A 124,953-nucleotide genomic window follows, 5' to 3' on the forward strand; every position below is an offset into this window, starting at 1 on the left:
CAGAGTTGCTTCGAGCAAGCAACTCTGCGTTCCACGCGCTAGCGCGTCCGATGACGTTTCAATATAAAGGTTCAGTTATAATTAGTTCGTTGAGTGGATGTTGTTTAAACACACACATTACACCTGCCACGCTAAGAAAGAATGAGTTTTTTACCGACGCGCGTTCAAAATAGCGGGTGGTTAGCTAGACGATGCGCGTCCCACGCAGGTAAATGACAATTCGTTAAACGTCAATTAGACCCCATTTTGACTGATGTTCGATAACATTCGGGACGCGGACGCGTCGGACGCGCGCCGTCTATGAGCGGCCTGACGGATTCTAAAGATTCGAATCCCATCTGACAGATTCTAAAGATTTGATTCGATTGGGATTCGAATCAGATTTGATTTGTTTGGGACTCGATTTGATTCGATTCTGACTTGATCCTAAACTGTTTGAATCGACTCTCAATGATTTGAGTCGAATTAGTTACATAACTAGTCGATCTAGAGACAATGTAATTGATTTAAGTTTACTCAAATCGAACGCTGGGTAGAATGTCCAATGGACATAGATTGAGTTTTTTGCGCGATTTGCAAGTTTGGCTCTAGAAAAATTCCTAGAACCTATTTTTTACAAAGAAATACAGTAGAATGTCCATTATCCGAGTTGTTCTACCCAACCAAACCCATTTCATCAGGACCAGACCCTCGTTTTTGAAACATAAAAAATGCTACTCTTCTTGGAATAAACTCGGGTAAATAAGTTAGTCTGCATATTCCCAAAAAGGACTAGATTGTTCGTGTTGTTTGAATACAATCAGAAGAATAATGTCAACTATATTGATATTCTGATGTAAATCATTCATTGAATTAAACAGATCATATAAAAAACCGGCTTTAGATAAGCATGTATGATATGACGGATTGGGATTCGGATTCGGAGATCCGGATCTCATAATGGATTTGAATCGAAAGATTCGCCATCACTAACCGCTCCCCATCACTAACCGCTTTGCTGCAAAGCGGAAGATGATCGACTGTTCTGGTTTTGAAAATATATTGCGTTGTTTTATTAGCCCTGTTTGGCTTTGACGTTTCGTTCATCGTGCTTTCAAATGCTTGAAAAAAAATTATACCGAACTATTTGCTCACAATGTAACGCTTTTTTGACAGTTTTAAAGTGTTTATTCACTCGCATTCGTAAAATGAACCAGTTCATTCGATTAAAATTTTGACAGATCGGCGGGTTGTTTTTATTCTGCAAAATGGCATCTTTCGTCGCTGCGAGTCGAGCAGCTCTTAAATTTCTCCAGGTATTTCTACAATTAATTCCATTGTGGATGACATTACTCACCGTGTTAGAACCGTCTCTTTAAAGCTACCATCGAGTGGACTCCTTGCGCCGTGCCTGCAAAATGCGGCCATCCTCAACCAGCCGCAGGTCCGGCACCGGCGTACAAAACATTGGGATCCAAAGTGGAAACGATTGCGTAAAGCAAAGGTCGTTAAGATCGATATTCCAAACTTGAACGAAAAAGCCGAGGATCTATCGCAGGAGCAGATGAAGACCCGCATGAAGGAGCGAGGCATCATGCCACCCCGTCCGTGGCTCGAACGCCCGTTCTACATCAGCTGCACCGGTGGTGTTTTCGAACCGTACGTTCCGCCAGAGGGCGATGGGCGTATGTCATTGGTTTCACGCGAAGGCGCCAAGCAGAAGATCGAACAGCTGGAAAAGAAAACCAAATCTATGATGGCCATTCGCAAGATCCGCAGCTACGATGAAGATTTCGAACCACCGGAGTTCGCTACATTGGCCCAGGATCTCTACATACAGGCACACCGGACGTTGTGCGAAAAGAACAAGTACAAGCTGCGCGAAATCGTTACCGAGCGAGCCTATCCGGAGCTGATGCACAACGTGGCGGACAAGACGATCCATTGGCAGTTTTTGAAATCACTTGAACCACCGCGAGTCGTCCATGCACGCTGCACGGATGTGATTACGAAGGAAAACATCTTTGCTCAGGTGACGGTACGGTTCCATAGTCAGCAAACGCTGGCTATCTACGATCGCTTCGGTCGGCTGATGCATGGTAGCGAAACATTGGCCAAGGATTGCCTGGAGTATGTGGTGTTCGAGAAACATCTGGCCAACGAGTATGGTGTCTGGAGGCTGCACGAAAAGATCGTACCGGACTGGATGCCACCAAAGGCGCCAGCATTTATCACCTACCGGGTGGATGACGAGCCGGCGCCGGTGGAAACAGTGGCTGAAGAAACTAAAGAAGCCGTGCCGGTCAATGAAAGTCCCAAAGCAGAGGTGGCAGCAACGGCATAAAATACGACGCTGGTTTCGTTACGCATGGTGCATTATTTTTAGTCGTAATAAATACATTTATTGGAAACCTCACCTTCTGCTTTAATTTGCGTGCATAGCGGTTTTCCAAGGTAAAAAGGTAAATTTGAAGCTCTTTTAAATGTACTAAAAGAAAAGTTCAATTTTCTAACCGCGCTGTTTAACGCCAGAAGAACTATTTTTTTTTTTCAAATAACACTTACACCGGTCCGCGACAGCTAAGCGGAAGCGCCAGTTAGAAAATCGCCACACATAGGGCAAAAAGTCTCATAACCCCTTAACGGGGTAGGCCATGACCGCAAAGGCATTACGCCAAGAAGAAGAAGAACACTTACACATTACAATTGATTTTATTTAAAGAAACACTTGTACTTACGTCCCAGTTTTGTTCTGTATTTCGACATAACAATGAATAAGAAAAAAAAAACATGACTCGACCCACAAAATCATTATTTTACAAAATTAAATAATTTATTTACTCAAATTACTAATTCAACTATTATATATCAATATCTTTAAAAACGCAACCCACTTCACTTCAGGCGCCCGGAACAGGTATCACGGAATTGTTTAAACCAAAGTTCAATTTCAAATAAGTTAATTTCTAACAATCATCGGACTGGTGTTTCGTTGAACAGGTTTGGGCTTTACTTACCCACACCTATTGCTTTTCCAACAAAGGATTAGTTTTCGGAACTGATGGTTTCCCATCCAAATCATCCAATGCAAAGGGTTAATTATTGTTTGCCTATGCCACACTCTGCCTCATTCAATCGTACCAGGTCAAACGAAACTGCTGCTTCCCTGGTCGAAGTAGACGCTTCGTGCTTGCGCCACGGAAGCACTGATCACAGACGAACCCGACTCGGCCGCTATAGCTCCGCTCGCCCGCCGGTTTCCTTCACGTACCACGTTGGCCAATTCGTTGTGGTTCGCACTTAAAATACCATTGCTTCCCACCACTGCCGTACCCCCACCGACACCTTCATTAGCACTAACGGAGTGGTGCTGGTGGTTGTTGGAGCTACTACTGCTGCTACTGCTAGTGCTACTGTTGGCTGTACTGCCGGAGGTGCTACTCGTGCCGGAGCTGCTGGTGCTCCCACTGGTCCCGGTATTGGATCCACCGTCCCCGTTGGGTATGCTGTAGGGGGCTGTCACCCCACCCGGGTGTCCCCAGTTGGACGGTTTCATCGGTAGGATTTTCGGCTTCGGTGGCAACGGTGGCGGACCCTTTTGGTTCTGGTCGCCAGCTGGTGCCGGTTGACCACCGTCCAGCACCAACGCCAGTGGGGTGGTGGTCACAGTCGCGCTAGTCGATCCAATACCACCGCCGTTCGTTGCCTGGTAGCGCGTACCGGGATGATGGTGATGATGGTAGTGCTGCCCATGCGGATGGTGGTGGGCATGGTGAAGCAGTGAATTATGATGGTGATGGTGATGAGGCGGGTAATGGGTGGGATTAGTGCCACCGGGTGCACCCGTGGGCGTCGCGTGATGATAGTGATGTGGATGTAGCTGACCACCACCACCGTGTGCGGGTGGGGGGGAGCAATCGGGCGAGGTATCGTACGGATGTTCACAGCACCCGGTGTGTGTATCGTCGCCGGGAGGATCCTCGGCTGCGCTAGAATCGGACTGATCATCGGATCGAACGTCGTCCTGGTGGTGCCGGTGATGGATAATGGTGCGTGGAGTAGCGGCCACCGGGGATTGACCCTGGACGGGGGTGGCGTGCGTAAAGACTAGGGTAGTGTCTGTAAGGATATGGAGGGAATGTAAATGTTATTGGATGAAAGAATAATTTTTTCCCGCGAAGGTAGGACGATTTAGTTAAAACGTGCTTTTCTTACGTCTAACGTCTAAGTGACTATGTTGATACTTGGCAATATTGAACCCACTAATTTATGAGCAATTTAAAACAACTTTGAATAAAATACGTATTTAAACTATTCATTCAAAACCCAAAACTTTACACGATTCCTATTTAGCGGACGCATTACAACTGATCAGTCTGACAAAAAAAAAAAACCAGAAAACAATTGAAATAATTTGTGGGCAAGTGTAATATGAAATGTAGATATAAAATTCAAGTTACTAACTAGCGTTAAGGGAAAGAGACAAACAATTCTACCATTCATGCGGGGAATTTCTACTGGATATTGTATACGGAGAGAGAATGGAAAATAAGTTGGGAAAGCGCAACACAAAAAACTGGAATCAAATGGAATGAAAATTAACAACACAAAACAGGTACACAACACACATGACACGGACATAAAGTAAGGATGAATAATAATGCTCTAAACGCACATTGAAATACCGCTTCAGGCAAGGCCGATTGATGTGATTTTTTTTTTTTGTTTTTTTTTTGACGAGGGGAATGGGTTATTTAGAACGTTGGGCGTTTCGGTTGGTGAATCATCACCCTAGGGCAACCTCGATTACGCTCGAGATACTTCCTGTACGGTACCGAAAGTCAAACCATACCAGCGCGCATCAGACAGAAGTAAGGCCAGCGGCCGCCACACGCCAGCCAAGTGATTGTAGAGGAGAGATGGAAAAAAGAACGAATCCCACAGCCGTTAGAACGTACGGGACACATAGGAGAGAAAGGAAAGCACGTGTTAGTGAGGTTAATCGAAAGATTTTGCGCTATATGCGCTTGCTGCTTTGTACATGCGCCTCCATCGCGCCTCTCCATGCGTTTGTTAAGCGTTTCCAACCCGCAGTCGTAGGACTATTCCGCGGTCGTCGTCCTTTACCTACCGGCATAGCTGTTTTCCGACTGCGATTCGCCACCGCGCACACGAAACGGATCGTCAAGGGGAAGCGGCGACGCGTTGCACTGAGTGGAAAGGTTCAGCTGGCTGTCGCTAACAGCCGCGTGGACCGGAGATTCCGGCCCACCGGCTTGCGAGCCACGGGTCTGACCACCCGTAATCGATAACCGAGGCGCCGGTTGGGGTTTGTTGATTTGCTGCAGTGAGCCACCGACGAACTCCGCCGTCGGGGTGGTTGCTTCGGACCGTCGGGCCGGTTTGCTACGCGTCAGCTTACTAGTGGGTCCTGCCTGCGGTGCCAGTACCCCCGAAGGCACCTGACCGTTGGCGGCCGAACCCGGTCCGGTGGGTCCGGTGGTGGATGATGTGAAGTTTTCCTTGTCTTTTAGAAAATCCGGCAGCTCGAAGTTGATTTCCGTGCCCCTTTGGTCCTCCAATCGACTACGTTGAGCACGCTTCAGTCCTTCGAGAAGCTCTAAAACAACATTCAAAATCATTCAAATTAGTAGAATCCATCCAAATGCTTTTTAAATGTAAAAAGCACAACTATCACATACCATCATTCTGCGACCGGGTTGGCATCTGCAGTTTGACGCCCGCCTTCAGCTTTGCAATAATCGGCTTCTTGGTGCCACCGTTCGTCACACTTTCGCCCCCATCTTCCGATCCGCCGGTGGAGCATTTTTTGCTCTTCGCTCCTCGACCGCTCTCCGATGGTGCGTTCGAACCGCGCCGCCGAAACCGATCGCGCCGCGACGACGAGGTGTCCGAGGCGCAATCGACATCCGGTGGGCCCTTGCCGGTCGCCCCGTTGCTCGCCGTCTTCCCGTTCATCAGTTCGTTGAACACCTTGTTCGTGATTTCGTCCAGCGTGTTCAGATCCGGTTGCTGACCACGGTTATGTCCGATGACGGCGTTGGACACCGGTGGTGTTGGCTGTTCCGTTTCCTTGAGCTGCTGCTGCAGTTCGTGCTGGCCCTGCTGCTCCTTGGCCCGTAGATGATTGTGGTTCACATTCAGCGAGTTGTTGTTATTATTGCACGTGGATGGCGCGGTTGCGGTGTTCATCGAACTCCCAAAGAACGATCTACTCTTCCCGCTGGTTGCCAGGGTGTACGAAGGCGGATTGGAGGATGGAACGGCGAACTGATGATGCTGGGAAGCAGACGATTGACTGTTAAGTAATTGCTGTTGCTGCTGTTGGAAGTGGTGTACGATCTGCTGATGTGTGGCCGTATTGATGACTGGTCTTGCCCCGGCCAATGGCCGGCCCAGCTCCGGGTGAATAGTAGCAGCAGTTACGGCGGAATGGTCAGCCGCGCTTCGGATGTACAAACACAATCCATCGACCGCGGTGACTGGTTGGGTCATGTCGAGACCGACGTCTGCCGCATCCGTCACCTTCATCTGATCGAGTTCGTAGTTGTACTTGTGCAGGATTGGCCGCAACACGTCGGCGAGTGGTTTGGTTGCCTTGCTCTTGACCGATATCATCTTGCGGTTCGGTAGGTTCAGCTTGAACACGACTCGCTGGTCAATGTTGACCTCCTTACCGGCGAGGCTTACGGAGGGTCCGTCCAGGTCGAGGGGCTTCGAGCTGCTGGCCAGAAACGCCTCGTACGCGTTGTACACGATGCCACGCTTCTCGAGCAGGCGCTCGACCAGCTCCTTAATCGTTTCATTGGACCGTGTCTGCACGACGGTCGTCGCACCGTTCGACAGAATTACCCGGCATAGCGTGGTACGCGTGTCGTCCGGATCGTATGACTTTCCACCGATGGCGGCATCAAAACTAAAGCAAAAAGCAGACAAGGAAACGATTACAAACTGTTGAAGCATACGGAAACGATATTTAGGAAACAAACCTTGCTAAGGAACTTCGAGAACTATGAATATCACTGGTGGAGTTGGTGGAAAGCAGCTTGAGTGTGTTGCTGCTGCTACTTCCACCTGCTGCACCTGCTGCCCCGTTCGCCGTACCATTCCCACCGTTAGTCGACCCCTTGCCACCGTCCTTCTTGGATGCGTCGGAATCACCTCGATCCTTCGACTTGCAGCGCGTCTTCCGATGCCACGGCAGCAACGACTTGCGCCGTCGATCTTCCGCGTTGCTGAGGGACTTTTTCAGCTTCGTAACACCACCGCTCGCACCCGCACTGCCGCCCGGTACCATCGTGCAGTTTGTGCGCAACATCGGATCGAGCTGATCGCCCGGGTACGGCAACGGATGGCCCTTGGTTTCCGCCTCCTGACACACCCGGTACAGATCGGACTTTATGAACCGCTGGTAGCTGTCAAACTTCATCAGATTGAAGATCTGCTTCTGGGCGGCCGCAAAGAGCGTCGTTTCGGCCTGTGGTAGATGCTCCAGCGCAATGTTGCGCGCGATCGAGTCAACGTTCACCGGATCGCTGCAGCCGGACTCGAGGTGGCGGGCGAAGATTGCCTGTGCCTCGCGGGCCCGATCTTCGCGCTCCGTCAGCTGCCGGTAGCGCTCGCACGCCGTCCAGAAGTAGATGTTTTCGGCGGAAAATTCCTTCTTGAGAAATTCCTACAAACGAAAAAAATTAAAACGCTCCGTTAGTAGTGGCCCTCGATGGGAATCTCTTCCGGTGGCTGATATCTTACCGAGAACGTATGCAATCCGGCCGCATCTTCCAGCAGCTTCTCGAAGGACGTTCCCCACGAGGCCACACCCGTCGGTCCACTGGTGCCGGCACTCTTCCGCCCAGTTTCCGTGCCAGTTCCGTGCATGGCCATACCGGAGTCGACGGCCAGCACGTCTCCACAGCTGCCACCACCGTACGGATTGTAGCCGCTCTTGGTCGAACTGTAATCATCGTCGATCGACTTGGTGTAGACGTCGCTCTCGGACGCGGCCAGCGACGAGGGCCGGCGGGCTGAGCCGTTCGGTGTGCGGTGTTCCGTCGAGCGTGACCGCAACGATGACTGTCCCCAGCGTCGGAACGGCGACGCACTGTGGTTGATTTGTTTTCCCTAGAGCAAGGATAAATGAAAAACAGCGAGATTGCAAATGAGTAATCTAGCATAAACAAAACAAATGGCGGTATTTTTTTTTTTATAATTCTCTGATAACCGTTAAATGGGTCATGAAAGGAAATTCTAGAATATTTTAATTGCGCTCTCTGATAATTGTTTCCCATTGCTTGCGCATGTCTTTTTCTTTCCCCAATATTAATGACTCTCCGTTTCGAGTCATCGAATGCTAAATCTTACATCTTGTTCGGACTCGATGGCAGGTGCCGCGATCACATTGATCTCTGGAACAACGAGCGTCCGGCCTCGGACAGTTCCGGGTGGTTTAGGGCTTTGCCCATCACTACCACCACCACCGCTCGCGTAGATTTCATCCTCCTTGATGAAGCCCATCGTCTTGAAGCCCAAATGATCGTGCGATGTAAGTAACATATTGCTTTCTTCGCTGTTGGTGACACCCTCGCTGGGGTCACTCTGTACCGGTTGATTTAGGGTAACTTCTCCTCCGGGACTAACGGCCGCGCTAGTGGTGCGTTGTAGGCCACCCTTGGGCACGCCAGCGGCGAAAAATCGCTTCCGTTCGACGTCCCGCTGCTGCTGCAGCCGCCGTAAGGTGCTGCCGCTGCGCTGGAACGGCTGATGGAGTGGCGGTAGTGGCGCAGTTCCAGGCGCCTCTCCCCGGCGTACCTGATTGTACATTCACTTTACCGAACCCGTCCAACGGTTCCGGATCGGACGTTCGCGAACGACGATTGCCACCAACGGTCGATCGCATCACAGGAAAAACATGGTACAGCCCTCGCAATGAATCACATTGGCAAAGTCTTTCGCTTTACGTTAACTATTTTCACTGTTATTAGCTTGCTTACTCTACAACGCCACACGCGACAAAAAAAAACGCTCGTAATTGCCTATAGGAAATAATTTATCAGCTTAAATTTTTATCGTTGAAAAATCAAAAACTCCCAGCATCAACAAATTGTTAACTTGTTAACTCTCCATCGACACACGCAACAAAAACCGCCTGTAATTGCCTATAAGAAATTCTTTATCAGCTTAAAGATTTTATCGCTGAGAAACCAAAAATTTCCAGCATCAACATCAAATTGTTAGCTTGTTAACTCTACATCGACACACGCAACAAAAACACCCTGTAATTGCGTATAAGAAATTGGCTATCAGCTTAAATTTTTATCGTTGAGAAACCAAAAAATTCCAGCAGCAACAAATTTCACTTGGAAGATATGAGTTTTCGAAAATATTTCCCATGATTTACCAATCGACTAGCAAAGAAGCATGGTTTTACATTTTTTATACGAATGTTAAAATTGGAATTGAACCAGAAATGATTACAATTGTTGTGCTGTTGCCAGAAAGCAACGTCAAATCGATTTTCAGACCTTTCTCCCCTTCTAGTAAAAGTTGCTTCTTGCAAAAACAGAAACTATCTTCCACGAAAGTACAAAATGCATCGTTAAAATAAAGCCTTTTCGATAATTCGTCTGCCATTTTATTTCGGATTAAATTTCTTTTGGCAGATTGATTGACCGACCGGAGCTTGTGACAACGGACACGGAAGAGAAGTATTTTTGTAGGTGCACACAATCGTCCAGCATGGACATACTTATTGAATGCATCCGAAAGGGATGTCCTCGAACACAAAAAAGAGATCATCAAAGAGCGTGGTGGTAAAGACAACATACTGTTTTTGTCCACCTTAGCGATCATCTCGATCACACGCTTGAGATCGATCGGTGATATAAATATATTTTATTTCATTTAATTTCACATCAAACTTTAAAACGACCACGGAAAACGCAGCATGTGGACGGGATGCGATTTTTTTTATCGATGCGCTGTCCTTCCTTTTATTATAAGTTTTTTTTGTATCGCACCGCTTATGGAGCATTTTATGAGCGTGGATAAACCCCAACGACGTATGGAACCGATCTGCTGACAGGCGGTAATCACCTTCCACGGGCTCAAACATTTCGACAGCCACCGTAAAAACCGTACGCTTTATGTAGCTGCCCGTTGACTTGAAGTTGGAATGGGAAAGGCGGGATTTTGGAACGTTTTAAAATGTGTGAAATACTACCCGTTAATCGGTTTTCGAACCGAAAGGAAAAGATTCACCGAATCGTGTCAATTATGCTCGACGACATCGAGGTTCCCCGCGTTGTCACCCTGGGGGACCGGTAATTGCTTTCACCTAAAAGATCCTCTGCCCCAATAGGGAGGGGGTGGAGGACGGTCGAACATTTTCTTTTCTGTTTTCAATTCATTCGCACCGGTTTCTTTGGCCAGAACCGTAATCTGGTGCTTCTTAATGAACTCTCTACAGATCTTCACAGAGGCAGTTGACGAAATGGAACAAAATGGGTTCTCATCTTCTCCCTCAACCAACTGCCGATGACGTCTTCCTCCCGGACACTAATCTATTGCAACCAAAGGCAAAGCTATCAGGCAGCTTTACGATCGGCGATCGAAGATGATCATCGACAAACAAAAACAACCGACTGTTTTTGAATAGCAAGACGTAAGTAGCCTCCGGCATGATCGACGTTTTGCAGCCAATTTTCCACAGCTCAACCCCAGCCGGGTTTCAGTTTCCCTCGGTAAAACTATAATATTTTGACAGTAGTTCAAGCAATGGGTAGTTTCGAACGAAATCGGAGCCTTCACGTCTGCCATGTTCTGAATGGCACAGAGAACGAAGTTGTTCGTTATCAGTGTATTAGCAGGATGTTTAACAAACTCTCAGTCCATTTCCATAACGGTGCAGATGAAAAGAGCCTTTACTTTTTGTTTGCTTTATATGTCATCAGTTGTGATAACGTTCCATCTAGCAGCAAGGTTGCGCGTTTGCGGTGATTATTGGAGTTAACTAAAAGATTTATTTTTAGATGGACTGCTACAGTCATCGTCACATGTCTGTATGCATCATCAAGTGCTCGGTTGAATCATGCACAATTTTCAAGTTTACAAACAAGTTAGTGAGTCTTTGTTTTGCTTAGACGATTGACGTCGAACGTTTTATGTTTTCTCCTTTACAGGGTCCGTTGAGGCGAACAAAGAAATGGCAAAAATATTGGTTTGAAATAAAAAACCGCTTTAGAATAGTCTGTCTATATTGTATTCATAATACAACATATTTTATGAAATTTTCAAACCAACCAATGCATTATTCCAAACAGTTTTAAACTAAACCGTTTTTGGTTTATTCCATTCGCATACAAGCGATCGAAAGTAACTACGCAGAAGAACCCCCGAAAAAGATGATAATATTGTTCAAATAAACATATAATCCCGAAGCACTCCACCACCGTACGGTGTTTTTGTCTCTTCAATCATCTTCGCTAAGAAACGCTCAAGAATAGAAGCAAGATGGGCAGCAAAACAACCCACCGAGGCGACGCCACCAAATGATGGCAACCATTTGGAGGTTGTTTTTGTAAATCTTGATGGACGGAGAAGGTTTGATGGACGAGAGAGATTCCGTCCGCTTCCTTCCGGACGGTCGGAAGCAGCGTGTTGTTTCTTCCAAAAATAAAACTGAAGCCAACGCAACGGCGTTCGTCACGTTTCCCTCCGATGCTCGAAAGATGCATCGTACACGTGGCAACTACTTACCATATTCCCCTGGATAATCCCATGGAAATCTTATGTTTGCTCCAACCAGCGGGCGCGAAACGTCGGATGGATAATGCACCCCCGGTTGCCCTCTTCCCGTGGAATCGTTTATTTTCGTTTTGAATGCTAATTTTGTGTCGTATAGAAACGGTAGGAATACTTCGCCCTCTTAGCAGGACTGTTACGTATGCGTTTCTTCCATTCATCTTCACCAACAAACCCAAACATCAGTCCATATAGTGGCATAATTAAAACATCTTTCATCTAGCCGTATGCAATCTTATGCATGCGGCATTAAAACGAACAAAAAGACGATAGCAATGGGAAGCGGTTAAGGTACTTTCCTGTGTTCCAATCGCTGTTACTGCAGGCATAACAAAGGAAGAAAGTTGTCATACTTCCCCACCGACTGTTTTCCTTTTCTCGCACAAAACAATGGCCATAAAAATGTAGTTCGCCGCACAGAGTCGCTTTCTTCTTAAGCGTAACAGTTACAGTGGTACATATTCAAATTGTACTTATGAACCACATAAAAAAAATAGGCACCGGCAGAACGGTAGGAAGGAAAACATTGGACTACCAGCCAGAAGCTGCCGTCAATGCACGACGTTACGAAACATAAAACATTACCATAACGGATTTGCCGGATTTTCGGTGCCGGGTTGCGTCGGTTCCCGCTGTTTATTATAGTTTCAATTATTATCATTTGAAGTAACTTGACGTTTGAGGAGTGCGCATTAGGCAAATGGCCACATGGTAGTTGGAAAAACAGAAGTTTCTCCACTTGACAAATGCGTTTAGTTTAGCTCCGCTTGAAAAGCAATGCCGCACTCGAGCTTTAGTTGGTCTCTATCGTAAAAAATTGCGTAAATAAGTGGAAGAAAATTGAAAAAGTAAAGAAAAAGAAGAGAAAGCCAGCAGTAAACTGAGGTAGTTTTGAGTATCATAGTCTATAATTTTTTTTTGTCTTAAAGAAAAACATACGTTCACAATGGCATTACAAATGATGCCCGAGTTCAATAGCATGGATATGCGGTACGATCTACCAGATCGGGTAAAGTGCATGCAAATCATTCTGTCTTCCTTTCGAACGGCAGTAACCATTGAACCCACAATCTAAACATGCTGCAAAATTTGTGCGACGCCAGCAACTGCAACTGAAACCGACGAGACATGGTTTTCAATGAACCAATGAAGACGACTCCCTTCGTACCTCCCGGGCGGGGGCAACTATTCCACTCGAATGCATCACAGCATAGCACCCAAATCATCTCAACGGAGGGAGAGGACGCTAATAAAACCAATTTGTCCATTCGCCGTCCAACGTTCAGCATCGTATGCATTTCGTCCGTTGGTTCACGAGGGAGTTATGTTAGTCAATTGCCAACAGCTCTTCCTCGATTCAGTAGCCAGCGTTGTTATGCTGTCTACATATACTCGGAGTTTTATTCCATTCGTTTTCTCCATTTCACCGATCTCCGAGGCTCTCCCGTGAAGGTTCGTTCGCATGGCTTTGTTTTTAATTTACAAGAACATTCCTTCATTCGCCTTCCGAGACCGCTGGAGAGATGTGAAGTGGCACGAGGGAATCCCAGAGCTGGTTCTCTAAACAGTGTGGGTAAAAATCGTGGAATACGTTATACCCCACCGAGTGCATGTGCAACGATGCAGATTGGACGAAATAGTATTTTTATACGTTACCCCCCTCGGCCTGGCGAAGTCGGTAGGAGGCTTTTGCCAGACGGGAACATTTTTTTTATCTTGGCACTTGAGAATGAACAAATACAGCAATGCATCCATTCATGAAACTCGCCCGTCGTTCAACATTTTTGCATTCGCTTGAAGCGCGTTCCAACGGGGGTTAAAGCTAAACACATGCTCCGCCACATAAATCGTGCCATGTCGGCGAGGAATGGTGTTAGAAAAACACACAGCCAAACACACCTACATACTGGTATGACCGTGACGGGAACTTTCATCTTTCACTCCACATCGTGACCACCGCTTCTCCCACGACTTTTCGACAGACGGCGCTTCATTGTTGGTTCGACCTTCCTCCCTGACTTATTCTAGTATACTTTCTCATCAACCTGGCCTAAGCTCGGATTAGTTTTAGAGGTCGCTCAGAAACGGGAGCACGACAGATTGGGTCGGTGGTCGGGAAATGGAAAGCCGATTTTCTATTCACTATTCGAACGATTCGGTTTGTTTTTCTCCACCACCAATCTGCAGAAAGAAGTGGGAAAAGATGGCAGTTTCTCTCGTAAGTCACAATGAACGGCAGATCTCCACCGGAAGCCAGAGTGACATCGGTTTGTGCTGAAGCGAAAACAAACCAATAGAGCCATACCTTTCGCAAAACCACACCCAGCCTCCTGGCGGTTGGAACAATGGAGCAACCTACTTAACGCTTCGGATAACCTAGATTGGATTTTTTTTTCTTTAGTTAATTACAACGATCACAATTGAACGAAAAATTGCCCACGTCAAGAGAGACGTCTTGCGTACGTGAGCTGCATCGGGGTGACGTTTGTCGATAGCGATGGAACGCACGAGAAGAACTTTACTTTTTTTTGCCACACGCAAACATGAGAATTCGCGCGATGGTGAAGTAAGTAGACCACCCCAAAGCGCGAGGGACCAACAACGATCGAAACCGTGCCTTATCTGCTATGGAGAGGAGGAAGGTGGTTTGTGTGGAGGAGCACGGTGCCACGCGTGCCACGCCGCAATCCGAATGTCCCCTGAAAGATTTGCTGATTTGTCCGCCGTATCAACGCATTCCAGAGTCTTCCACGGTGTATTGTCTCGTCTCGTACGACTTCTTGAGTCGTGTGCTCAAGTCAAGACGGCGATTCGTTCGATGTACCACTGGTACGGTTTTCTTTGTAGCAAAAAATCGCAGGTTTGTAGCAAAATCGTATGTTCAAATAATAAAAGGTTTTTTTCATGGATTAAAGTCTTTTTATTATTTGTTGTACGTGAAACATCTACAACTGAAAATAAAGGACCTTCATTATCAGAATGGCATCATTTCGCAAACTTATTTGACAGTTTTTTTTGGATTGATGATCGGTTTTCATTCTCAAAATTATCTTTACACAAATCCGCCGTTTTGCCTTATGTTGTTAGTTTCACTATTTTGATTAACTTCTTCTTTTGTTAGCATCATTCGTTCACGGTTGGCTAAGCAGCCTAGGAATTACAACCGTACTACGGCGAACCCCACGTGGAAAACGGTAGTCTGTTTTTATTGCCAGGAAAGGGACACAATTAAAATCGTCGTAAAAAACTACATATACCCAAACAAGCCCAGCCTTTGCCCGGAAGGAAGGTGGCCGTTAATGTTGCTGAGCTTGGGAGGTTCAGTTTTTTGCTACAGTAGAAACGACCGGCGACGAACCAAACAATGGTTCCACCGACGAATGTAACAAAACTTCGAGCCAAGATGACGACTTTAACGACAGCACCGATTTTCTTCGGCGACCAAACAACAACAACAACAACAACAAACGTAACGGAGGGCGGCACCCGAACTCTAGCTAATTTGTGCCGCCCAATAGAGGGACCACCTCCCGACTTTCCCGTTGTTGGGGGATGCAATCGATTGACCAACGACAAAGGCCACCAAGCGAATGGAAAGCGATCAATCCCCGGAGAGGGAAAGAATTGTGGAAGAAACGGGTCTTGTCGGAGGCATAACAAATCCATTTTCCAACCCGAAACAATTGGCGGCAATCGGTGCAGGTTCAATCCTTCTCCTTCTGCTGCTCCCGGGGGAAGCTCCCTTCACGTGTGGCACTTCCAGCAGGCTAACGGACCCAAGCGCCGGGAAAGATGGGAAATACAACACAAAACCGATCGCCCAAATCTCGACCGGGAACAACAAGATCTGAAGCATATTTAGTTTACTGTCTTCGGACTTCTTTTTGTACTTTTGACAGCAACCAAAAAAAAAAAAAAGAAACAAACCCAAATATGCCAAGTTCTCATTCCACTGGATAATTGGAAAATTGGTCCAATTACTGAACATCCAAGACGGACAGGCACGCAACAAGGTATGAGGGACACGGGGTGCGCGCATCAGATCGCCTGGTTTTTGCCAATTCCATCACAGCAAATTGCGAACGGAGCGACGTACGGTCGAATTCGTTGCCAAGAATTGTGCATTCGGGTTGGTAATTGCCAAACGAATCTTGTTGCATTTTATACCAGTTAATTCGAAGCTCAACATAGAGAATTTACTGAAAGCCAAAGAATCACCAAAGACTATACTAAAGTTAATAATAAAAATATAAGATGTTTCAAGATATTTACTTCAACGATCTAGACACTTTTTAGACAATGCTTGTGGTGTTCAAAAAATTATTCCCCGAGAACCTACCACATTTAGTCAAAAGGTTAACACTACTTCTAAAACAGTCACGTAACTCCAACACGATAATTCATCGATGATCAGGTAAGATCAACCTCCGATCGCATATAAACGTCTTCACCCACATAGAAAACCGGAAAACAACACCTACATTACAATGGACCAATCCAGGTAGTTGGAATTGATTGACTTCATGCCCTTCGATTGTACTTCACTTTACTACTGTAGGAGGTATTCATCCATTACAATTGACACACGGGAGCACAAAAAGCTACTTGAGATACCTCGTAATGTCAAAGTGTGGATCATTATAGTCGTGGTAGGCGTCTAGCTTTGAACAAGCCCTTTGGATCAGAAGACCATTTAAAGGGCACACACCTCATCTGATAATCACGTAATTTATTCGGTGTCGGCCCAACATGAACGATAATGTATTCTAATAACATTCATTATGTAATTAAACGCAGCGCTGCTGTCTCCATAAAAAAGAGGCCTCACAACAACGACATCAGAGATGAGATCTGGTTGGTAGGTTTATCTTCCCAAGTCCCTAAGAGATAGCTTTCCACAAGGCTGATGTTTCGCAAAAGCTTACCCGAAATGCCATCGTCTCGGGCGAAAGTGAGAACCCGGTTCATCCCGGTAAACATTTGCGTGTCTTCGCTTTCGGTTTCGGTGTGCCTTCTAATGCGCAATAGATGAAGTTGATAATGTTGATTACAGCGGACGACTAATGTGCAACCGAGCTGAAGTTGAAGCTGATGTTTTTTCTTGATGATGATGATGATGATGACGGTCGTTTGGACATCCGATCTTACGCGTCGGATCTCCGGCTTTGCCAAGAAGGTGTCGGTTTTCTACCCAACAAACGCTTCAGTGTAAGTCCGACGATCTCGAACGCTTGTTTTGCTGTGCCAAGGCGTTGTTACACTTCTACACGAAGCTGTACTCATCAAACATCAAGCACCAAATTTGGATTTAAATGCAGTCAAACATTTAAATATTGCGCAGCTACACGCGATTACTTTCTCATGCGATCTTTCTTCTTTTCACGCCACGCAGAGCATTATGCATAATTGGCGTGTTGACATTTTGCACGAGCATCTTCATGTCACTCAATTTGCAATTTGGGTAATTTCCTCATTTTCTCTAAGAAATAGTAATACCCCCTAATGATTGTCTTCTTTTCAGACAATTTTATCTCATGGTATCTTACTTGCGGCCGTCAATAGGACTTTAATTAATTTTAACTTTTAAGAGGCTACCTCAGTCTTTTCAAAAACAAAAAAAATAATAATCTAGATAAAAGATAAAGGCACCCATCAAAAATATGTTCAGCTGTGTTAATTAATGTTGGGTTAATTAAACCTGTTCACAGCCCAATACAAATCGTGTTCCTATACGTACCAGCAGCCAGTCATAGATCATATTCTGCATTACATTGATGGACCATTAAAACAATGTGCCCCCGGGTCCGCAATGTAGTTCCAAACAGTACGGTAGCAATAAAATATAACATTATCTAATTGAATAACTGGCGTGCTAATAATGGCCACCCGACAGGGGCCCGAAACTACATGTGGTGCAATAAAGTAAATCTCGGTCATAACACAAACCCGTTACCCATGATTCGTCCGGTGTGGCAGAGAATCGGAAAAAAGTAAAAAGAGAATGATCCTCCGCCTCCACACCGTGTAGCATCGCCATAAATTTCGTTCACACGGATGCATCGGATCCAATTTAGTGGGGAACATCAAAAGGAAGGGAGAGGGGGGGGGGGGACTACTCTCTCAACGGTCGACCAAGAAGGTTGCCTTGTGTGATGGTTTGGAAGGAAAGACCTGCTCCGTTTGGTGTGTGTATGTGCATAACTTCCGGCGCCACCGACCGTATCCTAACCTTGGGCCGGAAATATAATAATGCAACCCCAGCCGAAACGCATCGGTGGCCACCGGAGTCAGTAGAGGGTTTTTTTTTGTTTTTAGTTTTATTATCCTCTGGCCAGTGCATCGTTGTTGCGGTTTTTTTTTGTATTATTTCGGAACGATGCAAAACGAAGTGCACAAAAAGCCCTGGGCTGAGTGTCGTCTCGCGTTCAGCAAAAAAACATAAACCTTCGGTCGTCTGTCTGTCGCGGGACGGGAAAGCTATGGTTCCCAGGAGAAAACTCCCCGATGCATGTGTGTAAATTCATGTTGGTAGAAGTTGCCTCGTTCTTAGCTGCTTTGCTTTGTTTAGGTTTGTGCTGTGTTCCACCATCCGGGCATTTCTTCGCAGTTTGGTCGTCGTTTCACGGCTGAGAGAGAATGCACACACAGTCAACGTGACCCGTGGCTGACAACGGCTAAGTTGTTGCTAGGAAGTTGAAAACCGTCTCTCTACCGTACCGTGACCATAGGCGGGGGACCTTCTCGGTTCCGGTGAAACGTTTTTCGCCGACGCTTGAAAGCGGAAACCGAAACGGTAAGCAAACGACGCTAGACTGAAAGTAGCGCCGAAACTCGAAAGGAAGATCTTTAGCATATTTCCAAACCCCGATCGCGTTATCTATTTTCACAGTTTTTCAATCAAAGCACACAAAGCGGGTCCGCTGGACCCGAATGGCCATGATTTATGTTCACGAGCGTTTGATTTGACACACGGTGCCCCGGCGATAAGGTTCGGGAAAGACGGTGACGCGATAAGGTCCCCTCACTCTCTCTCTCTTCGCCGCAAAGGCCGAGTGTGTTTGTCGAGTTTGGACTATTTTCAAGCAACCTCTACGGGTTTGGCAAATACTACCGAGCAACTTTCGGTAGGTTTCAGTCGAGTGCAAAAATTAAGCCGCATTCAGGAAGCCGTGAATCAGTTCCACCGAGTTGCTCGTATCGCACGCTTGTGCCTGACCTATAAACGGTCCTCGTTTAGCCTGATAAACGTGTCTAACATGCCATCATCGGTCCACATGCATCAAGAATGATCTCATCAAGTCGCGCTCGGTTCGAAGAATGAATGATGCCTTTACATAACACACAGGCGAGCGAAATTGCTTAGGATGGCGAGAGTGTAGTGTCCAAGATTTCCGAGCCAAGGTCTCTTCGCTGCTCAATAGTCTTGGACTTGGCCTGTGTCGATCTTCGCCGGATGCTTCTCTTCTTTCTGTCATTTTGTCAAACATCATCAGCAAAGCCAACCACAGCTGGATCGTGCTAAGCGGCTTCGGCCTATTACCAAACGTTAAACCCTAATGGATACTCCCGAACTTTGGAATATTATGACCATTTGACCACCGACCGCGGGTGCTTCCTAATGATGCCTTTTCGGCCGGTACCATCAAACCGTAGGAGAGATCGTCGGTTCGCTGCCTGGCGGATAAGTCCCACGACCGAGTCGGTGAACACTAAAGACCACACCACCCAAACGAGGAGGAGAGGATGGGCAAGAAATTAAACGCTTATGACTGCCACCAACCAACAGAACACCGCCCTATCTTCGGGGGAGGTCTCTTCCTTGGCACGAACGCGGACCTGCTTCCCCTTCGGCGGCCTCTTATGCTTTCAATCATAATTATTCCATCTTTAGAAAGTAGTTTGCCCCCGCCGTGTACCCCAGACCCCCACCGCCGCCGCCGGCTAGAGTTGCGCCGCGTGGTTTGCGACTTTCTTCGGTGGAGGACCGTTCCCGAGGGGAGAGTTGATGATGTTTCTTGTTTTTCCTTCCGCTCATTTTGTTTGACCTTATCTTTCTCCATCCTCTCTCTCTCCTGTCGGTCCCGCGGTGTGGAACCGCGGATTCATTGAAGTTCACGAACCGATATAGCCTGTGCGTATGTGTATATGTATGTGTTTGTGCTGAAGAGAACCTGCCGGTCATCGGTGATCCATTATCCGCCGAAAAAAGGGGGGAGAAAATCTCCGCGGAGCCCCCAAAACGGTCGGTTGGTTTAACTTTTCCTATTTCCTTTCGCTTGTTTGGGAAGCTCTTTCCACTGTTTCCCATTGTTGTTGGTCGTATGATTATCGCGTGTGCAGGAGTAAGGTGCCCATTTTCTATTTCTTCTATCAAAGATGTTCCCACATGTTGGCGTGTTTGCGTTGTGCTTATGGATTTTCATTTTCTGAACACCGCACAATCTATGGGATCAATTTTAACACCTTGCTAAGTCCCCCGTGGAAGGTCATCGTCGTTTCCTTTTGCAACCAATACAGAATCTTGATGGGAAGCGAATTAAATAAAATAACTAATCGGTAACCACGTGAAACGCGAGTACGTCCGTCAAACTAACCGACACAACATCTGGTGGCGCACAAATTCAAACCAAACCGACCGTGATGGAAGCGTACGCGAGATGGGAAAAACAACGACCTCCACTTTGGCCGCGAAAGAAGAATCAAATGTTTCGTAAAAATCACTTTCGACATTCCTCGTGGCCACGAACGTTGCTATATTTTGCAACCACTAACATTGAAGAAAACAACCACGGAGTCGTCCGCCCGGAGCTCGTGGTTCGCACCGCACCGAATTAAGGACATCCGTTTCGTGCCGCTGGTTTTCCGATGAATCTCTTCTTGCTCGGTCGATTCCCAAAGATTCGATAAAGACACCCTCTCGAGCGTACACTGGGAAAAAGAAAAACGCACTTTTCATTCACCAGCTCGCAGCACTCGCTCACACTCGCTTTCGCCGTTTGGAGGCACATAAAACAATAGATAGCAGACGTCACTTTCTTCGCACTGGCAAAATGGCATTCCAAGAGCGACCGGGGCCAACGCCAACGCTGCCGTCCCGCGACACAGTTTCCGACGGTGCGCGTTCGTGCCCAGATGGGAACTGATCGTGAGCGAGGGAAAATTCACACCTTTCCGACACGGAAGCTAGAAAAACCAACCAACTAGTCACGGGCGAGGAGCAAGGAAACTTTTATTTTCCGACACACGAACGACACACAGCACGGGACAAATTGGAAATTTTCTGGACAACACCAAACCCGTGTGGGTTGTCGACGAAGGGCTGAACGAAAGTGCTGCCGCTTGCCGTTGGTTCGTGCGGCCGGATTGACCGGTCGGGCCGATGCTTTCATCGGTGGCGGTTTTTGGAAACCTGAATCCGCATCCGCAGTGGTGGTGGTGGGGGTGGCAAAATGCATACCGCACCGTCGTTAGTTGTAGCCTTTTAATATTAATTGAAACGTAACCGAATGGGGGGAAGAAAGGGACCCTCCTTTCGCAAGGGATCGGGCCCCGGAACTGCAATGCAAATCACTCACGCGCGCAATCCAATTCACTTCCCCGCCCCGTCAACCGTCACACTGTGGGGGATTGATACTCCAAGGAACAAAACCAAAACGTAAACACACCGCTGTGTTGGCAACGGATATTTCAACAAATCAGCCGTGCGGGTATGCATGGGTGTGTGTGTTATTTTTTAATTTTCTTCCGCCCCGTTCAGGAACACATAAACTTAAGTCGGAATTATGGCCCACTATTTCATATACACTCTTCTGTTCACAACACAACATAACAACCGCCACATAACCGACAACCTGCATCTACCGGGAAGTTTATGCTCCCTGTTCCGAAAATAAAACGAGGAAAACGGGCAATAGCCAACTGACATTTAAATTAACTTATCGTCGCCACAAAAAATATGGAGGGCCCGTGTGCATATTTCGCCCCTATGATATTCTAACACTCTTTTAACCCGGAAAGTGGAAGGTTTTTTCGGAGTCCACCACACACACACACGTTGCATTAAAAGCAAATGCACTAACCGCCGATGGATGCAATCCTTTGGGACGAGGCAAGTCGTTTATAGTTAACTGCTTTCTCTAACCAACTAACGTTTATCGTGCGACGAAAATGATGCACCCAAGTGAGGACCGTATAAGGGTGTTTGCTTTTCGTTTCTTCGGGCCCTAATATTTTCCCTAACCCGACAACGCGGCACGCCGGGTTTACCGTACCTACGTTCGTCTTCGACGGCGTCTAATGGGAAACTAAATCAGCGTCCAACAGCATCGTCGGTCGCGGCTCGCATCTGGTTTGTGTTTGTGGAACCTCTCTGCGGATCTCTGGTCTCTCTCGTGTGCAGCCGCCGTCACGCCGCGGCTCACAAGATCGCGATCCAACACAATACAATGCAGAATGCAGGCCAGCTCGTTGGCGGCTCGCTCTCATCGAGATTTCTTTAGTCGCGTGCTCTCTTTCTCTCTCTCACGCGGTACCGTAATTGTCGCGTGGTTTGATGGCGGCACGGCACTGCACCCCGTACTTGGTCGCATCTTCCCCGCGTGGTAGTGAGCTAAAGCAAAGCTAAAACCCGCGGACCACCAAAAACAGCAAAACCGCGATCGGCGGCTCACTTCTCACGGCTCACGGCTGAAGGACGCTGCCCGCGAAAGGAAGAGAACCCCATGGGGCGGCACGTCAAGATGATACGGGTTTCGCTACGATCGCACGTACCACGGGATGTGTATGAATCAGCCACCAGCAAACCGAAGTCCGCTGAGGTATTCTAACGAAACGTTAAATAACGATCTTATTTAGCACATGCTTTACGATCAACTCGCGTTACACCTTTTGGAAACATCGTGAGCTATTGTTTGTCCTTACGACGCGTCATCAGGTTTTCAGTTTACTTTTGCATTATCATTTCGCTGGCGTGGCTGTTTGCGACTATTTTGCACTGTTGTGTCTGCTTTTGAAGCCTGCTTTTTTTTTTTTTGGGTTGACGATCGCACCGGGCGAAGGTAACAAGCTACCAGCTTCATCGGAAGGCTACCATTTTCCGGCATATTACAAACTTCACCCTCGCCACATGTACATCCTACCATTACGAATACGAAAAGACCTTTACGGATCGTGTTTGAAATTAAACAACCACAAGCAACCAGGCCACAAGACACCGCGCGGCCCGTAACTAATATGGTCATTCCAATGCAATCAAGCTTTTCCCGCGAGATCGCGGGACGAAGAACGATGAAATTTTGACCGACCGGGGGTAGGGAGAGGGCGGCAAATGCCGACCCTTGTAGACGCGAGGCCCCGAGCATATTAACGTTAATAAGCCAATTTGGCAGTTTAATGATTCGAGCTCCTCACTCCGCTGCCTCGCCGGAGGTATTCGACGTGGGAAAACTTGCATACATAAATGATTGATTCTACCATAGAGGAGGAATTTTCTGCAGAGTTCGGAGCGAAGCCAACACTCCACCACAGTCTATATTGGCGTATTAGGAGAAGGAATAAACGGTTCAAGTCTCCCCCTCGGAGTCCTAAAAGGCATTGCACGACGTTCTCTAGAGGCCCCAGCGTTCGCAACGATGGCAAATCAAATTGTAATGTTCCGCAATTAAACGCCAACTCTCCGTACTAGGAAACTGGTCCTTCCAATTCTTTCCCGGCCCAGTTTTGAACGAGCAGTTACGGTAAACTATCAACAAAGCTATCTTTCCTCTCCGTACTTGAGATCTTAATTCTTAAATAGAACATAAACATGGGAACGTATCGAATCGACCCGTGCACTATTGATCAGTAACGCTTGTCGATACCAAGTCTCATAGGTGAGTTGTTAGACTTTCGAAGAAACCGACGAAACATGAGTGATCAACTGAACATCGAGCTATTCAACTACCATAACTGCTTCAAACGGATGTATTTCCCACTAATATACGACTATTTCCAGTGCCTGCTGATGTTACTTACTTGGCTACTTATACAATCCCCAGTATTGTCATCGTGGACGCTCGCTAGGAGATTTGGAGCACTCACCTGTGAAGCAAAAGAAAAATAGAGAAAGGGTTTGCGTTAGTTAATTCGAACATTCACCAGGCCAGCCGCGGTAGGATTTGATCTGTAGTCAACTCATAGAAAATCAAAAGTCCTTTGGATGTCGAGGAAAAGAAACCACGACCCACCTCCCCACCCATCCCAGGGAGAGTATCACCCCGCGATCATCTTACACGACGACGACGACGACTAGTGCTGTTGTGTTTGCACGTGAGCAGTGAAATCAACTCCACAAACTTTGACGTACGCTGCATGATCGGGCGGCTTTTGCGTGACATGGAGCGTGACGCTGGAAAGTAAACAATCGCCAAACTCTACCACAATAGATTAGTTTCCCTTTCGCCTAGCGCCACCACCACTCGGTAAGGTAAATGGATACCAAAAGCACTCGCTAGTGCCGGTATGTATCCGTACAGGTTTCGAGGCTTGATTACCGCCGTTTTGATCATCGCAAACTGCGAACTAACTCTGGGAGGTTCTGTGTGGGAAACCAATACATCCACAGCACATGAAGACATCTCAAAATTCAAAGTAGCTTAAAAATGTATACTGAAAACTACCTTTCTGATCAACCATAACCATTACACTTGTTGCAAGTAGCTACTAACAAGACCGACGCAGCTCATAGTAAACTTACACCAACCGGTAAACGTTAGGATTCGCAACACGTCGGGGAGTGTTTATTTATCTACATTTTTTGCAAGAAAATAAACAATTCTCCTACAACTTTTCCCAGGTTCACTGGTAACCAGTAAGCAAGTAGTATCTACGCATTTTTCTCCTCCCCATTGTGTACTTTCTAATTTGGCATTGTTCAATCTTAGACCTTGAAACGGTGCGATTTACTGCGATGTTTTCCATGCGGAAACACGGTTCAAGTTGAAGGTGTTAATTTGCTCCCATCGCATTCAGAAACAGCCAGATTTAATACATCGGCAGGTGTAAACCTGCCCAAAAATCTCGTCACGAAGAAGTTGTTTGTTTATTTTACAACTTTATATGACAAGGACTTTGAAGATTGTTACTACGGTTATTAAAGAGTCCAGGAGTGTATTCACACAATACACATTATTGTTCCCGTATCGATCCCATCCGATCCTGTACCTAATTATCCTGTAACAATGATTAATGCACAACACTACCCGGAGATAAACACCAACGATCTCTGATTTGCTTCGGAAACTCTCAAACAGACCACCCAATCTCTTCAACGTTCAAGGGATTCAAGCGATGAAATCTTTAGGAAATAAACTTCTCAACTGCTGCTTTGAACTTAAGTGTCACTTTTCTTCCTTCAACCCGGCCCGACATCGGTTTATCTTTCGCCGTCACCGGAAGAAGATCCGGACGAAAATTGACTAATAATAGCCGGGTGAGGTACAATTATCTACCAGCCAGCATCGACCCCTACGAACTGCACACACAGTGCTCAGTTGCTCAGAAACCCTGGGACCGTTTTCAGAACTAAAACACGCAACCAAACGGACGATCGTTCTGGTTCCCAGCAGGTCAAACTTTGAGCAAGAGAAAGTAAGCTCACATCCGACGAGCCGGGTTCGGTTCGGAGACAAGTTTATGGTTATTTCTTTCGAACGATTCTCGAAGGAGAAAAAGTCTCCTCCCTTGAAGTACTCGAAAGACCTGAATAAACTTCCTTCCAGCCCCATGGAAGAAACGCAATCCCGTATGGACCATTAAAAGACGGGCGCAACACAAAAGTAGAAAGGACAGAGCGATTCCGCTCGGAAACCGAACTGGAAAGACTCGTGCTCCCGGCATACATATGTTAATAAGGTAATGAATGTGCTTGAAATGGTTGCAAATGAATGCTCAAATATACGATATCGTTAACGCGGCACTCGGGGGCATACTCCTTCCGCCTCGGGACCGGAAGTACTCAGTGCAGTGTAGATACCGGTTCAAGAGTTTTCTGTGTTCAATTGCCGTACATACATATTTCTTGCTCATCTCTTTATCCTTTCCGGACGCAGATCCTGTAGAGCAGCGGTTTGGGTTTGGGACATAGGTGAAGGGTTGTCGGATTGGTAGAATGAAAATAACCGACCATTACAACAAATGCGCAACCATTTAAAGCCTTTTTAAATCTGCATACTGCTTCTTCAACCGATAGCCGACTTCCGGGATCTGGTTGGTGAGATCCCTTTTCGTTTTCGTTAAAAATAAAAAGGTTTTTGTTTAGGTAACCCGACTCTTCCTTCTTTGCTGAATAAAATCATATACAATTGCATTCTCTCGCTGAAATTTACGTGCGTGAGAATAAGAAACTGGAACCGATGATTACACATCCCTTGCGAGACATCCTCCAAACAACCGGTAGCAAAATTACAGTGAATGTGCAAATTCCGAAAAAGGGACATTTAATTTACACTTTCGAGCGAAAAACAAAAAGCTCAGAGTTCCAAATAAATTTGCACATTCGCGCCATACAATTAGACGCCATCGTGCTGGGGCCAGTTGCGACCGGATTCCCGCGGATGATTTATGGCAGTGACCGAAAAACGAAATGGCTGGTGATTTAGTAAAGCTACCGTGCGTATGCCAATTTTGCGCCGCTTTTTTTCCTACCTTGGCACGCATAAAGTAGCACCAAAACTGTTCAGTTATTGATTGCCCATATTATTAAAGCATTAATCTTGGCCGGCTAAAGACTTGCGTTCTTGGGGTGGAACTGAGCGCAGTAGTAGCGTGACAGAAGGATTTGTTTCAATCGTGTTTTGCTTCTGAATAATGTGATCTTGCCTGTCAAAGGTTGTAATTATTGTACGAACATTATTAAATGATTAATGGAGTAATGTTTGCTCAGCACATTATTTGCCTGTAACGACAACAGAAACCGTTATAAACATAACCGAAATTATACTTTCGAAAATGTTCGGGTTGGATGATTCTGCTGTGTTTAGTTCTCTTTGGTATTTCAGTTCGAACAAAACTAAATTCTTAGGAAGTCTTTTCAACTGTTTGCCCAAATTTGAGGTACAATTGAAACTTGATATTTCTTAAATTAATTCGTAACCTCCATGTAGAATCTAGGGCAAATTGCATAACAACTTGAATAAGCGTATTCAAGTAATTTCAACTTTAGCAACCTCGCGCCATTCCGATAACAGGTTGCTAGTTCTTGACCCATTTCCCACACCGATAAGCAGTCGACACCGCATGAAGAGGGCACACTTTTAAGCCTCACCGTGGCCACAAACTCCGATTGAATCCGTGCCGCCACAACTAAAGCAGTGACAGCGAAGAGAAAGGGGATCGAGCGCAAACGAAAAGACTACGGTCTTTAATTTAGTTTTCATAAATTAAGATAATTGAATCAAATTGGGCGAAACTTCCGCGTTGCGACAAACTGAACGGGTTGAGTCTGAACAAGTTCATAACGTTTTTATTTTGTTGGTTTGCATCGGGCATCTCTGTTGTGAGCTTTAGAGAATACAAAAACACACAGACACACTCATCCGCCAACGATCCACCCAAAAACAGGGTAAACATCAACCGAGGTAAACCGTATCCATTTCCCCGTCGAACAGGAAATGGAAACGCGCCATGAAGGCATTCGGACTTTTAGTTTACTATTTCCCTTCACATTCCGCCACAAAGCTCTCTCCCGGGGGACAAGACGCGACCTGCCCCGAGGGGAAATTGGAAATTTTTGAATTTTATTTTCATTACATCCTTCATTGGTATGCCACGACAAGGTAGAACCACCATCGATCCCCCAACCCTGGGCCACCATATTGCGTACCATGCATGATCCAAGTCAACTGTCCAACAACGCCACAACAGCCTTCCGTCACAAACCTAACGGATCCACCGGTTCGGTCGGACAACAGACCGTTAGTGGAGACCTTTAAGAAATGAACCGTACCGGTTGCACCGACAACAAGATAGAGGCTGAAACAAAATAACTGAACTAGCCTAGATGCAAAAGGGGAGTTTATCAGCTCTCGTCCAGAATGAAGGGGATGGACGTACTTGCATAGGGGTCAAACTTTCCGCTAGAACCAGTGCCCGGGTGCAGGAGAAACCGAAGGTGCATCTCGTTATCTGATCCAATCCGATGTGTGTTCGCATAATTGCAGATTATAGCGGATCGTCGATCCTCGCTCGGATCGTCCCAAGATTCTCTCCCGTCTTGAAGGTATTGCAACCCCAATCTGATATAAACCATCGGGCAAAATAGGCCAGTTGTACTTCACATATCTTTTATGTCCGCAGCAACTTGTTCTTGCAACAATCAAACAAACGGACCCCGTTGGACCTGCCCCATAGTATCAAGGGATGAGAGCTATAGTCATAAAACATCTTTCGCTACTGTTCCTAGCACACAAAACACGACATGCCTGTTTGACTTCCTCCTATACCTGAGGCCTGAGCTCTTACTCAACTTCAACTACAAATAAGGGACCCACGGAGATAATTTATTTCAATTTTATCACCAACCTGCGCCGGGAACTCTGGAAATCTTTGAAGCACACTATATTGACTTGATAAATGTGTCATAAATGAAGAATAAATTTCAGCGCGCGCAAAAAAGGAAGAGAAGACAAACGGTCGGATACAGAAAACTAAACAATTGCAGCATGCCGGGCTCCGCGGTCTCCGGACCAAAAATGGGCCACGGATAAGAACCGGTAGCTATTAGCTGACCGAAAGAAGCCACGTACATGCAGTGCTGCTGGTTCAGATAACTGTGCGCTCCACTGACAGAAGATAAATTGTAGAGCGCCGTAGTTTTGTCTTTTATAACCTTTTTTTTCGAAAAATATAGGACGCGTGTGCGAAAACGTTGCAAGTACAAGATTTCAGCGTGTGGTGGCATTCTTCCAACTGTTTACAGTCCTCCGCAGGCCAACACCGGTGTTAGCATGCTATACGTGAATTTGAAACAAAACAACGAGCCGGTGGAGTTAATTTAACGTCGTTGATTGGCCTGTTAAAACTCTAGTTCTCCGGTGAGACGATACCCCATCCGGCGGCTCAAATTTGGTTCAGGTTTTAAAGTCACATGTCTGCTGCGGTTCTTGCTGGTGCGAAAAGACGTGTAATTATTCCAAACCACATGTATCCCTAGCGAACCGAACACGGCCAACGTCATCCCGGTGAACTTCACATACTGGGAATGCAATCTGTGTCACGTGCTCCGGGAAAACCGCCCACTGCAAGTACTACGAAGCGCGTAAGACGATGTGCGCTAATTGTAGCGCAAACCTGGCCCGCTTTAGGGGAACGTACGCCTATATTAATTACGATCTTATCGGTCACGGTGCATCCGTGCATTATTCCCATGAACCGGAGCAATTGCTTGGGAAAACACGGAACAGTAGCAGTAACAGTGTGCAATGATGCCACGCGGCCACTGCCATGCGCTAAAAATAGCTCAAAGTCTACCCTAGACTTGAACGGCGTGTCAAGGGCACGAAAAACGATGGTTCTATCGAACGATCAGTTCCGGCATTCAAAGGAGGTTAAATCTGTTCCAGGTATCCCGCCAGAAAACGGATCTGAGGCCTGTTTCAACGGAGGGAAAATAGCGAAAAACTCTCACGATCATGGTAATTTAGGGTAGGGAGACGTTAAAGGCTCCGATCTAGAATGGATGCCTCCGGTTCTTTCAATATCTTATTGCATATCTAGCATCTTGGTGTCAACTTGACATTGCCATTTCCAGAAGCATCTTCCCAACAGTTGCTCTCGCGTTGCAACAAAGTATTGGTACGGCGTTCGCATAGAAATTATTTATACATTCTGGGTATGTTTGTCACTGATCACATAACATTAATAGTATCGAACTGGAAGGAGAGTTCTTTCATGTCGAGGAAACATTACCCATGCGATTGAAATTTTGATTTAATTGTCTGCTGCGTTAAACAAAAACGTCTTTGTAAAACGCACTATCCCATTTCAATAAATTGTTTGCATAATTTTCAATTGCTTGCTAGACACTGGCTAAAACATCCTGCTTTCATTTATTTTCCTTCGAATAACCTCCAACATATGCATTTATCGTTCCAATCAGTAAGAAATAAATACTTCTGACATTCCAGCTATGGTTTTAACGTTTGCACTCAAGCAAACATGCACATGAGACGGGACCCCTGAAGTCCATAGCTTTATAAAGGCTTTCGTTTTGGCACCGTCTGTTTGCCGATCATCGTTAGAATAAATATTCCCAGACCACACGGCACAACATCCTCCAAGAGTACCCGAATGGTACGACAAACAAACAACGGTAGCCTATTCCTTCCCGAGGGGCTCAATAGGGTATATCCATTCCAAGCCACTTCCCGCCGATGGACTCACCGGTTTTGCATGACACGCGAACAACGGTGGCCATAGGACAAGAAAAGAGAAGAAGTAAGACGATTCGTTCAGGAAAAATTAAGCACCAATCAAATGGCTACCGAAGAGACCGAAGTATCAAGTGACACTGACTACCGCAGCCTGAAGTGTTGTGCGTGGAGCGCAGAGTTTAATCTTCGGATTGCAGGAAGAGGATTAAGTGCTTCCAGCGTATCATGCCGATACCATAGCATGCAACTTTGTTGCAGCAATCGTTTGCATCTGCAAGAGAAGGCCGCCTCTTGTACGCCGTGAGTTGGGCGATGGCTCTTCTTCTTCTGCCAGTAAACAACAGACATACACACACACACAAAGCATACGAACATTCGGGATCGTGGGAAGAGGCAACATTGAGCAACGATAACGGGTTCGGTAGGACCAGACTCTCAAGTGATCACTTGCCTTCGATGGTCCGCCGGTCTTCCACAGCAAACTTCCCCACGAGCACACCCAGATTGTCCAACTTGGAGTTCTAACTTTTATAGATCCACTTATGCTTCAGCCAACTCGGGAGTCCACACGGCCGATGCCGGCCGACCATTTTAAGCCATCCCGGACTCGTGGTGGCTCAATTTTACTGCATCCGAAAATGGCATCGTAAACGATCGAGCGCTGAGTGCAGTTGATGTTTGCGAGGCCAGCGCCCCACTTCATATCCGAAACGTCCGAATGTTAGCGCAGAGAAGGGGACCCCGAGGTTCCAGTATGCGGTCGGAAGCAAATGTGTGTACCTATCTAAACATGGGTGACCTTTCTATTGAGTTGTTTTCCTGATGCTACTCTTCATTCATTCCAAAGTAGTCCATATCGTAAATAAACCCAAGTATCGCTACTATCGCTATTGTAGTCCGAACATCCAGCGTTTTGAATATCGGTTTGTTTACTTCTGAAATGTTGATTGCCTGATCGATCTATACGGTTGCGATAAGAAACCGAACAGTAATCTCAAGAGCTACTGTAAAAGTTTATTTTCCACCGGTACAGGACATTGCAATTTTATTCTGGAGAGGCCATGTACAGGTATGTAAATAAGATACTCAATTATGTTCTGTTTAGATTATCAAAAGTTGGCTTATGCACTGCACTTATGCACAAGCACTGACAGCAAGTATCAATGCTATGAAATATGTCTCGTATGAATACGTTCAAATATACCACTATTTGCTTAACGATACGACGGTAAATATTTGAACCTAACGTTTGAATGAATTAGAATATGTAAGGATAGGAAAAGAACAGGAAATGCATAACGATGTTTGTTTACAAGGAACACACTAGCGTAATTCTCTATAGCGAAAAATAAAAAGGCTGAAGAACTTTCTACTACCTCCAACCAAAGAGAATCATTAATGAGACTAGCAATTTGTTTGGTGAAGAAGGAATAAAAAAGATATGACAAGAATAACTTCCAGCAATCGAATTTGCGTCAATCGATAACCGTTAAACGCATAACCTAATTTTCGTTGGCAGTTATTACTTGAATCCACGTCACTATGCCGATGAAACTATAATAATCACATCGATTGTTTTTGTTTTGGATTACTTAAATTCTCAATGCTAACCACTGACCAGAATGCACGTGCTTTTGAATTCAATCAAACGATCTGCGGTTTTGTGTGTCATTAATTGATTAGCTGCTACTCTTCACTCGGCCCCGCTTTATTTTATATTTCATCGCCCTTGCCACCAGCATTCCATCACTGCGACCGCACAATGGAACATGCTTTTCCGTGGGAAGCCACGTATCACGTACCAACCCTCGTGATGCGTGCTTCCCAAGCCGAGCCAATCCTCTCATCGTTATCGATCGCCTCGGCAAGTGTAGGTTGGCAAGATAGACAATTAAACAAATATCTTGCAAATACCCGCTCTTTCCAATTGCCAAGAAATGCATGTAATTTTGTATGCCTCTTTCTGACCGGATAAACGAAGCATTGCAATAGAATTAAACACCTGCAAACGACGAGTGAAAATGATACCTTTTTTTCTTTTCTCCATTTGTTGCCTCACGTTAATGTCGGTTTGTAAACAAAGACTTACCCTCCAAGTGGACAAATGGAGCGGGGTAATGATAATGGTTGGGTTCGTAATTGATATCTTTTTGGCGATCGCAAACATACGATAGGAAGGGTACAGCTGCTGTCACTATCAGTAATTGGAAAAAAAACTAAAACGATTGTTTTGACGAGTAGAAAACAAAACTTCAGTTGCGTCAAAGTTTGATAGTTGTTATGGTCATGGATGAACCTTCTTATGCGATTCTCAGAAAGCTCAACTTAACATGCTAATGTGTACAAAGAAAATCGAAACCCTTGATAACCGATACTGATTAAAATGGTAAATCTGTCGACAAGACCGAACCCTCTCACCACTTTCTCTGATTATCACAAACTTACTCCAATCTTGTCCAAACTCCGCACGGACGCCTGATGGACGCTGGTGAACGGGCGCACGGGAACGAGCGCCTTGCACATGATCGGCGCCTCCTCCCTGGGCGACACCACCGGATCCGAGTCCTCCTCATCCGACTCGCCTATGTCGGATGTGAGCGGAGTGCAGCTGTGACTCCGCAGCTTGCAGTGAAGCGGTTCGCTGGCGGAGCGTTTCAGGAAGCTGGCGGTAGTGGTGGCCGTAGCGTACGCCGCCGCGCCGATGATCAATCCGACCACCCCGGAGGACGTACTGCACGCACCTCCTCCCGGTGGATCTATCTTGAAGCTCGGCACAATCGGCGGCTGCAGTTCGTAGGACGAGTCGGGCGACGATAGTTCAAAGTGCACCAGCTTGGTGCTAACGCGACGTTCCGTGGAAATGCACGAGCTAAACGGAGTGGTGGTGGCCATTGGCATGGAGGGAGGCGAACCGTCGGCTCCATCGCCATCGTCGTGCTGCCCGACATGCTCATCCTCCTCATCCACGTCCGAGTGGGACGGTTCGCACTCGAACGAGTAGTCGTAGTTTTCGCCCCAAACGAGCGTCCGATTGAGGGCGTCCGATTCGCGTCTCACAAACGCCACCGACAGCCGGCGCAGGTTTTCCTCCGTCAGGGCCGGCGATACACAGCGACTTCCGTTTTCCGAGCTGTTCTCACTCGTCGTCGTCGTGGCGGTGCTGCACGTTAGGGACCGCTTTGCCCGGGGACTCTTCAGTCCACCCTCGAGGCTGTTGCTCTTTTTCTTTGCCGTGAAGAAGTTCAGAAGATTCCCGTGCGAAGGTTGCTTGGGAAGCTCCGAGTTGCGACGCTTCTGGAAGTGCTTCCGGATGGCGAGAGGCGTTCGTAGGGCTTCCTCGAAGAACGCTTTCGTAGAGGACGAGGACTTCCGAGCGGTGGTGCTGCAGCTTCCCCAGGGATCCTGCGCCTTCCTCACCGGCGATGGAGGGGCTGGTTTGGTTGCAGGTACCTCAAGACATGCGAGTTCCTCCAGCATCCGCTGCTGCACCGTCAGCTCGTGATGATCTTGCCCGCCCATCCTGGAGCTCCCCTTGCTACTGCACGTATCGTACTGATCCTGCTCCATCGACTCAAAGTCCGAATCGATGAACGAAGCGTCGGCCGGTGGCGTGAGCAGATTCAGCCGATAGTCTTCACCCAACCCGTCCACCCGTTGCTCGCCGGTTTCGATCCGTATCTTGATCGGTGTCGAGGTCGACCCGAGCCGGTCACGAAAGGCGTTCCGCTTGGTTTCGGGATCCCCCGAAGCGACCGCCTCCGCGTCCGTTTTCGCCTTCTTCACCACGGCGGCCAACGTGGCCTGCTCGTCGATCGCCGCTACCTCCGAGTCGTCCGAGCTGAGCCCGTGCTTGGAGTGTTGCTCGCACGACCGGCAGCGATCCTTACCACCACCGGAACCACCACCAACTCCGGCGAGCAGCGACTTAAACTCGAGCACATTCTCGAACGACGAATCGTTGGCGCTCTTCAGGAGGGCGATAAAATTCTTGCTCAAAACCGGTTGCAGTATGCTGGCGACGGCGGCCGCTTCCACGCATGCGGCCGCAGCCGACGGCGGCTGTCCTCCGTCCGTGCCCACCGCAGGACACTCCAGCACCGTGCGGACGCTTGTCGTCACCTCGATGCGATTACTGCCCGCCGGGCATCCGTGTCCGATGATGGTTTCCCGTGGCTGGTCGCGATCGTTCCCGATCGTCGCCTTCTGGACGAGCTCATTTTTGGCGTTGCCAGCACCGGACGACATGACCGTCCGCATGACGATTGTAATTTCAGACGACTTCGTCGGTACACATTCTCCTTCCGGCGTGGCTCCGTTCGCCGAATCACTGTTGTTGGCCATCGTTTCTTGTTTATAATTTACCTCGTCGATTTCCTAACACCACACCACTGCTTAGGACACACTTTCAACACACTGTTTACCATTTATGAAAGGTCTTGCCTCATTCAACGAGCACTTGCAGTGCTCCAGCCATTCGTTCTATCTTCACCACCAAGGAAAAACATCAACTGCGGGAAACACTTGATAAGCTCTAACGAATAGTATTCCAACTTTACCCATCGGCTCATCGCCGTTCACTTCTGCAACTGCCCTCCCAAGCACTTTGCGAGTAGTTTTTGGAAAACTTTGGAACACACAGAACGAGCTCGAGCTGCGGATCGATCCGCCCCGTTCTACATCACGATCGATTCTAACTTTCGCGACGCTCCGTTGCACCATCGCCGGTAGGTAGGTTTTCCACGCCACCGCGCGGGCCAGGGCGTGTGTGTGCACAGGCGCGCCTCTCGATGGGAATTGGAAGTGTGTGCGCAAAACGCATTCAACGGCAACGGCGATCTGCTACTGCCCTTCGCGCACCCATCGGCGCACATTCTTCACTTTCTTCCCACCCAACCGGCTCCGGGCATCTCAGTCCCGCACAAGTACATCCACACCCACACACTTTCTCCCGCCCTCTTTTCGCTCCTCTTGCATCGAACTACTGCACTGTAATCGAACACTTTGATTACGACGAAAGCCGTGGTGCGCATGCGCAAAGCTAGACGCGCAACAGACACGCGAAGCCCGGAGAATACGCGGCGGATTTTAATTATCAATCATTATCGATCCGAGCGGTGGGTTGGGGAGAAGACTGGAGCAAAAATGTTTGAAATCACGATTTCTTCTCCCATCCCCCACTCTGCCCCCACTCCCACTGTTCAGTTGATTAAAGCCGAGAGATAATGTCGTTCGGTGGAAAATACACGGGAGGAGGGTAAAGTGACTTCCGGGAGGTAGGTTGAAAAGTGGTAACGCATGTTACATCCGTTAATCTGCGGACTGGTTACAACGGCAGAAAGAGGTGCAACGATGCACGTTTGATAAAGTGTATGTTATTCTTTCACTTCCCTCCAAAACATGAACCTATCACAAGGAGTATATTCGTCAACTGATTTAATGAAAGTTTTGTTTTAAGCATTTGGAAAATACAGAACTCCCAAAGCAATGGAACAGTCAAATGATCACGATCATCCACGGTAATGGGCGACCACGTGGATGTCAAATCAGTAGAAAATCCACAAAATGTCAAAAAAGGAACAAAAAAATTAAAATAATTTAAAAAAAGGTTTATTTCAAAGATCACAGTAATGAAGTTCATTATTAGATTGTGATTTAAAAAAAAAACATCCTGGAACGATCGCGGATAATCTTCAAACGAATAATACGAACATGCATATTTGTGAATCTACTGTATAACAATAAACATGAATTAATGAATAACAGAACTGTATCAAAAATGGTTTTGAACAAATTTGAAACAGTTCAAAAGGGCATGAACCATCAATTAACGTCATGCAAATCAAGCTACAAGTCGTATAAGAAAACGGACCTTGTGTACATACTTAAACAAATAACATGAATAAGTAAAGTGAGATAGAAAAACCTCCTCAACTCCAGTAACTTCAATAATCAAATCATGTGTACCAATTTATCCAGTAATGCACAAATCCAGTGCGAAAAAAAGGACCCACGAGTGTGAGGTGTGTTAATGGGCCTTTAACTATCCGGATTTCCTGCACGCCTCCATCAGTTGTGGCCGTTGTAGCCGAATAGGCAAATAACAAAATCGCATCAACTAAAGGTAAACAATTTTAACAGTCAACTCGTTTACCCAACGCGACCCTGTGGCCTCGAACAAGATGCTGGTCCGTAAACACACCTCCTCCTCTCGCAAACAGGTGATATCATCCCCGGCCGGAGATGGGGACCCGAATCAAAACAATAACACCTGGAAAAAGGTTGTGTTTCGCTTGATTTTTTTCTTTTTTTTTTTGCTACACACTAGACGTTACTCCACCAACCTTTCAGAAGATTTCAACACCTACGGGTGGTCCGAGAACGAGTGCTACATTTTACTTCACAGTATCATAAGTTATTAATAGAATTCTCCAACTCCTTCTCTATGCGTGGTTTCTCGGAGCGCGAATCAGTTCGAACCGTCATGTACTTGGTAAACGTTCGCAACTGTGTCTTGTAGCATCGGTGAAGCAGACGTTTAACACGAACAAACAGCTACGTCATAAATTGATCCATATCGTTTCCATCCAAAAATGATGAACGCAACAGATACAACGCGTTTGGGGAATTCCCTCGCCGTCACACCATCACCCGAAGGTGAGAAAAGGTGTCCATCCGGTCGGACTGTCGCTAGCAGAGACAAAAATGGCGGGGTCGCCGCCATTGAAGCGGAAGTGCCCCGGCGACGGTGCTATACACAGGCGTGTCCGTATCATCGGTTCCGCAAAACCGACCTGACGGTGAATCACAGAACTCTGCGTAAGTTAACTGATAGCCAGAATCTTGTTTTTGCGCTAATGGAGGAAAAGAAACCGGATGACGGCATCGTCCATCACGCGAGGCTGAAGAACGTTTGGGGACCGCTGTTCGTTGTCGAAACTGTTTGTAAACATACACCCGTGCATGCACACAACATTGATTGATTGCGCTGCAAATGAACCTAAAATGGGAGACTTTAAGAATTTCTGTTCGCCGCTTCGTTTCTACCTGGTGTTAAAAATAGTCAAAGAACAATCGAGGCTCTCCTTCACTTAAAACGAAGAAGGCACATAACGGGCAATTAAACCACCATCTAACGTGTGTATTGAATGCAAATGTACACCTGTCTTTGGATTGTTACAAGAACTAGCATCAAATGAAAACTTTAACACTTTTAAAAGACACAACTCCGAACTATCCATTCCATGACGCTAAGGGAGCACATACCGACCGAGTAAAAATTATTTTGTATATGGGTCAGCGTTGTTCAATGTGCGCAATAAACAAAAAAGAAAAAGTAGCACACAGAATCTCGAACCATTTTAATATTCTTAACACGATCAACGCGAAGCGGTCGTGAGTGATATAAATCCATCACCGAAACGAACGAAAAAACAACAGCCGAATGGAAGAAAAAGAATGAATCGACAAACATCGAGACGATTGGGAATTCAAAAACCACCCACAATGACATATAACCAAAATTTTTACGATCTTGTACATTATTAATGCAAGAGGAAGCGCCTGCCCAAGAGAGTTTTTTGATAACTATTATCAAGTTAAATGTAACCAAACTTGTTCAAACGAAAGAAAACAATGCAAACCGATGATCTTCCAACCATGTCAGGAATTTGTAAAGTATGCACTGCAGTGTATTGAAGCACAATATATTCGTACAACACTTTCTACAAAATGGAGAGACTGGGTTTTATTAGAGAGTAAACATGTGTAAAAACAATAGAATCGCGTTGTAAATCACTCTTCACGCGGTCCGCAAACTACAATGTTATCGATAACCGAACCGTTCACAAAAGTGTAAAACGCGGAATTTTTATCAAAAATATCCACCACCCCCACTCGAGGAAACGCGCAGCACCACTTTTGAGGTTTATGCTTCGGCTGTCGGCCATTGGTCACATAATGTTGCGCACTAGGCCTTCCTCTTCCCGCCAGACACGCAACCACCAGACACGGAAACACTTTTCTCATTTCACTCACAATGATTGAGGAGCTCGCGGCTCGAAAGTTCGGCCCGAATGCCGAAATCGATTCGACAGCGATTCACGTTCGATCCTCGACGTCGACGTGCCGGGCAGTGCCGGGAGAGCTGCTGACTGACTGAAGTTCCCCTCGTGATCGACACGACCAACAACCCCGACCCGGGCACGGTTGGGCGCAAAGCAAAAAAAAGCAACCGAAATCGTCTCGTCCGGATTGCTGTCGGTCGCTTCTTCGCCGCTCGGCACTCTCGTCGAACGTTTTCCCTTTTTCGCGAGGGATGGTACGGAGCGGCAACACAGCTGCACGCCGTGGTACACGCATTTTACCTTCCCCCAACGTGATCATTGATGATTCCAGGGCTGGGATGCATCGTCGCACACCACCGCGACTGAACCGGTACGTCATCCTTCCGACCCTTCCATTCGGAAGCAATAGGAACAGAGTGAGATGGTTGGAAACCATGGAAAAAAGAATTCCCTCAACTTCCGCTGCAAGGCGATGATGGGGACGTACGGCCACCTTCCTTCCTTCTTAACACATACAGACAAGCTCGGGCAGAAAGAATCTTCCCTTTAGTTGAACAACCCTCGAACCCGAGCGGAGGATTCCCGGACGTGCGTGCACGTCATGTGTTCACTGTCACGGTCGACTGTTTCTTTTCTCCTTTCCATTTCGTACTACACATGTGGGTATTGTAGCCATCATTTACTTCCAAATTCGATCTTTCCCCGCGCTGGACCCCGCGCCGTACGGTTTCTTCTTCCGCATCAACTTTCTCAACCACGGAAGGGAAGGGAGTGTTGAATCGGACCGATCGAGACACGACGCTCTCTTTCACTCGACTTTTCACTTCGACCATATGCACTTGCACTTTTTCGCATGATCATGATGATGATGGTAATGATGATGAGAGTAATTGACAGAGCACACACAGCAAAAACTCATCCTAGCCGAATGCAAGGGACGATGCAAATACCAGAATAACTAATAAAAAAAAGGTAAGTAAATATTCGATCGTTAAACCTGTTCTGATGACCTCAGGACATAAATGACCATCGGGCACAGGTCAAAGGATTTGCGAAAGGATTCACCAGTGAAATTAAGCTGCAAAGCTTGTGTTCGTGGTTTGGAGGGATTAAAGCAAAGATTTTTACCCCCATCTTGTCAGTTACCGTTCAGAAAGCGACGCCAAAGGGGAACTTTAACATGAGCCAGGTATTGAACATGCACTTGTCGTTCATTTGCGGCTTCTCATTGTATCCATATGTATGCATTACCTGTCATAGCAACACCTAATTGTAAAATGCAAAGTTTCATCATCCGATCACAAAGGGGAACCGTGTCCAACTGCAGTCTTATCAGAATTCAAGCATTCATTTCCTATAACTTTATGTATTTTTATGTGGCTTTTAAAACTTGGTGTATGCATAAAAAAATTCTTAAGCTGATAAATATTGAGGCGGTTTTTGATCGCGTCATCGAAACCCCCGTAGGCTTGCGTTACGCCAAGATGCACTGGACAAAGAAGGGAGCACATGTTGCATGGAAAAAACCTTCCATTCTGCTTCCAGTAAAACCAACCACGAGTAACGTCTCTCGAAGGAGCGAAAAACTCCTCACAAACCCGTCGACTGAAGTCAAGTTGGGAAAGCAAAGGGTCGGCATCTTGTAGAACAACGATAATTAAATATCACATTTTAACGGGGAAGAAGCGAAGCAGTTTGACCCCAAAGAATGGTGCAGAATAAAGCCAAACTTAAATAAGACAAATGCCGTGTGTATGATAATGCGATCGATGGAAGGAGAAAAAACAAGAGCTGACTGACCGGCTGTAGAAGGTGGACGAAATAGTCTTCCCCCAATGTGTCCTCGGTGCCATCATTTACCTTCCGACGTGAGACGTGTGTTCAGCTTTGGTAAGCAAACGCTGTTACAACCTGTTCTCAGCCTTGGGGACAAGGTTAGAAAAGGACCGTACCGAAGGAAAGAGTAGCCGTTACAAACAAAAACCCCTGACAAGGTAAAAATAATGAAACAGGCATGGCCGAATCAGGGAACAGGTGAAAGATACGTTGGCGGGACAGGACCAGGACAACCCCTGATGATCCTGAAAGGAAACCTGGCAGAGTCAGAGAGAACCAGAGCAAGTTTCCTTTGCACGCCTGGGACCATGCGAGGGTTTTATTTAAAGTTTCAATTTTGTAGTCCCATTTTTTGTTTCTTATTCCACAGCACGTGCCGGGGACGAACGAAGAGGAGACTCATAAAATGAAATTACCTTTGCTGAACGCGCGTGCCACAGCCGGCCACCAGAATATGGACACGGCCTGTTTCGTCACGGACCCCATTTATTGGATCGCATTTGATCGACCGTTAGATTGGGCCGCTTCGATGCTTCGATCGTAAGTACGCAGAGGAGAGCATATCCTTTTGTCGACACGGGGATGAAACAGCAACATGGGACAACAAATAACGGCCATCTCTTTTCAAACTTCATCTCGTACCTTTGGCTTTTGCTCGTTCACTTACCTGAGGAAGAAAATGGAAATGGATAAGATAAGATTAGTCCTGTGGCATTCCACTGCTATTTCGGTTCATAAAAACAGAGTTAGTGAAAGATGTATGATTCCTTTTTTACTTTTAAGACGTCATCGATAGCCAGGTCGCTTATATTCTTGATAGGCGTTCAGAGTTCGAAGATCATGCACTAAGACTCAACGGGTGAATTAAATTGGTATTAGATGAAATGACTTTGAAGATCAACTCCCCTCTTCTCACCATCCTCACCATCCAATTTCAACACTTACTTAGAGAACGAAACTTTACCCTTCAAGGGCTAGTTAGTGAACAATTAAATACAACATCGTTTCGTAACGTTCCGCGTTGTCTCAACGATGGCCATTCGCTAGCGAAAATCACACAAACATACGTTTCAGGCGAAAAAAAAGAATGCATCCGTGCGGCATGACTCACACGAGTAAAACGTCTTTCTAGTAGACTGAACAGGGTAGCATTAGGAAACGTTCCCTTATGACTAATACTTTTGTCGGCTTTTGATAAATGTTATTGGAAAGTAGATTGAACCATCAAACTTCCGGTCGCTTAACGCACCCCTTCGAAACGGTTTACGATCGAGCTTCCCCCAGCATTTCACTACACAGCTTCCGTCTTACCGTTGTTATCTGCTCCGAACCATTGTAGCCACACACCAATCCACTCAGCACCATCTGCACAACGCCATTCGGTTTCTTCTGGTGCAGCTCGAGGCTGGATTCCGTATGCATTCGCTTCGGCAACACTTTACCCCGCGGCCGGGGACAACACATGAACTTGGCGAATGAACCTCCCCCCGAAAGCTAAAGACGCAAAATCAAAACGGTTCTACCGCGAAGAAGTTTTAGTTGTATCAACTAGGGGTTGGTTTAGTTAAAGATGCATCATCGCTTTGCTTTGCTAACGATTGCACGTGAATTGGAGCAAACTGTAGCCCAGACTGACGACACTGAGGGCGAACGGCGCAATCGAACAGCCACTGACTCGATACTGGCGTGACCAATTTGCCATCGGTTGCACCGTTCAGTCCCCGCCGTACGGCTCCACGTACCAATACCTACAACCAATGACACTTGAAGCACTTCTCAATCGACAGTTCCGATAACGAACGGCACCAACAGACCAGTGCACCACTACTGCCATCGACAATCAGTCCCGGGCCCAACAACATCAACAAGCGAGAAGACATCGGGTAAATACTAACTCGAACTCCGTCCATTCCCAAATGATGGTCGGACCTACGCAGCCTTATCAGATAAGCGGACGAGGCGCGGCCAGGGCGATAGGGAATTCGGTGCTGCCTGACAATATCAGGTGATATGGTAAACAAAGACATTTCGTTATCGAATAATTTTCTTTTAACAGAGAGAAATTTGATTCCCACCAAGCTTAGCATAGCCTACGCGGTGGAAAAATCTGTTGGAACTCCTTTGCCTGAGTGTGAGTCAATTCTGAAACTCAATTATCTGATCGCTAAAGAGCTAATTACCCGTTCGTGAAAAGTGTTTACACGCAATAGAGTGTAGAGCATGCAGGCAATCCAATCCAGAACTATATTTGATCACATACGAAACAAGAGCTTCAACCGAAACCTTCGGTCATCGTCGGTTCAATAGATTCACCCTCTACGGCCGGTGCGCCTTAGTCGCTATCTAGCATCACAGCCATCGGCCGGGCACCCAAGCAGGGCTCGACAGCGGTCACCCGAGTGCCGCAGAAGACCTTTCCGGTTAATAGTACTCAATTGGCATCAATTAAACTTTTAACTCAATCAATTTCAATTTCCTCTCCGTTCCGCTCTAGGCAGAGGAAACATTGCACCGGGTGTCATTATTGGGACCCGGTTTGGAAACACAACCGCACTGAAACCAACCTTGACCAACGACTGCGAAAGGTGACATATGTTTGCTGGAACTTAGATTCGAACTTCTTGTGCAATCTTCCGGTAGATTTGTGTATATTTTACGATCTCACTTCCTCAGTGCTTGTATTAAAAAATTTGTCCACACTATCACGCTGCCTCTGAATTCTCGTTTTCTCGATGTAGTCGCCTACTTCTCGAGCAAGAATGTGTGTTCTACAACATTACGCTTTCCGCGTGGGCTACTATGGATAGAAAAAGATCCATCCAAATATTAACGATGATCATGAACTTCCTCATTTCATTCGAAGAACACACATCTTGACTACCTTTTTGTAGCACCTGGGGGAAAGCTCGAGATTCTACACATTTCAGACAACCACCTGTCGTGATGCAACCCAAATTGCACAAAGATCACAGCCAACCAGCCACATATCTTCCAACAAACACCGCACAGAGTATACCGAGTACTGAGGAGATGGTTTTGTCACTTCCTGAACCCTGCCTGCTTTGCAGCTTAATTTCAAACTATCGTCATCCACGAGACGCGACTGTCTTCATCTATGTTCATTCCCGCCCCACCAAGGGCGGATTACTCATAAGAAAATTCCACTCATCGCACGACTCCCCCGACGTCCCCAGACATCAATGGTTAATGATTCAATGCATCTGTCCGGTTGGTTGCATGCTTTGTGGTGTGTGTTGGTTAAATGCATCTCAATCGAGGTTACGACCGTTCTCTACAAACTCTGCCTCGTCATTAGCTCGACATGTGTGTCAACCGGGTAAGTGTACGTCTGATAGAGCACAACCAATCGTAGTTTCGATCAGTGTAATATATTAAAAACAGCAAACTTACCTCATCGTATCGCAGATCAGGCTCACTGTAGGTCGCTTCCAGCAGCTTCAGTCCGCTTAACCTCCGCTCACGATTCTTCTTTTTCGAGGGCTCGTCTATTGGGCCGACCGTTTCGTCGTGCTTCCCCCGGCCGGATTCTTCAGCGGTGCTCTTCCCGAAACCACCTCCACTCCGCAGCTCCTGTAGGCTTCCCCAGATGGCCGAAAATCCTCCACTCAAGCGCTTAGCCGAACGACTTTTTCTGCCAGAACCACCGGGCGTACCGTTGCCCGGCTTATGGGAACCTTTGCGACCACTGGAACTTCCTTCACCCTCCAAACACACACCACCGTTTGCTGCTGAAACCCTTCCATGTCCGGTACCATCGCTTGCCGAAAGCGTTGAGATGTTCTCGAAGCTAATGGAAATCGGCCTCGGAAGCCCGAACACTTTCGGACTGAGCTTGTATGCCGCCAGCTTATCACCCCGATGGCGGACACCTCGGTGCTGTATGTCGTCGTGGTGGATGGCAGCCAGTTTCCCCGTCGCCGATTTACTCGTGTGCGTCGTGCAGGCTTTCTTTGACCGTTTCACCGGTTTCAGGGGCTGTAGGAACACGTGCTGACTGCTTCCATGGTCTTGCGGCGCACCGGCTTCATGTTCCGACACCACGGTGCCATCCATTCGATCGATCCCGCCAGCTGAGATGAGCGTAAGATCGTCTATCGAGAGTTTCACCTTCAGCCGTTCGTACGCCTCCACGTCGAGCAGGACATCCGTCGGGGCACTATCGTCACCACACTGACCACCACCGTTGGCCCGTTGCATCATCGATTCCTTCCCGAGGGAGAGGATCATATCGTCACAGGAACGTGCTGCTAGCAGACTGTTTTTCACGTTATCATTGTTGTAGCGATCCAGATCGAGAAAGAGATTCTCCATCGGGGGCACATCGATCGGTCGTTCCTCGACCACGTTTCCTTGCTCGTCCAGCGTCCTACCATCGTAAGCCCACGGGTCCTCCATGATACCCAGCGGCATCAACGCCTCACTGTCCGGTGGTTCCAGTCCGCGACTCGCTTCGTCATGCATGTACGCGTTCAGTACGTTCTCCTTCGAGGGCGATCGGTCCGAGGCGAACGCCTTTGGGTCGGGACGTGCACGAACCGTTAGTCGATCAATGAAACCCCCACTGAACCCTGCCGAAGTCGAAGGGTAGCTGTAGTCGGCCGACTTTGACTTCCCGTGGACAATCTGCAACCCGCCGTTGAGTCGGGAAGAATGGGCCGGTCCCACTACGGCGCCGTTCGTGCTACGGATGTTCCTTATAGGATTGTCCATTTTCGACGGTATTTCGTTAATTATTCCCGCCGGGCGCAAGAACGGATGCGACTTCCGGTAGTGTGCTCGCACATTCGCTATCTGTTGCTGCTGGAGTAGCCGCTGTTGCTGCGGCCCAAGCATACCCGGGAAATCCACCAACAGTATGCGGTCGGAGATGTTCCGGCAATCGTTGTGAAAGCCAATACCCGAGTCGGAGTTACTCGATGTGGTAGTTATTTCACTGTGATTACTAGGCTGCGGCGAATTTGCTGCCAGGACGTCATGTGCGTCCCCCTCTGCTCGCGATGGATTCAATCGAGGATCGGAACGATTCCGAGGAAAGCGCCCGGCACCGCCTCCATCCAGGTTGAGACTCCTCGCCACCGGTGGTTTTCGACTTCCACTCCCGGACCCCCCTTCACCAGGTTTGATGGGGGACTTTAGGCTGTACATGCTGCGTATCAGGTTGACCACGTACTCCGAGTTGGACGGGAATTCGAGGCACAGGTTCGTGATAGGGTCTTTCGTGCAGACGATCCTGAAGATAGCGGCCTTTTCCAGGTGCAACTCGTGCTCCACCGCCAACTTTCCATCGATCACAAACACATGGCAGCTATTCGAGATGACCACATCCTTGCGCGGGTGGCTCATCAGCAGCACATCGTCGGCGCTGTCGCACATCAACCCGTCCGCGTAGATGGCCGAGGTGACCAAGCCGAAGTATTTGTTATCGCTCTCGCTACTGCTGCTGACGTAGCTGAGTCGGGCCGAGGCGTACTTCGCGATCAGGTTGTTGCTTGTGTTGGTCAGATTCAAGCAGGAAGGCAAAATGGTCATCAAGACGGTCGTTGGGTTTCGCTTTTCCTGTCGCATCTTTCGGATGCAACTGCGCACCGTTTGCAGCTTCGAGCTGGTGGCGATCTGTTTGGGCATCTCGATCGTCCCCAGGTACCCTACGACGGCCTGGTACTCGAGGGCCGAATGTCTCTCCTGGCCCGACGGACCGGCACACTGTCCTCCGGCGAGCTCATCCTCAGCCGACCCCAGCTGCACCGAGCGAACCATTGCACTCACGTTGGAAATATCACAGCTATTGCTGGCGTTCGGACTGTGGATAACGTTGTACGCCGTCGTCCCGGGTGGAGAGGAGTCATTAAGCGTCAACTCATCCTGGCCCGCCGGTCCACCTGACCCAGAGCCTCCACAAATGGAACGTTCGGAGCCACCAACATTCGGCCCATTCGAGCCTCCACCCGCACCTGCTCCGTGCGTCATTCCGGACGCAATGCCGCGGGAAAATTTAGCCTTGTGCGGATACTTTGGCCGTGCGCGTGCCTGCTGCCCGGCATGCTGGAACAGAATGCCCTCATCCGAACTGTCCGAGTAGTAATTTTCCGCGATCGCCATCCGGATCGTGCCGTGAGTGCCGCCAATCAACTGCACCACCGACTCATGTGGCAGCTTCGACACGTTCAGCCCGTTGACGGATATGAGAAAATCACCCGCCCGGAGCCCGGCCAGATCCGCCGGTGACGCGGTAACGATGCAGGACAGTATGCACGGCTGCTGGCCGGAAATGGTAAAGCCGAACCCATTCGAGCCCCGGTTCACTTCCACTGTCCGGATGCCGTAGTTCGAGCGCTTCTTGCGTCTCCGATGCGCCGCTCCACCCCCACTAACACCCCCACTTCCCGCGCCAGCGTGCATGGTTGACCTCTTTTACCCTACACCACTCTACGATTGCACCTCACGGGGGGTTTCTACCCCTAGATTACTTAAATTATAGAATATTCGAGACACTTCTGCTTGGTTGGACTATTCCCTTTTCTTCTTGTCTTCGATACATGTGGTACGTGGGCAAAATCACTTTCTTCCGCGAGGATCGAAAAAGCCCTACGCGGACACTATTGAGCTATACGGATGAGTAACAACATATCGGACGGAATTGTTTACCGAACTGGGTAATATTTGCACGATGCTTTTCCATTTTGTTTACCATTTCGGCTACTATTGGTTCAACTTATCACCACGGATCGCCACGGCTTTCTTGTGCACTTTATTGGTACCGATGATCCGACCCCTTCCTGGTGCTGCTGCAGGGGGTTCAGTGGTGTTCATATTATTGCTGCTGTTACCGTACCTGCATTCCTTCGCCAGTTGCGGGACCATTTAACCACCAACACAATCGTATCTGCGCAACCCGTAGCAACCCGTAACGGGTTTGCAGATGCTGGGCCACGATCTCGACTGCTGAAAAAGCAACTCACTCGCTGCCGCAAACAGCGCACTGCACAAATGGTTCCCGAAAAAAATGCATTTTTCTCGTAGAAAGCTTACGGTGGACGAATTATTATTTTCCACGAAGACGATCGTGCTTGCTGATCGTAGAAAGCTGTCAATTATGAAGCGACCATACGCAATGCGGACACACGCACACAGCCTCCGCGATTTTCTCTTCCAATCTTGTTTCCTCTTGCGAAGAAGAACGCTGCGAACGCGAAAGTATGTCTCTCGGGAAGGCTAGTTTCCTCTGTTTTCGCGTAGCTTTGCTTCAAACATTTACACTATTCTCGCTTATTTTACCACTAAAGAAACGATTCTAGTTGGTTTGAGATTCGTCACTGCAACCAAACGGGATGGTTTACAAGCATGCGCTTTGATTTAACTCGCGAAAAACAGAAGATTTCATCGCGAACGTAAACAAAACGAACCTCACGAACGACGCGTTGTTTTGCCGTTTTTCTTTTCCGATCGTTTGAGGCACTTCAAACGAAGTGACGTTTCGCCCGTAGCCTTTTCAGTACGCAGCCAAAAGGGTATGTCCGCAGAGTACACCTTCGCTTGTGGTCGCTTTTCACTTATTTGGAGTAAATTTCGGGATGGTTTTGTGTTTTATTGCATCATGGCATCTTTTAAATTTCAATTAATGTATATAAATGTAAATATAAATGTAAAAATGAATATTTAACTAGAAGCTATTGAAAGCTCATATGATTACCATCTGTCATGGAGCACATGTGAAACGTAAACATTCGTACCGGCCAGCACAAGAAATAGAAGTTCGTGCCGCTCGTGCCGTTTGCATTGCCAAATGTTGGCATTATTTCGTCGTGCAGTAGTTTCCGTAGAATTCCATCGTTTAGTACCATTGGTGAAACAAAAAATACGCTCACACCGTTCCGTAGTACCGAAACCGTCGCTGCTGGACGAGACGGTAACCAAGAGATTTGTGGTCGAACTAGCAGCTGCCGTGGAAGCAAAGTTTGCGGAAAAGAAGGTTGAGGCACAGAAACGGATGGAGGCACGTAAAGCTAGACGGGAAGTGGAGCAGCGATACAACGGTGCAGTTAAGCGACGCAAATGGGAAGATCCTCCGGATGATCCGGAGGCGGTGAAAAACTTCGATCCGGCTTCGCGAGTGAAGCGTCGCAAGAGTATTATTTTGCTGGGCTACTCGGGCGTGAATTATTTTGGCATGCAGCGAAACCCCGGTACCAAAACGATCGAAGAAGATCTTCTCCGGGCGATGTTGAAGCAAAATTGGATCAACGATGAGGGCTTCCGGCAACCGCAGCAGATTCAGTTCCAGCGAGCAGCACGCACGGACAAGGGAGTATCCGCTGCGATGCAAGTTGTTTCTATTAAACTGCGTAAGGCTTTACAAAAGCTGTGTCATTGAATGATGATAACCGTCCTGTTTTTCTTCTTTCAGCCGATAGCTTGGATGTTGAAGCGCTAAACTCCGAGTTGCCTTCAGATATTCGGGTGTACGCAGTGAAGCGCGTCACCAAAGGATTCAACTCCAAAACAAACTGCGACGCACGGACCTATACCTACACACTGCCCACGGTAGCGTTTGCGCCAAACGACGAAAAAGTAAACATTTTAACGTACCGTCTTCCGGCTGAACGATTGAACCGAGTGAACGAAGTTCTCTCCCTTTACGTGGGTACCAAGAACTTTCACAATTTCACCAGCCGTAAAGAGTTTCTTGATCCATCCGTCAAGCGGTTCATCATGATGTTCGAATGTGATGCACCGTTCGTCCCCGAAGGTACGACAGCGGAGTTCGCCACCATCAAAATCAAAGGACAAAGTTTCATGCTGCATCAGATACGTAAAATGGTCGGCCTCACCATAGCCATCGTGCGAGGTCTGGCCGAAAGTGAACTGATTGAGAAGGCCTTCGGACAGGAACGATACGGTATCCCGACCGCCCCGGGACTTGGATTAGTTCTAAGTAGAATTCATTACGATAAGTACAACAAGCGATATGGCGAAGATGGCTGCCACGAGACGTTGGAATTCGAAAAGGAAGAATCAATGATACAGGAGTTCTTTAAACAGCACATTGCTTCCAAAATCGTTGAGACGGAAATGGGCACTAATTCAATGATGGAATGGTTAGAAAAATTGCCACTTCATAGTTATGAGCCGCGGGATGAGAATGATACGAGTGAATGGAAACCTAGGAATCAAAAAGCTTCTGCCGACGGTGACGATGACGAATAAAGGTGATGGAAGTAGGACGAAGAAATAGAACCGGAATAGTCTATAGTTTAACATCTATTTATTTTCTTGAATATCATAAACGTTCGCATCGAAACTAGCACCACGTTTTACCAAGACTGTTTTACTTTTCTTCAGGAGCCGCCAAACTGTCTACCGCCATTTGTAATACACCTTCGCGGGTCTTGTTCCCGCCAATGAACCCACTTTGGTGAACAAAATTAGCCCCAGGTATTCCGGACAGCTGCTCCAACGCTTCATCCCTTATTCCACGCCATGGTTTGGCCAGAAACTTACGACAAACAAAGCTGGACGGCTGGTTGGGTACGCATATGACCCTCCAATCGTTTTCGCGGTTGAAGTAAATCACGTACTTAGCTACCCCCGGAAGATTCTGCTCCTCTTCCAGCTGGTACAGATGCTCCTTCCAGGGACAAAACTGCTCTAGCTCCAAAATTTCTCCTGACTCGTGCACTGATTTTCGATTAGCCAGTGCCCGGGTGACCAAATCACGGGCTGGCCACCAGCTCTCAGCATAATACATAATTTTATCGACGAACTCTTTGCCAACGTATGCTTTTGCCTTTTCAAATCGTTCCAAACTGTTTGGCGCCGGTTGTGGCTCATTCCAGGCAGCATTGAACGAACCGACACGGGCGCTAAGATGTGTCGAGATGTTGTAACGTGGCTCACCGCCCTCAAACATTGGCACCCCGTTATCGATTGCATCTATTTCGCTGATCAAACCATCGTAAATCTTCCGGTACACGGCACGTAAACATTCCGGATTAACTGCGGACGGTAGTTTCTGCTCCAGGATCGCCTTAAGCACTTCCTCTCCGAAGAAGGTATACACCAGGCCAGCCGAACTGAGCCGAATGTCCCACCGACTGCCCAGCTCCGGTCGCAGAGAACGGAAAGTTTCGTTGAAGGATGCCTGATGGTGATCGTATCGGTGCCGGTCCCGGTCAAACGTTCCGCCCACGTCCACAACGATGTCGCATTGGTCCAGCAACTTCTGGTCCCGGGTTCGAACGATCTGTGCCGTTGCATATTGCGGTAGCTGTTGCAGCATAAAACAGGCCAACACTTCATCGCAGTGGAAGATTCCATCGTGCGTTCCTATCGTCAAAGTGCTGGTCGATGCAGCCTCTTGCTTTTCTTGGTTGATGCTCATGGCATTATCCGCGCTCGTCATGACTCTAGAATAATGAAGGTACACACGATTTAAAATTGGAACACACGCGGCTCGGGTAGCTCGAGAAGGATGTCGTGATGACTGGGTTATAAATGCCGCAAACAGCCTACTGCTTCGTGCGTACACCGACATATCTGACGTTTGCAAAAGGCGCGATGTTTCGTTATTTGACAAATCAGCTGAGATGTCTTGAAATTCAGATTCAAAGATCTACTCTATCATTACAAAATACTTACGCTTTTGCAGCTGCGGTTTGACTATTCCTACAGACAGTTTTGAGATATTTGTCCACGGTGGTTTTGCTTACTTCCACTCCAAATTCCCTCAAACACCGATTGGCAATGGCTTGCAAAGAGATGTACAAATCTTGCTCGACCCACATTCGGATGGCCTCTATCTGTTTATCGTTTAATTTCTTTGGTGTATTTCGTTGCCGTCGTTCTTTACAATACGATCCGGTCTTTAAATATTTTGTTACTATGCAGGACACCGTACTTTTGTGGATATTCATGTCCCTCGCAATTTGTCCTATACTGGTCCGGTCCAGGTAGGACCTCACTATTTTTTTCCTATTTTCGTTTGATACATCCGCACGTCGCCCCATTTTCTTCGTTGGATCCAACTAATTGCGCGGACCTTGTTTATCGTTATTTTTATCGATATGGTTTTCACGCTGTATGATTCCAACCTTGTGGTTTTGGAAGCAGAATCTCGTCACTACAAAGTACGAACAAGTACAGACTGACAGTGTACACGTAAACCTCTCGATTGTACTTGCTTTCGATGTCAACACTAGGGGTGTTGAATCGGGTTAACTGTCGCTTTCTGACAAAACCTAAGTTGATAATTACCCTGTAAACTAGATGCGCCAATCAAAACAACGGGTCTGACAGTATCGTCGTTTCGATTGAAAACAAAATCATTCGAGCAACAATGGCTCTTTCGTTTTTTACCAAATGTAGCGCCTTCTCGAGAATATCACCGTTTGTACGTAGTTTTTCAGTCACTTCAGTCAACCAGCTTAAAGAAAGTAAGATGGTGAAGGGAGTATTGTCAGCTGTGATTCATAACCAAGATGCTCTCTTCTCGGTACAGTCAAAGAGGTTACGGCGAATGATACCCTGGTGGTCAAGGGAGAATTCGTCCCATCACCGCGGCGAGATACGCTGATCCCGCAGTTGCTTGAGGCACGAAACAAAGGCGAACGGTTCTGTCCCCAGTGTACACTCGGGCTAGACATTAAGCATACAGATGTGCTGATTCTAAGTCAATACGTGCGTTCCGACGGTTGTATGCTACCACGCCGGATAACCGGATTATGTAAGCGACAGCAACGACGCATGGGCGCATTGGTCACGATGGCTCAGAAAGCCGGTCTGATGCCCAACCTGAACCCGTCGACCAGCAAGAAAGATCCTAAACGGCGCTATCAGTGGAAAAAGTATAACAAATACTACGACGAAGAAACGATCAAGTGTTAAAAAGGATAGGATAAAATAGAATGTTTATGTAAAGCATTTGCTCGGATGGTAATACATCTAGATTTACAATCAACTCTGAGTTGGCTTAACATAATTCCGAACACGACGAGTCCTTGCGTCGAGTAGTGCCTGTTCCAACACCTGAATCATGTGCTGCAGCATAATCGGATCTGTTTCCGCCAAAACCTCCCGTCTAGTTCGATCCGAATTTTTTGAAGATTCAGTTGTATCACGATCCGGAGAGGATGCGCCCAGCTTCTCGCGATATTCACTTACACATTCCTTGTCCAAATGAAATTTCATCTTTATGACCGGCGATGCTTGAGACCGTTGTCTACGCGAAGCTATGCGTCCCTCAATACGCCATTCTAGCTCACGGAAATACAACTCATCTTGACAGGATGCGCGTAGTACATTATCGACTAAATTCCGCTTGCTGATAACAAATTGCCAGAGAATTTCGCTTTGCTTCTCATTGATGCTGTCCAACGATGCAATGGCCGCATAGAATTCGCGTTCCGCGATTGCCAGTTTGGTGCTATCAATTAGCAATGCAACTAATGCCTCCAGTGCACCACGTACCGTTTCGTAGGTAGTAGAAAGCTTTTCTAGAAAAAGAACAAAAATTTACCATTGAAGATCATTAGACTCTCAGTTCTGTTTAGCGACCAACAAGACCTACTTGCAGCAACGGTACATTTCTTATCGTTCACTCCAGCGTTTATATATTCGATGGCCAATTTGCAGAACTCTATTAGGACTGAAAGACAGAAAAACTGGTCATTTTCACAATGGCAATAATGCACACCATCACGTCGTTACCTTCTTCTGGTTGTTCCAGTAGAAAGGCAAGTTGTTTGCCCTGCTCCAATCTTATTAAACGCGCCATCCTCCCTGCAATTCAACGAGCAGGCAAGCAGTAAACAAATACCGTAATTCTGATACCAATCAACTCGCCTATCGATTACACCAAGTGTAAACAAATGGCTCAGAACTGGCCGATCCACATATTTATTTGAAAACTTAAAATACATAAATCTTTAACAAGTAAGTAGATATTTTACCTGCTAGCAAAATACACTTGAAGAAAAACTGAATTGAACTTACTAGTTATTCATTCCGACGGCATAGCGCGGATTTACAAATATTATTTTATGAATCTAATCATTTACCTAATTATTTTCACTGGTCAGCCGTACTGCGCCAAGGTGTATAAATATAGATCTAATTGATACACCTTGGTACTGCGCACTGTGGTTGTCAAAGATGCAAACAAAACAATTTTTGTTTGTCATTCTCCAACGCCGGTTCGCACTCGAAGTCCTCTTGCATTTTCAAAGATGAGTTTAAATTTTGGTGAAATTGTGGAACCTTCAACCCGTGCCTTTTGGGATGATTACGATGAGCAAGAAGAAAGCGATAGCCCGGCCAACGTGGTGTACGAATTCAAACATCCAGCACTTGCGTATGAAACCAAATGTAACCTTTTTTTTCCTTTCCAGTTTGGAATGGTTGTGTTTAAACGGACAAGACCACGCATCGGAGGAAGCAGCCATACAGAAAACCCTACAGGAACCGTTCCGTTTCGTCATCTTGGAGGGCCAAAAGATAAGCAGTTTTGTGACGACGGCCATTCTCAGGGGTAGCACCAGTCTCGCGTTTCAACTGTCCTGTGGCACGGTTAACGTTTTCCATCTACCAGCCGAGAAACTGTTGGTTTGTGTATCGGAGGAAATCGAACCGAACCTTTTCGGGAGTGTTACGGAAAAATTGTCCCGCTGGTTGGAAGCGACGGAATCGGTCATCACCATCTCGCTGCTACCAGCCGTAATGTACAAGGGAGCGTCGGAGCGTGAACAGGAGCAGGTTTGTTTTATCAAGGCCCTAAACAAAAATGTGTCGCTCGCGGACATAGGGCAATTGGAGGCACCCAATGTAATTACTGGAGTAGCGGGCGGTGCGGTTAGTTATCGTAAATTTCTGGGAAAAGATGCAGCAGCGTATGCATGTTTCCTTGACTCGGTCGAATTGGATTCGGTCAGTTCGGAACCAATTCTTCGTCTCCTAAAAGCTCTACGTGTCCCTTGCGCAGATCGGTATGAGCGAAAGTTTAAAACAAGCTCAAATCTTTACATGTAGACTCGTTACTATCGGATGCCGGTGAGTTCTTTTACTGTTTAATGTGGTATATCGGAAAATAAAAGGAACTAGCATATATTTCGCCACGATCCTTATGAACAACGGGACAAGAAAGAATGACCACAAACGCTTATGGATGTAATTGAGATTACATTTCGATACTATTTTTATTACTAGTTGTTCAGCATTTGGATCGGCTTCCAAGCCTCCCGATCCAATATCCCTTTCCCCACCCTCGTGTACAACTTGCGTTCGTCCAATAAGAAATTATTTAACAACAAATATGCCTGTCTTTAAAATGCACCACACGCGTGTGGGGAAATTGCATTGATACTATTGATCCCAGTCCGCTTCGGTCGACAAAAGAAAATGAAAAGCTTGTGCCACCCGTAACGCACCTCGATTCAGTCATAAAAAGAAGCTGCAAATGTGTTCTGCTCAATCCTTTACGCCATGTAGATGAAGGTATTGATATCGTCATCGTCTCTCCGCATGTACTTATGCTCTATTAACCACTCAAGCTGCTCCTTGATCATTTTCTTCGATGGCAGGAACATGTTTTTAAGTATATCCACCAGCTCAGCCTGAAACATAGAGAAAACGAGAACCGGGAAGAGTGACATAAATTAAAAACTATCCATACAGATAACATTTTCTGCCATACCTGCAGTGCAGCATTGCTTAACCGTTTGCGCATTTTCATGATCTTGATAATCGCTTCTTGTGTACGCAATATTCGCAGCTGCACGATCGACTGATTGTCCTCTTGCTGGGACCGCTCGGTGCTCAGCTGTAGCCGACCGACCAGATTCACCTTCCCGCGTCGCTGTGGTTTGCCATTTTTGATGATCGCAAACTCCTGGTTCACCCAGAACAGCGTGTTTTCGCTAAAGTCCTTTGGATTGCTGATGGCTGGCTCGTACACGAGCAGCTGGCGCTTCAGCTTGGGGAACGCTACCAGCGACCATAGTGTCCGCCGCAGCTCCGGATCGGGCAGCTCGGTGGCGAGACGAAGATTCTCGTACGAAACCTTCTCGTTCGGGCGTTGGTTCCACGCAAACAGCACCGCCATCTGGAAAGTGGTGACGTCCAGGTCGAACCGGCCAGTGTTGTTAGCGAACGTGATCGTTCCATTGCTCATGTGGTGATACCACTGGAGCTTTCGGCCCGAGTGTTTCTTCTTGTAGAACTCTTCCACCTCCGGAATGTAGTCCTCTAGCTCGAGCGGCAAGCTGACCGATACACGCTCCGAACCGCGGGCCCATGCACCTGCGTTCAGGATTTTTATGTTGATCGCATCGTGACGCGTCGTTTGGGAGCGGAATTGAGTGTTTAAATCTTCACTAACCTGTGCGGAGTAAAGGATATCTTTGAATGATTGCATCTAGTGAAATATTTTTGCGCCCCCGTATGTACCTTTATGTCCTGGAACATTCTTGCCAACTTATTTACGTAATCCGCAGGCATACCCACTTCTCGGAGCCACTCCACCATATCCTCTTCCTTTTCACTATCAGCGCTGGAGTCTAGAATAAGTCTGAAACAAATAAAAAGGAATACTTTGTTACGGTGTGTCCTTTGAGCGTATTCTCATTAAGGTACATACCTTCTCGTTAGGTGTGCCTTGTGGTAGCGCATAAAGACATCCTTATTGCTTACATACTTGAGCACCAGCAGTACATCTTTTAGGCGAGATTCAATCTCCTCGGTAGTCAGCCGCTTGCTGAATGGCGTTCGGCGCAGCAGCATATCACAGTAGTTGGCCAGCAGCTCCGGGCACTTCGACTCGGGCGTGGACGTTTTGATTCCGCGTGCGAGCGCCGTGTTTGAGGTGGGTAGCTCTAGCTTGAACAGTGTAATATCGTTCACGACCGTTTTGAAGGCCTTATCGCGCGCCGTCAGAAACCGGGGATCGTCGTTGAACGCCTCCTTCACCAGATCGCTAAACCGCCGAAACAGCTTCAGCAATCGCTCGACGTACTTCTCCGAGTCCTGCGTAATGATGTCGGCAGCTGCCACCATATCAGCTAGCCCCGCCTGCACGATATGTGTCTCCAGATCGCGCAGCATTGGATCCACACCGCCGGCAACACGATCAAGCAACCGAAACATCAACTGTAAGCGAACCGTTTCACGCGCCTCGATCAAAGGTGCACACTCGGCCAGCAGCGTCGGTAAGTGGTCACCAATGAGCACTGTTACACAGCATTGACCTAGCGCTGTGATGCTGCCCGGTTCCAGATAGCGCTCACCGCGGGCCTCCTCTTCGCGCAACTTTGCGTCCGCATACTCCATGAAACTTTTAACCCCGTTAGCCTGCAGCTGCTCGCTTGCCTTCAACCGGTAGAAGGCCGACGTGGCCTGCAGGTAAGCAGCCTCGAAGTTTTCGCGATAGATCTTCAGCTTGTCTTCGGCATTGGAGCACAGGTTGACGTAGCTTTCACGCACGCCAATGACGAGCTGCGAATCGAACGCTTCCCCGTTGCGCTCCGCGTGTACCAGCTTCATGGCGGACTCCTGTAGCCGATGTTTGATGTTCATGAAGATGCTCTGATTCCACGAGTCCAGCATTAACTTGCGCACGATCGAATCCTCCGCGTGGATGGGTTTTTTCGATGAGACGCTGCTGCTGCTGCCGCTACTACCGGCACTGGTTCCTGAGGCGCTGGCGGACGCATTGTGGCTCGATCCTGCGCCACCTGCAGAATTAGCCGTTAACGTCGATGACGACGACGAAGCCCCGCCACCGGAAGACGCAGCCACCGACGAAGACGACGACGACGAGGAGGAACTTTCCTTGCCTTTTAAACAGTTTTCCAGCTTGGTAAAGGGTAGCGGAAGGTAGTTGCTTTGTGTGAAAAATTTACGCCACTCCACGATGTACGCCTTCAGTAGTGCCTGCTCCTCCCGTTGGGCCAGCACGCGACACTGAGCCTGCTTGATGTACGCTACGATGTCCTGCTGTAGACTCTCGCTGATCTTCATCGCACCCTTGTCGTCCCAGAGGCACACGAGGTGCACGGCGTAGAACAGTTCCTGCCATTCTGATGGTGTGACACGCTCCTGTTTCAGCAGGCTTAGAACTACCGGTCGCATGTACGGCCATTTGTCCTCGAATGTTGGCTAAATTGAGGATGATAAAAAGAGAAATGGATTGTGTAGTTTAAATGTAGTTTAAGTTTACATTTTGGCACTAAACTAAAACCCGAGCAAGTAGACTTAATCTGTAAAAGAGGCTACTGTTTCTTAATCATCGCGGTTGGTAAAGTAGGCCTAAGCTGATGGGGTGGAACGAGGCCAACGCTCGAATGGTGTACTCATTTCCATAGTTTACTTCATCAGAAGGTCATCCATGGGGCAGTAAATATCATACGCAACCGAGAGGAGGTTTCGATTAGGAGAGAACCTTACTTCCTATCAAATGGTAATTCAATTATAAACAACCGGGTTACCTTTTGCATCATCGTATGAGATTGTTTCTCGCTTCAAGCCCACAAATTTCCACCAAGGGCAGCTAAAAACACTGTGTTCGAGCGCGCGCGTTACCGGTTGCACCGTATAATCTAAAACCGAGAAAAACTCTTCCTAGGCCACTTTTTTTCTTCCAAGCTCATAACTGTTCCATAACACACAGTTCAATGCGATGCCATATAGGATCCTATTTACCGGAAGATGACTCCCTTTTCTGGATAGTACTGCACTTTTGCCTTCACGGAGTCCTTTCACTTCATCTACACTTTTTTCCACACGTTATCTACAATTTGGTGCGTGTGCTGAATCCTGATCACTACTATCAATTATGTTTTTTTTTCCAACCGCCGATTGTATTTTCCCTCATCTGTTACGAGGCCGATCTCCTGTAATGATCCTGAAGAGTTGGTTCCACGTTTGACTTTCGGATTGTGTTTGTGTGTTTTTCTTTTTTTATGTTGAACGTTGACTCCCGGAAGATGGAGAAAGTTTAGCCGACCGATGTCGCGTATTTTTAACCTTTTTCTTTACTATTATTGCTAATCACGGTCGTACCGATCTGGCAGCAGGAGGATGCATAGCATCGACTTGTCTTGGCTTCAATCGTTCAAGTTAGCGTGTAGCGACTACCGCACCAGAATCAACTTCCAGAAACCACGGATAGCTGGACACTCGAACGAAAAGTTTGATATGGTGCAACTGTTGGATGTTTTATTACAAAACTTCTGCCACAAATTAACACTCCAATTCCTTGCGGCACTGCCGATTTCGCTTCGTCTGGTCACGACAGTTTACGTTTGCCGTGAGTTGACAGCAAGATAAATACACACTATATCAGTATTTAATCATCTTGGTTGACAATATAGCTTGGCTCTTTTTCGCCACCGATAAACCATATAGTAATATCCTTGTCCCTCTTAAACGAAAAACATGGAAGAACACGCGAAAGAGAGAAAAGATCAAATATGCTAGGTTGTCATAAAATGACGTTTTCTCTGCAACCGAATTTGGCTGCGTACGTAAGTTTACTGTTATACGGAAATATTTTCAAATGCAGTTCTACTCCAGTTGTACGGTTACGCCAGTTGTCTTTAAGTTAAAATGTGTTCGAATTTCAATCCCCGTAATTTGTACGCTCGTAAAGTAATTGAGCTGCATTTAATTTAATATTCTTTTTCACTTACGTTTGCATAAATGTCATCATTAGAGAAATAACAGTTTTAACTGTCTACATTTTAACAGCACGCTTTATTTTGTAACCTGTCCAGATTGAGACGTTACAAACTCGTGACTTATCGTAAAACAACCGTTTGCACCGTGTTTGTGAGGCTTTATGGTTAAATGTTGGCTTGATATCCGTATGGTTTCAGAATTCATACCGGTATATTATGTTTGGTTCTTCTAATGCTATACAAAAAGTAAAAATGCTTTTCGATTCGAACAATGTAAGACTTCAAAACATTTAACTGACTATGCAACTTAGAATATAATGAACAAAAAGAGAGTATTAAAGGTTTCCTTGTGTGTATAGCTTAAACCCTATAAAAAAAAACACTTAAAACCACCACGACCAACAGCTATCGCACGACATGCAGCTGGAAAGTCGCATTCTTTCCTGCTACTGCCATCGCAAGCCGAGCACTTAGGTCTTTGCTCAGCTCGTGCCAGATACATTTCCCGATCAGCGATACTGATTCAATCGACGGCCTACAGATCACCAGCACCGTAAGACACATCCCATCGGTTGGGTTTGCCTGTGTACCACTCGTATGATGCTCCACGCTCAGTACCCCGTGTGGACGATGCTGAGGAAGATCCGCACCGAATAGCTCAATCATGAACTTTTTCAGCGTCGAGTGAATACTACGGCCGGGATGGATTTCTACCGTCGGGAAGTGATAGGCCGTTTTCTCGCTTAGCAGCACATACACTTGATTAGTGCTCTTGTTCTTGATGGCTACCACCACCCGAAGGTAGTTCTTATAGTGGGCCTTCCGCGCTGGTAGTATTTCACGATGCCAGTTTGGATCTTTCGGGGAGCGTACGCGATAGTTTCTGGCCAGCTCCACTATGGGCAGAATGTCGTTGGCGCGCAGGGACAATTCGTTCAGGTTTTGGCACCACTTCGCCTGAATCGACTCTTGATCCGCCTGGGATGGAGTTTTCAGCTCACCCCCAATCACGTTGCCCGTCAGGACGAAGCGAAACCAAGAACCACCGGCCGTTTCCACAGCCAGGAGCGTTGTTATTTCCACTTTCAGGCCAGTCTCTTCCAGTACTTCACGGGCACCTGCTTCCATAATCGTTTCGCCCGGTTCCATGCGTCCTGCTGGTAGATACCACTTGCCGGCGCACGATTCCTTTGCCTCTTGCATCATCAGCACCTCGTTGGCATCGTTCACGATCACACAGGCCACGACGTACGTGACCGTCTTCCCGACGATTGGTACGTAGTCTGATGCGGCCAGCGGTTTAACGCCTTGCGCTTCCGTAGCAGCGTTCTGTTCCTCCAACGTAAAGTCGCACAGTTCACTGGTCAGCTCGTCCAGATATTGTCCCTCAAGTACGCGCACTAAATTAGTTTCCATTTTGTCGAGCAATCGAATTGTAACAATATCGAATTGTAATCGTCGAATGCACCGTAAGGAACGAATTGGGATAGATGTTTTCTGGCACCCTGGAATTCTAGTGTTGCCGCTATTGATCTGACCTGGCGCTTGTGGTATGCTACAGTCCACTTCGTATTGAGATAAACGCTTAACTCACCACTATCAGATGGCAATCATCTACCAGTATCGTGCCGAACCAAAACCATTCAAAGACGGTCACCACGGCGCCCCAAAACCGACAGAGTCCATCTAACCACTACCATCAATTATCCCGCTGGTTTTGCTTCTTCTCCTTCACACCACCCGATCGGTTTCAGCCCTTTCTAACAGAACAACATAAACCGGAGTGGTGGTGGAGCTCAAAACAGGTTGGCTGTTGACTGTTTTAAGGAGCTGCTTTTGCTACGTAATCTCGGGAACACGAAATCGACATCCAGACCTGTATGGTGGGGGCTATCTTAGCGCTGGCGGCGTTGAAGAAAACTCTTTTAGCACACTCTCGACGAAAGTGACGTCCCACGACACACACCACGCCGAACCAGCTCCAATCTACCACCCTCTCCTCGGGGTGTCAGGTCTTGCGCCTAGCGATTCATTCACCTTTCGCCGGCCAACTATCTATCGTTTCTGTTTCGTCAGCTTTGTGATGCTGCGTGGACACAACTGAAGTCAGATGGAACCGTCAAAAGGCGGATGATCTGGGCAGCTTTACTCCGTTGTTTCGTTGTTGTGCTACAATCAATTCGTTCCAGCACACGTGTCTGTCCGGGTAACTTCTCTTGGATACACGTTGCTCGGCGCTGCAGGTTCCCTCGCCACGACACACGCAACTGGGACAAATTCTTTTCTATTGAATTCTTCCTCCAAAGATGTTGCTGTCGCTCGTAGCCTAGAGGAACTGCTCCTCCAACCATGCGTGCGCCCAAGGCGTGCTGAGACTAAAGCGAAGACTTAACGACGAAAACATAGCGGGCTGTGGAGAAATGGAAGGAAACAAACAGAAGAAAAAAGAACGATTAGAAACGATGGTTTGGTGGTGGGGAGATCCGCAGCAAGCCAAGATTCGGCTAGCAAAGGCGAAGGCGAAGAAGGTCGTAAACGGAATAAATGGCGATGGAGATAACTTTGATGAAAACGATGCAAACTGTAATAGGAACCAACACTAACAGTTCCAGAGCAATGCTCGAGCAGATTGTACATTTCCACCGGGAAAATACGCCGCTTTAGTAATGATGTTTAGGGCTATGCTTAGCGAACAAGACAATGTATTCCATAAGACCTAAGCAGGTAGCCTGTAATCAAACCCGTGATCGGGGATCTCGCTTTTTGGGTAATATGTTGATGAATTGTTACGATCAAATGCAACTGGAGCATATTATTTTTCGAAAATTATCACAGTTTGCAAAGGTTGGGAAATTGTAAGTTCATTATATTGAATCCATCCATACAATACAGCTTTTATTTAAACTTCACAAATATGAAAACCCTATCATTTTACGCCAAGCAAAGCCAAAGCAAATTCATCTGCAATAAAAGATACAATTTAGCCACAATGAACGAGCACAAGAAAACTCCCGGAAACAAATAAACATCCCGCTACAAGTAGGAAAAACGGTACGAGCTGAGGAATTTAATTGTTTCCAGAGCAGCATTAAGCGATGGTTGGGCGTGTAACTGGGCTTGTAAAATTGTATGTTGAACAAGTGTTGCGTGCTACATACCATTGGCATTGTTTTTGAATGTTTGATGAGTGGCAAATATGATATGAACGATTTGTAACAAATACCTTTGATAAATTACGGGTTTTTTCAGTACTATCCGTAGTTGTGATCAAGATCATCAGAATTGATATTATTGAATAGAGAATGTGATGATGTTTTTATTAAAAAATGAAATATTTCTGTCTAAACTTAAACCCAAATCGAGAAGTAATCGTATCTGTTGACGGAGATTGCGAATTTGAATTTTGAAAAACCCAGTACTAGATGCTAATTTAGTTAAAGTGTCTGGAGAGAAACCAAGTATCGATGGACCCGATCAATCAACTATGGTTAAAATGAAGGTAAAACAACCACAAATCGCATGATCGCCCGCAGACCATCGCCTTTGCACGTTTCGTTTATCTCCAATTGAGATCGCCGTCTAACGGCGGCACCATCCTCCCAAACCATACCACACCTCGATACGGTCCGGTACACTGTTTGGCGTATCACGTTGTGCCTCGCCATTTGGCATTTTTTTACATTTGCGCACACCTTGACTCACCTAAAAGCTATGCACATGACCCAAACGAAAGTCCGTGCCGTCGAAATGGGGAGGGTAGAAATATTTTCCCTTTTAAGCGTAGCGTCCATCATATCATCGCCAAGCTAATTTCCTTCGGGGTGTGATTTTCCACCAGAAAGCCCAGGAGAAAGCTGCACAGTTCCACAGTGCAAACTGCTGGTGTAATCGTGCCACAAACAAAACCACAATGAAATTACCTACAGACCACCGATATGGGCGGTACGATGATTTTCGTGCAAACCAACGGAACCATCCTCCAAAAACCAGAAATTATCAAACAACATCCCATTAGCTGTTGTTATGGTTTCGCGCGCAGCGAATGATTCCATTTTGTCTACGAAAACTGTTTCCGGTTGGATGGCTAGAGTGTGAGTGACCAAAGTAGGCTGCTTAAGCATCCTAATACTTTTGGGAAACATAATTTTGAACACGGACATTGGAAAAAGTATGATTTCATATTTTATTTTGGCAACATGTTACTAGGTTTACGTAAACTGGTTAAATTCAAAACCGTGGCAGTTAAGTAGTTCGAAGTGATACATCCGATCTGCATTATACGTGCATGGCACTTTCCTAGCAAACGCATCCCTTATCGTTAGATTTAGGGTAGGGGCCATTTCGACATACACAGTTTCGCGTATGTAGGTAGGAGATTGCCAACTTTCTCGGGGGCTGGCAAGACCGCATTGTAGGGGTGCTCATATTTGTATGGTAATAATAAGACAAAATCGCCAATGCGAACAAAACCAACTGAAGAATCACCATTTTGGTGTAAGGGGAATGTGACCCACAAAGTGCATCCCAACGACGCCACACAACTCCTCCAACCCCCTAGGGGGTTGATGGTGGGAACGAAGAACGACATTCCACCGATATAACCACCCGGCACCGAAGGAACGTCAAGGTGACTCGTTGCGCATAAATAAGCGTGGCGATGTTTGCTGCTTTGAATATTTAAAAAAAAAAGGAAAAGATCGAACAAATAACGGTGAGAAAGACAACAGGCGAATGGATTGGCAGCCGGGGATCGTTGGGTTATTCGCGAACCTCCTGTAGGTAGAACACTCCACCGCAGGGAAATCGAGGTGGTGATATTGAACACCCGCGACATTCAGAGATCGCGTTCGTTCATTAATGATCGATCGTAGATCGGGGACAGCTTTGCACCACCCCACTTCAAATCGATGTTCGGTGGTACTTGTGCGGCATCCTAATCATTTTGATGTTACTTTTGAGAAGTAAACTAATTTAATCATTATTAAACGGCATTAAATCGCAATGGTCAATAGATTATCAGAGTCTTATCAGAGACTCATAATCAGGACAGAACAGATTATGTTACCTGTTTTGTGCCGAATATTTCAAGCTTCCGCAGGAATTTTCGTCACCAACGTGGTCATCCTTGCTTTATCGCACCTCAAATTCCAAAGATATTTATCCGCATCACCATGACGATTGTGTCATCACCGACGAAAATGGAAATCATGTTTGGCTGGACGGTCGAAAACCAATTTCGAACCTCTACGTTTATTCTACAACCTTTACCTAACGCATTTCTCTCTAAACAGAGCCCATTGCATCTAATCATAAGGAAATAGGCTTTGTTTGGTGGTGATGTAAGCTGCTGCATGGGAGCGTTAAAGAAAACAAAACTTATGTAAACTATACTCGATCGTCTGAGATTCGATACGAGTTGTGTTCAAAGCAAAGTGGGCAGTAGGTTTGGTTTAATCGAATCAAGCCTTTGGTATGTGCATTTTCTTATTGATTTGTGACGCTCGCTTGCGTAAAATGAAACGGATGCAATGGACGAGGATTGGAGTAAGCAAATGCATCATCTGAACAGTTACGGAATTGGTTACATTTTCGTGCTCAAAATCCGTCTAAACTATGTTTAATCTCGACGGTATAGTGGTGCACTTTCACTTCTTTTCTTCCACCATCTACACCATCAGACCACTTGCCACTACCTGATACTCACCCACAATAGATTCCAATCTCATGATCCATTGGGCAGGGAAGCTGCGACTCCCAAATATTGTATTTCATGTGAAGCACTCTATCAGCTTGATAATAAATTAATGCAGCACGAAACAATACTCAATCGGAATGAGGAAAACTGTATCGTGTTGATGACCACTTGGCAACTATCCACTGGGGGAAAGATATCTGCACTGACATTGGAGCGTGGTCAGTCGAAAGATGTGCCGCATACGCAATATCGTGGGAAACTAACGAAGCACTGCTGCACTCTGTGAAAGGCGTAGGTCTCCCCGAGCACCAGAGCCGGTTTTCTTGTGTTTAGAAACATGGCAAGCAACCCACAATACGCCTGCCGAACATGGAGTGGGGAATGTTGATGTTTGATATGTTTGTTGGGGTACGAACATCAACATCGAGGAACAGTCATGTCAGAACATCCAGACTTTTCCATGCGACAGTTCTACAGCTCTCATCTCTTTTTATGAAAAAATCGAAGCATATGATTCAATAAAACAGAAAGCAGCTTTTGAACTCCTATTCCACTAAAATCTATGGCCAAACAACATGCATTTATTTATTTCAATTGATATTTTTCAAAATATTAGAAATGACTCAACCTGCCATATTTCGTTACCTTGCACAGTGCTGTCAATTTGGCAGTTTTATAGGCTGCGTACTTCACGTTACTTATACTATGTGCGTTACAAATCGTTACTTTAGAATGATCACATAAAATGATCGTCATAGATCCTTTTAACGACAATTTTTAAACCTATAGAACAGAACACGTGTTATTTTTCTATGCAATTATTTTCTTCAACATTTGATAATAATTTTCCTTTTGAAATCGAATGCAGAGGTGAGTTTGCGTTATCAAATAAACGGCATATTTCTTCTGTCAAAACTGTTTTGTGATTTCCATATCGTCAGTCATCGTAGTATTACAAGTTTTACCAGAACCATGCAAGTACTGTTGGAAATTTGTGTAGATACATACGAATCTGCTGTCGCTGCCATCGAAGGAGGGGCCAATAGACTTGAACTTTGTTCTGCCTTGAGTGAAGGTGGATTAACGCCAACCGTCGGTCTGCTTCGAGGGGTAAAAAAGTTTCTAGCAGAATGGTCAAAGAACACGGGTCGCACTGTCCCCGTCTATTGTATGGTTCGATGTAGACGCGGTAGCGACTTTCTGTACAGTCAGCCGGAAATGGATATCATGCTTTGGGATTTACAAATGCTGAAGGAAAATGGTGCTGATGGTTTCGTCTTCGGGGCCCTCGATGAATCCGGCAACGTCCATCGAAGCCAATGCGAGCAAGTGCTAAACAATGCGGATACCCTACCGTTGACTTTTCATCGTGCGATCGATTGTACAGACGAAAGCAAACTCTTGTCGAACATTAAGCTGATTGCTGAACTTGGTTTTACCACCATTCTTACAAGTGGCCTAAAACCTTCCGCATCAGCAGGACTGGACACGATAGTCCAAATGAGAGCATTCACGGAGGAAATAGAAAAGGTAAATACTCAGCCGATCCTTTTTGTTGTGAAACTATAAACTACTAAACTAAATTTTACCCTTTCAGTTAACAGGAAAGAAGATTGACATAATGCCAGGGTCGGGAGTTAAACCGGAAAACATACGCACTATTTTAACGGCTACTGGCTGTAGAGCGATCCATGGATCAGCAAGTGTTTCGAAAGCATCCAGTATTGCTAATGAAACGATTTCCATGGGAGGTTCCAACGTCGATGCACTTCCCTTAAACATTTGCAGTAAAAAAATGGTAGAGGAGTTGCGGAAGATTATTGCTTCGTTATAAGAGGTAAATATTATTCGTTGTGGTAAAACTGGAAGATTTTTTTTAACTGAAATCAACTATTGTTGAAATAAACAAGACGTCTATTGGATTGTACATCCCATACCGTGGTTTATTAATTCGTCACATGCACAGTTCGCTGATGTTGAGGGTGCAAATGGCAGTAACAAACGGCCCATTTATATTGGTGGTTATTGCAAGATGGATAGTTGTAGCTTTACGTTACTATTATCGAATCCCGCGTGGGGCAACTTCATAATTGGCGTTTTGCATTACCGCTTCTCGATCTCGGGGTTCGGATTGAATATACGATTGTACCTTCATCCTTGAAGCTTGCTTGCTTTCTCCTCGAATAACATATTCTGGTCAGAAGTGCTCATGTATTCTAAGTGATCCGTTTTATCTCCCGTGGTATTCTATCTCGTGTGCAACTCCATTTTACAGTGGGTTCCCTTCCACAGCCACTGTGGAGATGTATTACTTTTACTCAAAGTGTGTGATCTCACTTTTTGTGTTTTGTTTTGTTTTACGTTACTAGTGTGTTTCAGTTTCACCTAGTGATTAAACGCTCTGCATTAACTAAGGTTTCGTTACTCTTCGTTTACAACAATGTCTATTTTTATATGTATATATATACTTTGTTTTTTTTTTGTATTTTCGTTTTTTCATTCCTATTTCCTTTATCTTAGTTACGTCTATTTTTCCAATATACATATATTTTTGTTTCTTACTACCGGCCCACGTGCCACATTCAGCGGGACGAGAGACTGGTATACTTTTACTACGGTGCATCGGTTCAACCCACCCAACCCTAGTAGGTTCGAGAAGTAAGTTTGCTGAGAAATATTTTTTGTTTATCAATGAAAACCAAACCAAGATTAGTGATCGAAGACACTGGCAATAAGGATAGTATGATCCTGTAAGTTCCACACGGCCAACACACACACCGATACAAAACGATACCAACACACGCTTTCTTAACTGCTACTACCCATTTATCATTGTCCAGTGTGTGGCCGGATAGTGTCAATACCATTTCAACCCGTTTCCATACCATTGCTTCGATGGTCAGCAAAAAGAAAATCGTTCGTTTAATTTTGTTGTCCACGAAGCAAGATGCTGTGGCAATGGAAACAGTGGAACAGATCAAACACAACCGGTCAGATGGTAAGGGCTAGGATAATGACCATTAAATCTCTTTCGTTAGACAACAACGAACATCTGGACCGAAAACTAGACCGATAGTATTCGCGACATGGAAGAGGAAAGGACGTTGTTAAACGCGATGCAGAACATGATGTTTTTTTTTCTGCCTGCAAATCTGAGAGACCGATACATACGCACTCTGCCATGCTTTGGAATCTTTTGTTTGAAGGAATGTATTTTATAGATGGTTTTAGGAACCAGCAAACTTCATCTGGTCTTTCCAAAATTCTTCTCGCAACCATTATTACCAACGCCACAAAACCGTATACCACAATAAGCAAAAGTATACCGCTACCCTACATCCCGACCTCGTGCGCACGGCGAGCACGTTTCTTTTACCTTATCAGCCTAGAACGGAAAAAAGTATTAATTACTTCTTTAAGCTGGGGAAAAAACATTTGCAACATACATAGAACAAATACCGATCGTACAACTCTATCTCACGTTTTCAGCAAGTCTCTCACCAAATCTGCTCTGTTCGGGCAAACCTAGGCGGAAGTGCCAGCGTAAATCCGAACAGAGTGCAGCACTGGTGTGAACGTGCAGATGTTACTGTTAACACTCTTCAATTACTTGCGCCGTATTATGATGTAGACAAAGGCGATCAGATAGAAACAAAACAAAAAAAAAAGTTAGATAAAACAACTATAATATTTAACAACAATCATTTGCACACGGTGTGTTTCCGCTAAAACTTAAAGAACCTAAAATTCTGCATGGGGCCTGTGTGTTTGACAGAAATCAAGGGAGGAAGGTTTTTGTGAAGCAACTGCAACTAAACAGTGTAAAGAAAGAAGAACTAGTTCGCAATGACCGACTGGGACTATAAAATGGTGGGAATACACATTTTTACCCCTCCATTATCTCAAGCAAGTGGCGCTTTCAGTAGTTTGTATCTATTCCTGTTTCCTCTGAAGACGAGTCTTGCTTGCGAGCCAACCTTCCACAACCGTGGCTACGTTTGCAGTGAAACGACCAAAGTTGATGTTATAACTCGAGTGGTCAGGTCAGCTTTTGGGGAAAATACACACATGATTCAACAAACGTGCGGATAAAGGAATACTGTCGTTAATGGAGGAAAAAAGGACAAGGAACAAAATGAAAAGCGAAATCTTGCAGAAATACAGTTTGTTCCCAGTCAACAGTTTAAGTGCGGCTAAACTGTTCGAAATTGCTCGGCTAGTTTGGTTTAGATTGCATGTAGTAAGTGCAGCGAATTGCATTTTGAAAATAAGTATGCATAATTAAGTGCGAAACTGTTTTGTTTTTCCTTTACGTGCGTATCCTGCTTCTGCTATGCCATCGGATGGGGCTGCCGAAAGGACGCCTTTCGACGATGTTGTTTTGCGCTGGCATACTTCTCCTCCCCTTTCGGCAGCTACTTCTGAGCACAGGGCTGCAATTTAGTCATTGAATTTACGGTTCATGTTACTACCGAACAGAGCATTACGGATCTCCGGCACCAGCTGTTGTGCGATCAGCTCCAACCGGGACTCGAGGGTGTTGGAGACCTATTTTAAGAAAGAGAAACATGTTCCGATTAGTTTTTCATTTTCATTCAACAGATTGGAAATTTAAAAAAAAAACTAGAAACTTACCTTAATGCGTCCGTTTTGTGCCAACAGATCAACTCCACCGGTGGTATCGGCTGGCAGGAAACTCTCGGTATCCAAGGTCACTACCACATCAAGTCCGCACTTTTCCTTGTAGGACGCAACGGCCGCCGGCAGCACGTTCTGGATGATCTGGGCATCGACTTGACGACCACGGATAAGGACGTTGGCCTCCATCAGCTATGTCAACGGGATAGGATTTTCATTGTATCGTAAGGTTGTTCGACCATAAGAAAAAATACTGCGTAACGTACCTGCAGCAATCCCTGGGTGATGAGGTCGGTCAGAATGGTACCGTAACGACCCGCATCCCTCGTTACCTCCCCGAGGCGACGACGGCATTCATCGAGCACGCTGGTGACATGATCTTCGCGCACCTTCAGCACCTTCAGACGGGCCTGGTTGAGCATGTTCGAGGACTGGATCTTCTTCTGCAGTTCGACCTGCTTCTCTTTCTTTTCGTAGTACTCCATGATCTTCAAGCGCTGCTGCTGCACCAGACGGCCCTTCTCGATGTTGAACTCTTCTTCGGCCTTGGCGTCGATTTCTTCCGCCTTTTCGTTGGCCTCCTGCTCGATGAAGGCCATCATGTGCTTGATCTAGGAATAAAACACATTTATAAACGTCTTTTTTCCAGATTGCATGGTTTGTCTACCGCATGTCTCAAATAAGTAATTACTATTACAAAAACATTCAAATGTTTGTTGATCATTTAGAATCTTTTCTCGCATTCCTCTCCGTGTCATATGACACCAAGTCACAGTTACGTCGTGTCTGAATAATCAATTAGCTAATGTTGGGCATCTTAACGCGTTTCCAACGCTTAATAAAAGATGTATTTGAAATACGGCCCCAATAGAGCTCTACTTTCCATTTTCATTGAATTTTTAAATATTTTTCTTTCAATCAAGGGAACGGTTGTCACCGAACATAGCAGTGGGTCATGTGACACACATTTTTTAACCACAAACATTCCATTCGCCTAGGGCGCCTATCCGCATCGAGGGAAGATGTTGTTGGTGCCCCATGTTCGAGGATACCAAAAGTACATTATTGTTTTTTCCGGATCTGCGGTAAATATTGAGGAAATTGTGCATATCTCGAGCTATCTTTTCACCGTAAACGAGTAAACACTCGCCCCCCTTCGCGCTCGCTCTCTCTTTCTCACTTGCAACACTCACACGATTTGACACTTTTCACATGACAGGTCCCGTGACCCGATGGAACATGGTGGATGGGAAAACTGCAAATTTTTGCTGCAATCCTGCTGCTCGGATCCTGCTTGTTTTGCTTTGGTTTTACTACTAGGATCATTTCGAAGAAATGATTCCATAAGCACAACTTCCAACGCTTTGCAATAGCAACTATTGAACCGGTCAAACGACGGCATATTATGGGCTTAGAATTTAGCGGATTTGAAGACAAATTTTTCTACACGAGCTTTGCGAAACATTTACCGTACAGAATTTTGTATTATGGATATCGGCGGACTCACCTGTTTCTGAACATCAGCGTCGCTTAGAGCCATCTTACCAGCGGTGTTGTAATAAAGGTGGCAAACTACAATGTCCAAGAGATTTCGTGCCGTACATCAATCATAGATTCCCCAGACGAAATTGCAATACACATGAAGCGGAATAAGAAAAAAGGAACGATTAGCAACCCTGTCTTATGTAATTTTGATGAAAATGGTTACGATTGTTGCCGCACAAACTTACCGAAAAAAGGGAGATTTATTCCAGAGTCGTACTGCCTCCGCAAAGTCGACTAGAAGTGATCACGTCGTCGTACGTCTGCAAGTCTGATTTCGGCGCTACTGGTGAGCCTTGTGACTGGTCCTTCTATCCTGCTTAAACGCTCTCTCAAATAGATACATACTCTCTCTTTTACTCAATTGCGTTATCTTGCCTGCCCAATGTATTTGATATGAAATAGGTTTATTCAAGTGTTTATATCTATCTTCAAACCCTTTCATATTTAAAAAAATAGAATGATCTAAATCACAATAACCAGGCCTTAAAAACCTAGATTTGGGGTTAGAACAATAAGCAATCAGATTTTTTGTTTGAAAATATGTTTTCTTGTCCCTGTGGCTTGGTCCGTCCATTCCCGGCTTTCCTTTCCTGCCTTGCATAACTAGATTTTAAATTGATTGAGTGGAAATTCGTTAGGTTCTTTCCTTTTAATTTAAGCAAATTAGAGAAACGTTAGCGGTAGATTGAGATAAATAACATGAATTACAGTTGCGGCACAATTGTGCAGTTGAAATGGCATGAAAAGGACTGTATTTTCGCACCAAGAGCTACTCGGTCGAACTCGTTTTTCGCCTCGTGGGAACTGTCTAGCTAACCCGCTCCCTCTGTTACGAGAGATGTGGGCTCAAGCCATCGATCTTTCTTGTTCTCGCACACAGCTCCTCATTTTCGCTCGCTCAAACGAAACGGCAGCAGCAGTTTTTTCGCCACTCGAAAGTGTTTCAGTGGATCCTCCGGAAAGAGTTTCCCAATATTTTACGCGTCCAAAGTGTGCCGTTTTCGAGTGTAAAATCCATCCAATCCTACTGCAAACTGATCACCAAGGTACTGGGCAGCTGTTTCCGATAAGGCATTGTAGTTTACAAACCGTTCGGATCCTAAAAACGGGTCCAAAAATTAGTCTATGTTCCACCTTTCCCTTCGGTCGTGAGTGTTTTCTTCGTTTTCTTCGCGTGCTGGGCAGTTTGTGCTTCTTTGTCACACCGACTGAGAAGCAAGGCGCTGGTACTGCTCTTACTCGTGCATTGGGAAAATAAGTTGAGGTTTGCTTTTCTCGATATATCATTCCTACCGTATCCATACAGCATAGTTTTACCATCTTCAATGCCTGCGCAAGGACTATTTACATCGACATTCTCGTGGTTCATATCCGTTTGCTTATACGCGTTCGCTGGTTTCTAACATCGCACAAAATGCATATTAACGCATATGTAAGGACAGCGAACTGTGTTATGCACGTCGAGCTTCTCCAGCTCTCAAGGTGACGTCGGGAGTCGTATCGGCTTTGTTTGTAGGCTACTATAAACAAAGTACCGAAGAATATATACGCAAAAAGTGTGTAGTTCCTTTCGTTCGACGTTTTTTTTCTTCCTTAATCGATTACAATGCATTTTAGCTTGTAGATAATCTCAGAACCAAGAAATGTAAGTCAGTGTTGAGGACAGAAAGAGAGCGAAGAGAAGTGATCAAGAGCGAGCACGTAGGGCAAGTGAATCGAATGTTATGTTTACAGACTACGCTCGAATGTTTTGTTTCTTCTTGGAACATGGTACATTTAGGGCATGCATTAGCGAATCACTAGAACGTACTGCGCTAGACAGTATAAGTCTGCTAAGTTCCATTTAATTTTCAAATGGGTGTTAATTCTAAGGAAATGCATTACACATTTTGCCATCGTTTGACACTGCCGATTCGAATAGCGTCGTTTTCTACTTGTGGTCTACCAATCACGGTATTAATTTGACGAAAACCGGTCCAAGACGTCTCCACACAAACACCACAGCACCGTAATTGGAGGTTGAACACGTACTTTTTGGTTTCTTATCCACGATTCGTTGTACGTGCACGTATCCTTTTAGATGCTTTTCTCTTCGAAGAAACGGATTCGAAAAAATCGCCCCGCAAACCCAACTTGAACCTTTTTCTTTCCATCGACAGGTGACGGGCGACTAGCTGGTGAAAGAGAAGCTGCGCATGAAATCAACATAACAACGAACACGACGAACCCCCCACATATTGGCGCTTCCGGTAGTGTAGCTGCTACACACGGATTTGGATTCTTCTCTGACGAGGTTGGTTTTGGCATTGGTGTAAGCAAGTAATCAATAAATCCTCCACTTCGTACTTAGCTTCGTGGGGAATCTGTAATGAGGCTGCAACTATTCATCTAATCGGTGATTGATTATGGCGGAAGAAGTGAGCATAACACATGCCGAATAACTACCGAGGACCAGAATCGAATCGGAAAATAGGAAAAACAGAATCACCGAATCGTTGTACCGTGTATAAATCGTTTTCCCGCGCGTGTTTGTGTGTGCATAGTTTTGCCAGTGTGGGTAGTTTTCAACGAAGTGGGAAAGAAGCGTTAATTCATTTTCTCTCGCTCGATCCTAACGCGCCATGCGAGTAATTAAAGGATTATTGTTGCGTCGCCTTTGATTCGAACAAGGCGTATTGTGTAAGTGTGTGGACGAGTGTGGATGAATTGGACAAAAGCTTCCACTTCTGACGTGTTATTTACGCGATTTTCCCACGAAAATCTGCCTGAACGAGAGAGATTGCGGGTAACAAGGAAAGATGGAAACTACTAAATACATTCCGTCTCCCTCCTTCCTGGTCACCTGGGCATGATCGGAAAAGCGGAAAAAAGTGTTTTAGACCGAAAAGACCGCGAAGAAGTGCGGACAGGTTGAGCTTTTCCCCGTTCTTCTAGGGACGCTGAATAAAATGATTTTATTCTGCCCAACCAACCACCTACCACCATCCTTTAGTTGGCCTTGTCCGGCAGTGTTCTTCGAGTGTAGGGTGCATCGAGTTTACAGAAGTTTGCCAAAAACATACTTCACTGTTTGCTAGCGAACTTAGCAACCAATGGTGTACCTGGGAAACAACTGCTTAAAAAATCCATTGCATCGTAAATGGGAGAAATCTTATTTTCCGGCTTTATCATCGTGTTTTGTAGGTGCTGCTGTGTATTCTCTAGTCACGGCCAAGATTTTATTGGACACTAGACAACGGCAAACCGGAGACCTCAAGACTCGCTGTGGCAGGATCTCCAATCGTATTCTGGAGACAGTTTTTATGAATCGTTTCCCCGCAAGTTAGGTAGGTTTACGATTACGACGATTTTGTTTTCATCCACCGTCTTTCTTATTTTTCTTTTAGGGTTATAATTTGGGTAACATTCTGAGAAAATTTGAGGAAGAAACTAAAACTAGGATTGCTGTTAGATGAACCATGCTAGCCACTAAGGAGGCCTTTTATGCCAGAGAAAACCGAAAGTAATCTAGTTGCGTAACATAGAACCAGAAGCAAGGTTAAAGTTAACAGTCAGAAGACTTTGTGATAGTATTCATCAAACCGCGTCAAAAGCCAAATGTCCAGCTTGAATACACACATAACCATAAGATAGTACTCATGCACGATTGTAACGCAAACAACAATGTGATGGTGTGAAAATCGGGTAAAATTCAGTATGTTAAAGCTACTATTTAATAATCAAACGTGTTTTTGAGCTTTTATAGTTGGTAACGTTTCAAAGAACGTTATGATGAGAGATAGCGAACGACGTTAGGAGCGAAGTAATAACAAACTAGAGAAAAAGGATCACAATTGTTTCCGTTGATGGAATGAGAAAGGAAGCTACGTTTCAACAGGGAGGCGCATGTTATTAGGCGGAAACTGCTACAATAATATGTACCTTCTAAACTTTGCACGCAATATAAGTATGTCAGATTTTTAGGCATTTCAAAAAGTATGCCTTAAATTCGTCATGTCAAGCAACATGTTTTTCTTGAGAGTTCCACGATACAAATTGCTATTTGAAGCGCTTTTTATAATGTGAGCAGGTTATTCCATATAGTTTAAATATGTCTATAGTATAAATATTGTTTTTAGACTGGGGAAAGGAAATTGAGGATGCAATAGTAACTTTGTCTTCAGCGTTGGGATGTTACAATCATGCGGGTTATAGTTTCTTCCTGGACCTTATCAATGATTGACCAAACACATAGTATATCGTCTAGCATTAGGGGCATCAGGAACAACGAGTATTAACAATATATTTATTTTTTCTTTCTTTTCATTAAAAATCCAAAACCGATCCAACAAAAATTACACAAACACACACCACTTGTTACCGGCAAAATCATTGTGATTTACTCCCTCGGTAACACGACGATCCATGAATGATGATGTTGCCGATGGATCATTTAAAACATCCCTGTCTCATTACCAAAACCAACCAACCAACAATCCAACCGATGATCGAACAAACGAATGAATGAACCAAACAACCAAAACTAAAACTTACATTTTGCGCCAATATTTGCCTGGCGGCGCACCTTCTTCGTTGTCCCGCTTATGTTCGCTCTGTCCCCTCCTGCTCCGGCAATCAAAAATTGTGTCGCCCTTAATCGCTTCGGCACCATTGATTGTGATTCGATTGCGTTGCATTGTACTGTGCGTTTTTGATTTGTCGTTAAAAATCCATTTGATTGAAACCAACTAACATTTTATTTGGTCATTGCGGGCCACAATTATATGTTGCTTTCGGGAATTACCGCGCTCTTTTGCGGCCATCGGCTTGTTATTGGCATCGCTGACGGGTACTTCGGTGCCGGTGGGTTCGTTTGGGTTGCGTATATCTTTTTGTGGACGGCGGGCGGAAACGCAGGTTATGGCAAACTTGAACTTCCAACAACCGCCCAGAAGCATACCGAGTAGTGTGTCCTTAAGCGGGAGAGGCGGCGGAGGTGGAGGAGGTAGCAGCAGTGTAGTGGGTGGCTCGGCCGGTGGTGCCTTCGGCGGTAGCGCCCTCAGCGGGGGCCATGTTACCCCGACCTCCGGCATGTTCCCGTCGGTGGTGGGCGGTTCGGTGGGAGGCGGTGGCCCCTTCGGACAGAGTGCACCCTCGCAACAGCAAAGCAACCAATCCTCCTCGTCCGTGGCACCCCTCTCGCCCAGCACGAACGGTGGCAATCCTCGGTCCGGCGGTGCGACTGGCATCATGGGCGGAGGAAATGGGGGTGTGGGTGGGGGTCTTGCGAGTAACGGCCCCAGCAGCGGCCAGCAGCAGCAACTTTCCTCCTCCAATGCGGCGTCCGGTGGAGGCCGAAGTTCCAACCTCTTCGGCGGCGGTGGTCAGCAGCGCGGCGGCGTTGGTGCCGGCGTTGGTGCGGGCGGTGCAGGAGGATTCGCGGATCGCAGGACATTATCCGGACTCGGCGGTACATCGATGGTAAGTGAAAATTAATTAATCCCAGCTGTCACTACTTTGCAGCATTCACAATTGGTCAAGACGCAAATTCTTGAAGGTGAATGTGAAGATCTCAAAATGCCGAAATTGTTCATATGATGCCATCATTGGCTTTTTCTTTCTATGTCGCATTTGTTGGTGGCATGCATCCATCCTTTTGTTTCCATTAAGTGGCTGCATTTAATTTCAATTCGAACAAATATTCCGATGCCCATTTTATTTTATTTCGTTTATTTGACTATCATAACGACAAATAAAACGCACAACCACTGAAGAACGATCCTCTTAATGCGACCGTTTGCAACGCTTAAAAACATTCCACTAATTGGCAAAGGACGACAATTCCTTCCTTCGTTGTACCGGAGTTCTCTTATCTCTATGTTTCTTTTCCCTTCGAATGGGTCATGGTCTTTATTATTCTTTCATTTTTTACGGTAGTTTGTAAGAAATTGTTTCACATTAATGTATGTAAATGTTATTTTGGTTGTTGTTATTTGTTGGTTCTTCATCCTGTATTCTATTTTGATTTGGTAAATTGTTCTTTCGATATTTTGTCATTTAATTACACCATTCAGTCTGTTCTTTTCTGTTGGTTTGGTTCGGTTTGGTTGGTAAAGGGATGTGTTACTGTCATTTAAAACATTTTTGTTACGATCTGATTTTATTCAAATTTAATTTCAACTGCTTTTCTTTCCTTACTGTGAGAATGTCTACGTGTTTTCTTTTCCATAGATTTATTTTTTTCACCTTAACGATCTACATCGATCGTGAACAACATTAATTTCAGTAGAAAATGTGTCATCAGACTTTATTGGAAGGGTGGTCCTGTCGAAGTATAAAATACAGTTTTGTTTTCCACTTACTGCTTCAGTGTGGCTTACTTTTATGAGCTTTTCTATGAGCTATGAATTGCTTATATGGTTAAGAGTTCTGTTGGAACGATTTAGGTGTAAATAGGGAAGGCAAATCCGGTTGTTTTTGTATCGTTGATGCTCTTCGCGCTGGACCGGATGATTTTTTGTAAAATAATCCCAATGCTTCTTTCATCACGGGAGTCCACACGACCACATATGTACACACACCTACGCTTTTCCTCTTCTCGTATAATGTTGGTTCTTTCAGATGATGATCAAATATAAAGGAGAATCGTGTTAATGAAACGCAAAGTGCATTCGTTATCTGAAAAGTATCAAACCAGAAGTTTTTCGTTCATGCTGCGAAAAACTTTTGAACTAGCAGTAATGTTACTGCAAAGGGTATATGGTGCATGGTGGAGGGTTGGTCCTGTTGATTTCTTGTACAATTACGCAACATAACGTACGTTCCTACTCAAACGAGGACGCAACCTTGGTAACATTTAGCTGCATCTTCTTTAGCTTATTCGATTTCGGGAGTCTGGAAGTGTTGTTCACATTCATTCATTCGGAGCATAAAGCAACATATATGTATACTTATATGAACACCTGCACCAACTCACGCTCGCGTCGCACCGAAACATGTTTATGCCTGGATCTGGCTGGCCGTTGCGAATGTGTTGGTACTAGCATGTTGCTTGCCGCACGTCTCCATCTTTGCCGGCGTCGCTGGTTTTTGTTGTTACATCCCTCCGTTTGTTAGTCACGTTTTGGCTTCCGCGTAGTAAGTGCGTATCGTGTTGACTGATTTTTCGCGTTCGCTACAGAACGAAAAGCGAGTGCATTTGGTGCTTGTATTTCTACGCTTTTTAGGAAAACCGCCGAACGGAACACCCACTAACAGCAAGCCACACAGTTGCTCGGCAGTGTTTCATCTGGTTATCACCTTCTCAAGTGTGCTGTTGACAAACCTACCCGCTCACTGCCCTCCCGATAGTTGAGCGGAAACAAAGGGGGGAAAAAACACGAAACAAATCCACGCGAGTGAAACAAAACAAACCAATTCCGTGGGGCATAAGGAACGTGAAAAGTGGCGGGCGAGAGCGTGTGCGCGGGCGCGTACAGAACCAAACATAAATAAATCCTCCGGTCCAGGGAGAGTGTGGGGTGGGAGAAGTGGGCCGGCAGTGATCTTTGCTAATCTGCTGCGCAGTTGTGTAGCGCATTGGCCGTAATACGTATGGTAGTGAACTTCCTCCTCGCGAGCTGCACATAACCTCCCATCTCGTTCGTTCGCTCGTTCTGAAGTGACAGCTAGAATTTGACTCGCCCAGTTTGGCTTTCCGCTGGCTGTCAAAGAGTATCCGCGGCATGTGCAGTGTGTAGGATATGCTCCACGACTAGGCTGCCTACTTAGTTTATCGTTATGCTATCTGCTTAGAAAATCAACCGCGCAGTAGGCTACCCAGACAAGCAAGCAGGAATTGAGTTTTCTACCCTCGCGTCGGTGTATTCAATGTGTTAAGAACATCTAGCAGTGACGCCCGGAAGCATACCTTCTCATCTCTCTGCTCAGTGCGTGTGCATTTGAAGTTGAAGCATGTTCTCAACCCTACCGAAAGACATGCCACATAAAGGATATTACCATCATAGGGTCCCAGCAACAACGGGTACGGCAGTGGGTGGCGGCGGTGGCAGCGGCATCGGCAATGTAAGTGAAGGCGCGCGATCGCCGAAGTGCTTCGACGCAATAATGATGGTGGTCCAAAAAACGACCCTTGCCGGGTACAATGTGCCATGTGTGCCATGTGTGCTTTGTTGTGTTTATCGCTTGTGAGGAGGGGGACACTCAACTCGGCATACGCAGTTTTTCAAATTATCGGCGTTGCTGATTCATCGGGCTAAAATCATTAACGCAACACGTCATACCCACATTTTTCAGTCTAGATCTAATTATGTTGGGCATCGCATACAGTATGTTCTCTCGCTTGGCGAAACGATGGTGTCTTAAATGCGATTTACCAAGAAACTGAATGTAAACAAAAAAAATAACGATCCTTCATGTGTCAAATGAAGTCACGCTGCAGCAGTATTTTAGAAACGACGCAAAATAAACGCGAACACGTTTACTCGCTTGGCCAACCTTCCCCTCCTGGCCTTGTGGGTTTGTTTGTGCCGTTCTCGAAATATTAGCACCATAATCAAGTGGTCGGTTCTCAAGTTCCTGACCGATTGGTTGACTGCCAAAATACAACGGAAAAGGACCATCATCCGCTATTCTTTGCAATTTTATTTCATTCAGCTCATCATAGGTGTAGGTTTTTTTTCGAAACGAATTGTTTTAAGCGCTGTTTTATATAGGCTCACCGGTATCTATAAAACTGGTTGATATATAAAACTGGTTGATAAGATGGAGCAAACGCCACGCAGTACTTAAAAATGCGGGACTGAGAGGGTTGTCCAGCGGTTAGGAAGTCTACTCTATTTTTAGAAGTGTATAATACCATCACCGGTTGGAGTTGTGCTTGTTGTGTACATCGTGTACTTCGAAATAAGACTATGTTTTAGCCCTACAGAACCCTTCACAGTAATAGGTAGGCAGAGTCTGATAAACAGATGAATCAAGTTTTGTTCCATTCATACAACTTGGCTTATTGAAATTAAAGCATATCCTTTTTCAATGTGTCACCCGGTATGTAAGAAAAAAGCGTGGCATTGGCCAATATGCATTTTCATAGAAATGAAAGGTAAAGAAATATAAACGTAATGGTTGGTAGTGTACAAATGGCCATTATAATCGGGTCTTAGTATTATCACACCGAGCAGCGAGAGGGCTCGTATGCATCAATTGGGCGTGAAGGAGATTGCACACTATCGCGCACTACCATTCAGGTTCCGGAGACAACATCCGCCATCCTCCCCCCCGGCGATACCCGGCTGCGAATCGCTTTCGCTGTCTGTGGAATGACCTTTCTTCCTTATCATGGGCCTGTTTACCTCCTCCTAGCAAATGTAGTTTTCTCCCGTATACTTACCATTTACGATTTACACCGCTGGGGACTTACTTTGTTGTTTACATAAAACAAAACATCCCAACGATCGTAGGTAGAAACACGGAGTGGAGGACGTGCGGCATTCGTGTTGTAATTTTTCACAATCAGCTCGAAGGAATGTTTTTACATCTCATGTACCTTGATCATGGATGCCCGTTTGTTTTCGTTTCGACTTGAAGATAGAGACGATAAATGCGAAGATTATTTAGTAGCAGTATAAAAAGTTAAGCTGGACCTTGATTTTACGTTCAATTAACAGATGAACCCCTCTGCAGCCTTCGTTTTCACTGCGATGCATGCAATGGAAACACCTTACGGACCGAAATCAATTTGTTACTATTTGTGCATGCTTTCTAGATCGTTTGTCATGGCGTGGGGGTTACCCGAGGTCGGGTACTTTTTTGATTTGTTGTAGGTATCTGGAATTTCAGGACCATTTCCGTACAAATGCCTACCTATTGATGGTACAGTAGGGTAATGCTGTTTCCAATAAACATGCTATCCTATGCATAAATGTGGGGTTTTTTCGTAGTCATCGTTCTCGTCGGCTATAAAATGTGGTGGATGCCTTAAAAAACCTATCAGTTCATACCGTCGCCTACTTTCCGATTGATACAGAAACAGATTTGACAGTGAGTTCAGCAACGGCGGCTGCGTTTGGATGAAGTTTAGATCAAGGTTTATTGCGTTGTACATTGAACATTAAACCAGTGTTGTTTTTTTCCAATTCCAAGGGTTTGTTTAATGCCAATAATCTTAGTTGGGTTTGTTTTGCCATTCAAATCTATTTTGCAGTCCAATATGGTTTCCTTCATGCAGTCGCGAGGATACGGATCTCAAAGCGGGAATAGCATCAACAACTACCACGGTGTGTTCGTCGACGGCGGTGCGACGGATACGGGCACTCCGCCCCTGCTCGATCTCTCCGAATTCCCTTCGCTCACGAACGCGCGCGGTGGCCAAAACGATCAATCCCTGCCGCAGTCGAACGCGCTGCAACCACCTGGTAGTAAACCGTACGGTAACGTATCTGCCGCACCACCGATTGTGTCGGAATACAAGATCTCTGCTAATCTAACATTCAATCCCTCCGTTCTCTTTCCTCAACAAACGACGTTTCGTCACACAATAGTTGGGATGGTGAAACAACCGACGTCCGAACAGATTGCGTTTACGATGTCGAACGAAGACTTCCCGGCCCTTCCCGGCACGCAAAATGCCGAGGGCAGCCAGATGGGGGCGGCCAGCCAGGGCTTGCAGGGCGTCCACCATCATCATCATCCGGATCACCATGGGGGCGGTGGTGGAGGTGGCGGCGTCGGTGGAAACGATAGCTTGGGAGGCAAGGGTAGCGGTGGTGGTAGTGGAGGGCCAGTAGGGAGTGCAGCTGGTATGGGCATGGATCTGCAGAGTGATTCCGGCAATTCCAACGTTAACATGGACAAGGGAGCGATGAAGCGAGGCGTACAAACATCACCCAGCGGTAAGGAGGAACTGGAAAACAAAAATGCATCCAGCGTCCCTTTTCGTTTGCTTATTATAGACGTGTCTCATATGTCACTCTTTTGCCTTACAGGATCGGTAACGAATATTCCTGCCAGTATGGTGAACAACCAGTTCGGTATGGTGGGCCTACTAACGTTCCTCCGGGCCGCGGAAACCGATCCCAACCTGGTGACGCTAGCGATGGGTCAGGACCTGATGGCGCTCGGTTTGAATCTGACCGCGGTGGAAAATCTGTACCCGAGTTTTGGCGGTCCATTTGCCGATGCGCCTGCGAGGTAAAGGAACCATCGGCAGCTTATGGTCGCGAAGAGCGTTTCTGATGACACATTTTCCGTTCTCTCTATCACTCTTTGTCGCACGTCCCATACAGACCCCAGGATATCGACTACAATGTACCACCAGAGTATTTGATCAACATGTCAATAAGGGACAAGCTGTCGAAGCTAACGTTGCAAAAGTATAAGGATGATCTATTATTTTATTTATTTTACACGAACGTTGGTGATATGATGCAATTGGCGGCAGCGGCGGAACTGTAAGTGTACCCAACGTCACGCTACATCTTCCGTTGGGAAAATGAATACGTTTCTGATCGGCTCTGTTTCTTTCGTCCTTACCCGGTTTCACTCACTCCCCATAGGCACAGTAGAGATTGGCGATATCATACGGAGGAGAAAGTGTGGATAACGCGGGTGCCCGGCATTGCAACGTACGAGAAGAACGGCACAACCGAGCGTGGCACGTACTACTACTTCGATGCGCAAACTTGGCGGCGAGTGCCAAAAGATTTTCAAGTGGATACAGTGAAGTTAGATAAATGTCCAAACATAAGTGCTTACGTCGCGATGAGCGGACAGTCTGTATAATATTTATTAATTTGTAATTAAACCAGAAAATCAAGAGCAGAACACTCGAAGTTTGTTTTTTCCAAAGGGTTTGTCCTCCCCTTCTACTTTAAAAAAGACGAAAACATCCGAACTAAGTTAGGATTATACATAGTGTCTTCCTTTTGAAATGCTCGGCAAATTGGCGAGTTTAGAAACAACTGCATTGTGTAGAAGAAAACAGAAATGTACAAATATTGCCTTTAGAAAATAATCAACCAAGACTTTCTCGAGTATAGAAACCAAGGGCAGTTAGGGCACGCAAACGATAATACAAGAATTGAATTGCATCTTTTTCCTTTAAAACTTGACAAAAATAATGTGCAACAAAAGAAAGTGAAACAGTATATTAGCCATATAATGAGTCTGTTGAACAAATTCTGGTTGTCCTTTCTCATAACAAATCAAACACAATTCTGTTTCGTTTTTGCTCAACATTAACATATTTTATAAGAATTACCATTCATGCCATCAACGCTAAAGGTGGTGGTTAAAATTGCAAGAGCGGTTGTACAATACTTTCGAATTACAAACACAAAATGTAATCAAAGAACCGACCGGGCGGACGGTGAGCTGTTTTTAGAATTCTATCACTACACAATATTGCTAGTTTCTACATACGATGGTACGAGTATAAAAAAGGTTAATCTTTCTACTGGCAGAGAGAGCTTCGGTGCATCGAGCGAACGTATAAATATTGTCACTAGTAGGCGATGGTCGATATGGCAGTTTGTTATGTCCATTTGCTAAGGCAGTTTCTTGTGTATGCGTGTATATATATTACTATTCTACATACCATGTACTACTTCAATCACGTAAAACGATGAAAATACAATTTTCTAACTGCTTTGCTGCTTGACCAGCTGCAGCTTGGTTTCATAGTCCGCCTCCAGCTTGGCCAGCTGTTCACGCAAATTTCGTTCCTTGCTCTCCAGTGCTTCCTTCATTCGGTTTTGTACCTTCACCAGGGCGGCATTGTATCCTTCCTTGATACGATCATATTCCTTCAGCATGTGCTGTTCCTTATCTTCAGCGTATTTCTGTGGGAATAAACAAATGCGGAATAGTAGATAAGCTTGGGAGCATTTGGTTACCGGAAGATGTTCGGTCTTGGTTCTCACCTTGTAGTTAAGCGCGGTCTTCTTGGCGGACTGATACTTTTCCGTGACCAGATCCAAACTCTTCTGGTACTCCGTTTCGATTTCGCGAAACTTTTCCGTCATCTCTTGCTCCCGCTCGCGGTACATCGCTCGCTCGGCGGTAATCTGTGCGATCAGTTTCTCCATCGACTGACGTTCGTTGGCCACCAGTTCGCGCTTCTCCTGCAGCTCACGCTCCAGGAACTGCACCTTCTTCTGTCCGTTGGCTACCTCTGCCTTATACTTGCCCATCAGCTCCGACTGCTTGTCGAACAAGGCGCGGGCGTCTGCGTCCTTCTGCGCTAACAGTTCGCCCAACTTCTCCCGCTCGGTTACGATGGCACACTTCAGCACCTCCACCTCCTGGGTGCGTACCTTCAGCTCGGCCATCCGCTCGTACTGTTCGTGCTTAAGCGTATCGATGTTCTCCTCGAAGCGTACAAATTGCGTCCGAAAGCGCTCCTCGATCTGCTTGATTTGTCCGGCGAACGCACGGGCCATCTCTTCGCGCACTTTTTGCTCCTGCTCGCGGGCTAAGCGCCGCGTTTCGGCATCACCATCGACTGACGAGGCTCGGCGCCTTTCCATCCGGTGGTCCTCATCGTCGTCGGACGTACCGACACTCTGATCGCGCGAAGACACCTTCCGATGCGGCGAGGTGGCACTGTCGCACGTTGCGCTGCTGGACGAGTTGGTCGAGATCTGGCTGCGGATGATCTGCTCGAACTGGGCCGCTTTTTCTTTCAGCTCGTCGATCAGGTGGTCTCGTTCGGCCTTCAGATCGAGTCGGTTGTGTAGCTCTCCGATTGTCGCCTGATGATCGTTCAGTTGCATCTTCAGCTCGTTGATTTCGCGCAACTGTGAGGTGCAGGTGGACTGCATTTTGAGATTTTCAATTTCCAACTAAAAAAAAGACAAGTGTATAAGACTACAATCCTAATCGGCTGAACAATGCCCATGTCCTTAAAGTAACTTTACCTTTGAGATTTGTGCCAAACCATCAATGCACTTGGTGCAGGTGTTGGCTATATTCTTGCCCACCCTGTCCGGTGTGTGATTCTGCCGCGGACCATCTCCAGCACCCTTATCTGCCGACTGAAGCTGTTTCAGAAGCTCTTCATGGCTTGTTTTTTCCTTATCCAACATCTTCGCAAGCTCATTCGATTTCAGCTCGGCCAGCTGTAGTGCTCGCTCCAGCGATACGACCTGCTCCTGTAAGGCAGCTATTTGCTTCACACTATCCTGCGCCTTAAGGGTAGCCAGCTCGCGACTGAGCTCGTCCTTTACCCCGCTTATCTCAATGTATAACCGCTTAAGGCGATCGCATTCGCTTTGCGCGTCTTTGAGGAGAAACTTTTGCTTCTCCACTTCGAGCTTGAGAGTCGCACAGGAGTTCGCTTCGTTGGTCAGCGTTCGACACTTCTCGGTAAGCTGCTCGGTTTCACGCTCCAGCTGTTCGATCCGTTCGTCCGCCTGTAGTTTTGTTTGCTGCAGGTTAAAGATCTTATCCTCAAGCGCCTCCTGGCGCAGATCGATACTCAACCGCCTTCCATCACTGACGGTGGATCGCGACCGATCACCGGGCGATGACGCCCCGGGAGACATTTTTTCCATTTCCTGCTCGAGTATTTTACACTTTGACGCCAACCGGAACGCTTCCTCCTTGTACTGGTTCATCTGAACAAGTGCCTGACTTTCGTCTTTTTTTAGCTGCTCCAGCTCTCGGTTCTTCGCGTGCAGCTCTTCCTCGAGCTTACGTATGGTTTCCCGCTTTTCCTTCTGGCCCGTCATACAAACGAGCAGTTCGTTCTTAAGCCGTACTACCCGATTGTCTCCATCGCTTACGCCGCTACGAGCGTTGTTCGGTGTACTTCCGATAAGGTTACGATGCGCAAAGGTATAACCCGTTGCATCCGCATCGGTCGGCTGCGGTTTTTGGCCCATCGACGTATCACCATGATCCACGCCCTTGTGCGGCCCGTGTACTAGACTGTCCATCAGGTCCAGCTCGTTGTTCGTTTTCTCTAATCGGTTCGTGAGATCGTTGATCGTTTGCCGCATTCCTGAGTGTTCCTGCTCGAGTGCATTGATGCGGCTGCGCAGACGCAACCGTTCCTGCTCGAAGTCACCCTGGTATTTGGTTTTGGACAGCAGGTTGTTACACTGGCGCTGAGAGTCCTCCAGCTGATCCTGTAACTGCTGCACGGTCTCCGACTTTTCGATCAGCAGTGCTTCACGCGATTTCTGTAACTCCCCGTAGCGAGCCTCCAGCCGGCGGAATTCTTGCTGCCGTTCATCCAGCGCGCTCTTAAAATTGTTTATCTGCTGTTGCATCATTTCGATCTTTGCATTGTGTCGTTCTTCCGTCTGCTTTAACAATGCATCCGTGTGTCGGTCGGCTTTTTGCGTAGTGCTCTGCTCCAATATCCGATATCGGGTCAGGCTGTCCTGCAGCATCATCGTTTTTTGCTCCAGCTCCGATACCAGGGCCACGTTGCGATCTTCTAGGGCGCTTACCTTACCACGCAGCTTCTCGTTCGTGTCCTCCAATTCCGATATCTTTGTTTTGCTCTGGACAAGGAGTTCTTTTGTTTGATCGCGGGTCATGATGGCGCGATCTTTCGCCGCCTCCTCAAGAGCTAGTTTCTTCTTCAGCGCGTTGACTTCCTGCTCGTGCACGTGTTTCTTTTCATACATTTCCCTCGCGACATGCTCCAGCTCGCGGGATTTCGACTCGAGCAGCAAACGCAATTCTCTAACGTTACCCGAAAGATCTTCACCCGGTTGGATCGTCCTTTTCGGGCTTGGCAGCGATGGCATGGGTGGTGCCGGCGGTCGTTCACTGCTACGTCCATCGTCGGCATCGTCGTCGTCGTCATCTGGCCCATCGGAGTAATTCGAACGATAGTTAAGCGAATTAAGCGTATCGTTATCATCACAGTGCAGATCATCGAACGCGCCAACCAGCTCTTTAGCAAGTTCGTCCTTGCGTCGCTGCTGATCCAGCAGGTCTTCTTCCTCTTCGGCTCGCTGTTGATCGTGGTCTGTCCGGTTCAGGTGGATGCTTCCGACATCGTTGAACAGCGAAACTGCCGGAGTGTCCATAGCAGTGCTGATCGGCTTTGTTCACCGGGACTCGTTGATGATAGTCAGCACTTCAAACCACTCGACTTTTGGCCGTTCTCAAGGGCATATTTCTTGGCACGGACACACCATTCTCGATGCCCCGAGAAGGCCGATGGACAGACACTCTCTATAAATTCGCTACTTGTGCTACCTTTTACCGACACGCACACCAAATCGGGACCCGGTAATCGCACGGACGCCCTTGAATTTTAGTTCGAGGTGTGAAAAACTGACGGCGGGGAAATTACACACGCGCTGGGCATCCACCTGCGATCGGTGGTGGACAAAAATGCTTGGAATGTGTTTTAATTGCCTGGGGAAAACGTAAACAAAAAAACTATGATTCACTTGCCGCTTCACTTTACCGCCGCTTTCGTTTCAGTTTCGCTTGGGCAGAGTGCGGTAACAAAAAAAAAACCGTCGTCATGTTGACGTTTCGTGATTGTTGACGGTTGCGTTTGACAGCTGCGATTGTAATTTCAAATTCGGCAGCTATTTTTGGTTGTTAATAATTTTTTATTTTGCCATTTTATCCAGCTAATGAAGGTTGGGTGCGTTTGATAACTTATTTTTCTTCTTATTATTCCTATGTGATTGTGAAAGTATGGCTAAAACATGTTGATTAAAAGGACCAGTTTTTTAGTCATCAAGCCAAGTCATCAAGCCAGTTTGACAGTGATACAAGCCCTTCAAGTAAAATGGTAGACCATTTGACAGTTTTCACAGATTAGATTGTAAACAATCCCAAAAGAATCTAAAACTCAGCAGGATCCGTTTTGCCGGTTTGTTGTGTGCTGTTTACCAAAGAAACATTCCATGAATGATAAAACGATAAATTCTATAGCAGAAAGCCTTGTTCCCAAAAACTATCTGTCGATAGCAAACGATGCCCGACAAGAGCGTGATAAACTTGTTCGAATTTTACTGGAAAAGGTGAACTTCATTGTGATACAGTGAAGAAAAGTGTTACTCAAATTAGATTGTACAATTGATTACTTTCAGAAAAAAATACCACACGATGGATGGAACGAAACGACGATAGAATACCTGATAGCAGAACTAGCAATGCTCGACAGTAACAATTTCAACTCCCGGTGTGGCGTCGGAGAACGAGAAGGCCGGGTAATCTGCGGTGAGTAGGAATATTATTGATTTTTTATTTAGGGAATATCTAATCAATTTGTTATACATGTTGTTTTCCCAATAGATCTTGTTCGTAGGAGACACTACAACTTTGCTCATGGCATTGGCCGTTCCGGTAATCTTACCGCCGCTCAACCGAAGGCCGCTGGCTCGACGTTAATGGCAAATCTTACCAACAGCTTGGTCCGTGACCTAATACGCACCATTGGTGTGCCCAATTGTTCGAGCGCAGCCGTGGTTCCGATGGCCACCGGAATGACTGTTATGCTCACGCTTCGTGCTATCCACGTTCAAAGACCAGACTCGAAGTTCGTCCTTTGGTCCAGGGTGGATCAGCAATCTTGTTTCAAAAGCATCCTTGCCGCCGGCCTAACTCCAATCGTTATCGATAGTGTGCTGTCCAAGGAACATACCACTCCAAAACAGTCAGTTCCCTTCGCTACCGATCTAGCTGCGTTTGAGACTAAAATTCAAGAACTAGGCGTTGATAAAGTTTGTTGCCTCCTATCGACAACTAGCTGTTTTGCGCCACGAAATAGTGACGATATATTAGAACTGGCAAAGCTTTCTGCGAAGTACAATGTACCACATGTGGTAAACAACGCGTATGGACTGCAGAGTACGTTCTTTTGCCACCAACTTGAACGTGGGTCACGTGCTGGAAGAATCGATGCGTTCATTCAGAGTACGGATAAGAATCTGCTCGTCCCGGTAGGAGGAGCAATCGTTGCAGGATTCGACAAAACGACGGTTGATTCCATCGCACGACTCTACCCTGGCCGTGCTTCCGGGTCGCAGTCGCTGGATGTACTTCTGACATTATTGACGCTTGGCGTCAACGGTTACCGAAAACTGATGAACGAGCGCAAAGAACTACATCAACTTTTGCTGGGTGGTTTAAGCGATTTAGCGAAATCGTACAATGAACGTATATTACCCTGCAACAATCCCATCTCTATCGGTAAGTTGTGCCGATGTAAGGACATCCATCCTTCAAGACATAAAAATGATTTCAATTCTTTAACCTCCAAACACAGCAATGACGCTGGAGACATTCAAAACGGACTCGGGCCAGTTGGAAATGATAGGATCGATGTTACAGAAGCGGGGGGTATCCGGATGCCGAGTTGTTACCACGATCGGTAGCAAAACCATCGACGGCCATCTCTTCACCGCATGGGGAGCGCATAGTTCTATGGCGCAGGTGCCTTATCTAACGTGTAGTGCCGCGCTAGGCATAACACGTGACGAAATTTCCCATTTTCTTTCCAAATTGAATGAAGTTTTGCGCAAATATCGCAGTAAATATTTGGACCAGGAATAGATTTTTGTGATTAAAAGAACATTATACTGTTAAAACCATTACCTACATGATTATGAGAAAATTTAAAACATGCTTGTGTGAATCATAATCTGAAGAAATTCAGGCTGAAATTATCTACTTTTTGTAGAGAGATATTAGCCTGCCTCTAGAGCGTTTCGCTGAAGAATAACGGTACACATTTGTTGATCTCGCATTCAAACCGGAGGCACGTTACGCATCGAAGCGCCCGAAAAACCGGCGACCCCACAAAACAATAGGGGACCACAAAGCGAATGAACTGTGAGACTCCGGATCGCGGATCGAGGCACTTGCACGATCCGATGCGTGCGCATGGTAATTTTACGCGACTCTTCAACGAACATTGCCGGAATGGTATGCAATCGAACCAGCTGATTACCAAATGGATTCTGCCGCTGTTGCTGCCAGTGTGATGGTTTTCACTCGACAGTGCCACACCCTTGTCGTCGTAGCGAGCGCGTTGTAAAACGATCGAAGGGGATTCCGATTCGATACCGCTGTTCGATCGCGATGGGGTTGTTTAGTTTGGTGGAGGATGTCGTATGGTAGGTAAGTACGAAGGTAAGAAGGGGAGACGGGATAAACTTTTCCACCCCATTGCAGGTTTTTCCCATTCTTTCAATCGGACAATTAGAACCGCTCCCACTTCCGGGCGCGTTCTGGTTACGAATCGATCATACTCATCTATGCTCGTATGTATGTCTTGTAGTGTGTATGTAGTGTGAGCATTTGGGGTTGTTTTTTGTACAATGTAGGAGCTGAGCAGCTTTCGGTACGATTTAAAGTTTGGACTTAAAAATTATCAATATAGTAAAGCATGTTGGATGGCTCGAATTTTGAGCAAGTAATTTCTTTTTAGGTTTAGTTTGTGTTTTCAGTTGCTACAACAGTTCTTGTAATCCGTTCTCCTAACACAACGGGAAATAGTGCCCTGGAACCTAATCGATCAACACTTGTTTCACACCATTAAAACAAAATCGTTAGGTTTTAACGTGTGTGGAAATTTATAATAGTTACATCCTACAATTTAAATATTACATCCTACAATCTGGTTATCTGGGCATCGTTGCCAGGCAACGTGCAGTTCGCACCATCAGCGTGGATGATTCTTACGCCCTATGTTCGCAGCAGATGCCTTAGGTTAAACCAAAATCCAAAGGAAACATACAGCCCTTCCTGTATGGGCAGGTAATACACGCTGACAACAAATATTTCCTCCTCGATTCGGTCAAAGGAAATTTCCTGACGATTGATGAGCAACCGCTTCGACGGTATGGATTGATTTGACGCCAATCATCAAAAACGGCGCCCCGGTCAAACGGTGGTGTAATGAAGATTGATGAATCGTTCGTGATGTCAGTTTGGTCGATAGCTTTTTTTCCTTTTCGGTTCGCTCGCTCCGATACCTGGACACCGGAGGGAACCATTCGTTCATTTCCGATCGTGTCCTTACCGGTGATTATCCTCGTCTAGTGCCGGCTCGTGCGGCAGATGACTTACCGGGACGATCGATTTGGAAGGAAAATTTCGGCAAAATTTCCTATCCACAAAATATCGAAAAGGGACGCCTTTTCTTTATCCCCGTTTTGTTGTTTCACTATTTGGAATAACGTCGAAAAACGCAACGAATGTCCTAGATCCGAGGCCAGCTGTGAAAAGGTTCGGGTTTGTTCTGGCAATGTAACGAAATGTTCGATTTCTCGTAAACCGCACGAGCACGGAATACGTCGCATTAATTCTCCCAATGGGTGAACATTTGGACGGTTAGGTTTTTCGTGTCGGAAAGGTGCCAGGACCTTTTGCTTTATCGCTTCGCTGCGCTGTGCTAGTGGAAAGGTGTGAAATTTGTAAAAATACATGGAAGATGGATCGAGCAGTTTGGCAATTGATGGAGGCTTTCGATCGTATGTTGAAAATGAAAAAAATGGAGACTTTTTTTATATCGAACGAAATTATTTGCAACAGCTACAATTAGCTAACCAAATTGTGCCTAAGTAACTATTAACTTTAAATGTGTAGCTTCAAAAACTGTTCGATCTGAAGCTTTGTTTTCCCTTTAAATTGTTTATATAGTATGATTTATTTGTTAGTCAATGATAATGAGCTTTCTTCCTGCTTGACACAAGTATCATGTTAAATGGCATACCCTTTACGTCTCATGTTCGCCATCGAATGGCACGAGCGCAAGGTACTCGTTATCCGGCTGTTAAACTCTCCCATTTTTCAAGACATTAAAAGGTCTTCGACGGTCACTCTGCATGTTCAACAGCCCACCATACAAATTACGTTGCCCCAACGTGTCTCTCTTCAAGCAGAAAGAATGCACCTGCCGATCCTGTGTTCGATGCATCATCGCGTGCCCACCCGTGGCTGCAGACGCTGAGGACAATTATCAATTTTATGCCGAAATTCGTCCGAGGCAACATCTTACATGAACACCGAGCACATGAAGAAAAAGTGGAACAGTATTTCTTACCCCCAAAAATGGGCGATAAGTTAACATTGAGCATACGTTTTTCTCTTTAAAGTTATTTCAGCGATGGTGAAAGTACGATTGGGACATCTTATTTGCCTGTGGACGCTACTTTGTTTCTTTGAGGCTATTTATTTTTGCGTGAAGAAATTAAATCTCAAAATCAAATGTAACATTCAATGAAGAGCAAACATGAAAAACTGTTGGAATAACGTCAACAATTAACAATCTTCAAACAACTTTTCGTTTAAAAGGTTTGTTTGATTCGAGTATTTCACTTCGTTGAACAGTTGTCGCATAGTTGGAGCCTTATTCAACATGATGCATGATCTCAATTATCGCCATCTGCCCGACCATGAGCTTAACTGGCATGCTGCTGGTAGTAGCTAAAACCAGATTATAAAACGCTCCAAGTTCTGCTACCACCATAATAATGAAAACATCAACATTACTAGGAAAGTCATAGCAAGGGACAGGGAACATTGGAGGAATGCTGGAAGGACGAGTGGAGGACGACGAAAAATCCACCAGCTGCAATGCATGGTCGTCCGATCGATGACACCCGCAGATAAACGAACTGGTACGACTAAACCGTTTGTGGTCCAAAACGAAAGTCACTTTTACCAATATAAGGTCTCGTTTTGTGGAAGTTACTTTTTTTAAACTAACATTTGTAAGATATTGTTTTTTTTTTGCTTGTAAGAGTGTCGAAATTTTTAAAACTGTCCCCTAGTTTGTGATACTTCCTTCGATGGTTAATCCTAACCTGAGTTTAAGCTCGTGCCGATGGTGTGTTGAGACGTTGCAAGGCGCATTCGGATAAACTTAGTTGAGACTCGTCTTTCTGTTTTGTTAATGCCAAGGATAATTGCCAAGTTGGGCAGTTGCTTTAACTGTGTTCACTTTACCCAAAACCTAACAGCTCCCAATTTGATTCACTCGTTCGTCATTATGTGTGTGTGTGTTGTGTTTTCAGTATCAGCCCTTCGAAAGACCGCGAATCGTACCATCGTTCAGTTCAACCTTCAGCCATCTTCGACCGGTGCTTGTGGCAGGCAGCTGCACAACGTTTCGGCCTCGAAAAACGACCATTTCCAACCTCCCCAAGCAGGCAAGCTGTTGCCGTAAGCACCCATTTGCCCTTCGTCCTCCGCCGGTGTTGTTGATCACTTTCTCCCCCCCCTCGTTCTTTTACTCTTCCTGATCGTCCTTCTTCTTCGTTCACCTTTGGTTAGTGGTTTTTTGTACCTTCCGAAAAGACCGAGGCGCTCGGAAGTGGCGTTTCGCGTCCTGCCACCCGGACATCACCTGGGTGCCCTCCAGCATGTCGCCCAACAGTTCCTTCCATCCGTTCAGCGACCGTACGCTTATTAAATGTTCGAACGTTAGCTGTGGTGCTGGTGATGATGATGATGATGGTGATGTTGATGGCGATGGTACACGTCGCCTGCCGTATGTTTTTCTCTGACCATCCTTTCCTGTCCCAAATCTCTTCCTTCCCACTTGTAATGCCCTTTTGGAGTTCCGATTGCCGGCGACAGGTTGCTTTCCGTTGCTGCTGCTATTTGCGAAGGACTCTCCTTCCCAAGCGCCAGCTTTAAGGATCGCTCCACGATCGTATGTTATTGCTGGTTTGGTTGCGGGCCCAGTATAAACAGTCCCGCTAGTCGGTCCGAAGTGTGCTGGCGCAGTAGGACCGTGGCACTTCCTGTTGTTTTTATTCCTTTTGCTTTCGTTGTTTGTTGTTTATTTCATCATCCTTTGCGGTGCGGGTCAAGAGAAGAATGCGGGTCCTAGTCCTTGGCGGCCAGACCTGGGTGTTGCCTGAGATAGTTCTACCTAATCTAACATCTTCCAACCATCCAACCTGACGAACAATTCCGCCCGGTTAGCCATGACAGGTGGATAATGATGGGCTGGACGGTGAGTGGATGATAAAAAAAAGTGTTATTCTTTTTAGGGATGTTTTTTTCCTCCCTAGCGCATGCGGAAAAAACTCCACCATTGTGTTTCTTTGCAACACAGGAACATTTGGTGGCAAATATTTTATCTTCCACCGTTTTCGAGCATCTTACATTATAGAATGTATTTCTAAAACAAAAATATAAACTTGCGTCTTTCTCCATCTAACGCAAATTCATTTAACATATTACTATTTTTATTCGCCTTTGATTTCTCCAAAAACCCCCAACACTATAAATCATTCCAGGATATCTGAAGTAAACAACCCTGCACGCTTCAACGACAGGATTCCAACCGGGCCAAAGATGATCACACCTTTTGACATAATCAATCCGAAGCACACGTGACCGGGTCCGGCTGTCCGATGAATGATTTCGAAGAAGTGAACCAGGTGTAGATGATTGTCCTCTTACGAATACCTCAAACTGTACTCTACTCTCTCCCTCTCGTGTGATTTTCCAACGGACAGTGTTTTCCTTTACCATTTTTATGTCTCTGTTTTCATGCCCCCGGTCGGCAGATGATCGGCCAGCTGCCGATGCGGCATGATGTTGCTTTTGCTAATGGACGGCATCGGCACTGCAGAGGAGAAACCGAGTGAAAGATCGATCGATCTTTTTTTTCTTCTTATAAACAACAAAACATTGAAAAACTCAACACTCCAGACTTTCTTTTACTGAGAAAAAGCCTACATAGAACATGAGACAAGGGATAAGACAGCTCTCTGAAAACTGGTAGTTTGTCGACAGATTTTGCAGGATCGTTGAAATGTGTACCGTGATGCGCCTTATGCATTGCGTTATCTATCATCTCCTGTTTGCTTATCTAATGCCCTTCGAGAATAAGTGGGACAGTTTTGCAGTCCAACGTTAAAAGTCCTTGCGATAAACACGGCTTCAGATTTGAAGGCTTAATCCATCCTGGTTGCAACAATTTATAAGCCAAATAATTCGAAGATCTTTCTGTGCTGTTTCAATTCAGAGATTTTGCACCCGAGACTCGTTGTTTCACCCGGAGAAGAAGGTAAACACGTTTGATTCGTTTACCTGCCTATCCAGTTTGTTACAATAATCCACCCGGATGAGCTGAGCTGCAGCTCCGCCATATCAGGAAATTCGATCTTGCTGCTCCTGCATCAAAGCCGTGTACTGCGCCCCTCTCGACCGATCTCGATCCTCGATCCCATCCTCGCGCGATCGTACAGCGGAAAACGAAAACAAAGGACCAAAAATCTCAAGCTGTTAGAACTGCGCCATCCCCGACAAAGCAAGCAGCTCGACGTGTTCAACCATTCCCCGGCGCTCCCACCCCCCCGATGGCAGCATCCTTGACCAGCAGCAGCTTCCTCCCGGCAGACCATCACCATCATCCCCTCGAAGCACTCGAAGGCCAATCCGGTACGGCAGCGGCGAAAACCCAACTGTCAAACAAAGGCTTTTGGGAAGAAGGAAGAAACCCGGGGGCTCGAGAAAACGTTGGCTCGTGGAACGCGGGAGTGGCGGACAGAGGATCGTCCGTCCCATCGGTGCAAACCGGTGGCCCCGGACGGAAACCGTTCACCGACGGCTCGTATTTCCAGGTGTTTCCTTTCGTTAAGTTTCAGGTTCTGCTGCCGAGATTTGGTCTGCTGCCGAGCTGGTAAGAGACATGGCGAGGTTCCTCGTCCTTCGGAGCCGATCGCAACCTTCCGCCGTTTTCACGCAAGAAGGATCGTTCAAGAGGACAACTCTGCTCGAGGTTGAGATGGTTGAGTTAATTCCTTGCTGATGTTCGCCAATCTTTGTCGGTCGTTCGTGTGTGCCCGCTTTACTGGTTCCTTTTTGCTAGGATCTTATTTTTCTGATCTCGCAAGTTTTTTTTTTTCGAGTAACCCTACATCGTAGCATTTTATCATCCATCTGGGCAGTTTTAATTTGTCAATATTTTTTCACGCTTCCGCAGGGAAGGAGAATTTGACAAGATAGAAACAATTATTCAGACTGTAATATTTTGTTATGCTCCATTTATGTTTCTATTTTTAGTGATCAATCGCTCGCTGGAAAAAGATTCATGCTCTGTTTTAGAGAAGATATGCGTCCTTTTAGCCTTTTTCTTTGCCTTCGCACAATATCCTTCGTGGCACAATCCCATTATGACAGGGTTGGGAGTTTTGTTTTTTCATACCTGTCGTCCTTGCCTGTCGGGAATGTTTTTCCAAATGTAACCATCTTCCTCCCTCCCCATCCCGTGCCACTCCCTCCGGTGTAGTTCCCTTTGTAAACGGGGCTTGCGAAAGACCCCTTGCATCGTTTTTCGTAGCTGTTGGTCTTTTCTAGTTAAAATTGCCATTCGTCTTTGGCACACCGGCGTGGAAGGCAAACAACCAAACCGGATTAGGTACAGGCTGGCATACGGGGAGTACTATCGCCATTCGTTATATTGCAAAGTTTCCAGCTGCTGGTAATCTTTCCTTTCTGTCAACTTCCTTTGCCAGCCTCGCTCGAATGCAATTGAATGGAAAATGCTAATTTACATTTCCTTCCAGTAAGGCAGTTACGGCATAAAGGTTCTGGTCCTTGGAACGATCCAGTACCGGTTCGTGAGTATTTTCTTTACGCGAAAACCAGTCGCCACAAAACCGGTGGACATCTGCAGAATGGGGTTTTTAGCAAATAGAAAGCACTCCATTTTCAGATCATCGTAAACCTTTCTATCGTGTTCATTTTTGCTCACGCGCTCATTCGATTCGGATCAAAGTTTTAATTTAATTTTTCCTTCTTTCATTCACACGAGAATATGAAATTAATTAAAACAACCGGCGATCGTACATTGATGTTTGTTTTCTGCAATTCCTGTTTCCGTACAAACAGACCATTTCCTGCGATGTGCGTTGCTGTCCCTTAATGATCGGTTGTTTAAATTTTCTATCCAACCTTCTACCAATTCAAAGGATCATGGCCGTCACTAATCCGCTACCTGGAACGTCCGCTCATGGGACGCAAACAATCGAAAGAAAATTAAGGGTGTCAAATGTAAGCCTTGGAGAACAAAAAAAAAAAGAAACCGAATTATTCTACTCTCCTACAAAGGTTGGCCTTGGGAGGATTCTAGGCAGAGTTTTTCCGGCACTCGTTCGACAAACAACAAAACTCTCGCGATGTAAACCGTAGCAGAGTTTTATCGGTGGCCAGTGTGGAAAATTGGTTCTGGAACGCAATCAAGCGACCGGCAAGCAATCAGGGGTACTATTATTCTATCGACCGACCGAGACAAGGCAGGAAAGGGTTACCTTCGTAGGGAGACTATCCTGTATCAGGGTTCCCGGTTTGAAGTGTCTTTAGATCAACTGAAAAGACCTCCAAGGACTTGGGCTTCCTCGGCCATGAAGGAGATGATTCCTCTTCTCGCCCCGCCCGGGAACGGAAACGCAAACTGAGCCTCTCTACAACTCACACACAACCACACAACCGGGTGAGATGAAGCAACGGTTTGCAGGATCTCGTGCCACCGAGAATAATATGTAAATTTTACTCCATTCTCATGATAAATCGAAACTGACAGCAGCTTCCTTCGTCTTTTTTCGGTCCGGTTGATTGGGAAGAAATAATCGTCGGACCGGGTCCGTTTCCACGGCAACGTGATTCTAATGGGGTTCCAATTTTTTTACATTTCCATTTTTTGCTGCATTTTGCTGATGAATTGAGCGGAGCTTTTTTATGATTTTTTCCTCCCTTCGTAGTCGGGGTGTTTTTTTTATGACGTTTGGTCCCTTCCTCTTTAGCATGCATCACATTTCACGAGGCGAAGAGAGGGAGACCCGCGCATCCCAACCCGGTTCCGTTCCGTCAGGGTTTGCTCCATCCCACAATAGGACCTCGTTGCAGGATCCTCGGTTGCTCGGCGATTCTCACGATCATCGTTTCGCCGTGTGCCTGAACGCACTTTCACGCGTCCTCAACGGGCGTTCGTCTTCAGGCCGGCGAACGAACAAGGCCGGGTACGAACCAACCTACCAGAATGGCTTCAAGACGCCGTGCCATCACCGAGCAGTACCGCTTGCTGAACGATGATGATGCGTGAGAACTTACTCCTTTACGTCGCGATGGAGAGGCGGAGAATGGGTGAAGGTATGGCGTATTGTGTGCGAGTGGTTTTCATTGTGAAATGGAATTTCCTTTCCATCGTTAGCCGGTGCACCGGTTTTATTTCACTTTTATGATTGCTGAAGCAAGCTGGCATTTCAATGGACACGACATCTTGTTCTTTCGGTTTGTGGCGTTCGAATCCGGTGCAGCCAGCATCTTGTGCCACTCGAGCATCTTGGGCGTTGTTTCCCGTCCTATTGTGCATTGTGCACAGGAGTGTTCTGGTCATGTGCATCGATCGGGATGGATGGCGGATGTTATGAATGGTACGAATGCAACCGAAGCAAAGGACCGCATGCAGCATGGATTTGTGGCCGTAAAGCGTTAATCTTTCATAGCACTCCATCGCGCAGCTTAAAATAAGGTTTAAAACCCCGAACCACTAGCATTTAGAAGAGTATCTTTTGTTATCTTCTTCATTGTGTTTATTGAATGCAACAGAAACGGTTCAAATTATTTCAAATCAGAAATGTATTAAGATCATCCATTGTGTGTTATGTTTTGTGTTTCGCGTAATACTTTATTATGAAATACTCAATAAGACATTTACTGATTTGAAATTTTCTTGAAATTGAAGATTTATTTTGGAAATTTGAAGCAAAGAAACCTACTTGTGTACTTATTATGGGGTTAGCAATATAGGTATTTCTTAACAATTTTGTTTTGTTATTTAGAAATGGCTTCAAATGTATAGTTTAATGTTTGCTTAACGTAAAAGCTGATCATATGTTTGTACCTATGATGTGATGAAAGTGACTGTTTTAAAAATTATTTTGTTATTATCAACGACTATTGTCGAAATTTTCATATAAACATGATAAAATATTGTTTTGCAGAGCGTTTTTGCTCTGTAAATTTTGCTTATTGAATTCCAAGGAAGAGATAATGTTTTTTTACTAAAAGACCATGCTGCTAACCATGGTTTTTACTACACTTAAATTCAAATAATTGTGCAGTATATTATATTTTAAATATTGCTGCAGCGGATCCCACTTCCTATGTTATTTGTGTTATAAATAAACCCATACCTACCGTTTCCTCGAACGGTACATTCATTTGCCTTTTTTTCATTCCTTACTAGTTTAGATTTTCTTGCGTTTCCCATTTCGTTCTACAATCCTTGCGCAACGATCACACGTGCAGAATTTTCCGCAACGTCTTGTGCCGTGCACCGAAACGACCGCTTTTAACTGGTTTCAATGGTTGGGTAAATTAAATACAGAAAAAGGGTATAAAAAACATCCTGTACCCTCGAGTTCTCTACGGGAGGTTCGTTCTCTACCGTGGCGTTAAAATCCTTTTGCATGTAATAGAAAAACCCCTTTTTTGCCTCAATTCTAAACATCCGGAATGTGTAACGGAAAGAAATTTACTCTCTTGGATGGCTTTCCGGTTACGTTTCGTCTCGTTGTTTTCCTCTCCCTTCTTGACTGTGCGAAAACATCCTCTTTTGCCAACCGATTTGCGGGACACCCTTATGAAAATGGGGTGAACTATGTAGAACGATGTGACCTTGGCAGGATATTACGCGAATGCGCAAAAAGGCACTTTTCAAGGGAGTGTCCCTTGGAGGAGACTTCATGCAGAGCGCCCCAAGCCAAACGAATCGAATCAAACGATTTCTATGAAAACCACTTTCGATGACTCACAAACAACGGGGGACGAGATAAATATTCACTCAAAAAGATGTTAGCATTATTTTTATGTTATTTCATACAAATAGATTTCCACATGCTGTGCACATCATGAACATTTTAAATCTATGGTTGCAATTTTTCGGGTGACAAAACGGAACCATCAGAGCTGAATTTTTCACTGAGATTGTTCAGTTGGAATCTGGTAAGAACAACATTCAAGGGTAGACTACATTGCTTAAGGGCATCTAAGGATTAGAGTAAACAAGAATGATCTTTTATTGTGTGCTTCGAAAGAGATTCTCAATTGACTAGTAGCTGCTACCGTATTATCCGATTTTAACGACACAATCTGACACAAAAACAAATAAAATTCCCAAAGTACTGGATTTTCATATAATAATTTTTTATATATTTTATTTGTATCCAACTATTTAGTTCATTTTGTCTTTGATTATGGTTTTGCAATTTAAATTAATTCTGATGCAATGCAATATCGAAGTTACATGTTTCTAAAGGTATCATTTGATCGTCTCGGGTCACCCTAGAGCCGAAATGGGCAGTTAAATGGGTTTTGACACTTTCAACACTCCATAAAACTGCAATCACAACTGCCGTGTCCGGTGCACCCTTGAACAACTGCATCTAAAACTGTGAAAAAAATGCTCACACACAGCCATACAAGAAAATCAACATCGAAAACACCCAAGCGGAACGATCCCCTGGTCCTGGGATTATCATTTTCCACCACCACCACGACGATCCCCTGGGGAAGCCACGAGTCGGGAAACCCCTCCGGACGATGCGATTCCGTTTTCAGACTCCTGGCGGGAAGGATATGCATCGCACCGCTGGACACTTTACCAACAATGGTGGAAGATTATTTATTGGTCATATTTTTCTCATTAAACTGTCGCTACTGGAACGCGCTTTGGTTTGTACATGTGTGTAAGTTATTGCAGTTCACAAAACGCAACGACCCTCCGTGAAGGGCAGATGAAGAAGATCTCGTCCTTCGTTCCATGGCTTGCTTGGAAATTGCTTTATTTAACCGTTCTTTTTTGTTATGTTGAGGAATTTCCGTTGGTTGCATTCGAATGCAATCGGGCAATTGATTTATTCCTCTTCCCATGGTAAAAATCAAAAGGTTCCCTTTTACCAAGGGAAAACAAAAACACAACTCTGTAATGCGCACGAACGCGTGAAAAGTATCCTCATTTTCTTTGTAATCCCTTGGAACCGGCTGTTACGGCATACAACTAGGATCTGATCGATGGCCATAAATTGATTCGATTACCAATAAGATCATAGGAATCTTTGTGTGGTTTTCTGTTGTTGATGGTCGTAAATTTTCTTAAACTCATTCCAACTGCGGGAATATGTAGCACAATTTTCACCCCAGAAGGAACGGAAATAATTTTCAATGAAGAAACACACCACCACAGATGCAGAAAATTTGAATTGAACGTCTCTTAGTGGAAAAGAAGCGATCCAACCCGCTGCCTCAAAGGGGGTGAGAAGGAAATCATTTTCCGGCACGAAAGCGTGTTCAACCATTCCCGTTCTTACCGTCCCTCACGATTGTGGCCATCGTCGGAACGTTTGGTGACGTTTTTATTGCGCATTACGCTCCCAATCGTTTTGTTTTCGTTAGGGGACGTCGATAGCGGCACCCTTGCAATTGATCACTGGTGTGGGAAGGCGGGTGTTTTTGATTCAAGGACAAATTTTCCACCCCACCGGATGGAGAAAATAGCAGTTCCCTTGAAAAGGCTGCTCAAGTGAAACGTGGGGATGAGGAAGATTTGTGATTTTATTTTTCGATCAAATTGATAAGATGACGGTTACAAATGGAGTGTTATCCTACGAATTATAGATTTTGCAATAGTAGGGAATACTTGTTAAATTAATTACTCTGATGATGAATTCCTTCTGACCAAGGACATGGAAATTAAACAAATACATAACAACTTCGCAATAAAGAAAAATCCACATGGAAATCTTCTTCGTCGAACTCATGTTGGTAATTGTTTAGACAATACTGAGCAGCAATAAAATGCCAAAAACCCTTTAAGAATATTCTTGCATATGGTGGTTGGGAATCATATCATTTCTCAGGCCAGTGCAGCAATATAGAATTTCTTCTCCCAGAACGCAAGGATCCGAGGGTACGCCGACCGATTATCATTGCCATTCGCCTTTGTCAAGCAAATGAGGTGCTAATTAATGAAGGGAACCCATCTTCTGCTACCCGTGGTAAGCATATAAGTAAAAGAAAGGTGTGTGAGAACCGGGACGAAAGGGTTTATGGTGATAAATGCACACCCCAAAAAGGGGTATCCGACCCAGGCCGTGTCAAATCTTGCAGTTAAAAATCAGCCTCAGAACCTGTTCCATTATCTTTTGTAAAGCTTTGGCCTTTCGATAAGGAGATACCGAGAGAAAAAAAAATCCCGGAAGGTCGGGGCAATATATTTAACTATCATCCCCTGCAATCGGAGACCTTCAATCCTCCGAGATTTAGCAGCAATACTTTACAACATCGGAGCGGTTACCAACCATCCGTCGAATCGGCGGGATGTCTCATACCTGCTATGCAGTATTTAGCTATTGTTCAAATAGTAAAATTACACTTTTTGCTACACACCACAAAGGATTTGCCACAGGTAGCATAATCCTAAAGATGTTCAACCAATCGAAGGATGAGTAAAAATGTATAGATCGAATTCAGTAATATTGGAAAAAGATTCACCCAGTCGAATTCAAGGACAAAGTCTAATGATATAAATCAAACGTTATGAACCAACAGAACTGCACCGTAAAGAGTATAAAGTCAGACACATACGACCATGAGCATAGTGAGTCCCGCTTTTTAACATTTCGTTCGATTTATATCTAATTGAATGCTTGCTAGTTATTCTGGCAAGGTTAGACAGAGGTTCTCATTTTGGCAGATGCAGCAAAACCCTCTTTCCTTATAATACTTGTTCCATCAATAAAATTCCTAGTTGGTCTAATTTTTGGGTTTTATTTCGCTGTAAAAAAATATCTTAAGCGATCTGTTATTTCCCGCCTTTGTCCGCTTCTGGTCCACGATGTATGGTAATTTATGACCTAATTGCACAGATTGCTGCAATTGAGACTCCCACTCTTGCTAAAGGAGTTTTTTTTTTCTATCGTTGAATTGAGGCTTGAGAAAGACTTGAATTCTAATCGAGCAAAGTTCATGAAAAACACCTTCTTCACAATGTTAAGAACACATACTTCTCGGTCTTAGTCGCCCCGAAACTGCCGCGTTTCGTGATAGGAGAAGCATAATCATCTGTCGGATCACTGCTATAAAAGTATGCTTATGCACGGGCACGACCCAAGAGCATATGCTGCCGCCATGTTCCGGTCCACATCCACACGAACCTCTGGCTCGGATCGACAGAAGAAAGGATTGTAAAATGGATTTTCGGAGAAAACAGAGGAACAGCTCAAGGGGGCTGCGAGAAATGAACAGGAAAAAAAAACAAGCGAAACCATCCTGGAGGGCCAATGGCGCGATCCGGCGTGTGCAGAATGGGAGCCGTTTATTAAAATCATAAAACCACACCACCCTGCAGTACCCCGCGACACTCGGCAGGGACGCAACTGACACGCTTTCGAGGTGCTGGAAAAGCAACATTCGAGACGCACCATCTTTCAAACGAAAATATAAAACGGGCAGGTGTTGTAAATTGTACTCACCATCCGTCGTTTTCATTTTATTTCCCCATCAAACGTATCCTTCAGTAACGTCTCCAATAATGGGAGTATGGTGGGGTATGCGGAAACGCCGCGTTGACAACTGGTTGCCGGCGAGAAGAAACCAAATCGAAGCAATTATTCGAGTGCACCCTGAAGGAATTTCACCACAAACAGCACGACACGATTTTACGAAGCCGAAGAATAGTAAAAAGTTATATAGGCAGTGTACAGGAGTTTATATCAATTGTTCAGCATCTCGCCCAAACAAAACTTCAGATAAAACCTAAACTTAAACTCATCCTCTAGATTGCCATATTCCGGCACTTGCTCGAGCGATCATGCCAACGGGATCGGGTCAATTATGCAACTAATTGGGAATTGCGGAAGTGGACTGTCGTTCATCAACATTTCTCCACCGACAGCCTGATGGAAAGGAAATCGTAAATGATTAATTAAGGCGCCCCAGCAAGCTCTAGTGTGACCCGCTCGGGTTTCGGCGTGCGGTGCCGGTGTAACGATCGTAAAACTGGAAAACACTGGATCGATCGGAAAAATGTTGTAATTAAGCGTAGGAAAGACGGATGTCGGATTGTACCTGTGCCAGTCGACCCAGTGGTGGTCCTTTCAAGAACGTATATTGTATCTCAAATGATTCAAACGAGCAAGTGTCAGAAGAATGCTATGCTGTTCACCATAATTGTCATAATTATAAGGTCGACTATCACTTTGCCCGAAAGAACCACATCCTCAGTTAGATAAGAGCTTTTTTTTAGCTAATCTAAATTTTAGGGCATAAAAATTCAAATTCTTTTGTTGTTTACATTTGAACATGCTCAATACTAAAGATTGATATGCTAAAAATTAGGCATTACTTGTCAGGCGACCACTTTTGAATACTCGTACTCTCCAAAGTTGTTCAAAACATACTTTGGCAGAAACCTTACCTCAACTTGTAGGATAAGATATTGAATTTTACTCGACATTAATAGCCGACAATAAAAACTTCATAAACACCGATATTTAGTCGCCTTACATTTACGTTGTCTTACATTTACGCGTTGTATACAGATATTACATATAGCAAAGATAGCGTATGAAAATAGATAGCTCGATTCGAACGGATTAATTCGATTGAAGTCCGTGCTGAGGCTGAATATCCTTTTTAACTTAGTCTTATACATTTCGTAATATAATACTTTTTTTATAAACATATAATTGGAGTACCCACATTCTTTAAAATAAATTTCATTTAGCATAAACTTCAGCCGAACCCAGATACGTTTTCTGTCATACACATTTGTGCCATCTACACGTATTCTCATTCTCCCGGTGTGAGAAAAGCCGATATCCCCAGGAAGAGACACATTAACCAAGATCATTACTTCTTGCATCAAGGATATCTCAAGCTTTCCAAAGAGGGCAGAGAAAAAATCACTACCCACGCAGCATTAAGCACGGTGTATATGTACGCAAACAAAAAAATGCAAAACTTGTGGCATAAACCTGCCCAACCGTTAGCAATTCCAGGAAGCAGTGAAACAAAACCAAAGAAAAGCGTATTAACCCTCTGCTGCCCATAATGCACCGCGGCTAATAAAGGTGCCCCGAAGTCTTCCAGGGTGCGGTCATCCGGAGGCCCGTAGGCCACCGTTGCGGACCACCGTCTTCTCAGAACGGCAGCTTTGGCAAGGAACAAAAAAAAGAAGCTCTTGCTCTCCCTGCGCTTCTCGATTGTGCCGTCGTCGGACCCGGGCGAACGGTAGGATCAGCCAACCGTAAGGGATTCTGAACCACCAAAGAAGGCCGACCGAGCTTCTCCTCCGCATTATGCACTCGTCCCACTTATGCACGCACCCCAAATCCCATCGTTGGGACCATAATTTTCGGTGCGGGACGATAAGAGCAATGCAAAAGGGTCCAAGGAAACGGTAACGAGACTTATGGTGGTGATGCTTTAATGTTTTCTTGGATGGATAAGCCAACGAAAAACCAAATCCGCCGCAACCGTTCCGGGATGTTACCGATTAGTAAGTGTGTGTGTTGGAATGTGTCGGGGAGATGATGTTTTTGACCCTTGGCTATCCCCTTAGACAACCAGCCCACATATCACCCATCTTCGCGGTGTTAATTGAAGCAAAAACACATCAACGAGAGATTGTAAAAGCTCCTAAATCCTAAGGCGAAGGTGAACATGCGAACACTAAGCAAATAGGAAATGCATGTTTCGTGTTTAACTTCAAAACTCACCGACCATAATGCACTCATCACCAGGCTGGCGGTATAGATTAGAAAACTATAAAAGCTACGAGAAGAGCTTAACCTAGTCAACTTGAGAGGAGTTTATTTGGTAGACACTGCACTGGAATGTAAATTGACAGATCCGGCTTTTATTGTGGTTTTAAAGTTCTAAAATTTAATGAGCATTCTTGTGCTAATATACAAGGATATCAAATATTTTTTGTAATGAAGAACTATATATTAATTTTTGTAAATGTTAAACACATTTTTCCTAAATTATGGTGCAATGTCAAAATAATTTAAACAAAATTGTCCTCTCCATTTCATCGCCGGTTTGTCTAATTTGTAAACCTACACCGATCGTAGCAATCCATGGTTTCATGGTAAAACAATTAGGCTTTCCCTTGACTATTCGCTTTGCTATAAAAACATAACACTATAAAAACATACCATTCCAAAACGTTCCATCAAACCAGAATATTGCTTGGCATCGATCCTCAAGAATTTTTATTTTGCTAGATATTGTTACAACATTATTGTGTTGAAATATCTCTTCTCCCCTGAGAGCAGTAAATCAATTTCGCACCAAACGCTCAACAGGTACGCTCGGAAAACGTCGCATCGCCAAGTGATACTATAACCTTGAACCGGTTGTTAAACTATTCATTTGACTTTCTCGCACATCGAATGCTGTAAATCAGGATTCGTTTCGGGTATAGGAGAAGAACACCTATGCCTACTCGTCATAAAGGGCAATCTTCGCACACGATTTCCATACGGCTTTGGCTGGATTTTCCCAGTTCCCGTGACGTGGTACCTGTTCCAGTGTCGGTTCCTTCGCAAACAACCTCGTGAGGATTTATTGGACCCCCGTTAACTTTGTCGTGTTTTTGGAATTTATGATCCCCGAAAGACGCTCCACAAAAGCAGGTACAGCAGGGATACATTCCAAACTGATACTTTGTTCGGGCAAGTGTTTTTACTTCCAAGGGCACGAGCGCTTCTATTGCTTAAGCCACCCACGAATAGTCACGGTAATGTTTTCGCCAAGTCTTTACCCGAGGGGTAAATGTTTGCTGAAATCGTTTAACTTCTTTATTGCCAAAAACCACCCACTAAAGATTGAGAAAATAGCCTCCCCCGTAGAGCGTGTGCTAAAAGTTGCATTTTCCACGTGAAGTTGACTGCGGCATGGTGTTAGAAATGGGTTTTTCCGTCAGGTGAAATTTTGCATTTTTCTCGAGGTGAGAAACACCATGAGGTCGCTCAAGGACATGTATGCATATTTGTTATTAACAGCACGTATGTACAGCATTTTCTGAAGCTACTGATGACCAGAGGACACCCGGTGGATGATCCCTAGGAAAGGTCGGCTGGACTTCCTCACCATGGGTCAATTAATTCTTTCAAGCAAGCAAAACGAATCGAACGACCTTGTGAATTGTTTTTTCAAAACTAGCAACTTTACTGCACTTGTTTGCATCTGTTGTTTCATATTTTGAAACCTTTCAACAAATTTTTTCTGATTTCTAGAATTTTGTTATATTTTTTTTATTACATAAAAATCCTCATAAACTTTTTTCAACAGCTTCACTGTAGAGGAATCTTCCTCCTTTTATTTTTCTTTCTTCACATATTGAAACCAACGTAACGGGAAATATAACGTACCGTATCGAACTGATCGATGGCAGAAGAAAAGCCCCTTTCGGAAACGGTCGCTGCAACGTTGTAGAAAATGTTGCGATTGCAGCTAATCTTTCAATCGGACAATTGCCTTCGCGATCGTTTTCCCTCACCTACCACTTTTCCACCCGGTAAGCCCGCGGTGCTCTGACGCGACCCACGGCAGCATCATGATGCGATTCGTCATTATCATCGCCATTATCATGATCGGTTCACGATGCGGCGAGTGCAATGGCCTCGGCCGGGAAACGGGGTAGATTCTTCCGTTGCGGTGCATCATTCTAGCAAACGCGATGCACCGGGTCGGCAGTAAAAATCCTCCCTCTCTGCCGGATTCTGCCGAAGACCAGCTGACTTGCGTACTCCATTCAATCGTGCGCTGCATTGTGTTGTGCAACGGGAGCGTGAGGTGGAAAATCCTTTGGCGGAAAGTGATGCTTGGGCTCGATTATGTTGCCAGTACTTGCCCGGCGTGAACGTCTGCATCGGCTGGTCCAACTGATTTTGGGTTCCAAAGTGATGAAATCAAGCTGTTCGTTGTATAAGATGAAGCAGATGGACGACGAAAGAACTCCCCGAGATTGCTTTAAAAACAACAACTGCAAATTTTAAGCCATTTGTATTGTTGGAAGATTGTTGTTGCATTTTTCAAAATACAGCAGAAGAATGAAATCGTCAATTGATTGTATCATCTTTGGTACCACCATTTCGGTACAGAACCAAAGTATAATTATGATATGCTATGTTATAGAGTCTCGTCCCAACCGATTTTCAAAAATTTCAATGTCATTTAAACACATAATAATTGGTACCAACAGCAATAATATTTGTCCAACATTTTTCAGCAAAAACTTTAAAATTCCGCTACATGCACTCTTATGTATGCGCACTTACACCCGTTCGCTGGTTCGGAAGGATATGTGGATCAAGATAAGAAGGGTGCCCGGACGGGAACGAAAACATGCTCCGCAAGAAGATCTGGATCGGGCGTCGTCTGGAATAGTGGTGCAGGATAATGATGCGGTAAAACGTTAAACATCTGCCTCAATAAACTACACGGGCCGAACAAAGAAAGGTCCAAGAAGAACGACGAATCCCCAAATCCACCACCATCCCTTGTGCATTGTGTATTTTGGGGTTATTTTCGTACTGCTGTAACTTGGGAGCCCTTTTTTACGCCCGAGCTGGAAGCCCGTTTTATTTTATCGAGGCCAACATCTTCCAGCAATATCGGGTGTAAACGACTTCCGTCGACTTCAAAGAGATTTTAGAAAATTAACATTTAAACGAATTATGTTTCTATTTGATTTTATAATTTAACAAAAGTTTTCAATTGATTTAAAATCGACTTCTATGTAAATCAATGACCAAGCAGACCATACAAAATATGTGTGTAATAAAAATCCACTTTACAAAATCATTCAATAATGCTGTGTCAACTATTTGCACGTAATTTTTAGGGAATTTCTGGGTAAACTGCAGACAGTAAGTGAATTCGATGCTTTATCAACGAAAAATGTGTACTCCAACACTAAAATAAACGAACCCGCGAAAACAAAAGACTGCACCAAAATGGTAGACCGCAGGAGACGAACCTCATTCGCCGATCGTTTCGTTCGCGCTAAGGGTAGCACGGTTTTCCAAATCAGGGGATCCCAGATGGTGATGGCCCCCGACTGAGAACATTCGAAGCGATTGCCTGTCGGGAGTTGGAGCTTTTCGGAAATTCTGTTTGGTTAGAAAATAAAACGAGAGCTTCATCTGTTTTGCTAAAACCAATCCCAAAAAAAAAGGCAACCCTCTAGAACTGTCCGATGTGAGCCATAACTTTTCGACTGATTTACCTGGGAGTTGATATCGTTTTTCGTTTCGGTAGATCGACGAATTTTCCCACATCGGATGCAAACAATCTTGGAGCAGATTTTTTGTTATTTTTTTTTCTCTTTTATATACACTGATCTTGCCACCCTTATTCGTTAACTGTCCGTTTACGGGCGATTCGCGATCGGTAGAAAAATATTTTTGAAAACTGTAGCATTATGGTGAAATCTGGTAGATACATTTTCTTTTAATATCTTTTTGTAAGTTTTGAACAGATAAACCAATCCTTGTTTAGTTTAATTTTAATCGAAACCCGGGTCCACACAATATGACTCTAGGTGGATTCTGGTCCACGGATACACATTATACAATCCGTCAGGTGCATCCGTTTTATTTGATGGTGCTTGCTTTAAGCTGTTTTCCCCGATTCCCCAATTTTTACCAAACTCGATCTGACCGTTTGTTTGATCTTGTTAAGGGTCAGTAGATGCAGGGGATGCATTACGACTTCCGCCGGAGCCGTAATATTTCATATAAAGATTTATAACACTATTTCAAGCACCGACCATTATTTTATGGTTCAACAAACGGTTGATGTTGCTACGATAATGTCACTATAATTTTAAGTTAAAAACTTATTTCAGCCTCCGAAATATTTCATCTGCGGTAAATAAAACCTGGTAATGGTTTTGGGCACCATTTCCCTGCATCGACACGTCATAGCGATCGGCATGGCAATTTATTGGATCGTGACTAACAAAGTGTTGACGATTGGCCATGGGCATCAATTGAACGGACCACTTTGGCACAGTTCCAGCACCGCCAGCCGGCCGGCGTCTCCAACCCGGGGCTGGAACGGAAGTAATTTTACCGTTTCGCCACCCTTCGTCCCCTCCGATTCCGATCCCGAATCCATTCAACCGTTACGAGCAATGGCGATCGAGTGCGGCTCAATATCGCGAACGCAATTATCGGTCACCGCACAGTTTTTCTCAGCTGATTGTTTTTCTTTCCATCAATTCCCAACAGCAACGTCGAAATTCGGATCATTTTAAGAGAGATGCGTTCCTTTTGAGAGACAATCATTCGTAATCGTTTGAGTTTCTTTTAAAATTGGTACGAGATGTATCTATTTTTCTTCAAATATAAATGCAGTAATAAGTATAAAAATACTGCCTTTAGTTTAATTACCTCCACAACACCCTTCCTCGTTGATTCTTGTCCTTTGCATGCCTGTTTCTTCGCTGGCTTCAACAAAGGCTGTCAATTAGCAAAACACAACTAAACAACTTACCATTTATCCGTCTGAGCCGTGGACGCGAGACACAACGGAAAGGATAATACGCTGGCCACGTCCACGTTTTGGCCAATTCCAACGCTTTCGCCCCTGAAGGAAGAGGGTTGCATTCTGCGCGTTTGTCCCCGCGAGCTAGAACCGCGCTTAATGCTTAACCCAGTAATTGCTCCGGCAGATAATTTGAGGTTCCAGCCCCGCGACGGCGATGGCCCGGCTTCCGTTTCCGGCCCAGTGTCCAGTGTGCCAAACTTGTTTTAGGCCCTGTACGCTCGTATTCCGATGTTTGAGCACATCACAAATTTCATCGCAAAGACGGGAAAGAGAATGGCGTGGCACGAGGGTTGCACTTCACGTTGCAATTAAAGTGCAGTTTAGATGTGAGCTCCCCGGGGTTTTGCTTAATTCGCTCCGGTAATGGTAGCATTTGTCCGTTATTTTTCAAGTTCGGTACAAAAAAAAACTTTAACAGTCTAAGGGTACAAGGTATGACCGAACGCGATGCTTACTTTGGAGAGTCTTTAGTTTTGGGCTGAATTCGTTTCTCAACATTTTTTGAAACAAAATTATTTTGCAAAACATTTTAAACCAATGCAAAACTGAAATAGAAGATAATTTTATCTCGTGTTGAAACAAATCGAAAACAATCCCAACAGTTCTTCCAAACCAGCCTCAGAATCATGAAACAAGATTATTCCTGTTCTTGTTTGTCTAGTCTCGTCCTCCTGTCGATGGCTAAAGTTCTAGTTTTCTTCTGACAAAGTTTTCCTCCTGACGATCCTCCTGAAAAGGGAACCCATCAAAACAGATGCAAAAAAACACATCGAAAGCCATCCAACAACAGCCGGCTTTATGTGTGTTCATGCAAGGATATATCCTTAGCTATAGCTTCACACGACACGTGGGTACGGTTTTCAGGCGGACAACACCTTGGTCCAATATTCCGCTCTACCCACTCCTTCCAAAACCCTTTTGTGCAAAATCTGGCTTGTTTATCGGAATCAGAACTACTTGTTGTTCAAATTTCGTTAGAACTCGGGTCACTCAAAGTAGCAACAGATCGAATCGGCAGCTGTGTCACATCTCGGGAGCCCTGCCTGTCGTTATCGCTTAAAGCTTCGAAACAAAAACTGTGCCTGTAAAACAGTTCTAGGAGTTCATATTCTCCCGCATTTTTTTCTCACAATATCCTGTCCGTCGTCATTCCCTGGGTTGGATCATAAAAGGAGGCTAATAACAAAAGCTTCATATTCCTTCTTAAAACACGTTCGAAAGGGGGTCCTTTTGTTTAAAGTGCGCTTATTGCGTCGTAGAAGTTGAAGTCATAAGCTTTCCGTTGAATTTGTGTCTCGCTGGAATAGTTGATCCTTTTGTTGAATATCTCCCTGAACGTGGCTTCGCTTCGATTTTGGCATTTTGACACGTGCGACGCTATTGTGTGTTTCATTTTGTTGTATTCTGCAGACCACATCGGTGGTTTAGAACAAGGAAGCAGCACGATCGTGTGCGGTCAGGATCGATTTTCCTTTTTTCGAATTCGAAGCAAAACAACTTGTGTAAATCAGGAGCAAAAAAAACCGGGTGACAAAATTCGGAAGGAACGGAGAACAAAATTCGTGGTTCGCAAAAAACCAAAAATAGATCTGAATTGTAACTATCCTCCAACTTAGCAACTATAGAAATTTTAACATGGAATGTTCTTAAGCCAGAGTAAAAAAGACGTTCGGATCGGTTAAGCAAAAAAAAAAGTTCATCACAAAACAAGGGTTTGTTTTGAAAAACAAAACGAAAATAAAAGGTTCTAGGGAGACGGAAAATACAACAAAAGGGCACGGAGAACGTACAGCCCCAAAATAATACGCAAAGAAAACGCGGAGATCCGCTTCCCGGTGGTTGTTTTCCTTTCGCTTTCTCTCATTCGGCTCCTTCGATCTCCGATCCAGCAGGAGAAAAACGTCTGAACATCTGCCGCACAATTTCGTGCCCTTTTGTTCCCCAACTTCCAATATGCTCGAAAATCCGTTCCTGCTGCTGCCGGTCCTGGAAAGGAAGAAAAAATACCCATGTTCCTGATCGCTGGTACATGTTTGTGTGTGTGTCGTATTTCAACGTATACGCATGACGGAGAAGAACCAGGTTTAAGTGTACAGTGTGAAGATAGAAGCGGTTTCTTTGGTATGAATTTCAGTACAAAATATTAAACAAATTTTGTTCCGGTGTTTCTTATCTTGTCCAGCTAGTCTTATTTCGAGGGGTTTTTTTACTATAAAACGCACAAAGGTTTTACAGTTAGGATTTTTCACATACGGAAGAAAAATATTCCCTGTACAAAAAGATCCAAAATTCAGCTCACACTCACAAACACATACTGGTTAGTTCACTTTTCCATCTCTTATAAATCGTCTACAAACTAGAAGAAGGGTGAATCTGTCGCTCATAAACTCTTTTTTTTTTGCGAAATATCCTTCTTCACCAGGCCCTATTTTTACTACGTCCCCTTTTCTAACATTTCTTCAGTTCTTCCCGTGCGCAGGACGAAAACCCTGGCTACGACGCAGTTTCCTCCCGGTTCGAGTTGTTGGTGTTTGCCGGTTCCAATTGCATCACCGGCACGCGGGCTTTGTTGGTATGCTGCTGCTCGGGCGCGTAGCACAAGGTTTGTTTTATGCTACCCTTTCGTACTGCCGCTACGTGTTTTGTGGCAGGCTTGCTCTGCACCGTAAGGCTCGTCCCATTGCGCCCTAAAAGCCCTACGGTCGCCGGCTCAAGGTCAAGGTTTTGTCCGCACGCGGAAGGGTCCCCGTGGAGGTTGTGGTACCAACCGTCACATCGAAGGCATGGCGGGCAATGGTGCCCTGATAAACAACATGAAAAACAACGACATGTTGTCGAACATGTCGGGCACGATCGCAGAAGGGTATCTGGTAGCAACAAGTAGTTTGCTCGTTGCCAACGGAAGCATATTGATCGTGCATTAAATAGAAACAAACAGTTATTCAAATGATCCCCGAATTGTGTCACCCTGGGAAGGTAAAGGAAAAATATTTCGAACACAAATGCAAGTGTTTCATAACGTTTAAGATTTTACCAATTTAATCACGCTCCGTTTGATCCGAACCAAACAAGCCACTGGAAGGCGGCAAAATTATGGTGCAGGCACTTTGGTGTGCTACACATTGCCGCCACGTGTTTCACTTTTTCGGCCTTGGGGTGACAAAGTGACGCATGAGAAGGGGTTTGAGGTTTCTTTTCCCATCAGCATCGCACGCATTGTTCCTACGGTCGCTTCCCGTTGCAGGGAGGGTGTGAAGACGGTATCGCAATGCTGCGGAAGATACGCAAGAATAAAAGGCGAGCATAACTCAAAACAAATTCGTTGCGTTTATGATCAGCAGCAGCCAACGTATTGAAATTCGTAGCTCGCGATGAAGAATTCGAGAAACCCCTTAAAAAAACCTATTTCCGGTTCGCTTCGTATTTTATGTGTTTTTTTGCCACGCGTAGTTTTCATAACACGCAGGATGATTGCTGGCTTTCGAGGAAGAAATGGTTCGACGTCAAACTTTACAAAATTTATCGTTACAACTTTCCAGCGGTCCAGGAAACAAAGGATGGAACACGTTGCAGAATTAGCCGTGCGGCTTCTTACGGTTACGCAGCTCTGGTTCAGTTCTTCGCTTATTCGCTCAACTTCTCTTTTCTTTGCTTTGTCCGTGGAAAATTACCAAGCCGACTCGATCGGTCGAACACGCGCAAGGATCACTTTCGAAGGTTCCAGGCATAGGCAGCACGCATGTGTGTGTGTGTGTTTTCGTGTGTTAACGCTGAAGGGCTCTTCGGGAAAAGCGTCTCCGGTGCGTTCGCTTGTTTCAGGGAATGGCTCCCTCATCTAGCAGTGGATGACTCATCGCAGCAGCCATTGTGCCGAGTTTCTCTCAGGAAGTACGTGAAGTACGAAACAAATCCTTAAATATTCCTTGGAAATGTTATTCCTAACGCACTTCGGCTACTTCGAAGAAAAGAAGAAATGTTTTCGTAGCCCACGGTGCAGGATGAGGGCATCGCGCCAAAAGAACAAAGAGAAACCGAATAAGAGAGTGAGCGAGAAACAGGCCGAGTTCCCCGAACAACGCACCCTCGATGGTGAGTGAGTGCGATGGGGAATACGACTGTAGGATCAGTCGTGACGGTGAACGGAGCGAACAGGCAAGGGGACAAACTCGAGCAGCTAGCGAAAAAAAGGAAGCCGTGCGACGCGCGTGAGAACAGGATGGAACAGTCGAAAACGCCGCGTTGAGCTATACGCTGGTGTGCGTGAAGTGCTCGAAGTCCGTTTTTGTCGAGCACGAGCGCGCTCGAAGGGTCTTTGGTGGATCATTCGTGCGCGCGCAGTTGTCGGAGTCGGACGTGGAACTTTCTGGTGGCATTAGCGCTGGAGTGTGGTTTAGAGGAGAACAAGTCAGAAGGAGTAGAGTGTGTGCAAAGTCAGTGTGGTGTGGAGTGTCGATTCCGCGATTTGGTGCGCTTCTGACCATTGTAGCTGAAAGTTGTGTAGGATGTCAAATGCATTTTGATCCTCTCGATGTAACACAAACCGACTGTTCTCGTCTTCGTCGCCTGTTGCTGGCTGCACTTATGATCAACCATCTGCGTTCTCTAGGAAGCCTTTTTACGGAGAACCTGTTGACTATGATGTGAGAACATGACGTGCTTCGATTCTGTGACCAGTTGACATAATATCCGCACCTCAGAGCTGTTGTTCGGTGACATTAGCTTAACATTATTGCGCTGACGATTTCCCATAGTTGTATTCTGTGCTCAGCAAAATCATCTCAACACATCATATCTTCCATGAAGTGTGTCGCGGAGTTAATCTAGTGAACTCAGGAACGCGCAACCGGTTTTTTGGTGATTCGAACGTGGATGGATGATTAACTTCCGAGACTCGAGTTAACGTCTCCTATGGCGCTTTGATCGGCTCAATTGATTAAAGAAAGTGAAAAGTAGAGAAAAGGCGCAAACAAAAGAACGGTTTTGGCGGAAAAAGTGTTGGAACCGTGCGTTCGAGTACAGTGGAAGACCATCTCTAGCAATTAAGTTCTCATCGTCAGACACGTTTCAACACGTTTCAACGAGAAATCACCATCATCGGAACATAGCACCAACGAAGCCTTCCTTCGGCATCGAAACTTTGCTGTATATCGTCATCAAGGTATGTCATCAAATCTTTCCAAATTTCAATTATTAACTGGATCAATTAAATCAATGTCGAGTATGTAGAGTGTGATTGTTGTCAGCACAATTTTTCATGGAAACTGAAGTTCGTTCGTGACTTATAGAGTTGTTTGTCAATTCATCTGAGAAACTTTATTTCTGCGATTACGAGTAACTTCCCCAAGGCAAGTTCTCTTCCTTTGTGCTTGGTTTTTATGTGCATGTTTTGGGAATTCCAAATTTACGTTAATCATCGTAGCAGCGCGCGCCCCGTTCCGTATCATTCTTCTTTTGTCCAGTTCCGTCTTGAGCTTCCTCTGCCGAACGAACCGTATTTATCCGGCGTTCAACGATATAGAGTCGTCGTTTTCTTCTATATTGAATAGAACTTTTATGTTTCTCTGTTTTTCCTCTACGGAAACCACGCATCGAATGGCGTATGCTGCTGTGTGTTGTATTTTGAGCTGGATCTATGGAGCCCTGGTGGCCTCCACGGCGGTGTATTGTAGTGGAATGCTTAAAGTGAAAAATTACCGAACCGGAACGCGTACGGTTGTCGACGAACCGGGCCGGGGGTTGGTTCCTGAAGTCCGTGGCTGGAGCTAAAGCACGGTTCCCCTAACGTTCTCTTTCAGTTCTAGTAGCTTGGCTGATCTCCGGCATTAAAAGTTCAGGAAAATGCATGGCAGCGAAATGTTTCATTTTATGTTCTCGACTTTGGGCAGAGATCGTTGATTTCAATGTACCGAATGACTGATCAACTTGCGAGAGGTTCAATTCGTTAGAAAATTGTGTCTTTATTTGAAACCCAAACTTTTTTTTGTATTCAACTTTGTCATTTTGTTAAATTATACAGAATCACAGTGTGTGAACCCAGCTACGAAATTTGACCCGCAGCAATAAGCAATTTATCCACATTTTTTTTGTATGATTCTGATCAACAGGTATGCTCACGTGTTCAGGTATTCTTCCTTCCACAGAACCCTGTTCGTTCATCGGAAACATTTTGTGGCTTCCTTCCACGAACGAGAAAAGGGTTCACAATGCGCTCTTCTGTGGTGCAAAAAATAAGGAATGTGGAAAACTACGAAAATTACAGAGCACTGGCCAGCGGAGGGAACCCTTGTGGTCAATTTTTAGGTTGAGATTGTGTATGTGTGTGTGTGTGTGTGTGACGATCCTGTTGCAGAAATTTCTGTTCCTCAAAATTCTCATAGGGATATGAAACTCGACACGGGCAGTAAGGGGATGGTTTCAGGTTGATCATCTCATCGGGAAAAATACCGCCACACAGAAGGTGGTGGAAGGAAGAGCTTTCTTTCGATCTCCAACTACTCTACACATACTCGTGCATGTTTTTGTTGGGGCTGTATTTTCGTGGAGTACAAACAACCATCCCATGGTAGGATATTATGCTCTATGTGGCGTTAAAAAGTCGGTTGTTGGAGGGGTTTGGAAATTATTTAACATTTTCCTTTTTCACGGTCCCCTGTGTGTGTGTGTACGTGTGTTGTATGTGGTACGTTGGCCCGTGTGCAGGGTTCAGGTTCGTTTTAATAAATGATGGTGTGTCTCCTGAAGCGTGAAGTTTTAGTACGCGCGCTGGCACGTCCCGAGCTGAAAACTCCGAGTAAAATAAGAACAAGGGGAACACTGATGATTATTGCTACACAGACACACACACACACACACACACACACACACACACACACACACACATATCGCGCGTACGAATGAACGGTTTACGGAAGGGTGAAAGAGGGAAGTAGTGCTACGTTCAAGTTAGGCGCGGCAATCTAACTTCAAGGAAGATGGCATATTCTCATGGATAACTTCGATTGCTCGTTCTTTTCAAAGGTTTCCTTCAATTTCGGAAGGGAATTGCAATCCACCCAGAGGATCACGACTGACTTTGGATGTTTGAGAGACATGAAATGATGTTCTGAATGTTAAAAAGAGGAAAATATTATTGTGACTATTAAAACCCTCGCAACGGAGTAACACGATAGACTCTGTGGGGAAGTTCCCGTGAATGGTCTTGGGTGAAGAAGAAAAAGAAGATTCGGTCGGTTACAAGCCGTCAAAAGCTGTGACACCGCGCAGGGTGCGTTCTGTTTGCTTCAAGAAAGCTGCTACGGTTTCTTCTTGGGTTCGTTCCACCCGTTCTCGATGTATGGACAGCTGCTATCTATCATTTATGATAAGTGTGTCCTTATGGGCTATGGCGGGGAGGGGGGCGCGCACTGTGGGAGCATTATTTGATAGCCAATCGTCGCGCCACCGCGCTCCGCCGCGTAGCTCCTTTCTCTTCATGCTGCGAAAGCGCGATCATCATGTCCTCACTAGGTTGGTTTACTTTGGTATCTTTTTCCCAATGGATAAGATTGTATGTGGTGTGTTGTGTGTTTGGAAAACAGCTGCAAGTTTTCCGGTTCTTATTTATTTCTGTCAGAATCGTCTCATATCAGCCGTGTGTTGTGCGGTTTTGCTCGTTGCCTATTTCTTTCCAGGCCTTCTGAGGACTCTTTTAGGATAAGCGGTAAATCAAACCACCACGAGAAGGAATTCTAACTCGTTCAGGTGAAGGGAAATGTGGTTCGTTTCCGAAGGCGTCTGGCGTTCTCTATGCTCTGAAAAGGAGGCTAACTCTCGTGGGCATCGAAAGAACCGTTTGTTTCGTCACTACCATTTAGCATAGATGTGCGATTTTTTGATCGTTCGTTTTCTTCCTACAGAATTTGGTGAGAACCACCGTCACTTCTGGTGTGGCGTAAGGAAGAAAAACGTCTAAATATATAAAGTCTGCCTCGTTTTAAGCATTAATTTGCTCTCCGCGTGGGCTGTGCATACTCGTAACGGTCAAGTGTAAAGCCTTCTTCGAGGGACGAACAAGAAGGGGGAGGGCGGCGGGATACGGACGGGGGGAGTATAGGTATGAAGTGACCAAAAATCATTCGCTTCTTAGTTGTTACCGGTCACACTTTTCCTTCTGTGGCCCCCCCTTGTGATGAACCTCCCATTTGGCCAAGAGAGGAAGGAAAGGTACTGTTAACTATAACGGCAAAATATGCTCACACTTCTGCTTCTCCCGCGCCTGCGGGGAGACGTCGCCGACGGGGGATGGCGTGCTTACTTTTACAGCCATCCCTCCGTCCAATCCGTTCGATGGTCGGTCGCGGTTCCATGTGTGTTTTTTTTATGCTTCACGGGGTGGGTTTTTCTGTCGTCCACTCGAGAAAAGTGAGGGAGAAGAACGGGGGAGGAAGTAGACGATCGTCTTCGTCCGCCGTCGTCGTCACTTTTCGAAGGCGGCGCCTTCGAGAGGTTCCCCAATTCTGTGTCATCTGCTGGGTCCCCGCAAAAGGGGAGGAGAAGGAGATGGTGGTGTTGATGGTGGGGGGGGACGTAAAACAGCAGAGACCCCGTTACAACGCGCAGGAGATTCCCCGGGGAAGGACCCGTTATACGACTCGGGTACGTGCGTGTGTTTTTGTGTGTGATCGTCGTGGTTCCATTTGGTGAATAGTTCGTCCCCCACTCGTCGCTTAAGATGCCGTTTTTCAGATCAAACCGTTCGGAAGATTTTTTCCTGAATTTTGACATTTTCGTTCGGTTTTCGATAGACAGACAGACGCACGATGTGTAAAACAATCGACTTTGGCCCGTATCGAGTTCTGAAATGTGTGCTTCTTTCTTTTACGACCTGCTCCTGAAAAACCACCGTTACAGAGTAAGAGCTATCGATCTCACAGGTCGCCGATCATTGTGAGGAAATGAAGTAAGCTCGAGAGTGGCAGTTGTGTCATCCAGAAGGTTGTACATTTTTGGGAAAGCCTTTAATTCCAGAATGACCTGGAAGTTGCTGAGTATCAATACTCGTTTGTAAATAAGCAGCAATCAATAAATTTCAGCTCGCGTGTTCCGTTTTAAATTTGCTTTTAAGTTACGACCATACCATGTTTTCGTATTTACGATTCCGCCCGTTGCAAGTATCATCGCTTCGATGTAATGAAGATGGAAATTGGTTGGGAAGAAAAGATCAGCGTTCAAAAGCATTTTGTTTTGTTTGAAATAAAAAAGATGTGATTATGTTCTGATTATCAACATGTTATTTGCTCTGTAATAAATGCTACCATTAATTTCAAACTTTATTCAATACATTTCCATCTTACGGTTGTGTTGCTTACAATTTGAAACAAATTATAGGAAATGCATTAGTTTGCTTTATCTTATTATTGATTCTCGTGATTTTTCTCTTTTGTTTTTGAAGTCTTTTGGATTCTGATCAAAGTGTTTGTGGATAAAGAAGATCAAACAAATAAAAACACCTCCATACTAGGACACAAGAGAAGTCTGTCTCGTAAACAGCAGCACGAGGATTAAATTACTGAAGAGGTGAAGGTTAGACCCTGCAGAGGCAGGTATCTTGTTACAAAGATTGTATGTATCCTCCACTTCGGTTCTCAGGGTATGACAACTTATTTTTTCAACCGTTTTTTAATAGTGTAGCAAATTTTGCAAATATCATATTTTCGGGACCTTGAGATCGATGATAGTGGATTAGAGTAGTGCAGAACATGGTGTTCCGGAATGTGAATGTGAATAATGTTCAGCTTAAGTAAGGATTGCTCTCTTCACATCATCTCATCATCCAGCGCTACGTGTCGGTAGGGACAAAGGCAACATTGTGTTATTTCAAACTAATATTGCACTTGTCCCGGCCTATGCGTGGTTTCAACTGGCATTCAACAGAACAGTGTAGTGAAACAAATAAAAAAGATTCTAGTGCTCCAGAATCTATGGTAGATTGTTAAAAATTATCGAAGTGCAGTAGTTGTTGGAAACATTCAAGGACCACAACATATTTCTTATGCTATTGTTTCGATCGTGCGAATGCTGCGGCGGTGCTTTGAAGATCATCTTTCTTTCATGCAACGGGAAGAATCAAGAGTGTAGACTGTTGGCATTTCATCTCCTTTCCCATCATCCTTCACAAAGATTCCATTCCCAACGCTTTACAGCGTGTGCGTAAAATGGATATCTTTTCACCTCCCTCTGGGGAAGAATAGAATACGATAGCAGCAAACGACACTTTTCAAGAGCAAGGGTAAACTTTCGCTTGTTTCCCGTGCGTATTAAAAGTCTTCACTTTCCATCATTTTTCCCAGCCATCAAAGTCGCAAACAAAAGAGGGGGGTAGAACAAACTTCTGGTGTGTTTGCTATGGTAGTACGATAATAAATGCGCAAGTTCCCAAGCCGCTACTTTCCTTTAACTTGTAGTAAGTGAAAGGAACACTTGCAGAGAATGGAAGGATGAATTATTTGTTATTCTCTCTCTATCTGGGTGTCTACCATTTTCATTAGCTTTAACCGTGTTTCATAATTGTTTTTAGTCCCACGGAATGTGCTGATGGAAAATAAAGGTCAATAAGGCAATTATTCTCATCATAAGCGTGGGTGAATACACCATCGACATTTTGATGTACCATAAGCATCTTGCCTAATAGATCAGTCAATCTTTTAATCGTTGATTCTCAACGATAGTAGGGGCATGTTTTGTTCAACCCACAATAACACATGGGTTAGGGATCATAGAGGGAAAGAGTTGATTTAGTAAATCCGCGCGTTCTAATAGTATTTTCGATGCATTCGCTATCATGAGAAGCGTGATCCGGTAAGATTAGGCTACGGACTAAATTCCATTCCAAGATCCAGTTGTCTCAATTTGCTTCGGTTAAAGAACGGTGAAGCACAATGGTATTTGGCTCACCCCCCAACACAATACCACGATATGGTCCAAGATCTTCGATTCTTTTCCTTTCCTCTTATGTTTTCCATTAGGAGGAGAGGCTAGCTTAAGCGGGAGTTGAGAAAAGTGATTAACCTCGTCTAACGGCAAATGTTGGGGTACCATCGATCGCTGTTGTGTTGTGTGGTTGGTGTGCTCTGTATTAATTTTGTCTCGCATTGGCGCAGGTTCCAAAGCCAAAGGCTCCTCTCTGCGATTGGTGGTGAAGACTGTTCGCTTTTATGTGAAGGTTGATTTTCTTCTTCTATCGCGCTTTGTTGTTGGTAGTCCTCCAGTGTTTCCATCGATCATCGTCGGTATGCTATTTTAGTCTGCTTTCCGACGCCAACAGCATATGAGAGTGGTGGTCATTCGTCCAAGAAAGACGGATGATCTGGCACAAAACACAAATCAATCTTCTTAGAACCGACGATCGCGCCTGCGTTGCTTTTCTCGTTGATTTGCGGAATTTTTCATCTGTTTGAGGGAAATTTGTTCTCTTTAAAGTTTATGCGAGTATTTATGCGGGTTTTGTTATCTATCTATTGGTGATTCTCGAGTTTCATGTATTTGGTTGGTGAGGACTTTTTTTTTCCTCAAAGCCAAACCTCTCGCCGCCAATACGCCGAATGATGTTGTTGTGAATCTCGATCTAATCAACAACAACAATTGTTGTTAATGGCAAATGATTCTGCTTTTGATGCATCCTTTCAGAGTTCTTGTGCATTCGTCGCTTCCTCCCCGCGGGGGGATGATGTGCAAGTTCCACCAACACACACACAAACACACACACCTTTACCGTTATGGGCGAGAGGGGCAGGCAGGAGATTGTCCACTTCAATGATGCACATTTTCCACCAAGTCATTGGCGATGTTGGGGCGTTCGGCAAAAAGCACCATCTCTAGCTTGTCGGACTCCAGTATCTCTGCTGTTCACGAATAGATCAACGACCGTTTGACAGCTAAAGAGGAGTCTGTCCAGGGCGGCACGCATTGGAGTTCTATGTTGCCACACGGCTTCTACCGGGTGTGTTGGGTTTGGGACCGAATGGATTTTTGCTATGTCAACATCACACATCCTCACATCCGCATTCTATTTCGTATGTATGTGGTACTGCATGTTGTGGAGTAACCCCGAAAGAAGCCTTTCACGCACTCTCTCACCCTTAATTTGCCTACGCGTTTGCTAATGCCTGCTTGCCTCTCCATTTCAAATGGCTTTATTTTTTCTCTACTTCTATCTATGGACAAAATCAACCAGCTTTTCATTGGATTTATGCTTCTTCTAGGGAAGGAGGAAGTGAAGAAGTAGAAGGACAAACTTTAAAAGAGGTGTTGGCCGTGTCATTATCCTAGCGTCATCTTAACGTAGCTTAACTTCATCTATCTTTTTACGCATGTCCAATGTTTACGTAACGGAGCGGATAATATTCTCCTTTGCTCGTCGCTATATGAGATCGTTAATTTTCTAGCTTTTTTTGTTGCTGCTCCTTGGGAGAGGGACGACCTCAGGAATGTTTTTAATGACATCATGGAGGAATGTTGTTTACGGAGAAAAGGTGAACAACCGTAGGAGCGAAGAAATTATTTTTCTATTCTACTTTTCTATCATTTGCAATATTATTTGTCCATAAAAGGCGTCGTTTCCACTTCCACACTTCACTTCAGTTACGGGGGCCCTCCGAACTAGTGTGGGCTCTAGAGAAAAGAGAAAAACTCTGGCCGTCCGACGTAAAACTTCATCAGCACTTGTTCAAAGCAACCTGTGGTGGAAAATCATGGCACATGCGGGCAAAAAAGGGAACTGACGACTTTTATGCTCTGAAAGAGTTCTTTTGAACTCTCCATCATCTCCCGCTTGCAATTGAAGCGGGGGAAGACGTCAATTGAAGATGGTTCTTTTCTTTATGGTTCCAGCTGGGAGAAAATTACCTCACCACGAGATCTCGCTAGACTTTCAGCGTTTTATTCTTGATGCGAGACGAAACGATGAGGTTATAGTATTTCTTTCCACTCTGGAGTACTAATGCCCTTCTTCGGAGTGTACGGGGAACGGGTCGAGGGGGAAACTGATGGTGGCTCAAGAAAATAACATTTTCTTTCTATTCAATGATCAGAGTTAGGCCATCCACTTTGGTGGACCATGGGATCAATTTTTACAGTGTCCGATCAAAAGGAAATATGCTTTTACAAAAGAATGCTATTGATGAATGGCGAGATATTATTATTTAGATATGGATGTTTGATAGAAAATAAATTCTGCAATATTTAAACAGAAACGATGACTAACTTATTTCCATACTTTTTAAAAGCTTTTCTTGCTTGATGTATGCACAGGTGCACTTTTTCATTCCTTTCTTTCGTGTTTGCATAGTTTTCTGTCACTCTTGCGGTATGTTTCCCGTCGAAAACATATGCATCGGTGGTCGAGTGCGCTTTTTAACATTCTCGCAGCATAACAAACCGACACTGATGACACTGACATTGAACTTGCAAGCGAAGGCGAAGAGGCGAAGGAAGCAACAGGAAAGAGGTAGGAAGCTACGGAAAGCAAACGACACTTGTTGTAGGAAATGATGAAAGCGTAAAGGTGCCGACGTTGGTTGATTGAACAACGAATAGGTTTGGTGGACAAGCATGGAGAGAAAAAAAAGTCACACAGGTACTTCTAAACGAAGAAGTGTGCGAATTTTCATCCAAACCTCTCAAATAAATGCCTCTGAAACACCTCGCGCGAACACATTCGCGCTCATTTGTTGTGTGATTGTAGGAAATGACAACGATGACGCATGGTGTGTCCATCAACCTTCCCCCTGTCTGAGCCTCAGTTTGCCCTCACCATCAACACCGTGGGTTCTCCTACAACCCATCAAACATACGAGATCGTTAACTACTAAGCCCAGTCTGCCGAAAATTCGTTGGAACAAGGGGGAAAAATACAACCGGCAAAACGATCACCCACCACCACCATCACCACCCAACATCCAACCCCCACGACCACCCAAACCCCCATCAGACACAATGGACGCGTTTTCGAGACCCATCAGACATCCAGTTCCACAATGTGTTATGACACGCGGATGACGACGGTTTCTTCTTCTTCGGTGCAGGTCTGCGATCGGTAGTTTCTTATTTTTCTTGAGCGTTGCCGGTGACCACCACCATCATCATCATCAACATCGCCGGGCGCAACCCTAACCTTCATTTTCTTCGCACCGCGCACGTCAAGGTTTTGTTGTCGCGGAAACATTGACCTTCTTTCGTCTCTTTCCTGCTCGGTTCGAGATTGGGGTTGTTCCGGAAAAAAAAAACGGAGAAGGTGGTTAGTTCTGTAAGCTGACTCTCCCTGGAGCACGTGGAAAAAGGTGTTTGAGTGGGTGTCGTTAAGTTACGAACAGTTTTCGGATATTTTTGGCATCTTGGTACATCGAGCAAAGTAACAAAAACAAAAAACATGTTGTATTCAATTTGAGAAAGTCGCAAAAACGTAAAAGTAATACAACAGTTACGAGGGTCGTGCAGAGATTTCAATTTCAACGAGAACAAATTCCTTGGTTTCTCTATTCCACTCCAATAACCGACTCACAAAAAGGATACAAAATAAACAGTACTTTCTGGCATTTATCTTTAATTGATTAACAAGACACTCTATTATTACAATTTCTATAGTATTTTCTAATTTGAAACATCATTCATTATAAAATATACACAAAAAAATCATTGTAAATACACAAACCAGTACGTCATTTATGAAATATCTAATGTTCAGTGTGAGTGATCAACTTTTTTTTTATCGT

At 45.4% G+C, this 124,953-nt stretch overlaps 14 protein-coding genes across 15 annotated transcripts; 7 read left to right on the plus strand and 7 right to left on the minus strand.

The window, feature by feature from the left end:
• Positions 1–1,155: 1,155 nt before the first annotated feature.
• On the plus strand, positions 1,156–2,393 carry LOC131260325 (large ribosomal subunit protein mL45). Its single transcript, XM_058262026.1, has 2 exons — positions 1,156–1,295; positions 1,361–2,393. The coding sequence occupies exons 1-2, from the start codon at positions 1,248–1,250 to the stop codon at positions 2,321–2,323; spliced, it is 1,011 nt and encodes a 336-aa protein (XP_058118009.1). The 5' UTR covers positions 1,156–1,247; the 3' UTR covers positions 2,324–2,393.
• A 414-nt stretch (positions 2,394–2,807) lies between these two features.
• Positions 2,808–46,525, minus strand: LOC131260308 (regulator of G-protein signaling loco). Its single transcript, XM_058262005.1, has 7 exons — positions 43,517–46,525; positions 23,812–23,877; positions 7,753–8,121; positions 6,990–7,675; positions 5,682–6,916; positions 5,111–5,599; positions 2,808–4,098 (listed from the first exon to the last, which is right to left on the minus strand). Exons 1-7 carry the CDS (start codon positions 46,523–46,525, stop codon positions 3,125–3,127), a joined length of 6,828 nt encoding a protein of 2,275 aa, XP_058117988.1. The 3' UTR covers positions 2,808–3,124.
• A 1,316-nt stretch (positions 46,526–47,841) lies between these two features.
• LOC131260320 (pseudouridylate synthase 1 homolog) lies at positions 47,842–49,428 on the plus strand. Its single transcript, XM_058262019.1, has 2 exons — positions 47,842–48,468; positions 48,531–49,428. The coding sequence occupies exons 1-2, from the start codon at positions 47,910–47,912 to the stop codon at positions 49,328–49,330; spliced, it is 1,359 nt and encodes a 452-aa protein (XP_058118002.1). The 5' UTR covers positions 47,842–47,909; the 3' UTR covers positions 49,331–49,428.
• On the minus strand, positions 49,370–51,242 carry LOC131260316 (MYG1 exonuclease). The gene is made up of 2 exons (XM_058262014.1): positions 50,762–51,242; positions 49,370–50,529 (listed from the first exon to the last, which is right to left on the minus strand). The coding sequence occupies exons 1-2, from the start codon at positions 51,127–51,129 to the stop codon at positions 49,452–49,454; spliced, it is 1,446 nt and encodes a 481-aa protein (XP_058117997.1). The 5' UTR covers positions 51,130–51,242; the 3' UTR covers positions 49,370–49,451.
• A 180-nt stretch (positions 51,243–51,422) lies between these two features.
• Positions 51,423–52,073, plus strand: LOC131260331 (large ribosomal subunit protein mL66). Its single transcript, XM_058262033.1, has 2 exons — positions 51,423–51,555; positions 51,621–52,073. The coding sequence occupies exons 1-2, from the start codon at positions 51,459–51,461 to the stop codon at positions 52,004–52,006; spliced, it is 483 nt and encodes a 160-aa protein (XP_058118016.1). The 5' UTR covers positions 51,423–51,458; the 3' UTR covers positions 52,007–52,073.
• Positions 52,016–53,130, minus strand: LOC131260329 (COMM domain-containing protein 2). The gene is made up of 4 exons (XM_058262031.1): positions 53,071–53,130; positions 52,829–52,900; positions 52,689–52,766; positions 52,016–52,614 (listed from the first exon to the last, which is right to left on the minus strand). Exons 2-4 carry the CDS (start codon positions 52,893–52,895, stop codon positions 52,076–52,078), a joined length of 684 nt encoding a protein of 227 aa, XP_058118014.1. The 5' UTR covers positions 52,896–52,900; positions 53,071–53,130; the 3' UTR covers positions 52,016–52,075.
• Positions 53,131–53,298: 168 nt separating this feature from the next.
• On the plus strand, positions 53,299–54,250 carry LOC131260328 (proteasome assembly chaperone 1). The gene is made up of 2 exons (XM_058262030.1): positions 53,299–53,444; positions 53,509–54,250. The coding sequence occupies exons 1-2, from the start codon at positions 53,347–53,349 to the stop codon at positions 54,143–54,145; spliced, it is 735 nt and encodes a 244-aa protein (XP_058118013.1). The 5' UTR covers positions 53,299–53,346; the 3' UTR covers positions 54,146–54,250.
• A 35-nt stretch (positions 54,251–54,285) lies between these two features.
• Positions 54,286–58,406, minus strand: LOC131260312 (cullin-5). 2 transcript variants are annotated; one of them, XM_058262010.1, is made up of 5 exons: positions 58,172–58,406; positions 55,752–57,268; positions 55,562–55,682; positions 54,810–55,493; positions 54,286–54,729 (listed from the first exon to the last, which is right to left on the minus strand). In XM_058262010.1, exons 1-5 carry the CDS (start codon positions 58,193–58,195, stop codon positions 54,592–54,594), a joined length of 2,484 nt encoding a protein of 827 aa, XP_058117993.1. In that variant the 5' UTR covers positions 58,196–58,406; the 3' UTR covers positions 54,286–54,591. The 2 variants fall into 2 exon arrangements, with proteins under 2 accessions (XP_058117993.1, XP_058117994.1); XM_058262011.1 differs by having other exon boundaries at positions 57,598–58,406.
• Positions 58,407–58,854: 448 nt separating this feature from the next.
• Positions 58,855–60,837, minus strand: LOC131260326 (8-oxo-dGDP phosphatase NUDT18). Its single transcript, XM_058262027.1, has one exon. The coding sequence runs from the start codon at positions 60,202–60,204 to the stop codon at positions 59,194–59,196; it is 1,011 nt and encodes a 336-aa protein (XP_058118010.1). The 5' UTR covers positions 60,205–60,837; the 3' UTR covers positions 58,855–59,193.
• Positions 60,838–65,424: 4,587 nt separating this feature from the next.
• Positions 65,425–66,719, plus strand: LOC131260327 (copper homeostasis protein cutC homolog). Its single transcript, XM_058262029.1, has 2 exons — positions 65,425–66,013; positions 66,081–66,719. The coding sequence occupies exons 1-2, from the start codon at positions 65,456–65,458 to the stop codon at positions 66,315–66,317; spliced, it is 795 nt and encodes a 264-aa protein (XP_058118012.1). The 5' UTR covers positions 65,425–65,455; the 3' UTR covers positions 66,318–66,719.
• A 175-nt stretch (positions 66,720–66,894) lies between these two features.
• LOC131260330 (V-type proton ATPase subunit E) lies at positions 66,895–70,951 on the minus strand. Its single transcript, XM_058262032.1, has 5 exons — positions 70,852–70,951; positions 70,629–70,693; positions 69,388–69,732; positions 69,119–69,313; positions 66,895–69,031 (listed from the first exon to the last, which is right to left on the minus strand). Exons 2-5 carry the CDS (start codon positions 70,659–70,661, stop codon positions 68,924–68,926), a joined length of 681 nt encoding a protein of 226 aa, XP_058118015.1. The 5' UTR covers positions 70,662–70,693; positions 70,852–70,951; the 3' UTR covers positions 66,895–68,923.
• A 648-nt stretch (positions 70,952–71,599) lies between these two features.
• Positions 71,600–82,465, plus strand: LOC131260313 (regulator of gene activity). The gene is made up of 9 exons (XM_058262012.1): positions 71,600–71,712; positions 72,826–72,959; positions 73,850–73,992; positions 75,563–76,126; positions 80,847–81,072; positions 81,184–81,534; positions 81,628–81,832; positions 81,928–82,092; positions 82,198–82,465. The coding sequence occupies exons 4-9, from the start codon at positions 75,566–75,568 to the stop codon at positions 82,421–82,423; spliced, it is 1,734 nt and encodes a 577-aa protein (XP_058117995.1). The 5' UTR covers positions 71,600–71,712; positions 72,826–72,959; positions 73,850–73,992; positions 75,563–75,565; the 3' UTR covers positions 82,424–82,465.
• Positions 82,466–82,878: 413 nt separating this feature from the next.
• LOC131260310 (centrosomal protein of 152 kDa) lies at positions 82,879–87,080 on the minus strand. Its single transcript, XM_058262008.1, has 3 exons — positions 84,559–87,080; positions 83,563–84,483; positions 82,879–83,481 (listed from the first exon to the last, which is right to left on the minus strand). The coding sequence occupies exons 1-3, from the start codon at positions 86,683–86,685 to the stop codon at positions 83,281–83,283; spliced, it is 3,249 nt and encodes a 1,082-aa protein (XP_058117991.1). The 5' UTR covers positions 86,686–87,080; the 3' UTR covers positions 82,879–83,280.
• A 393-nt stretch (positions 87,081–87,473) lies between these two features.
• Positions 87,474–89,192, plus strand: LOC131260317 (O-phosphoseryl-tRNA(Sec) selenium transferase). Its single transcript, XM_058262015.1, has 4 exons — positions 87,474–87,639; positions 87,709–87,838; positions 87,914–88,810; positions 88,887–89,192. Exons 1-4 carry the CDS (start codon positions 87,523–87,525, stop codon positions 89,171–89,173), a joined length of 1,431 nt encoding a protein of 476 aa, XP_058117998.1. The 5' UTR covers positions 87,474–87,522; the 3' UTR covers positions 89,174–89,192.
• The last annotated feature ends 35,761 nt before the right edge of the window (positions 89,193–124,953 follow it).

This window comes from Anopheles coustani, chromosome 3 (assembly GCF_943734705.1).
Source record: "Anopheles coustani chromosome 3, idAnoCousDA_361_x.2, whole genome shotgun sequence".
Taxonomy (NCBI): Eukaryota; Metazoa; Arthropoda; class Insecta; order Diptera; family Culicidae; genus Anopheles; species Anopheles coustani.

What these genes read in the sequence shown, in the direction of transcription:
- LOC131260325 (XM_058262026.1), top strand. Translation starts at nt 1,248, where the DNA reads ATGGCATCTTTCGTCGCTGCGAGTCGAGCAGCTCTTAAATTTCTCCAG. An exon ending in CAGCTCTTAAATTTCTCCAG is followed by an intron (nt 1,296 to 1,360) that starts GTATTTCTACAA and finishes GTCTCTTTAAAG; the next exon opens with CTACCATCGAGTGGACTCCT.
- LOC131260308 (XM_058262005.1), bottom strand. Translation starts at nt 46,525, where the DNA reads ATGCACGCTGGCGCGGGAAGTGGGGGTGTTAGTGGGGGTGGAGCGGCG. An exon ending in CCGGATTGCATACGTTCTCG is followed by an intron (nt 7,676 to 7,752) that starts GTAAGATATCAG and finishes TTTCGTTTGTAG; the next exon opens with GAATTTCTCAAGAAGGAATT. An exon ending in TCTCGAAGTTCCTTAGCAAG is followed by an intron (nt 6,917 to 6,989) that starts GTTTGTTTCCTA and finishes TTTTTGCTTTAG; the next exon opens with TTTTGATGCCGCCATCGGTG.
- LOC131260320 (XM_058262019.1), top strand. Translation starts at nt 47,910, where the DNA reads ATGTTGGCATTATTTCGTCGTGCAGTAGTTTCCGTAGAATTCCATCGT. An exon ending in AGTTGTTTCTATTAAACTGC is followed by an intron (nt 48,469 to 48,530) that starts GTAAGGCTTTAC and finishes TTCTTCTTTCAG; the next exon opens with CCGATAGCTTGGATGTTGAA.
- LOC131260316 (XM_058262014.1), bottom strand. Translation starts at nt 51,129, where the DNA reads ATGGGGCGACGTGCGGATGTATCAAACGAAAATAGGAAAAAAATAGTG. An exon ending in CAAACCGCAGCTGCAAAAGC is followed by an intron (nt 50,530 to 50,761) that starts GTAAGTATTTTG and finishes TCATTATTCTAG; the next exon opens with AGTCATGACGAGCGCGGATA.
- LOC131260331 (XM_058262033.1), top strand. Translation starts at nt 51,459, where the DNA reads ATGGCTCTTTCGTTTTTTACCAAATGTAGCGCCTTCTCGAGAATATCA. An exon ending in AGTCAACCAGCTTAAAGAAA is followed by an intron (nt 51,556 to 51,620) that starts GTAAGATGGTGA and finishes TTCTCGGTACAG; the next exon opens with TCAAAGAGGTTACGGCGAAT.
- LOC131260329 (XM_058262031.1), bottom strand. Translation starts at nt 52,895, where the DNA reads ATGGCGCGTTTAATAAGATTGGAGCAGGGCAAACAACTTGCCTTTCTA. An exon ending in ACTGGAACAACCAGAAGAAG is followed by an intron (nt 52,767 to 52,828) that starts GTAACGACGTGA and finishes TCTGTCTTTCAG; the next exon opens with TCCTAATAGAGTTCTGCAAA. An exon ending in GAAATGTACCGTTGCTGCAA is followed by an intron (nt 52,615 to 52,688) that starts GTAGGTCTTGTT and finishes TTCTTTTTCTAG; the next exon opens with AAAAGCTTTCTACTACCTAC.
- LOC131260328 (XM_058262030.1), top strand. Translation starts at nt 53,347, where the DNA reads ATGAGTTTAAATTTTGGTGAAATTGTGGAACCTTCAACCCGTGCCTTT. An exon ending in GATAGCCCGGCCAACGTGGT is followed by an intron (nt 53,445 to 53,508) that starts GTACGAATTCAA and finishes TTTCCTTTCCAG; the next exon opens with TTTGGAATGGTTGTGTTTAA.
- LOC131260312 (XM_058262010.1), bottom strand. Translation starts at nt 58,195, where the DNA reads ATGCATCCTCCTGCTGCCAGATCG. An exon ending in AAGGCACACCTAACGAGAAG is followed by an intron (nt 55,683 to 55,751) that starts GTATGTACCTTA and finishes TATTTGTTTCAG; the next exon opens with ACTTATTCTAGACTCCAGCG. An exon ending in TAAGCAATGCTGCACTGCAG is followed by an intron (nt 54,730 to 54,809) that starts GTATGGCAGAAA and finishes TCTATGTTTCAG; the next exon opens with GCTGAGCTGGTGGATATACT.
- LOC131260326 (XM_058262027.1), bottom strand. Translation starts at nt 60,204, where the DNA reads ATGGAAACTAATTTAGTGCGCGTACTTGAGGGACAATATCTGGACGAG.
- LOC131260327 (XM_058262029.1), top strand. Translation starts at nt 65,456, where the DNA reads ATGCAAGTACTGTTGGAAATTTGTGTAGATACATACGAATCTGCTGTC. An exon ending in TCACGGAGGAAATAGAAAAG is followed by an intron (nt 66,014 to 66,080) that starts GTAAATACTCAG and finishes TTACCCTTTCAG; the next exon opens with TTAACAGGAAAGAAGATTGA.
- LOC131260330 (XM_058262032.1), bottom strand. Translation starts at nt 70,661, where the DNA reads ATGGCTCTAAGCGACGCTGATGTTCAGAAACAG. An exon ending in ACGCTGATGTTCAGAAACAG is followed by an intron (nt 69,733 to 70,628) that starts GTGAGTCCGCCG and finishes TTTTATTCCTAG; the next exon opens with ATCAAGCACATGATGGCCTT. An exon ending in CACAAAACGGACGCATTAAG is followed by an intron (nt 69,032 to 69,118) that starts GTAAGTTTCTAG and finishes TTCTTAAAATAG; the next exon opens with GTCTCCAACACCCTCGAGTC.
- LOC131260313 (XM_058262012.1), top strand. Translation starts at nt 75,566, where the DNA reads ATGGCAAACTTGAACTTCCAACAACCGCCCAGAAGCATACCGAGTAGT. An exon ending in GACTCGGCGGTACATCGATG is followed by an intron (nt 76,127 to 80,846) that starts GTAAGTGAAAAT and finishes TCTATTTTGCAG; the next exon opens with TCCAATATGGTTTCCTTCAT. An exon ending in ACCTGGTAGTAAACCGTACG is followed by an intron (nt 81,073 to 81,183) that starts GTAACGTATCTG and finishes GTCACACAATAG; the next exon opens with TTGGGATGGTGAAACAACCG.
- LOC131260310 (XM_058262008.1), bottom strand. Translation starts at nt 86,685, where the DNA reads ATGGACACTCCGGCAGTTTCGCTGTTCAACGATGTCGGAAGCATCCAC. An exon ending in GTTTGGCACAAATCTCAAAG is followed by an intron (nt 84,484 to 84,558) that starts GTAAAGTTACTT and finishes TCTTTTTTTTAG; the next exon opens with TTGGAAATTGAAAATCTCAA. An exon ending in AGACCGCGCTTAACTACAAG is followed by an intron (nt 83,482 to 83,562) that starts GTGAGAACCAAG and finishes TTATTCCCACAG; the next exon opens with AAATACGCTGAAGATAAGGA.
- LOC131260317 (XM_058262015.1), top strand. Translation starts at nt 87,523, where the DNA reads ATGAATGATAAAACGATAAATTCTATAGCAGAAAGCCTTGTTCCCAAA. An exon ending in TTCGAATTTTACTGGAAAAG is followed by an intron (nt 87,640 to 87,708) that starts GTGAACTTCATT and finishes GATTACTTTCAG; the next exon opens with AAAAAAATACCACACGATGG. An exon ending in AGAAGGCCGGGTAATCTGCG is followed by an intron (nt 87,839 to 87,913) that starts GTGAGTAGGAAT and finishes TTTTCCCAATAG; the next exon opens with ATCTTGTTCGTAGGAGACAC.